This window comes from Electrophorus electricus, chromosome 22 (genome assembly GCF_041902795.1).
Source record: "Electrophorus electricus isolate QZ-2024a chromosome 22, ASM4190279v1, whole genome shotgun sequence".
Lineage (NCBI taxonomy): Eukaryota > Metazoa > Chordata > Actinopteri > Gymnotiformes > Gymnotidae > Electrophorus > Electrophorus electricus.
Window position 1 is genome coordinate 11,666,297 of NC_137518.1, and position 126,204 is coordinate 11,792,500.

At 42.5% G+C, this 126,204-nt stretch overlaps 6 protein-coding genes across 22 annotated transcripts; 3 read left to right on the plus strand and 3 right to left on the minus strand.

The window, feature by feature from the left end:
• The first annotated feature begins 2,052 nt into the window (after positions 1-2,052).
• On the plus strand, positions 2,053-13,518 carry si:dkey-202e22.2 (netrin-4). Of its 4 annotated transcripts, none has more exons than XR_014119399.1 (10): positions 2,053-2,884; positions 3,228-3,697; positions 4,311-4,667; positions 5,628-5,754; positions 6,452-6,640; positions 7,942-8,158; positions 8,471-8,583; positions 8,891-8,959; positions 11,302-11,642; positions 11,797-11,933. XR_014119399.1 is itself a non-coding variant. In XM_035520551.2 (10 exons), exons 1-10 carry the CDS (start codon positions 2,794-2,796, stop codon positions 11,931-11,933), a joined length of 1,941 nt encoding a protein of 646 aa, XP_035376444.1. In that variant the 5' UTR covers positions 2,055-2,793; the 3' UTR covers positions 11,934-13,518. The 4 variants fall into 4 exon arrangements, 3 of the variants coding, with proteins under 3 accessions (XP_035376446.1, XP_035376444.1, XP_035376445.1); XM_035520551.2 differs by having other exon boundaries at positions 2,055-2,884; positions 11,302-11,472; positions 11,797-13,518; XM_035520552.2 differs by having other exon boundaries at positions 2,055-2,884; positions 7,942-8,032; positions 11,302-11,472; positions 11,797-13,518.
• Positions 12,502-15,638, minus strand: chchd4a (coiled-coil-helix-coiled-coil-helix domain containing 4a). Its single transcript, XM_027016593.3, has 3 exons — positions 15,500-15,638; positions 14,258-14,356; positions 12,502-14,064 (listed from the first exon to the last, which is right to left on the minus strand). The coding sequence occupies exons 1-3, from the start codon at positions 15,519-15,521 to the stop codon at positions 13,724-13,726; spliced, it is 462 nt and encodes a 153-aa protein (XP_026872394.2). The 5' UTR covers positions 15,522-15,638; the 3' UTR covers positions 12,502-13,723.
• Positions 15,639-17,606: 1,968 nt separating this feature from the next.
• On the minus strand, positions 17,607-24,953 carry ldlrad2 (low density lipoprotein receptor class A domain containing 2). Its single transcript, XM_035520352.2, has 6 exons — positions 24,857-24,953; positions 22,376-22,929; positions 20,849-21,349; positions 20,215-20,361; positions 19,965-20,102; positions 17,607-18,968 (listed from the first exon to the last, which is right to left on the minus strand). Exons 2-6 carry the CDS (start codon positions 22,470-22,472, stop codon positions 18,700-18,702), a joined length of 1,152 nt encoding a protein of 383 aa, XP_035376245.1. The 5' UTR covers positions 22,473-22,929; positions 24,857-24,953; the 3' UTR covers positions 17,607-18,699.
• usp48 (ubiquitin specific peptidase 48) lies at positions 24,209-39,634 on the plus strand. 10 transcript variants are annotated; one of them, XM_081705518.1, is made up of 28 exons: positions 24,209-24,219; positions 24,882-25,016; positions 25,292-25,412; positions 26,067-26,208; positions 26,549-26,676; positions 27,055-27,179; positions 27,891-27,999; positions 28,479-28,616; positions 28,858-28,936; positions 29,236-29,415; positions 29,774-29,908; positions 30,242-30,391; positions 30,994-31,194; positions 31,339-31,453; positions 31,756-31,901; positions 32,230-32,301; positions 32,609-32,733; positions 34,052-34,174; positions 34,610-34,671; positions 34,890-35,000; positions 35,436-35,563; positions 35,990-36,096; positions 36,322-36,426; positions 36,869-37,063; positions 37,250-37,375; positions 37,466-37,514; positions 38,622-38,648; positions 38,897-39,634. In XM_081705518.1, the coding sequence occupies exons 2-28, from the start codon at positions 24,883-24,885 to the stop codon at positions 38,917-38,919; spliced, it is 3,156 nt and encodes a 1,051-aa protein (XP_081561644.1). In that variant the 5' UTR covers positions 24,209-24,219; position 24,882; the 3' UTR covers positions 38,920-39,634. The 10 variants fall into 10 exon arrangements, 8 of the variants coding, with proteins under 8 accessions (XP_081561644.1, XP_081561643.1, XP_081561642.1 ...); XM_081705517.1 differs by lacking the exon at positions 24,209-24,219 and adding an exon at positions 24,226-24,382; XM_081705516.1 differs by lacking the exon at positions 24,209-24,219 and adding an exon at positions 24,226-24,367.
• A 7,682-nt stretch (positions 39,635-47,316) lies between these two features.
• LOC113581432 (leucine-rich repeat-containing protein 3-like) lies at positions 47,317-61,981 on the plus strand. 4 transcript variants are annotated; one of them, XR_014119283.1, is made up of 5 exons: positions 47,317-47,473; positions 47,706-47,827; positions 51,680-53,095; positions 61,222-61,306; positions 61,449-61,981. XR_014119283.1 is itself a non-coding variant. In XM_081704995.1 (3 exons), the coding sequence occupies exon 3, from the start codon at positions 51,721-51,723 to the stop codon at positions 52,435-52,437; it is 717 nt and encodes a 238-aa protein (XP_081561121.1). In that variant the 5' UTR covers positions 47,317-47,473; positions 47,706-47,827; positions 51,680-51,720; the 3' UTR covers positions 52,438-55,118. The 4 variants fall into 4 exon arrangements, 2 of the variants coding, with proteins under 2 accessions (XP_081561121.1, XP_081561120.1); XR_014119284.1 differs by lacking the exon at positions 61,222-61,306; XM_081704995.1 differs by lacking the exons at positions 61,222-61,306; positions 61,449-61,981 and having other exon boundaries at positions 51,680-55,118.
• On the minus strand, positions 59,754-121,244 carry col2a1b (collagen, type II, alpha 1b). Of its 2 annotated transcripts, XM_027016573.3 has the most exons (54): positions 120,981-121,244; positions 117,293-117,499; positions 115,833-115,849; positions 115,371-115,403; positions 114,335-114,367; positions 114,160-114,213; positions 110,736-110,837; positions 109,678-109,755; positions 108,705-108,749; positions 107,936-107,989; positions 107,284-107,337; positions 105,419-105,472; positions 105,137-105,190; positions 104,981-105,034; positions 104,397-104,441; positions 101,905-101,958; positions 99,249-99,293; positions 99,037-99,090; positions 97,732-97,830; positions 97,572-97,616; positions 96,934-97,032; positions 94,790-94,843; positions 91,766-91,873; positions 91,317-91,370; positions 88,997-89,095; positions 88,843-88,896; positions 87,058-87,156; positions 86,850-86,903; positions 86,224-86,277; positions 84,414-84,467; positions 83,380-83,433; positions 83,165-83,209; positions 82,322-82,420; positions 82,045-82,152; positions 78,883-78,936; positions 77,880-77,933; positions 77,692-77,745; positions 76,972-77,025; positions 75,801-75,908; positions 74,894-74,947; positions 74,758-74,811; positions 72,448-72,609; positions 71,575-71,682; positions 71,377-71,484; positions 70,486-70,539; positions 70,228-70,335; positions 67,061-67,114; positions 66,777-66,884; positions 66,491-66,544; positions 66,296-66,403; positions 65,353-65,641; positions 63,269-63,456; positions 62,023-62,265; positions 59,754-61,582 (listed from the first exon to the last, which is right to left on the minus strand). In XM_027016573.3, the coding sequence occupies exons 1-54, from the start codon at positions 121,072-121,074 to the stop codon at positions 61,436-61,438; spliced, it is 4,473 nt and encodes a 1,490-aa protein (XP_026872374.3). In that variant the 5' UTR covers positions 121,075-121,244; the 3' UTR covers positions 59,754-61,435. The 2 variants fall into 2 exon arrangements, with proteins under 2 accessions (XP_026872374.3, XP_026872375.3); XM_027016574.3 differs by lacking the exon at positions 117,293-117,499.
• Between the last annotated feature and the right edge of the window lie 4,960 nt (positions 121,245-126,204).

Consider the following 126,204-nt stretch of genomic DNA (forward strand, 5'->3'; position numbering starts at 1 on the left):
TTTGTTCAGGTAGTACATTGTGGGTATTACAGGTGTGTTATAGACAGGTAGTGTCTCCGAATCATACAACTGATTGCATACAAGTGAAATTAAAGTGCATTCATGTTCAAAAGTGACACTATCTAACCAAACTCAGAATGTACCACAGAATGTTACAGAACGCACACCCCCACACCTCTTTTGTGGTCTTTAAATCAGGCAATCAAGAGGCTTTCACATCTAGAAATATTAACATTTAAATATAGCATTCAGATGACACTTTTATCCAAAGTTAGTTACAGTTAGGTCTGAACACAACTTGAGTAATTGAGGGTTATGGTCTTGCTCAGGGGCCCAACATTGGAGGGACATAAACTGGCAACCTGCTGGTTAATAGTCTAGTACCTTAACCATCGAGCTTCCACTACCTGTGCCCTAGAGTACACACCTAGTACACCATAGTCAGGATTAACATTAACACCATCATCATGATTAACATTAACACCATCATCATGTTTAACATTAACACCATCATGATTAATATTAATACAATCATCAGGATTAATATTAATACAATCATTTGGATTAACATTAAAACCATCATCAGGATTAACATTAACACCATCATCATGATTAATATTAATACAATCATCACGATTAATATTAACACCATGATCATATTTAACATTAAAACCATCATCATGATTAACATTAACACCGTCATGATTAATATTAATACAGTCATCATGATTAATATTAACACTGTCATCATGATTAATATTAATACAATCATCAGGATTAACATTAACACTATCACCAGTATTAACATTCACACTATCATCAGTATTAGCACTTCGGGATTAATATTAACACAATCAGGATTAATAATACCATTTTGTACACCATCATCAGAATTAACGGAATCTGCCATAAAGACTTTCGCTGGTCTTTGGTACAGCACAATGAAAGACATGTGAAGCAGAAGAACAGAGAAGAAGAAGAAGATGACAGCAGAAGACATTAAAGAACATCAGAGCAGCTCTAGAAGTGAAAGAAAGTTTAATATCAGGGAAAAGGGATGTCCGGAGGACAACTGTGAAATTGAAACATGAAAGAGAACATAAAGTTTTCATATTGACACTTTTTGACCATTTTCGCTTATTTTATACCACTTTGTCTCATATAATTTCACAGCGAAATTAGTCCACTTAAAGAAGTAGACATCTTCTCTTCAGCTTCTGTCTTCTCTCAAAGAATTGCCTTCATTTAGAGATCAAAACCTGACAAAAACAAAGACATGGCCAAATGTTTTTAACATTTAATGTCTTTTTTGGGGTTTGTGTCAGGGAAACTGTTTGAATTATAAGAATCTAAACGCTTGAGCTACAGAAGAAAAGATCAAACCTCAGTTTGAAGTTAAAACCTCAGTCTCATTGTGTGCACATGTAGTCAATCGGGTATGCAGAGCTTTGATGCGTTGTTACTAGAATATTCTGTGGCTTTTGCTTTTAGGTTTCACCATAAAAACCTGTTGAACCACAGAGTGTGTAGTGTGTGGTGAGAAGCCCCTGATGTTTGCCCAGCATAAATCAAAGCATTTTCTATTTTAAAATGTTTTTTTCTGCTTAGAAAAAAAGACCTGTTCAAAGAAGACCTTCAACCAACAAACCTGGCTGAGAATAAACTTAGTAACCAGTCTTTACTGACCAGTCTTTATTGACAGGTCTTTACTGACTGATCTTTATGGACCAGTTTTTACTGGCCAGTCTTTACTGACCAGTCTTTAATGACCAGTCTTGTATTGTGTCATGATGCAAAGGTTTGACCTCATTTCACTTTGTGCATTAAGCCAGTTGCTCGTACAGACCTCCACTGCAAGCTAAAAGTTAATGGCTGCCTGAGGCATCCAGGCTTTGTTTCACTGCCGCGTTCCTCTGTCCTGAGGCAGTGTCCTGGCTTGCTTATGCAGGCTGCCTCCTTCCCAAACCACAGCATGGGACAAAGAAAGGTAAGCTTGAAGATATTTTCACAAATAGGTTTACATTTATTTATTTGTTTGTTTAAGCGATGCACCAGAACAACACACAATACCAAATTAAATGAGGGGATGTGAGGTAGCTAAAGTTATTTTCGAGCAATGTTCCTGTGCCCACGAAGAGATCTGGCACATTTGGGAACCTATGAGCGGCTGGTTCGCATTAGTTCAGTCCTCGAGTCCGTGAATGTTTGCCTTGACCCGTGAGCCTGCGCTACCTGTCCGCACAGACGCACTGCTCTGGGTTATCCACGGAGGGGCACTGAGGCGCAGCGACGCTGCGGCTGTTTGTTCAGTCAGCAGTCATTCAGCTCATCCAGAAGAAGCTCTCAGTCCACTAGAGCAGGAGGCACAACACAGGCGCCGAGCAGCGGCCGTTTACAGTCCCATATCCCAAGTTTCTTCAGTTCAGCCGAACACGTTGAAAGGCTCCAAGTGCCGACGAAGCGACTGCTAGAAGGCGCCGGTCAGCGAAATAAAACGGTTTTCCATCGATGCTTTTGACAGGTGCGTTTAGGAACTGGAGCCTCGGTAAGATGAAACCCTAGATGCTCGCCAAGTTTATTCATGATTGCGCAGGAGACGTGATTTGTGAGCCGTGTTCGGACGTGTGCTGTGAGGTCTTTATTCGTGTTTTGCACGGACTTCATCTTCATCGCGCTCATCACGGCGGACAATGAACGCGCTCTCGACGAAATCCACAACACTCACCGCGACGCGCGCATTCGGAACTGCCTGCGGTAAGTGGATCTGTCCAGCGATGCACGTTTGAACCGGACATGGAGCTGCCTTCGCCGTGTCTCCGAGTTGCGGTGCTGATTTTCTGCAGCGCAGCGGCGCTGCTTCCTGGATTCCTGCAGAGCGTGAAAGGTGAGAGCTGAGAGCAGAGCCATCAGGTGCTGTGGCTGTGCTTTCATTTCAGTCTCTGACAATAGCCGATGCGAGCCGTGTGCAACAGTTCTCTTTTCATGCAGGGTTAAGCACGATACAAATATTGACTTCTTTCCTTTGTATAAGTGAAGCTTTTTTCAAATGTAGCTAAACCGCTCAAACGTGGAGGCCTAGTTTCTAGTCCTGAAGAATTTCAAGGCTACTGCGTTTTATTTGCAAAATTTCCACCCTAAGCCCCATGCTTTATTCCACTACAGTCAGTCGTGTGTGTGTGTGTTCATTTTACACACACCCCCACCCCACCCCGCCCTCTCGTTTCCAGCCTCCAGATGCGCTAGCCGAGCCTGCAGCCCACCTCTGGGTAACCTAGCGAGTGGCCGGACCCTCCGCACGCGGTCTTCCTGCTGCTCCCCCCTCGGCCCCACCCTCCTCTGCCCCGCCCACTCGCGACGCTGCCTGGACGAGCCCCACCCCCCTGCGCTGATGGCAGATGACCCCTTCCTCCACCCCGACACCTGGTGGGGGTCAGGAGCAGCAGCGTGGGGAGAGGACGAGATCCGCTTGGACCTGGAGGCTCGGTTCTGCCTGACCCACGTGGTGCTGGTGTTCCGCTCACCGCGCCCAGCGGCCATGACCCTGGAGCGCTCGCAGGACTTTGGAAGCACCTGGGAGACACTGAAGCTCTTCGCCGAGAACTGCAGCGCTGCTTTCGGGGTGCCTAATGACATGAGCCAGCAGGGGGCGCTCTGCACATCCAGATACTCCAGTGCTGCACCGTGCATTGGAGGAGAGGTAGGGTGGGTGTCAGGCCGTGCGAGTCTGTCTGGTCTAGCTCCACCTGTCATCTGACACACTTGATTATAATCTTCCAAAGTCCTTGATTTGCTGGATCAGGTGTTTGTGTGTCCGGTAGGAATGTGGGCCAAGTCCAGCATGTTTAAGTGTAAATTGGATTAAAGTGGATCTCCAAGGCTTTGTGGCCACAGCGATAGAAGCTCTTTGGGAAAAGGTGCACAGATCTGATTCTCATAACTGAATCCAGCCTTTTTCCTGTCACTGTGATCAGTGCATTTGATTGGCTTTTTCATCAGCAGACTCCAGCATGTACAAGGAGGTAATCCTGTGTGACCCTGGAAGGCTGGGAACTGCATATCCCTGTTTACCTCTGTGTTTTTAGGAGATTAGACCCTGAACCTCCACAACCCTTTCTTTTGTCCAGTACGATGTTGTCCAGTGTTTAATGGTGAACCCACTGCCCTTGGGCTGCACTCTGCACTCTGTCTGTGGTGCCGGGGCTGAAGTATGTGGCCCCCAGAGTCTGGAGTAGTACAAGCCTCTTTATCCATGTAGCCCCCGTTCTAAAGAAAATAATGCTAAAGATTTTTATTACTCTAAATGTGTGCAGGTCATATTCCGATCCATGGGTCAGGGTGGCAGGCTGGATGACCCCTACAGCCCGGAGGCTCTTTCTCTCCTGACCCTCACTAACCTGCGCATACGACTCTTAAAGCCTCACCAGTGTCCTGCCCCATCAGTCTTCCCCTCCAGGGGGCGCCACGTTGCTTTATACCGGCAGGAAAACATCCAAAGGTTCTCACCTGTCATTCCTGAGCAGTCGCGGCCTAGTCTGGTCCACGAGACAGATCCAGGCCCCTATGCCATTTACACACTGGAGGCCCGAGGAACCTGCCTCTGTCACGGACACGCGGAGCACTGCATGCCTGTCGGACACGGAGGAGACGCTCCACAGAGCAGCAGTGTGGTGAGGGAGTGTGTGTCTCCGTGGAGTGTGTGTCTGTGTGAGTGTACATTAAGTGAGAGTGTATTAAGTGTGAGTGTGTATTAAGTGAGTGTATTAAGTGAGAGTGTGTATTAAGAGTGTGTATTAAGTGAGAGTGTGTATTAAGAGTGTGTATTAAGTGAGAGTGTGTATTAAGTGAGTGTGTATTAAGAGTGCATTAAGTGAGCTATAGTAAACCCTCTCTCGCCACTTTATTTGATACTTACTGTGTAGTTGTACTTCATAGGCTGCCGTATGGCTTACAGTAGGCTGTAATCTCCCACTCCTGGTACCATCTGGTTGTGTACAGTGTGTGTGAAGATCTGTATGCCTCAGTGGACCCGTTCATGCACAAACTGGTTTGACCAAAGCCAGCTGTTGGTTGAATGCTTTTCCTTTACATTTATACTGTAAAGGCTCCTTTAGGATTTTATCACGGTTTTTGCAAACACTCATGAATAAACTGATATATATCTATGTATGTTTACATAAACGATATCCTGACGTCAGCTGCGCTTTGATGTTGTCGTTTAGAAAGCAGCCCCCAGACACGCTGTGCTATTTAGAACAAGTTTCTGTCAATCGGTCACTCTGAGTTCATGTACTCGACTGAGGACTCCTACACCTGCAGTTCTGGAGCAGGTGTCCCTAATAAAGTGATTAGTCAGCGTACATTGCAAACGTTGCTTACAATAAATGAACAATTGCTAACACTGCTAGTATCATTGACTGTTTGACGTGTTAGAGTATCAGCACAGCTTTGTAATTAAAGAATGACTCGCTTGTATGAACACACTGGAAGATAAATCCTTAATTTGTACTTAATTGCTTTTGTTCAGTTTTAACAACATACCTTTCCGATAGAGCGGCCATGACCTGACCTTTGTTGTGGTGATCATTTCACCTGTACCACACATGTAAATGTGTTTGTGTTGGGTGCAGGTGCAGGGCAGGTGTGTGTGCACTCACTACACGGCAGGTGCCCACTGCGAGAGGTGCATGCCACTCTACAACGACCAGCCCTGGAGGCCTGCCAATGGAAGCAGTGGAGAGCACAACCCCTGTCACAGTAAGGGCCTTTACTGCCCAGAACCCGACCCCTGTCAGAATAAGGGCCCTTACCGAAAAGAGCACAACCCCTGTCAGAATAAGGGCCCTTACCGAAAAGAGCACAACCCCTGTCAGAATAAGGGCCCTTACTGAAAAGCGCACAACCCCTGTCAGAATAAGGGCCCTTACCGAAAAGAGCACAACCCCTGTCAGAATAAGGGCCCTTACTGAAAAGCGCACAACCCCTGTCACAGTAAGGGCCTTTACCAACCAGAAACCGACCCCTGTCAGAGTAAGGGCCCTTACCAAAAAGAGCACAACCCCTGTCAGAGAAAGGGCCTTTACCGACCAGAAACTGACCCCTGTCAGAATAAGGGCCCTTACTGAAAAGAGCACAACCCCTGTCACAGTAAGGGCCCTTACCGACCAGAAACCGACCCCTGTCAGAATAAGGGCCCCTACCGAGCAGCTGACATGAAGCGCCACTCTGTAACGCCAGCATCGGTAACCTCATTACTGAATGTGTATGTTAGCATCATGTCTGTCTCTTCACTCCAACCTTCTTGCACTGGGTTTGCTCTAACACGTCTTATCTAACACATCTTATCTTCAGGTAATTAGCATACCCAATAAGGTCTGTGTTTGGTGTTCTGGTCATGTTTACCTTTGCGCTTTTATAATGTATTTAAAATGAGCTTAACCCTCTCTCTCTGTAGAGTGTGAGTGTCACGGTCATGCTGACAGCTGTCGCTTCTCCCCGTGGGTGTGGCGCTCTACGGCTCGGCTGAGCGGCGGCGTCTGTGATAACTGCCAGCACAACACGGCAGGCCGTAGGTGCCATCGCTGTCGCCCGGGATACCATCGGCACCCGGCCAGACCTCTCAACTCACCACAAGCCTGTACACGTACGTCTGGGAGAAGGGTGGGGGGCAGTCACGTCTGTGATCTGGAATTGACAGATACCTGAGGGCGTGCCTTTGATGGTACGATATCAGTTTGGCTTTGAAGGAATAGTTCACCCATAAATATCAAATGTTAATAATAATGAATGAAGATCTCACCTGGTCAGTTTGGATGAACTGTTGGGTTACACTTTTCGAATCCCTCTGACAGGCCTGACAAACACTGTTCCGAGACAGCCATTATCTCACAGAGTTTCATTCTAATTCTAATCCAACATATTCAATTCATTCAAATCTTCATGAATATTACAGTTAAGTCAGATAGATTATGATTGAAGCCAAACCCCACAGGTCAACAAATCCAAATTAGGGCTAGAACTAAACCCTACAGGTAAATTCATCTCCAGGTGCCAGGTCAAGCTTTCTTCTTTTAAAATCACAAAAGATTGTAACTGTTTTACTGTTAAAAGGTCAGTGTAATACCATCTCATTAACTGGTAAAAGGTCAGTGTAATACCACCTGGTGAACTGTTAAAAGGTCAGTGTAATACCACCTGGTTAACTGTTAAAAGGTCAGTGTAATACCACCTCATTAACTGGTAAAAGGTCAGTGTAATACCACCTCATTAACTGGTAAAGGGTCAGTGTAACACCACCTCATTAACTGGTAAAAGGTCAGTGTAATACCACCTCATTGACTGGTAAAAGGTCAGTGTAACACCACCTCATTAACTGTTAAAAGGTCAGTGTAATACCACCTCATTAACTGGTAAAAGGTCAGTGTAATACCACCTCATTGACTGGTAAAAGGTCAGTGTAGTACCACCTGGTGAACTGTTAAAAGGTCAGTGTAATACCACCTCATTAACTGGTAATAGTATGTCATTGCACTTTTCAGACTAAAATCAAGGATATTCAGATTTATTTATCCTTACTCTTCTGGTGTCCAAACAAAACTTTATTTAAATGTTTAATCACAAGTCAAATCACATTTACCGATTGGCAAATTTTCTTCAAATGTTTCAGAAAACAGCTATTGTCAAATGTGTGAAGGGTAAACAGGGCAGGCAGAAACTCTAGAGGCAGAAAAATATCTGCTGTGGTCAGCCAAGCATGACATCTTTGCACAAATTAAGACAGCTGATCTTGAGACTGGGGCATCTCTTGGCGATTAAATTTCGTCTGACCTGAGATCAGCGTTGGTGTGTATACTTTAACAGTTAAGCTTAAGGTTAGTAGTAGAATGCTGGTATGATATCAGCCCAAAGGAACACCTCCTTACCCAGAGAGCTTCTCTTTGGCAGCCTGTTGGTGTGACCCAGTTGGCACAGTTCCGGCACAGAGCAGCAGTGAGAATGCGTGGTGTCACCCGAGAAGCGGACAGTGTCACTGCAGGTCAGGGGTCGGGGGTACCAGCTGTGGCCACTGCCTGCCTGGCCACTGGGGTTTTGGGCCGGAGGGCTGCAGACCCTGCAAATGCCCTTTGAACTGTGACCCCGTCACAGGTCAATGTTTAGACAGGTGAGTTTAACAACCAGATATAGCACAGCAACCTTTCTCCCATTAGGCGCGTTGCCTGGTAACCTGTTTTGATGGTATTTCTGGTAAGCCACTATAGACCTATTCAAGCCCAAGAAGGAATTGCATGGATACTTCTTGTTAACAAAAGCTGTATGAATTACACTCGACAGTCCTAGACTACCTTTTGTCTGTAACACGACACAGTGCTCCCTATAAGCTGAATACTTTGTCCAGGTTTTGAAAGAGATCAAGTGCGCAACCCTCTTCTCGTCAACTCGTCAACTGTGTGTCATTTCCTCTTTCTCTCTGAAGGAAAGCCCATGGCCAGTTTTACAGTGTTCCCATTGGAGGCGACCTGACTCACTTTCAGCCACATGAGGAGGCGTGGCCAAGAGAGCTGGCAGTCTCAGCCCTGCACCACACAGGTGAGCTGATGGGAATGCCCCCAATGGAGTTGTTTGTCATCCCACATGGAATATTTCCTTACACAGCTGCTCCTGACTGGTGCATCAGGGATTTAGACTGGGAGTTCTCTAAAACTGCTTTGACACAATGTCTGTTGTTAGAATTGTTACATAAATATCAGCTGACCTGCCGATAAAACACAGATCTCCGAACGTGATGCCCTTTCACAGCTGTGGGAGTGTTTGTGTCACTGTGCTTAAATGTCATGGGTGTTATTGAAAGCCCATACCATTGTGACCAAGCCTGGGGGGGGGGTGTCCTCTACAGGGAAATGCAGCTGCAAACAGAGGAAGCTGACGAGTGTGTCTGACCTGTGTAGTATGAAACATTCTTATGGTAAGATCAGGCAAACACTTGCGTGTCTTGAAAGTTCTTGATGAATTATCTATCAAGGTGACTTGTGTTTATCTGGTTTATGGAAGCAGGAATCAGTCTGTGCTGTGTTACCACCCTAAACCTAACATATCCCTGACTCTAACCCTAACATAGCCCCAACATTACCCTAACCCTAACATATCCGACTCTAACCCTAACATAGCCCCAACATTACCCTAACCCTAACATATCCCTGACTCTAACCCTAACATAGCCCCAACATTACCCTAACCCTAACATATCCCTGACTCTAACCCTAACATAGCCCCAACATTACCCTAACCCTAACATATCCCTGACACTAACCCTAACATAGCCCCAACATTACCCTAACCCTAACATATCCCTGACTCTAACCCTAACATAGCCCCAACATTACCCTAACCCTAACATATCCCTGACACTAACCCTAACATAGCCCCAACATTACCCTAACATATCTGACACTAACCCTAACATAGCCCCAACATTACCCTAACCCTAACATATCTCTGACACTAACCCTAACATAGCCCCAACATTACCCTAACCCTAACATAGCCCCAACATTACCCTAACCCTAACATATCCCTGACTCTAACCCTAACATAGCCCCAACATTACCCTAACCCTAACATATCTCTGACACTAACCCTAACATAGCCCCAACATTACCCTAACCCTAACATATCTCTGACACTAACCCTAACATAGCCCCAACATTACACTAACCCTAACATAGCCCCATTACCCTAACCCTAACATATCCCTGACTCTAACCCTAACATAGCTCTAACATTACCCTAACCCATCCCTGACTCTAACCCTAACATAGCTCTAACATTACCCTAACCCATCCCTGACTCTAACCCTAACATAGCTCTAACATTACCCTAACCCATCCCTGACTCTAACCCTAACCCTAACATATTCCGACTCTAACCCTAACATAACCCTAACATAGCCCCAACATTACCCTAACCCTAACATATCCCTGACACTAACCCTAACATAGCCCCAACATTACCCTAACCCTAACATATCCCTGACTCTAACCCTAACATAGCCCCAACATTACCCTAACCCTAACATATCTGACACTAACCCTAACATAGCCCCAACATTACCCTAATCCTAACATATCTCTGACACTAACCCTAACATAGCCCCAACATTAGCCTAACCCTAACATATCTCTGACACTAACCCTAACATAGCCCCAACATTACCCTAACCCTAACATAGCCCCAACATTACCCTAACCCTAACATATCCCTGACTCTAACCCTAACATAGCCCCAACATTACCCTAACCCTAACATATCTCTGACACTAACCCTAACATAGCCCCAACATTACCCTAACCCTAACATATCTCTGACACTAACCCTAACATAGCCCCAACATTACCCTAACCCTAACATAGCCCCATTACCCTAACCCTAACATATCCCTGACTCTAACCCTAACATAGCTCTAACATTACCCTAACCCATCCCTGACTCTAACCCTAACATAGCTCTAACATTACCCTAACCCATCCCTGACTCTAACCCTAACCCTAACATATTCCGACTCTAACCCTAACATAACCCTAACATAGCCCCAACATTACCCTAACCCTAACATAGCCATAACATTACCCTAACTCTAAACCTAACATTGCTCTAACTCTAACCCTAAACATAACATAGCTATAACTCTAACCCTAACCCTAACATAGCTATAACTCTAACCCTAACCCTAACATAGCTCTAACTCTAACTCCAACATATTCTTTGTAAGAGCATGTGGTGATATTTAATGCTTCCTCCTTAGAACTTTTTTGCTTGTGTTCATTAGCGGTGCATTTTTTATTTTTTATTTTTTTTTACATGGAATTGTGAATATTTTAGATGGGTGGGGGGTATTTTTGTCTGAGACAAAACAGACCACACCATTCAGGTGAAAAGGGGGTAATATACTAATAATATAACAATAATAAATAATAATATATTAATGTTGAGAGGCCACCAGGGTCCAGCTGTCCTGTGACGCTGCATGCAGAGCAGCTCAAAAATGTGTGATGGGCGGAGTTACAGGAATCTTGGGAAGCAGATGGTAGCCGTCAACTTACCATGAAAAAAAAGAACTTCAAATGCTCCAAACAGTCCAAAGAGCAGTTACGCATCACATTAAGGTTCGACTGTCCCTTACCATCCCGCAATGAAGTTGACTTCACAATGCGTAGCTCCTAACACTGTTAGAACACGTCCACAAACAGCGCAGGAGTCGGGACACATGGTGGCTTTATATTACCCAGCTGTGTGCATGTGTGTCTGCAGTGATGAAGGCCAGCGTACTCTCGGCCCACGATAAGGGCACGCATGCCGTGGTGAGGGTGAAGGTGCATAAGGTGATGCGCTCGGGGGTGGTGCCGCTCCGGCAGGGCACCCGCAGCCTGTACCCTCTGTCCTGGACCAGCCGAGGCTGCACCTGCCCCGTGCTCAACCCAGGTACCACACCTGGAAGGGGCGTGGCCAGTCGGCCAGTCCCAGACAGACGCGCCTTGTTTGACTGATGGTCCCTGACACCTGCTGTAGTGTTAATGACAGACGTCTCTGCTCCAAGACACATCACTGGCTTCTACTGCAGTAAAGATGCTTAACGACGCTTCGCTAAAAATGTAAACAGATCATTGTTGTAAAGGATCACTGAGGATTAACCCTTACTCCTCCTTAAAACCTGTTTATCATACACTGCAGTATAGTGCAGAACTTGATTGCCCTGCGTTCGGCCGCAGTGTTCCAGTCAACTGTGTGACTGTGACTCTTCCCCAGGGGGGAGATACCTGCTGGCAGGCCCAGAAGAGGCAGAATCGGGTCGCCTGCTCGCCACTGTGCAGAGCCTGGTGGCTCCGTGGACCCCTGCGGTCGGTCTCCTGGTCTCCGAGGCGGTGCAGCAGGGCTGCCTGTGAGTGCAATGAGGCCCGAGGGCTTCCAGCATGCTGAACCAGGCCAGGACGAGTCCTGGATCATATAAAGCTCCTGCGTCACACCCCATCAAAAGAGGTCGAGTTTGGACAGTGTGTAGGAGCACAAGGTGAAGTGAAGCAAAGCCGCGCTGGACCGTCTGGCCACTGTCTGTTTCTTTATATGGTTTGTTCTGCCTAGCTACAGAGTGGCCGTTTGACTCTTCTAAGATCTGTGTACTGTCCATGCTGAAATTATACATTTCACTTGTGCTGTTCATACTGGTTGTGTACTTATGTAGACACACATTATCAAAGATCTCTCATATTGCTGGGCAACTGTGTCACTAGGTTGTTAGAACTTCTGTTTTCATTTAGCGCGTCAACAAAAGTGGCCACCATTCCAAAATATTTTCCCTTTTTGATGTTTTCCAGCTCCATCTTAAGATTAGCTAGGCTACTGGACTCCTGGACCATTGTCAGTGTCTCGGTCCAGCACTAGGTCAATCCAGGTCTATCCATCAAAATCAAAGACACCAGCCTCCAGGAAAAGACTGCCATACACAGACAGGGGCAGTTTTCACTCTGTTTTCGTTTAATCACATCAGGATGAATGAGGAAATTATGCATTAAATCTTTCACCGGCTGAGCTATGATCCTTACTATAAAGGATCCGAGTGTGTTCAGCACAGGGGTGCCCCCTAGTGGGCTAACTCGGTAAGAGGGATGACTGAAAATAAACTAGGCCTGAGTACAAAAGCTAGTAACAACTTTGAGATCAAGGACACACAAACATGGTTCATAGACTGGAAATGTGGAGGCGAAGATGGTTTATGCATACAGGTCTTAGTCTACCCCCAACAGAACCACACACACGGGCCCTAGTCTCCACGGAACAGCACCACACATTATGATGATCCCACCTGACTGTTATTACTCTGTAGGTCAGCTGATTAATGCCCATGACAGCCTTGCTGACTGTGTACTCAGTTCCTGGTACCCATCCACCCAGATTGGATAACTGGCCAATCACATCACAAACAATTATTGATGGAAATGGTAAAATAGCTCTACACCCACCCACACCCACACACTGCCCCATCTTTTTGAGCATGTAAAACATTGCTATCTTAAGAAAAGTCTGCAGGGCACTGCTCCTGGTTTGTACATGCCCAGTGGAGCTCACCTCACCTGTTACTGTCACAGACAAAAGGTTTTATTAGGAGAGCAACAGTATTCCAACCTCAACACAATGTCATCTGAGCAGCACTAGGCCCCCACTGTAGACTGATCTGTGAACATAGGTAAAAAAGGACAAAGCACCCAAGCATAGCTAACGGAGGTAAATGGACCAGGCTGACCTGAATGAGAATCATGCGTCAGCTTCGTCAATCAGAAAAGCTGATTGGCAGACTGAAAAAAACAGTGTAAGGCTTTGACAGCAACATTCATTACTATTAGTAGCATTAAGATCTAATTAACATCAGTCCTTTGTTACTGTCTGTGAATGTCAACTGCAGACCTCAACCCTGTGGATTTGTACAAAACCTCACACATCCATCAATTCAATAAACGTCCCCATACAGCATAATTTCACTCTACAACTCAAAGCTCTTCTCTTTCTCTCTAAGGGAAATAGCTGAAGCCTCTGAGTGTTAACTTTGCTGCTCTTTCTGGTGACATCAGTGCATTCTGAGGGTCAAGAGGTCCGTTCAGAGGTGTACCCATGATCTGTGTGTAGGTCAAGACTAGCTGTGATCAAGGTCAAGAGGTCGAGAGTCAGGATATGCGCACTATTAGCTTGTGGCGGCGTTTTCTGTGCCTGCCACCGTCACTTCATCCACGGAGGAATCAGGAACGGAAGCCGCGTCGGTGTTGCTGGGTTCAGCGGGTGCAGTATCATCCCCTCCAGAGGGGCCGCTCTCGTTCTCATCCTCCTGGGGGTAGAGTTCCGGATATTTCTGCATGCACTCCTGCATGCCGCGGAAGTGCTCAATGCACTCAGAGCCCTTCACCTCCTCTGTGCTGTAGTGGAAACAGGAGAAAGCCTCTTTGAACTGCTGTCCGCAGGGACCGCTGGCCATGCCTCCGAGACACGGGCAGTTCCAGTTAATCTCCCCGCTGGGCAGTATGAGACCTGAGGGAAGTCCAGTGTGTTAACAGTGAAGTGGTTTGCTCCCATAATTTCAGCTCTACACTAAAACATCCCCAGAACACACACAGGCTGCGCTAGAATGCCAGTCAGACACTTTTCACTTCTAGCGCTGTTAGCATCTTTACCACTTCTAATATTCTGCTAATCTACTACATCAAGTTATATCAGAGCTCACCGTGATCTTCATAAGGGTCATTTGGGTCATCTTCCACAAGCTCAGCATTGCTTGGGGCCTCATGGTCCTCCTTTGTAACAAAGATGATGCGATCTTTACCTGAGACAAAAATGAGACCCAGGGTAGGTTTGAGCAAATCCTACAAATTTCATGTTCAGTTTATTAGTCATATGGCTAACACAGGATCAATGGTACAATCAAACATATTGGACAGATCATCTTAGCAATAAAAACGGTAGTTGTGTGAATGTTTAAGAAAAGATTAAATAAAGATGGGATAAAAGTAAACTATGCATCTCTATATCGTTAAATATCTTTGGAGAGCTCAAAATATATCCCATTTCTAGATCTATACTATTAGCATATATGAAAAGATGAGTAAAAATGGCGAGTGTGACCAAGAGTATTGAACACTTGGTAAGTAGTTGCAAACATAATTGATAGTTTAATAGATTGAGTGTATTTATGTAAACAGTGCAGTGAGCAGAAGTCCGTGGACTAGGAGATGAGAAAGATGATGGCATGGCGACGCACACACACACACCACTTCTACTAAACACAGTAACGATCAGGATATTGGCAGAACACCTTGTCTAAAATAAAACTTAAAAGATACAACCTCATCACTGACGGAAGTCCCTTCAGAAAGCAGGTGGCTTTAGGTAAGCGCCGGAATACCGCGCTCTTAAACGGGATGACGCACGTGGCCCACGTGGACACCCAACGTCAGTAACTAAACCGATGAACAGGTCATGGACTTTGGCTTTCAAGGAGTAACAGACACCGCTATATAGCCAAAGCTAACTGAAGTAAGTGTGAGGCGTTTCAGATGCACCTCACGTACATCGCCCAGTGAAGTTCTGATCAGTCCTGTTCCATCCATGCCGGACTGACCCCAGGACCGAAACACTTAGCAGGCTAGCGAGGTTAGCTAACGCTACCAGTGAGCTCATGCAATTTTGCATCTTAAATTCTCTATGTAGCTAGCTAGTTCAAGACTCAATTTCCTTTACTCGTTGATATAGCACAAAACTAGTTCAAAGAAAGCTAACCACCTCGCTAGCTAATTTGGCATTAATGCCTGTAGTCGGGTCAGCTAGGTCATGCTAGAGGGCTCAGAAGCCTCTCAAAGTTATAGAAGTACATGACGGGCTGATTAGCTAAATGCTAGTCCAATGACATTGAGGGACAAATGGCAAGAGAACTGGCTGATTTTTACACAAAGTACTAATCCAACCATACCTTCCTGCTTGCAGTATGACATTTTTGCCGCCGACGACGAAGATGGACTACCCTACAGTGGTTTCCTTACAGTCCGTTTCCAATATTTAGTCATCTGCCACCGGCACACTTAACCAGCACCACACGCCGAGTGTGAAGGCAACCGCTGCAGTTTTGTTTTGCATAATGGCTACCGATTTTTCAATATAAAAGTTTGCGACGAAAGGCCATCGAGATGGTTTTTACATGGTATCCGAATCATTCAAATAATTAACGCAGTGTTCAAATTAATTTAGAATCTTTCAATCACTGTATTTAAGAATGAAAGGAACATTCAGGATATGGAACCATTCCTATAAACAAAACATCGGTCCAAACTAAAATAAAACTGCAAGTTTGCAAAACGTTTAACCTGAAATCCGTCAGCACTTTTTTAAATTAGGTTTTGCCAGTTATGTCACATTTATTTAGGATCAGTGACTTGATATACACATAAAATGTGAAAACATTTTTTATGCTATCTTCTCATAAAACAATTCTTATCAGGTAATGGCTTTGTACGTATCTGCAGATGGAATATTATGTCTCCAGCTGCAATCCTAAAATGCATTCTGTTTTAAAAATGTTCATGTCTACCCTTGTTAAATGAGATGCATCAGAGCAGGCCAGTCACAGTGTGTGAATGAGTCACAGATGACGCTTCACCAGTGTGTGCTGCAGAGATAACAGGAGAACAAATGGAGCCGTGAATACTGAACATAGCTGAGATCTGTTTTAACACGGGTCAAACCCAACAAACCTAACGTAACCTCTAAGGTTTAACATTTGCCCCCAGTAACCACTGTGCATTTGAAGACACTGTGAGGTCAGTCAAGAAGCTGACGGCCCATTTAAAGCGATGCTGCTGTGACAGAACATTACACAATGTGAAGGGGGGAAGGAGAGAGGATTTTCTTTGAAAGGTTGCTCATAGTTACAATGGCAACACAGTTTGAAGTTGGAGATAGAAAACACAATAGTTTATTGAACTGAAATGTCCAAGTTTGTTATAGTAGATTCTTTTAATATATATATATATATATATATATATATATATATATATATATATAGTTTCATTTTAAATTTCATGTGTCTATAACAAATAAGTATAGATAGTGACATGACTATGTTATAAAGGTTCAGGAAGTGGTGAATGCTCTAAGATAATTCTGAGTTTATGATTGGAGTACTCTATAATAATGTATTCTATAATGCATTCTCTAATAATATACTCTGTAATAATGTATTCTATAATCATGTACTCTAATAATGTCTTCTATAATACTCTATAATATACTCTATAATAATGTATTCTATAATATACTCTGTAATAATTATTCTATAATCATGTACTCTAATGTCTTCTATAATACTCTATAATATACTCTATAATAATGTATTCTATAATATACTCTGTAATGTATTCTATAATATACTCTATAATAATATACTCTGTAATAATGTATTCTATAATAATATACTCTATAACAATATATTCTATAATAATATAGTCTATAATGTATTCTATAATAATCTAAACTCGGACTACGTCCATTTTACCAGCGTCATATGCTGCATGACGTCACAGCACCGCTGCGAAAGCCCCTTCGCTGTCATTTTTGTACTTGAGGTAACTTTCTTTACTCCTGCTACCGCGATTAGCTTAGCCGGCTAACTAGTGAGCGAACACAATTACCTCAGCTTGCATTCACTGCTAGCCTTACAAGTTACGTTAATATCAATTATAAAAATCAGACAACATGTGTTTGTCACTCCGCGCCACGCTACTCATAACGTTACTTGGGGTTGGACAGAAACAAAATTATTTTTAATTGTTATTTTTCTGGTTTTATCGTGCTTGTAAATAGTGGCCTCCGCGCTTTGGGCCGTTTGATCTCCGTTAGCTTCGAAGCCTGCGCTGCTCCAGGTGAATCATGGGATAGACGTGCGTCTCCCGAGCCGGTACTTCATCCGGGGACTTTTCGCGTACTGTTTCACGATGACTACGTACTCGGACACGCTACCGTTCTCGCGTGCTGCTTTCACGTACTGTGCAGCACGGAAGTACGCGATAATTCCACCACATAGCTGTGTTTACCTCAGCACATTTATTATATCAACAACATTTAACGAATTAATCTACACTGGTATCATATAATCATCTCAAACAAACACCAAAAAAGCTGTCCTATCACATTTTTGGTATGCCATTTGATTGATCTTAGAAATATATTTGAAGTTAACCACAAACATTATTTTATATTGAACTCTCTTACTCCCAATGACCCTATTCTTGTCTTTACCCAACCCAAATCCTTCAACAGTGCACTTACACATACCCAACACGTCCCTTAGGAGTACAGAGACATCAAATGTGTGGAGGAATAAAACGAGTTCAAACTAACGCCACACTGAGAGGATGCAGTGGGGCTCTGCAACACACTCACGGGCACAGACAAAGAGACGTAGAACACGACTTGGTATCTGAGCAACAGCTGTGAGAAAAATGCTTCTGATGGTGTCAGAGATATTCACCGAGCAGACCCCCAGACTAATTGCCACATATACGCATCTTTGACAATAGCTCTGGGAATAATGAAACTGTTTGTCTACAAATATTTTCTCAGAAGCAGAATTGTTGGGATTTGTTTGGATTTGTTGGGATCTAAATATGTTGATCTGCTCCTTTCTTTCTATATTGCCTTGTTTTTCCTGTTGCATGCAGTGAGTATCTTACTCCTTCTCAAAGGAAAAATGCAATCCTTTTTTTTTTTTTTTTTTTTAGGAATATCTGTTGTTCATAAAAAAACTTGGAATTTAATACTCCATCGGTGTTTTCTTCGGTATGATAATATTATTCGGTATGATAACTTGAAAAAGTGTAGAAATCATCTTCATTGTCCATGAGCAGATCTTCTGTTTGGTCACAGTTGGTTATGAACAGGGGTTTCAGTCACAAAAAGTAGCATCAGAGAACTTGATTTCATATAAAAGCAATAGAAAAAAAAACATATAACAAACCCAAATACAATATTCAACCCCCCCCTGACAAAGAGCACTTTTCACCTATAACATTATGCACACTCTACCGTTACAGCCATTAAAGTTAACCCTCTTTCTGAGAGTTCGTCCCAGAAGAAGCGTTCACTCTTGCCTGTCCAACTTCGCTGTTCTGTCGTAGTCTATACAGCCACGGTGGTAGCGGGGGCCACGGTGGGCGTGGCTCCCTGGGGCGTGACCTTGGCCATGCGGTGCTCTTTGCTCTGTGAGCAGCTCCGTCCACACAGCTGGCAGGAGGCCCAGCAGGAGTTACAGCAGGGCATGAAACGGCACACGCTGACCCTCCACACGAACCAGCCGGGTGACCAGCAGCACCAGCAGAGCAGCGCAGTCCCAGCAACCACACCCAGCACCACGTAGAGGGCCAGCAGGAACATGTACGACTGTGACTCTGAGGGATTGTGGGATAGCAGGTTACTATACACAAGCTGCCAGGCCATCCATAACACCAGACCTCAAACGCACCACTTAACTGTCAGGTTTTGGAGGTTTGTAACCTGAGTTGTGCTTATTTTGAAAATATCAAAACAGATTATATTTCATAATTTTATTATCGTAAATTAGAATGTATTTTACACTGGAAAAATGTATTTATTTGCAAATTAAGAGACTTGTTTGAACCTGGAGAGCATATTAAAAGAAAAAAAAAACATTTAAAGGATTACTCTAAAGATAAGCCTCAAACAACACATTTTATTCAGTAGTCAAAGTAGTTTAAATTGATTGTAGTGTGTTTTTAGTTAAATGTTTGGCTTTATAGTTACACAAGACTCTCTATAACTAAAAGCAAGCATTTGTCAAACAACACCCTAAAATCATATTTACTTCTCTGAATGCGAGTAAACTTTGCTTTGTGGGGAGAATCCCTTTAATGTTGTCACACATCCTGACCATCCATGTCCCTTTGACCTTTCAGTTTCCTAGTGCACGCTACTGAACTATATTGCTGTACTTCTTTGAACACTTGCAAAGCGTTGCAAGTGGACTTGTGGACTTTCCTGTTTGCAGACACATAAATTCAACAATGGTTTGAAGGCACTAGCTGATCCTAGATAGTACAGCTGACAGGTGATTTATAGCTCTGTCTATAGGAAGAGGTAGTCAGCATTCATGTGCTCACCAATTAGCTTTATGGCCTTTGTAAATCAAAGCTTCACCATTACATAAACATAAAATGAAACTGCTGCATAGAACGGACATCTGGGAGAAGACGGGTAGCTTTTTCACGCGCGCTTTAAAGCGTGTCATTTTTTCATGTCTGTCATTCCTCTGGCTAAAAGGAAAAGGGTTGATCATAGTGTCACTTCTTATTTACTTCAGATGTATAGTTACAGTTTTAATTCATCTAGATAAATACAGAAGAGCAGAGGGTGTAGGCGGGACATACCACTGATGGAGCCCAGTTCATGTATGTCATCTGGGCCACTGCATTTCTCTGGAGTGGATGCTCTCAGGGTGGGCGTGTTCAGCAGGGGCATGGGCGGAGTCACCTGGGGCTGACGAGCACTGGCTGTGGACAACACACCTTAAACACAACAAAAAGGAAACATAGAATGTTCTGGACATGAACGTGTGCTGCACACAGTGAAAGTTTTACCAAGTTAAAATAATATTTGATCTTTTCTTTGTTCACTGACTAATGCATCCTGGGAAGTCTCGCAGGTCAGTGCCATCACCACAGTTATCAATTCCTTTGTCATCACTGCAGACCAGACTCATGGGAATGCACTTCCCGTTACGGCAGCTGAAGTAAGGCTCACCCCTGCATTCTGACTGATTAAACCCTACAAAGCCACACAGTGACATACAGTCATTTAAACAGAAGCGAATATTAACGCCAACACAGGATCACTTAAGGGAGTTTGAGCTAAGTAACGGTATTTTTGTAAAGACCATTACTAATATATTTATATATATATATATATATTTATATAACTTTGGGATTTTTATAGCTGTCAGATGTTCTAGCACCAAACATATAAAAATGTCTATGCATGGGATATGCCTGACAGATATGGGTTCAGGAAATAGCATATTGATTTCTGATAAAACCAAATTCCAAGAATTATATATACAATGTTTTCAGAGTAAATCTTTTTTTTTTTTTGTCTTTTACATCCTTTCACATTCCGCTGAATACACTTCATAAGTACAGTTGAAAGTACAGCTGGAAGTACAAGTGGATGTACAGCTTTAAGTACAGTTGGAAGTACAGGTGGAAGTACAGGTATAAAATGATTCTAGGATAGTCACTTTATTTGGAGGTCTTACCCAGCCTAAAAGAGGTGAAGTCCCCTACGAAGTCCACACGGGGTTGAGTACCTCTGGTCACAAGTCGTAGGGTCAGATAGTTACCAGTTGAAAGTACTGGACGCGGCAGGCTCTTTCCACACAGCGGTGGACCAATAGGGGGCGCCGTCTTATCCCGGCCATCATAGAATTGTATGTAGGAGCCGGCGTGGCAGGGGTCCCCCTGACCCTCCCCTGGCGTGGGCTCCATGCGCATCTCAGGCCGGGTGGGTCCTGACAGGAGGGGGCCCCTGGCGGACTCAGGGACGAGGGGTACGGGACTGAACGGAGACACTCGCAGCAGGCTGTAGACCAGGAAGTAACGGAAGTAGAACTGCACCTTATCTCGGGGTGTGGCAGACTGCATCGTGAGGTGGCAGTCAGTTCCCATGGTGACAAAGTAGTACTTGCGTGACTCCTTGTGGGACCGGATGATCATGCCATCTCCCTGGACCATCTGGCCACAGAAGTCCACCATGTTCACTGTCAGGGCATTTACCAAGTCAAAGGATTAATCACATTCCAGGGTCTTCCATAGCGTGAGATATACTCTACATCTCTGAGGTGAGAACAGACCACTCAGACTTTGCTCTGATATACTGTACTCCTCTGAAACAGTGATAATGGGAGGCGAGAGACCAAAGCAAACCTGATTGTTTATCTAACAAGAGTTTGGGGGGGGGGGGGGGGGGGAATTTCCCCCACCCCTCTTGGGTAAGAACCAAATAATAGGAAGATTTATAACCACTGCAGAGTTTATTAGCTTTGTTGCCAAGGGTAACTAGTGAATCCTTGATGCCTGACTTCTTGGAATGTCCCGAGAAAGCTTCAATAAATGGGAAAGAAACAATAATTCAAAAATATTCTGTAACCATGTTTTCTGAACTAAGTTTGCTAAAAATTAGCAGAGTAGAAAATTGAGTTCCTTGTAAGGATTGAGTTCCTTGTAAGGATTTGATTGAGATCAAATGGAAAAGAGTGCCAGTTCCCACTGTAATCAAGACCAGTAAAACACCACAGAAAGTTTCAAACACAATGGCAAAGACATTCATTCTATATGTGTCTTATAGTTTGTCGGTCAAATTATTCTTAGACAATGTTCAAACCTCACCCTCACCCCAACCCTAACCCACACAAATGAAGGCACGCCCAAAACTCATGAGCTTACAAAAGTGAAGATTTCTGAATGATTGAGAACAAACACCATGTTGTGTTGCTCTTCAGTATAAAAGAACTTGTAACAAAACAACTGTAATTTGTAATGTAATTTCTGCTTATTAAACATGGTCCCTTTTCTCTGGAGTACAGAATTTTAAAAGTCACAGTGCATCAGTCTGACTGCTGCTTGTGCTGAAGTGTTGTATATTAGAAAAAAAAAAAAAAGTCTCTCCCCAGAGCTCTAACGCCTGTACCAACAAATAAATTAGTTACACAATGATAGGAGTAATTGCAACAAGTGGTAAACCAACAACGGAATAAATCTTTAAAATTGAACTTCCATCTTCATACCTGTCTCGATGGCGTTAGTCTGGAGTGCCATTATGCTGAGAAGAACAAGCCATTTTGACAGGCGCCGGACACGTTTCTCGTCGCGCACTCTGGCCATCCTACAAAGCGCAACCACTTTCCTAAAGCAGCGCACAGTCCGCTAAGTTTTGAATGCTCCTCCAAAGGCGTTTTAACTAAATCCGACGGATTGGCATCAATGTCATTTGAAGTAAAAAAAAAAAAAAAAAGAAAAAAAAAAAAAAGAAAGAATCGTTTTGATTCACACAAGGGACGTTTAACAAGTGGACCGTTTAAGAAAGCCTTTTATTATTGAAGGTAGCCAGTGAAAATTTGACTGTAATACTTAAAATGTCTCTAAGCAAATCCTTCTTTATCATCGCGACTTTTGCGCCTTTGATGTCTCCGGGTACAATCTATGCGTCTCTGCCGTTTCCATGACAACAGCCCCAAAGTCCTGGGTTAAAAGGAGGGGCCGTAGTGCCCAAACAGCGCCATTCACCCCCATCCCCACCGCGAGGCTTGAGTCAACCATGTCACGCGCACGCCTGCTTTCACTGGGAAGAGAGAGAGACCACAACATGCCCCATTAGGAAGGGAGACCCATCTCTCATGTCACGCCTTCTGCAGTTGCATCATTTTATACATTGTTGTTTTTATTTTACATGATGTGTGTCTGCGGTGATTGTGTGCAATGTGCAATACATTATGTGGCTCAGTCTGCCATAAAAACAAAACAAAACAAAACAGTTTTTCCATTTGGAACAAAAAAGCATTTTGGATTTCAACTTGAATTAACTTGTATTCATGCTTTTTCACCAGAAATAAAGTCTAACCTTTAAAAAGTTGCACTACGAGTAGAGATTCTCCATTGAAAAATGATGAGGTTTACTTTCTACATGATTAAATCTAGGTTTCGTTTCTAACCCCTAATATCCTGTAACGAGTGCGCATGTGCGCGTCACACTGTTGTGAGCCCCTGTAGACCTTTCAGTGACCTCACAACCCAAGTTAAGAGACTCAAAAAGAGCTGATCCAGCAGCTAATAGTGTAATTAATCTGTAACGTTACACAGTAAGTTAGACATTCATTACTTACAATCATTACCACATGGTCGTGAATATAATAATAATAATAATAATAATAATAATAATAATAATAATAATAATAATAATAATAATTTGCACTTACACACCAATATTGTGGAATACACATCGACATTAGATTTATTTAACAATAACAATGTTATCAGAAGAGAGGTGTATATTACAAAACAGTGTGCCATATTTCTTTAGAAATGCTATTTTGAATTATGTTGGCAGACTGCATGCAAAACAACCTCATTTGATGAAATTCCCCCAGGTGAAGGAATATAATTTGCCTGTATAGTAAACCTATTCTGATATAACAGACCCATGCCAACTGGTTCGAGGTATTCTGAACGCTCTATTTATTGCAGAATAGTAATACAACTATTCAGTAATACTCTCTCTCTCTCTCTCTCTCTCTCATATATATATATATATATATATATATATATATATATATATATATATATATATATATATATATAGAATCTCTCTCTCTCTCTCTCTCTCTCTATATATATATATATATATATATATATATATATATATATATATATATATATAAATAAAACTGAATAGTTGTATTACTACACACACACACACACACTTTGTAATAATAAAAAATCTAGCTGCCAGGGTGTCTGCTGGTTTCATGTAGTCAAACCAATCACGGAAACATGCGTGTTGAGGCCAAGAGAATATGGACCAGTCAGCGTTGGTGAACGCGCGATATACGTCAGACGCAACGATACGTCATGCGTAAGTACATACGCTTCAAACAAGTTTGAAACTGAGGAAGGAAAATATTTATTTAAAAACGGAGACAAGGGCGCTAAATACAAACATACCCTAAATAAAATGTGAAAAAATACAATTATTAAAGTATCTGCACTGGCAGAAGTTCATGGTAAATACAAGCAAGGTTCGAACGCATATTATTGAATGATGCCTCGGTAGTCATCGCAGCTAACTAGCTACCTAGCTAGTTAGCGTTCAAGCTAGCTAAGTGCGTAGCATAACATGACAGAATATCCTCAGCTATTAGCCTTAGCAGCTATATGTGCTAAACTAGCCAGCGGAATACAGAATAAAGTTACTTAGCATAGCTAACGTATCTACCAACGCTAGTCCCTAACGTGTTACCTAGATAACTAACTAACTTACTGGAATAAGTTTTCATTTAATAAACTATTAGCAACTGTTTGCTGCCAGAGTTTGCCGTAGCTAGGTCAGGTATCTTTACGTTTCTGCAACATTACGTGTTAAAAGTCAGCTACAAAATAGTAACAGCTAGTTGGCCAGCTAATGCATTATAGCTAACTTACATTTCCTCGACTTTTTACAGGCTAGGTAAGGTTTTGTGTTGTGTACTATTTCACGTTACACTGTCTCTTACCGCCTTGATTTTTTTTTATTTGTAGAATGGCTCCTCGTCTGCAGCTCGAAAAAGCCGCTTGGCGATGGGTCGACACAGTCAAACCGGAGGATATAACGCAGGAACATGTTGAGTTAGCATATCGTATTGCTGTACCGGCGTGCAAGAGGGGAGCATGCAGGTAATGTTATTTTTTTGTTTATATCTACTTTATTTATTTATCTGATTAGTACTGCGATTGCAGTCATTGCTTGCTAGTTTATTATTTTACCCAGTTCTTAGTTTATTGATTAATATCGATTTTAGTTCTTGCAGGTATGTGAAATGTGGTTATTTGATAAGGTTATTGCTTGACCACCCCATTTTTTTTATTGGAACATATGACATCATGGCACAGTGTATGTATCTACTAGAATAAACTACATTTAGTCTCTGTAATGGTTTTGTGTCAAACAGGCGCAACTGCAAAGGGAACCCAAATTGTTTAGTTGGTATTGGGGAACATTCGTGGTTAGGGGAAATCGATGAAAATACTTTCCACAACATCGATGACCCGAACTCTGAACGAAGAGATAAGGTATGGCCATATGTTATGGTTTTTGAACATGAACGCAGATTAGGAAATGTCTTCTGGATTAGCATTCACAGTAGTGTGATGGGGTTGTTCACGAAGCGTTTCTACATAAACCTGTCCTTGTGGACTGATGCTCTGAACCAGTCACCTACACAGTTCAATATATTAAGTTTAGTGTGGTTAGCATCAGTAACCCACACAGTTGAATATGTTAAGTTTAACATGGTTAGCACTCACCTCCAGTTTTAATGGAAATGTTGGCTATGCCGCAAAGTTGAGGACAGGAAACACTGTTGACAGCAGACAACACACTCCGATGGAAGCACCGCTTACAGTCCCCACCCTCCAACACTGGTGAATGTCATGTGATATCGATAGACACCTACAAGAAACAGGAGCTAATCACTTACATGTAGTGAGAAGACAGTTAGAATCAAGTTAAAGAGAACAAAGGACCTCTGTTTCTATTCACTAAATTTGACATGGTCTTGGCATCGTGGTCTTTCAGCAGTTCCTAAATGGGAATATGAATAGGTGAGACTTTCATGAGATAAGGGCGCTCTCAGTTCTCACTGAGAAGCTATGGTCTTTACAATTTAATTAGTGTTGTCTTTTTTTTTTTTATCAATAAATGTTTTTTGGGCATTGTTGTTTTAGAACACTTTTGTGGGCCTGACGAATTTGGGCGCCACGTGTTACGTGAACACTTTCCTCCAGGTGTGGTTCCACAACCTGGAGCTGCGCAGGACGCTCTACCTGTGCCAGAACTCCAGGGCAGAAGGGCACAGCACAGAGTCAGGTTAGGCTGCGTCCAGACCTGCGTCGATCCTCAGACGCCTTATCTGCTTATATGACCTTTTTTAAAAGAGAGTTGGTTGTGCAAGTATGCACTTTGAGATTATGAGCAGTGAACCTAGATCACTTTTGTGTTAATACCAAGTACCAAATTGTTTTACTAGCTTGGCAATATGAAGACAAGTGAATATACTGATTAAAACCAGAACATGAGGCATTGTGTATTGGCATATATGAGGCATATATGAGGCATTGTGTATGGCATATATAGAAACATATCTAAAAAAGATGTCAAAGAAATTACACCGGCCCATTGTGTGTCTGCATTTGTGAAAAACCCACAGAATATGAACCTAGGACGATATGTGAACACCTGCAGTACCTGTTTGCATTGCTGCAGAACAGCACCAGAAGGTACATCGACCCCTCGGGTCTGGTGAAAGCACTGGGACTTAATACTGGGCAGCAGCAGGTAAACCTAGGACTGAAAGATACATGAGGGCTCCAACAGAGTCGCTTGTACTTTTCATCTTTTCTTGACTGGGGTTGCGCTTTCAGACAACTGATGTGATTTCTCGCTTGAAATTCCTTCTTGGTCTATTAATGTGGGCATCAGACAGTGTTTTGAGGGGAGGGCTGGTTAGATTTGTCCACTAGTGTAAATGGTTCTTTGATGACATTTTTAGCAGTTGTAACTTGTATGTTAGGTTTATTGCTGTTAACAGCTTGTCACGATATCAGAAAAGGAAGTAGTCTTTAGTATTGCCCTGAAAATGGTAAAAGTGTTAGTTATTCTCAGGAGCTCTTGTCTAGCAGTTTGAATGTGTCTCTCCTAATCCTCTGTCCTTAGGATGCACAGGAGTTTTCCAAACTCTTCCTTTCACTCCTGGAAGACACTTTATCCCAGCAGAAAGACCCAACCCTTCAGAATGTGATCCAGCAGCAGTTCTGTGGAGAATTCTCTTATGTTACAGTGTAAGTCAGCAAAGACACATAGTCCAAAACACACAGAAATTTGAATATAAATTAACCATATATTTTGGGAGCAGCTGGCAGTAATGGTACTGCAGAAAGATTCATGTAAGATGGATTTGGTGCAACCTAAGTATTAGTAATCTAAGCAACCAAGACATCTGTGTGACTAACACACTGATACTCGGTGGGCATCTGGTACCAATGAGGTGGCTCTTTGTGCAGACTACAGATTCATTGCATTTCAGCAGCACTGGGAGGTAAATACAGCAGATGGCATAGACAGTGAAAAGGATTTGGAATGCTGGGGTTTCCTTGGGTGACGTATTTCGCCCACACTTTATGGCTGGGTTTTATAAAGTCAAACGTCTCAGCTTTTGTACTTCAATATTAGTTCTACTGCCGCCTCTTTTTGGCCTCTGTGTGCACTTGAAAGGCGATGTTTAGTTGAACTTTTTTAGCATTTATTTCTGACTGATTGACATTTATGTTTATATTGAGTAGGTTAACTTTCTCACTGCAATGCTGAGGTCATTTGCATTCATTTTGGCACGCGTTTTGTAGTTGAGCATGTGAAATATGAAATCTTTTATGCTCATTCTCTTGCTATTACACTTTACATATTAGGTATTACACTGGTATAATAACATGTTATTCCAACTGTATAGTGTTATTGCTTGCTTGACTGACTGTCTGATTGTGTTTCTGAGACAGATGTACCCAGTGTGGCCGCTCATCTGCTCTTCCATCTCGTTTCTATGAGCTGGAGCTCAATATCCAAGGCCACAAAACCCTGGCAGAGTGTGTAACGGAGTTCCTCAAGGTGAGGCCCCTGTGACGTTTAAATGTGTGTGTCACAAACGCCATCAAGGCTGTAATCATTATGTAATACATCTCAGCACAGTAGGCCTAGTGCACTGCTAGTTGAACAAGAGGGGTTCAGACACTCTGTGGCATTAAGATGTTTGGATAAAGAGTTCACAAACCTGGTGACCTTGTTTGAACAGCATCAGGGTTTTCCATTAGTTGAAAACAGGTGGGGCACCTCCATCCTAACAGTGTCAGGCCCTTCAGTGCCTGTTACGGGATGCTGGGGATAGGGCTAGGGTTAGGATTAGGGATAGAGCTGGAATTAGGGATAGGGCTAGGGTTAGGATTAGGGTTCGGGTTTGGGTTAGTGCTAGGGTTAGGATAAGGTTTAAGATTAGGTTTAAGGTTTGGGTTAGTGTTAGTGTTAGGTTTAGGGTTCGGGTTAGTGTTAGGATTACACAATGCCCATATTGTACCTGGCTTCTGCTTTAGGAGGAGAAGCTGGACGGGGATAACCGCTACTTCTGTGAGAACTGTCAGAGCAAACAGAGCGCCACCCGGAGGATCACGCTGCACAGCCTGCCCCGCACACTCAACCTCCAGCTCATGCGCTTCGTGTTTGACAGGCAAGTCACATGCACATCTACACACCGCTCTCTTACCAGAGAAAGAATACAGCATCCAGGGCCTCGCAGTGTAGTTACACCTCACTGAAAATGTTATTGATGTTACAGATCTTGCTGCTAACAGGTGAAAGTTGTCAGGGATCAGTTAGCATAGTGCACATTGCATCATATAAATGTTTGTTGTCAGCATTTAAATAGCTTTGTTTAAATAGTTTCGTGTTTTTGTTTTTTTGGGTTCCAGGCAGTCTGGTCACAAGAAGAAACTGAACAACTTAATTAGTTTTCCAGAAATTCTTGAAATGGGCTCGTTTTTGGAAGCAAAAGGTACATTTCTAATGACCATCATATCAAACACTCTGCCCTGACATGTTCCCCCTGTTATCCATCCTTTCCATGTGGTAGAGATTGGACTGAATAGTAGTGACTGTTACTCTACTATATTATATACGACAGCGTACATAACCAAAGGGGGGGAGAAGGGTTTGATTTGGTCACAGCTAGGACAGCACATGAGGTGCCTTCTGATAGGAATGTAAATGACTCCAGACTCCTCTGTAAAACCTCAGACTCTGTTTACGTTAAAGCCGTGGCTGACGCCGTGCGTTTTTGTGTCATTTCTCCAGAGGAGAAGTGCACGTATGACCTGAGTGCTGTGCTGATCCACCGGGGCGTGAGTGCCTACTCTGGCCACTACATTGCTCATGTCAGAGACTCCCGCACCAACGACTGGTACAAGTTCAATGACGAGGAGATCGAGAAAATGGAGGGCAAGAAGCTACAGCTGGGCCTCGAGGAGGATATAGGTGAGGAGCAAAGTGCTTACCTGTTCACTCCACAGCACCTTTGGGTTCTCGCACCTTAATCGCCGTCAGACACATGGCATTTATACAGAGTCATTTACATAATATACACATGGCACTAAGTGTCACCATACCATGATGAGGTACTCTCAAACCCTACGTTACAACACTTGATTTCATAGATTGGTTGGTTGAGACAGACGCTAGCAGTCACCTGAGCCCTCAGACAGATGTTCAGAGTTGTTGTTGAATGTGTAATGCAGCTTTAGGCCAGACATGACCACCTCCATCTAATTAAGCCTTCCAATCTTTTTTTTTGTTTGTTTGTTTGTTTTGTTTCCTGTTTGATTTTCGTCATCAGCTGAAACTGTCAAGTCTCAAACGCGGAAGCCAAAGTATAGCAAAGGCTTTCACTGTTCCAGAAACGCTTACATGCTGGTGTACAAGCGTCGGCTAGACCAGGAGGACCAAACCCAGACCAATGTGGAGGTGCCAGGTATGGCCATGGGGCCCTCGTGCTATATCATAGGCATATTTATACAGCTGATCATGGATCAGTCTTCCCTCTTCACATGCTGTTGCACTGATGTGTGGGGCCCACTGAGAACAAGGCCCTTAGTCTCAATAAGAGTGGAAGTCACATGTGTTTGAATTGTCACTAAAAACGTTGTTGGATAGTCACACAGAGACTTCACTGAAAAGAGCCGGTGACGTTACTACAGCTGAAATGGAGATGTGTGCTGTCGTTAATGTTTTCCTTTCTAACAATCCTTGTGTTTGTTTGTTTTTTTTGGTGGTGTTTTTCTGTGTTTGTGTTTGGTTTGTAAAGCCTTTCTCCAGAGGCTTGTGGACCAAGACAATAAAAAGTTTGAGGAGTGGTGTAGTGAGATGGTAGACATGAGGAGGCAGAGTGTGGACAAAGGCAAGGCCAAGCACGTGGAGGTCAAGGAGCTCTATGAGCTCCTACCAGCGCAAGACGGTAAAACACTGTAGAACCAAGGAAAGGTGGAGAAGTGCTCATGTTTTTCACTTAGTAATTCATTACTGCATTCTGTTCAGTTTAATCATTCAGTGTAACTTTAGTCAAATCATAAAATAGACTTATTTAGTAGCCTTAAACAATGCCAGATACTGTCTGCACAGACACATTTATTACTGGTATCGACTGATGCCATTTTGTTGGACAAGGCATTTAGTGCTTTATCACTGGACTTACAGCACATGCTCATGCCAAACAGACTATTGCAGTTGTTGCATAGAAATATTAAATGATGGTGTTGGCACCAAAAAAAGTGTTTTGGCATTGCATCATCTCGACACCAGTACTGATGAACCATGTTATAGTAGTGGCAGATATAACATATGAGAGGGGAAAAGCAGTATTAACCAAAAAAAAACTTCTCCAAATTCTGCTTGGATTGATTTATATGCCATTAACACTCAAAATGTTCTGTATGTATTGACTGTCACATGGTCTCTCGTCCCACCTCACACAGGTTTTGCACTCACCTCATTGACTAAGGGCTACAGCACCATCTCCTGGACATGTTGTGTCCTCACATTTCTATTTGACCTCCGTAGGTGAGCCTTTTGAATTTGTGCCTGTGGAGTGGTTGAAGAAGTGGCTGGACGACTCGACAGCCACCAAGGCGATTGACAACAGCCCCTTTCTGTGCATGCACGGCAAACTGCACCCGGACCGCATCGGCGAGGCCAAGCGCATATCCAACGCCGCCGCGGAGAGGCTGTTCAACCGCTATGGTGGAGGACCCAGAGTAGACCGTAAGGGCTGGCTAGCGCCCTAATGTTTTGTTCACATTTAATCGGTTGCTTTTTTAATTGAGGAATAACTGTCCTGTTTGGATTGAAAGGCTAACTGTGTGGTCGTCACTGGTATGTCCACCCGTTGCCCGTGGGGCTGTGTAGGGTCCTTTCTGTGTAGAGACTGTGTTACTCGCCGCTGTCAAGTCCTCAGGCTTAAAAATCAGCTCAGTGAAGACTACCGAGAAGTGACGAACCTCGCCAAGACCCAGCTGAAAAGGTACAACTCAGGGCGTCATTGACCTCTAAATAAAACTCTGCTTTATTGGCATATAAATAAAAACCAAAACAGTGTTGGTTGTCTGCTAAGCTTTAGGCCTCTGCACAGCTGGATTTAAATGTTTATATTGTATTGTATTGTGTTAAAGCATTATGCAGGGTTCCTGGACACCTGATGTAATTTCTGCTGTAGTGTTGAAGCGACTGGCAGGGTTACTAGATAATCAGATTGCTGGTGATGTGTTTCAGCAGTGATCTTGGAAATCTTATTTAATTCCTGGTGTTGCTGGTGCTGTGTTGTAGCGGTGATGAAGGGTTCTGGATCGGAAAGGCGTCTCTGAGACAGTGGAGACAGCTGGCGTTGGAACAGCTGGAGGAGGAAGAGGAGGAGACTAAACACACCAACTGCAAAACCAACGGGGAGAAACCCACCTGCACAGGTGCGGAAGGTACTGGGGAGATTCGCTCTCACTCGGCAAAAAAATGGCAAAACGGCTCATGCTTTTCAGTGTTGTCCAGGAACATGGACTAAATGGGCAGGAGCGGTGGTAGCTCAGTGGTTACGGTACTTGTAATCAGAAAGTTGCCGGTTCAACCCCCACCACTGCTGGGCCCCTGAGCAAGGCCCTTAACCCTCAATTGCTCAAGTTGTACTCAGTCATAATTCTACGTCGCTTTGGATAAAGGTGTCAGCTAAATGCCATAAATGTAAATGTGTGTTTGAGGCCTGTCTCATCATTTATGTATGCATTATTTGTGTTTCCATCTTGTAAACAGATGGTGAACAAGACAATGATGGTGATGAGGAGGAGATGAAGATGTTCAATGAGGACATTCTCTGCTGTCATGGTTGGTCTGTTTGGGAAGGCATGGCCTTAACAAAGACTTTACAGCACATATGTAATGCATATATAACTTGTGTATGTTTGTGAATCTTTAGGTCAAAAAGTGTTATTTTTGTATAAAAACTGTCAAAAATAGGGTGCAGGGTGCTAATAAAGTTCCTTTATATGTTCAGAATACAAAGTTCAAACTATAGCCATCAGATATCAATAGCTATTTTGTGTGTGTGTGTGTGTGTGTGTGTGTGTGTGTGTGTGTGTGTGTGTGTGTGTGTGTGTGCGCGCGTTTCTCACAATCTTCTCCTCCTGTCCAGGTGGTCTGAGTATTCATGAGGGTGAGAGGCGGCTGGTCTCGCATGAGGTGTGGGGTAAACTGAAGGTGTACTTCCCCAGAGCGCCAGAGTTCAGCCAGCGTCAAGAGTCATGTCAGCAGTGCACGGTAATGCCCCTCGCCCAGTCCTTGCCCAGTCCTCGCCCAGTCCTCGCCCAGTCCTCGCCCAGTCCTCGCCCAGTCCTGACCCAGTCCTCGCCCAGTCCTGACCCAGTCCTCGCCCAGTCCTCGCCCAGTCCTCGCCCAGTCCTCACCCAGTCCATGGCCCTTAGTGCCGTCCCTGCTCACACTGCATCACAGTCAAGTGATCAGGAGCACCGAGTGTTTGGCAGGGTTGTGCAGGGAGATGGGATACGCATGGGATATGTCAACTGTGTGGGGCTTCTGTGCAGACTGGGCCGAGAAACACTGCAACAGACTCTGTACATACTACACTGTCCTAGCTCCCCACACTGTCCTAATTCCCCACACTGTCCTAACACTGTCCTAACTCCCCACACTGTCCTAACTCCCCACACTGTCCTAACTCCCCACACTGTCCTAACTCCCCACACTGTCCTAGCTCCCCACACTGTCCTAACCCCCCACACTGTCCTAACCCCCACACTGTCCTAACTCCCCACACTGTCCTAACACTGTCCTAACTCCCCACACTGTCCTCACACTGTCCCCACACTGTCCTAACTCCCCGCACTGTCCTAACTCCCCACACTGTCCTCACACTGTCCCCACACTGTCCTAACTCCCCGCACTGTCCTAACTCCCCACACTGTCCTCACACTGTCCCCACACTGTCCTAACTCCCCGCACTGTCCTAACTCCCCACACTGTCCTAACTCCCCACACTGTCCTCACACTGTCCCCACACTGTCCTAACTCCCCGCACTGTCCTAAATCCTCACACTGTCCTAGCTCCCCACACTGTCCTAACTCCCCACACTGTCCTAGCTCCCCACATTGTCCTAACACTGTCCTAACTCCCCACACTGTCCTCACACTGTCCCCACACTGTCCTAACTCCCCACACTGTCCTAACTCCCCACACTGTCCTCACACTGTCCTAACTCCCCGCACTGTCCTAAATCCTCACACTGTCCTAACTCCCCACACTGTCCCCACACTGTCCTAACTCCCCACATCACATCTGGAGAAGGGGAGAAAAGGGAAAAAATAAATTAATTAAATATAATATACACACAAATATATGCACATATACATACATGCACGGAAATCCAATGAAGATTCCAGGTGTATAACTTTAATGTACTGTAGCAAAACATATTTACTGTTGTCCTAAATCACCACAACATAGTAGTGAAGTACACAAAGTTTCCAGAGAAACAGGACGTTTCATCCAGAGATCCTTCAACTGCTGCGTATATTTCTGTAAGTAAAGTGTACATTTTAAATGTGGTCTGTTTCTCAGAGGATGGAGAAAGAGGGCAAAGAAAATGAAGCTCTGAACAGAATGATGGCCAGTGAGCAGAAGAACTCCCTCCTCAACCTCTTCCAGGAGAAGAATCGCCCCACGCTACAGAAATGGCCCCAGGTGGGACACAACATTAACACCGCACAATACTCACACCGGTCAACACTGCACTGCAACACTACACAATACTCCATAAAAGATACAATAAGCAGCATTTTTTCATTTTGTTCTTAAGAACTGTGTAAATAACTCGCAAGTGTTTATGTAGTAGTTCTGGTTTGTGTCTTAAGCAGTTATGCAGTGTTTTAGATCTGTTGCAGTGCCAGTTTTGCTCCCAGGTTCTAACAACTGAAAATAGAAAAATAAGTGCAACACCACTATAACTCCTCCTGCAAGTTTCTAATCAGAGTAACACTTCATACCTAATGCTGCTAACGTTTGTTCCTATTGTTTAATTAACATTTGAAATTGAGATTTGTCATAACGTTTTCTTGCTGTTAAAGAGAAGGATTGTAATTTCTATCTGTGTGTGTGTGTGTGTGTGTGTGTGTGCAGGATACTGATGTCTTGTATATTGTTTCTCTGTTCTTCGTTGATGAGTGGAGGAAATTCATCAGGTGAATTAATTTTTTTATCTAGTTAGTAAATATGCTTTTCCCATATTGTCCCAAGCTTGCATATTTATTGGAAAGTTTTGTCCATCAGTGGTTCAGGCTTAATTGGTAAACTGCTCTGAACTGTGTAGCTGTGTAGTCTGTCCTAACTGCTTGAGAAGCTAGAACAACACATTTCCAAGGCTCCTTTCCTCTACATGCAATACTGTGTGTCATCACAGGAGGCCAGCAAAGTCCAACCCAGTGTCCAATGTGGGGAACAACATCCTACTGTGTCCTCACGGTGGCTTCATGTTTACGTACAACTCCATGATTCAGGGAGATGCTCAGCAGTGAGTAACTGAGTAACCTTCCCTAGATAGAACCTCGAGATTATAATCTCAAACCACTGCAGTGTTGATTGTAATCTTAAATCTTACAAAGAGGGTTCAAAGTGTAGTACCGTAATAGTTCACCTGGGTCAAGTTGTTTTTGGAAACTCATCTCAGGTTGTTGTTGTTGTTGTTAAAGGAGCGTGTTCTGTCCTCTTTCATGGTCAAGTTTCGTTGTATTGCCACTTAGGACAATTATTTAGCTTCAGAGCTATCCCATACCATTTGCTCTTTTTTTAGCCCTAGTAACCATGGTTACAGAGCCTTCTTACCTGTCTCTCACTTTGTGTGTGTTTGCATGTGTGTGCGTGCGCGCGTGTGTATGTGTGTGTGTGTGTGTGTGTGTGTGTGTGTGTGTGTGTGCGTGTGCGTGTGTGCGTGTTTGTCGTTGCACAGTATAGCTCTCCTCTGGCCTGCTGAATGGGATGTGATCTGCAGACTGTTCCTGGTGGACCAGCCAATTTGCATATGCAGGACTCAAGACATGCAAGACAGCGGTAGCGTGCAGTACCGCACCGAGCCTGGTAACACAGCACAGCCTTCACATGCAGTACCGCACCCTAACCATAACCCTAATGGGTCGTAGTAGTTTGTGGTTTTACCTTCTAGGATTTACCAGGTAAACGTTTCCTGATGTAACCCATGAGAAGCTTCATAATTATCCAGTGAAATAAAACTGCAGAAACCACTAAACTGTGGAGTTCTGTGGCCCTCTCTAACACTAACCCTCACATTAACCCTCTCTAACCCAAACCATGTCTAACCCTAACATTAACACTCTCTAATTCTAACCCTAGTCCTAGGCCCTAAGCAGCCAGTGAAAGAGGTTTAAGGCATTGAGAACCACAAAACACCTATAAGTGTAAAACTGATATAACCTAATTGGCTGAGGCTGAAACATTATCTGTCTCTGATGCGGCTTTGTGTGTCATGTCTTCATGCATTGTCAGAGCTGTGTCGAGAATGCCGCGAGGGCTTTATCTTCCAGCAGCAGAGGGACTTGCGGGAGTACGCTCAGGCTACAGTTTACGTACGAAAGGTCATTGACAGCAAGCGGGTGAGTTTCCTTTTACCACGCAACTAACACACTTATCTAACATCAAGGCCTTTGAGAGGGACATATCTGCTTCAAATGTACAGCACAGACCCAAATGCCCTGTATGTGGGTCCAAGGACTGGGCTCAAGAATCCGTGAATAAAAGTGACGCTCCAAAGGCCTTGTCTGTATTCATTCCTGATCTTTCTTCTGCTCTGCTCTGTACTGCACTGCTCTGCTCTGTAGATGATTAAGGAAGCTGCTCCTGAGTTCAGTATGAGTGGCTCTGAGGCAGAGGATGAGAGAGAGGAGCCCAAAATGGAAGGGGAGAAAGACCCCGACTTTAACCAGGTAAACCTACGCCCCTTAATCCTTACGCACCGGTCCACTTCTACATCCACGACCAACGGTGATTTGTTTATTAATGCGTTCTTTTATAAAAACAAACGATGACGTTTCCAGTTTGATCATGAAATAAAGGAAATTCAGGCTTAGGGAAACAGAAGAAAGCGAACCAGAACAGCAGAAGGGAAATAATAACCAGACTAACGACACACTCACCTTCTGTAAATTCATGAAGTTAATTATTCTGTGGCTTTAGCATATTCAAACCGCATGAAAAAACAGTAGATCGCGGTTTTTAAGGGAGATTTGATAGTTTATTCTACAGCATCTTATTTAAAACAACTTCAACTAACAGTCCATAGATTTATATTTTATAGAAAGAATAACCATCTTGTAAACACAATCAGATTAAACTCCTGTTTGTTGGTTGTCCCTCTCGGCTCGGCAGACTGATGACGGGGCGAAGCGTCAGAAGCTGAGTGACGCGAGTCCCAGCACAGCTCCGTCATGCGTCCCCTCCGTGGCCTGCACAGCCACTGCAGGGAAGTCTGGCATTCGCAGGAGCATGCGACACAGGAGACTCCGCGGGGAGAAGGCCCTCATCGTCTCTGCCAACCAGACCCTGAAGGAACTCAAAATCCAGGTGTGTGCCCTTAACTTGAGTGTTGTTAACTTAAAACTTGCATTTAACCTTACCTTTAACCCTAACCCTGATCCCTGCTCTGTATGCACAGACACTGTGCATTCTCGTGAGTGTTCAGCTCTCAGTAAATAGGACGTGCATTTCTAGGTCATGTTAGGTTTGTCTCACGTGACTTTGTTTCTGCAGATCATGCACGCCTTCTCTGTCGCCCCATTTGACCAGAACCTGACGATAGATGGCCGCTGTTTGACTGACGACTCGGCTACTCTGGGAAGCCTGGGAGTCTTCCCAGAGAGCATCATATGTCTGAAGGTACTGCAACCAGGATCACAGAAACTGGCTCCATGAATATTTCATCCATTTGATATATTTTGCTGACATAACTCCTTTCCGGTGGTGTAGGCCGATGAACCTATTGCAGATTATGCCGCTATGGACGATGCATACCAAGGTTAGAAGTGTGTGTGTGTCTGTGTCTGTAGGCCTTATTTTCTGGTCATTGTGGTGTATTCTCTACCTTCTACAATGAAGTTCATTGAATTTTAAAAAGTAGCCTAATTGTACTTGGAACAGGAATAATGTAATTGTACTTTACTTATAGAATACTTGTAAAAAGTGCAGAAATTACCTTTCTTTACTGCATGTACACTCTCTGACCACTGTATCTACACCATAGATTAGGTGCACACTATCGGGTGCGCCATAGATTAGGTGCACACTGTATCGGGTGCGCCATAGATTAAGGTGCACACTGTATCGGGTGCGCCATAGATTAAGGTGCACACTGTATCGGGTGCGCCATAGATTAAGGTGCACACTGTATCGGGTGCGCCATAGATTAAGGTGCACACTGTATCGGGTGCGCCATAGATTAAGGTGCACACTGTATCGGGTGCGCCATAGATTAAGGTGCACACTGTATCGGGTGCGCCATAGATTAAGGTGCACACTGTATCGGGTGCGCCATAGATTAAGGTGCACACTGTATCGGGTGCGCCATAGATTAAGGTGCACACTGTATCGGGTGCGCCATAGATTAAGGTGCACACTGTATCGGGTGCGCCATAGATTAAGGTGCACACTGTATCCGAGATCTGGTGACTGGAGGCCATTTGAGTTCAGTGAACTCTCTCATGTTCAAGAAACCAGTCTCTTTTGTATAACACAGTTGTAACGAGCGATTATTTGACTTGCTGTTACCTTTCTATCAGCTCGTATCAGTCTGGACATTCTCGTCTGAGGCTTTTTCATCCGGAGAACTGCTGCTCACTGGATAGTTTCTCTTTTTTGGGTCATTCTCTTTAAATCCTACAGATGGCTGTACGTGACAATCCCAGCAGATCAGCAGTTTCTGAAACACTCAGACCAGCCTGTCTATCCCCAGGCCATGTTCAGAGTCCTTTACATCACATGCCTAAATGCATTGAGTTGCTGCCTTGTGATTGGCTGATTGATATTTGCATTAATGAGCAGTTGAACAGGTGTACCTAATAAAGTGGCCAGTGAGTGTATCTTCCTAGTACATTTGTGTGATTTTTGCAAAATATTCTTTTTTCAGTCTGCTTGCCTGAAGAAGGATTTAAAGGTAAGAAGTCTATCATCTGTTGCAGTATATACTATATTTGATATTGTTGTGTATTAACAGGTTTTATAAATAAATGCTAGAGTTTCTCATTAGTAGACAGAGGTTAATGTTTTCCCTGCTTTAACACACCCGATTGGTCAGTGACTGCCTGTCATCACTTCAGTGGAATAGGCATGAGAATCTGTTAACCTGTTAACACTAGGCATGGGAATCTGTAAATCTGCTAACATTTTTTGTCCAATATACAGGTACTGGGTTACTAGGACACTGATGGACGTTCTTGATGTGGATGAACGCTAACATCTCACTGAAGAGAGAAGCTTGAATTAGTCTGAAGAATCTTTGAGGGTTCGAAGTTAGATTTGTTTTTGTGCCTTTCAACTTTTTTTTTTCTTTTTTTTTTCTTTTATTTTTGTAACTTAATGTTGCGCCTCCCCTAAAAGCGTCTGTCTTTGGATACAGGTGTGCTGAGTTTTAATATTACAAGATGTTGATGCATTCTGTAAGTGCATACCATGACTGTGAAAAAATACGGGTTGGGACATTAAACGGTCTTTACATAACAGTGCTTCTTGCTGGTGCCAGTGTGATGTTCTCTTGAGATGATGGCTTGATGTGTAGATACCCGGCTTAGATTTGCTGGATGACACATCTGTACAATTTCTAGGCACAAAGTTTCATTCAACGGAATCACATGGCTACACCCTGCAATCTCACTCAGATATACATACGAATGCATGAGCAACTTCAATATTAAAAATGTAAGTGTCTGTGTAATCACAATGATACCCTCACCAAAAATAACTTTAGTAAACCGATCTTTAGAGAGGCACTCATTTCCAAAATAGGAAAAAATAAACAAAAAAACTCTTGCAAAATAGTTTAGACGTGTTCTGCTACTACTTGACATGTTATGCAGGCCTCTGTGTGAACTATTCTTTTCTGTAAGTCTTTCATATGGGCAATAAAGTTCCTTTTTTCACATGCTCAGACATCCTGGTGTGTAAATATATGGAGTTATCTATAATATCTATAATCTATAATACACAGATCCATAGACTCTTATAAATGAGCATCCAGACCTCTTCTTGCTCATTGTAGTTACCCAGAGTCCATCACACCCCCTTCCCTGAAACTAGTAGCTCTAGACAGCCAATCATACAAATTAATGCAAAAAAATCTAGTTCATAGTTATGACTAAGATATTGTATGGTAAGGTTTTCTCTGCACTAGGAGAGAAAGGAGCATCAAACTTTTACCAAAAAATGGAACAATAAAACTTAATTCATGATAGATTATGGTATAGATAATATAGAGGAATTTACATTGTTATTGTTTCATTTCTTGTCTTTGGTGTTTTTATTAGGTGGATCTTAGAGTGACAATATGACAGAAATTTAGCTCAAATCAACTGGAACACCTGTGGTTGACACTGAGTTATGTTAAATTTCTATAAGTACATCTAAGTCTAAAGCCATTTCACTACTTCCTGTTTCACTGGCAGATAAATATGAGAAAAGGCAAGTTTATTTTGTAGCAAGTTTCATAAATAATGGCAAATGAAAGTGATTTACACAGACACGGTAAAATAACATCTTGTCAGGCACCATACACCCACACACCAATCACAGCTCCCTTCCAAAACCCACACACCAATCACAGCTCCCTTCCAAAACCCACACACCAATCCCAGCTCCCTTCCACTGCCCACACACCAATCCCAGCTCGTTCCACTGCCTCACTCACAATCACCCATGTATTGATCATTGCACAAATCTTTTGTCTATTCCCCTTAATCTATTTAATCACCAATCTGAGGTTGGTGCTTGGCATTTGTGGGGTCTGATGCACAAAGCCTTAGAGAATTTTTTTCATGTTTGTTAAATGTTTTTGTTTTCTCACTCATGAATATCTGGATAAAGTTTGGCCAGATGTAACACAGGAGCTTGTCTATAAGTACTAGGGAACAAATGTTTTACCTAGTTATAAAAATCTCTGTTTTTGCCACATCTAAGTTCAGTTGGGCCCTGGTTCCAGTTATGTGCAGCATAAAAGTGAAATGCTGCATCATTATGTTGGGTTTGAGTTCTGGGTGCTAGACGCTGGCCTGTGTCCATGGATCTAAGAGCCCCACTGGGTTTAAACTCTTCGAGCAGACCTGAGTATTCTGGGCCTGATCCGTTCAGTGACTTGTAGATGTATAGTAGTGCTTTAACGTCAACACTGGCAGCCAGTGTGGAGATCTTGGCACTGGAGTAATGTTCTCTGTTCTTTGTCCTGGTTAAAACTCTCAGCAGCGTTCTGAATGCGCTGTAGCTGTTGAATGGTCTTTGGGGGAGTCCAGTTAGGAGACCATTACAGTTACCAACTCCAAAGGAGCTAAAAGCACTCAAAGTTCTCACTGGGGCATTAGGCCTTTGATTCCAGTCATATTCTTATCATGATTTAAAATTAAATTGGGATGAGTGCACAGGGAGGCAGTCATGGGCATTTCACTCTAGTGAAATGACTCGGGAGAGAAAAGAAACTGTCTGTAATGCTCTTGGTCTGTGTGTGTGTGTGTATAAAACTTCCATTGCCACGGGTGTATAAAACCAAGCACCTACGCATGCAGACTGCTTCTACAAACGTTTGTGAAAGAATGGGGAGCTCAGTGAAATCCAGCGTGGTACTGTGATAAGATTCTACCTGTGCAACAAGTCCAGTCGTGAAATTTCCTCGCTACTAAATATTCCACAGTCAACTGTTAGTGGTATTATAACAAAGTGGAAGCGATTGGTAACGACAGCAACTCCGCTGCAAAGAGGCAGGCCACGTAAACTGACACTGGGAGATCAGTGGATGCTGAGGCACATAGTGCGCAGGGGTCGCCATTTTTCTGCAGACTTCCAAACTTCATGTGGCCTTCAGATTAGCTCAAGAACAGTGTGTAGAGAGCTTCATGGAACGGGTTTCCATGGCCGAGCAGCTGCATCCAAGCCTTACATCAACAAGCACAATGAAAAGATGCAGTGTCGGATGCAATGGTGTAAAGCACCCCGCCACTGGACTCTAGAGCAGACTCTAGAGTCTGGGTTTGGCGGTTGCCAGGAGAACAGTACTTGTCTGACTGTACTGTGCCAAGCGTAAAGTTTGGTGGAGGGGGGATTATGGTGTGGGGTTGTTTTTAAGAAGTTGGGCTTGGCTCCTTAGTTCCAGTGACAGGAACTATTAATGCTTCAGCATACCAAAAGATTATGGACAATTTCATGCTCCCAACTTTGTGGGAACAGTTTGGGGATGGCCCCTTCCTGTTCCAACATGACTGCGCACCAGTGCACAAAGCAAGGTCCATAAAGACATGGATGACAGTTTGGTGTTGAAGAACTGAACTGATTTGCACTGAGTCCTGACCTCAACTTGATATAACACCTGAATTAGAGCAGAGACTGAGAGCCAGGCCTTCTCGTCCAAAATCAGTGTCTGACCTCACAAATGCGCTTCTGGAGGAATGGTCAAAAGAATGGTTCCCCAGAAACGCACTCCTAAACCTTGTGGAAAGCCTTCCCGGAAGAGTTGAAACTGCAAAGGGTGGACTGACATCATATTAAACCCTATGGATTAAGATTGGGATGTCACTCAAGTTCATATGCGTGTGAAGACAGACGAATACTTTCGGCAATATATAGAATATAAAATTCATATATTCTGTGTCTGTAAAACTCTAGATGTGTGTGTGTGTGTCTGTCTGTCTGTCTATCTATCTATCTATCTATCTGTCTGTCTGTCTATCTATCTATCTATCTATCTATCTATCTATCTATCTATCTATCTATCTATCTATAATATACATATAATTTCCTATTTTCCGTGTGTGTACAGCTCTAGACGTGTATTATTCACAGAGTGCAGCAGAGACTCCAACAGTACCAGTTTTAAGAGCTTAGCTAAATGGGGAGAGCCAGAAGGTAGCACAGGCATGAGGGCTCCCTGAGACACCAGCGCCCCTCTGTTCCACCATCAACAACCCCGAGTGAACACGTTGGAGAGCGGCAGGATGACGGTACCACGGCTCTGTGTCCATGCACCACAGTACCTGCACCGTTTATCTAAACGGGAGGACTCATTTCCAAAGGTTTGACTAAAATGTGGTTTCAACCTAAACTTAAAAATCGTACACTGAGTCCTGAACACTGACTGGAAGGTTATTCCAAAAAGTGTGGTGTGATTATGTGAAAATTCTCCTACCCCTGCAGGGGCTTGCTGAGTTGTAGGCACTAATACCTGCGCTTTGTGATCAATGTGGGTGTAATGGTTCATAATAGGAAATACGTTCACTTAGACAAAACCATGTTGAGCTTTACAAATCAGCAAGAAAATTTTGTAATCAACATGGAATTTCACAAGCAGCTAATGTTATGATGTCAATGTCAGACTGACGTATTGTCAAGCTTTGTTTTTTTAAGCACACTACCTACAGATATTTTAAGCTATTTTAAACTTATCATCTAGAACATCAAATTAGTATGTCTTTACAAAAGTCCAACTTTGAGGTAATAAAAGTGAACTATTTTCATGCAGATTAAGGTTACACACACACACACACACAAAGTGAGAGACAGGTAAGGAGGCTCTGTAACCAGGAGTGTTACCACAGTCACTGATGGAGAAGGACTGTATGTTGTACTCAGAATTCAGCAAAATGGTCTTGGTTTACCATCCGTCAATTTAGATTTGTTGCTTCATTGGCTGATTTCAATCCTCGGAAAATTCATGCTTAGAAAATTCATGCTCTAATGTCCATAGCTGTAATTGAGTTCAAAATTGTATGTTGAAAAGATGAGTAAACAGAGACTAGTAAAAACTAGAATGCCAAACAGCAGCATTCACACCAAGTAATTATGAAAACAGAAACCGCTAATGAATCAGAACAAAATGAATAAAGTTTGAACTTTATAAATGGGACTTTTATCATTTATAGATTGAACTTTATAAAATGGGTAACAGCTATTATAAAAAACACCTTAATGAAAATACTTTGTTTCAAACATAGAGGACTAAAAGCTCCTATAATGAGATGGGCGGCTTAAAGAGTCAAAATGAAGGACCTGGTTGGAGAACTGCAGGAGCTGGGAGGGTTTGGAGAATGCCGAGGTGGGTTTGGAGAATGCCGAGGTGGGTTTGGAGAACACTGAGCTGGGTTTGGAGAATGCCGAGGAGGGTTTGGAGAATGCCGAGGTGGGTTTGGAGAACACTGAGCTGGGTTTGGAGAATGCCAAGGTGGGTTTGGAGAACACCGAGGTGGGTTTGGTGAACACCGAGGTGGGTTTGGAGAACACTCGGTTGTAGGATGTGCAGAAAACAATCTGGTATGAAGTATGGGAATCTTGCTAGGACACGTGGCACCACAGAAGGATGTTTTAGATCCAAAATCTCTCTGCCCTTGTCAGAAGGATAAAAACAAGAATGTCCCAGCATGTCAATGATCCAGAGAATAAAGCTTTTATAGTGGCCCAGTCACCTGGGCTAAACCCCCATGAACTCCTGTAGCTCTTACTGCAGAGCAGAATACACAAAGTAGACATAGGAAGATCTGGAGAGACTGTATATAGAAGGACTGAACTTGGACGTCTTTGCATTTCATCCCGTACCATTTACCTTTTAATTTTTATTTCAATCATTTGACCTCACTGAATAGATTGATACATTTTCTTTACAAGATGAAGCTTTTAACCAACAGAGACATTTTCTTCACTGACTGTGCCAATAACTGCAAAGGCCAGTGCAGAGTAATGTTCCAAGCAAACAGGTGTTCAGGTCAGCATGTCTCCTGCATTACTGCCATACTAGCAGACTCACCCAGCATTCTGTCACACTCAGCCACCATGAGCGGGTACGATTATTTACTACGTACACACACGGATGTGAATATCTATAAATGAGCTAATGAACAAGCCCTTGTACTATATATCATCCCTTCTGAGGAATATGCATGAATGTGTGTGAATATGTGTACACAAAGCTAACAGACTCCTCATACCAGTACGATTTGTTGCCTTATTTCAGTACAGATGAAGAATTTCATGTCTTGTTGCTAAGTGTGAGTATAGCTACTGCTGTCTCAGAAATGCTATAAATGTTATGTGAAGTAAAGTTCTAGTTTGGAATTGCACAGCTCAGAGAGACTGAGGTGAGGCACAGTAATGTTAGGCACAGTAATATTAGGCACAGTAATGTTAGGTACAGTAATGTTAGGCACAGTAATGTTAGGGGCCTTTACCTGGCTTCCTATATCATGTCTGAATTAGTGGGGTGGTAGCAGGAGTTTACTTTACTGAGCCTTCATTTGTTGTTAAAATTAAAAATCATAAAACCTCAAAAAGCAATTATAATTCTGCTTACTGGTAAATAAATAAGAATGATCACTAAATTCACTTTGGGTACAAAATGAAAAGCAGGATGATCTCAGACTCTTTATGTCAATACAATTTTTATATAAAAAAACATAAAACATAAATTCAATAAAAATGTTTTCCAAGGACATACGGTTCAATATACATTTGCTCTCTCACACAACAAGCAAACAGATCAATACACAGAGAATGATGAGGGCATCTCAGGAAAACAATGCAAGGCTGAAACAGAAATTCATCTTTATGGTTCTTCTGCTGAAAGCAATAAAAGAGCTGAGTAGACGAGTAGAGAAATGTAGAATAGTAGAATATAGAATATATAGTAGAATATATGGCCTTACTGGACCAGCGCATTTGAGTGTGGCTGCCACTGCACTCCCAGGTAGTGAGAACCCTGCGAAGCAGTGTAGCTTTGCATGCAAACAGGTATAGAAACACAGTCTAGTCTTTTATAGTATTACCACAACATGTACTGCTTTCGGGTAGATTTTTTCACTAAAAGACAACTGCACCTTTTGTCAGGATGTTGTTTTAACAGAGTTTGACACTCAGTAAATGACCTTGTTGGAGTTGGATCTCGGTCTTGTTCCACCACACAGAATGTCTGGCAGGATTCTCGCCAGGTGCCATGAACTGTTGTGCTGTTTCCGATATCCCACCGGCAGCTTCTGCCTTCTGTGCTTGTAGCTGCATTGCTATGGACAGCGATGGTCCTGGTGCCGTATATTTTGGACACAGGTATAAGTAGGTTACTCTGTCCATCATTCAGTGTGGTGGACATTAACAAATACAGTGCTTGTTTAGTTGAGAGACACAGCAGAGGAAGATACCAAAAATCCCACAGAACAGGACACACAGGAATGAATCCTGCAAATAATGTGGCAGGTACCACAACTCAGACTGCTCCCACTAGTCTTCATTCTATGTTTATCACAGTTTGATAAAGAATAACCTTTTACCTTTTAGCCAACAGTAAAACATCAGCTGAATGAAAGTGGCTGCTAGAGTGATAAAAATTCAGCATTATTTTACTGTTCTCTGTTTTGACCTTAAATGGGTTCACAGCAACAGTGCAGATACTTAGGCTTTTAAATCAAATTTCTGTATATCAATTTCTAAAAATAGTTTATATTTGGAGTGTTTATAGTAAAATATTTATTAATTTTCAATTATTGAAAAATATTTTTTTTTGTACTTGATCATAAATGGATCATTTCTCTCTGCTCCCAACATAAAAGACACTGATGCCCATGTGCCTCTCAGGACATCAAGATCTGAGTCCACAAGTACACGCCGTTCCTGCTACACACGTGTTCCTGAGTCCTCTAGCACACGCCGTACACGCGCTTTTATGCGTCTTAGCACAGCACCGCTGTTGGGTGGATTTATTTATTTATTTTTAGCAGATAAAACACTACTTATGAAAAGCAAAGAAAAGAATTGCATTTTTGATTTTTGAGTAAACAAAACCAAAACTTACACCTCTTGCTGCAGACTAATATAGCTACATTGTGTGTTTTGAAAACACTACAGTGACATTAGACTCATACAGAAATCTAGGCCTTAACAGTTAATGTAACTGCAAATTTTAAAACTCTGTCACCAACCCTACGCATGAATAAAATGTAAATATAAACAATTTTCATCATGAAAGGTGCAAATACGTAAACACTCAGATAAATAAATATCTTGGTGCAGTATATAATTATTTGGAAATGATGTTTTAAACCATACTGTACTATGACTACATGGGAGAAGTGCAATGCTGACCACCTTTATCTTGCATATATCCATCGCCATCTAAAACCACCACTGTCACATCAGTTTTCCTGTCTGATGGCCTATACAGTCATGGTTTCCAATACCTGAGCTCTCGGGAATGAAGGTAAACGTAACTGTCTGTCCCGAGATCTAAACTCAGTTATAGTCGGATAATTTTCCTGCCACAGTTATTTTCATGTACCATAGTAGTGTGAGAGTGTAGCTTCTCAGATTACGTATCCAAGAAGGAATTTGTGAATTGCCATAAAACAGTCTGAATCAACATTCACTTTAAACCGTCATTCGAAACCCGAGGTTTAGGAAAAGAGGCAACCCCACCAACTGTCAAAATAGTCAGAGCACATTGGGCTTGACTGCATTTTACCATTTTACACAATATTCTTATGAATTCATTTGAAAGTTGATCTAAGTCAAATATCCGTAGTCGAAATAATTGACGCCACACGCGTTTGTCTTTCAGCACTAGTGGGCGGGGCTTGTTAACGTCAACAAGTTCCGAGCATCCGTGAGTTTTACTCAGTTTGGCGCGTTTTTTCGTTTCAGACATGATATATATATGGTCTGTTCTTTATTTTTTAAGTATAAATCCTATCACAAAAAGAACCCGAATTCGTGAATTTGTCCAGATATGATCAAAGTCTGATGTCACAGGTGCGTACATATACTAGAGTTTTAATAGAGTTTTAACTGAAACTTGCTATCATGGATTGTCGCTTTTACCTAAAAATAAATGTTTGTCACTTTAATGTATCGCTATGTTGTCAGAAATAGATTTCGTAAAATAATAATTCGTGTATAATTCGTGATGATGACGTTTACCTTGCTGTACTAGCTGCTACATAATACTTTTCGATTTATTTGATGCCGTATATCACTGTTTCAGGAACGAAGTGTCGCACGAAGCAGATAATCATACCTTTATTTCAAGTTTACTTCTGAGGCGCGTTCCTTGGACTGCGCGCTCTCGTCTCCGTTGCAGTAGCCAAGACTGGCAAATCAGCTCATGTGAGTAATGAAAACCATAGTTTATTAATGATGAAATAAAATCTACTTGAATACGGGAAAGAGCAGCAAGTTATAAGTGTTTGCCTAAATTAATGATCGAATTTGCTTAATATCGAATCATATATTCAAATGATTTGCCTCAACGTATAGCTTATCACACATAAATGTCTCAATAAGTACAGTTAATTAGGTGCCCTTTTAGTTCTTGTAAGACGGTTTATATTTGTCACTTTTTTGTCTGCACTCAAAAAAACAAACTCGTGCTTGGCGCCATAAACTGGACATGACTATATGATAACACTCATGACAGTGTAGACAGTCAGGAAAATATCATATCATGGGAATATCATAGCCTGGTAATGAACATAAGAATATCATAGCCTGGCAATGGACATAAGTATCATAACCTGGTACTGAAAATAAGAATATCATAGCGTGGTAATGGACATAAGAATATCATAGCCTGGTACTGGACATAAGAATATCATAGCCTGGTAATGGACAAAAGAATATCATAGCCTGGTACTGGACATAAGAATATCATAGCCTGGTAATGGACATAAGAATATCATAACCTGGTACTGAACATAAGAATATCATAGCCTGGTAATGGACATAAGAATATCATAGCCTGGTACTGAACATAAGAATATCATAGCCTGGTAATGGACATAAGAATATCATAGCCTGGTAATGGACAAAATAATATCATAGCCTGGTAATGGACATAAGAATATCATAGCCTGGTAATGGACATAAGAATATCATAGCCCGATAATGGACATAACAATATCATAACCTGGTAATGAACATAAGAATATCATGGCCTGGTACTGGACATAAGAATATCATAGCCTGGTAATGGACATAACAATATCATAGCCTGGTAATGGACATAACAATATCATAACCTGGTACTAAACATAAGAATATCATAGCCTGGTACTGAACATAGGAATATCATAGCCTGGTAATGGACATAAGAATATCATAGACTGGTAATGGACATAAGAATATCATAGCCTGGTAATGGACATAAGAATATCATAACCTGGTACTGAACATAAGAATATCATAGCCTGGTAATGGACATAAGAATATCATAGCCTGGTACTGAACATAAGAATATCATAGCCTGGTAATGGACATAAGAATATCATAGCCTGGTAATGGACAAAAGAATATCATAGCCTGGTAATGGACATAAGAATATCATAGCCTGGTAATGGACATAAGAATATCATAGCCCGATAATGGACATAACAATATCATAACCTGGTAATGAACATAAGAATATCATGGCCTGGTACTGGACATAAGAATATCATAGCCTGGTAATGGACATAACAATATCATAGCCTGGTAATGGACATAACAATATCATAACCTGGTACTAAACATAAGAATATCATAGCCTGGTACTGAACATAGGAATATCATAGCCTGGTAATGGACATAAGAATATCATAGACTGGTAATGGACATAAGAATATCATAGACTGGTAATGGACATAAGAATATCAAAGCCTGGTAATGGACATAAGAATATCATAGACTGGTAATGAACATAACAATATCATAGCCCGATAATGGACATAACAATATCATAACCTGGTAATGAACATAAGAATATCATGGCCTGGTACTGGACATAAGAATATCATAGCCTGGTAATGGACATAAGAATATCATAGCCTGGTAATGGACATAACAATATCATAACCTGGTAATGAACATAAGAATATCATAGCCTGATAATGGACATAAGAATATCATAGCCTGGTAATGAACATAAGAATATCATAGCTTGGTAATGGACATAAGAATATCATAACCTGGTACTGAACATAAGAATATCATAGCCTGGTAATGGACATAATATCATAGCCTGGTAATGGACATAAGAATATCATAACCTGGTACTAAACATAAGAATATCATAGCCTGGTACTGAACATAAGAATATCATAGCCTGGTAATGGACATAAGAATATCATAGCCTGGTACTGGACATAAGAATATCAGACTGGTACTGGTAACTTCAGTGTGGAGTTAATTTCTGAAAACCTTCAAAAACAGTGACATAATTTACAGGAGGCGATTTATCCAGGTTTAGACAAACCGATCATGTATTTTCTAAACTTTGGTCTGAGGGAATATTTTTCCAGTATTTGAACACAGTTAAATATGGAAAGCAAGTTAATGTGTAAACTGTGGAACACCTGTGGACTGTGAGACTCATAATGTTTGATGCTGGCACTAGAAGAAGAAAATGGAATTCAGGGAGGATTTCTTTACAAACCTTTCAAGTTATCAGAACAAAGACTTCATGTCAGATGTACTAGATGTTAAGTAAGTGTGAGAGAAAAGCAGTTGTAGTATTGCCAGAAGTAGCATTAAACATTACATTACATTATTAAACATTATATGTTACATTATTATACATTATACATTACATTATAATGTTGATTATAAAATACAGTATGTTGAATATTAGGCATAACTGTAGCGGTTATGTCTAAAGATATTCAGTAGTGTTCGAACGTTGTCTGACTTTTATCAAGAGACTTAATTTCTGACATGAAAATGTACGTCGCATAATCTCTCCACCAGCATCACATATGTTACGACGTAACGGTCTCGTGGTTCTCTGTCTTCCTTGTGAAGCCACATGCGTGCCACTCTACTGTCATGATTTCCATCAGTGTGAGTAAGTGTTTTATGAAGATTCTCTTGGAAATGTGATGGAATCTTTATGTTGTTTCTTGTGTTGCTTATCAAAAACGCCGCTGTGCATGTTCTGGTATAATCGTATGAACACCGTAACAACATAAGTGTTGCATTCTGCTATGAACCAGTAAGGTCTTACTCCATAGTCTGTATCTCTAATCTGCTGCTACCAAGTACCTAATTGCTTAATTTGCCAGATAAAAATATTTAAGTAATCAAAGAACTACAAAGGACACCTTTTGAGTGACTAATCTTACTGTTATGCACTATAATAGTATAAAAATGAACAAGACTTGATCCAAACCAATGCAGCCAGGAGACGTGCAGTGATCCTTACCAGTGGGAACCTTATGTTGCTTTTGTAACATAATATGACCAAACACATGCTCGGTTATCCAGTGTACCTGTATCCTTCCTGCTGTACACATGCTAAAGGTATTCATATTAAAGGAGTCTCTATAGCTGTGTTTCCGTTGTAACTACATGCAATTAGTGCTGACTGTTTGTACATAGATTTCCATTCACATTACTACATACTACACAGTAATCTGGCTTGTCTGATTCACACAACAACGAAGGCAAATAACATGCATTTGAATAATTTACCAGTTAGCAGGGAAAACATAGAATGCAACAGATTTGTAGAACATCAAAACTTACAGGACTTATTTTCATTATTTACCTTTACAAAGCATCAGAAATCATGACCATTAAACTGAGTGCAACAAGATTTTCTAGCCAACAGCATAAGTCTGTGATCTATATCACCGTTCAGTGTGTTATAAAGTAAGTGTGTTTACTTTAGTATTATTTAGTTTAGTATTGTGCAATGTGACCTCATGTGTGACCTTGATGTAGCCATGCTGACCCCTAACAGCAGAAACACGAGCGTTGACTTTCATGATATATTATTGTCGCACACAAGGGCCAATTTCATAGTTCTTATCAGATAAAAATATTCATAAGCATCCAGTACTGTGTACGAGTAGATAATATTAACACTCACGCTAACATTTTGTCCTTTGTATATATAACAGTATCATTACATGTTGACTGTCTATCTCTCTTTGACAATATATGTTGGATTTTTTTGTAAATGTATTGTTATTTTTTTCCACTTAGACTACCCTTCTGCTCTGGGTGTGTGTGACTATGGTGCAGTGATGATCAAAGATCTGAGTGCACTCTGGTTGCTGTGTGTCCTGCTTGGTGCAGGCCATGAAACCTGTGTGTGGGCAGGCTGCCCCGAGGGCTGCCAGTGTTCTGGGGAGAGCCAGTCTGTGCTGTGTGCTGCTGCAGGCCTGCATGAGGTCCCTCGGGACTTGCCTTTGGAGACAGTTTCACTCCACCTGGAGCACAACCTTATCCGGACACTTCCCGAAGAAGCATTCCAGGACCTGCTGCACCTGCAGGACCTGCACCTGTCGCACAACCAGATCGACTCCCTCGCATCTGGAGCTCTGCGCCACCTCACCCCTGATCTGCAGTTCCTCGACCTCTCCCACAACAAACTGCGTCACGCCAGGCGAGAGGAGTTTGGGATGACTCGAGCGAAGACACGCCTCTACCACAACCCCTGGCACTGTGACTGCCCCCTACAGGAACTGATGGAGGGGGTCACCCTGGAGCCCGAGACAGCTGACGGGATCGTGTGTGAGAGCTCGGCCCGGGGGCCGAGCGAAGGGAGCCGCTGGGAAGAGCCGGGAGCGGCGTCCGCCTACACGGGTCAACCTTTAGTGAAGTTACTCAACTCGGGTGTCAATTTCTGTAGTACGAAGCGCAGAACGACTGACGTAGCCATGCTGGTCACCATGTTTGTGTGGTTCATTATGGTCACTGTGTATGTAGTGTACTATGTAAAGCACAGACCAGGCACCTGAACTGAACTCCTGCTCTGAGCACTCATTACTATCACAGACACCACACGTTTTCAGTGGTAACACAGCAATATGTTAAACGGGTCAGTTTTGGATTAAGCCAGGAGTTCTACAGAACTCAGCAGACATGTGTCAGTTGATCAGATAATTATTGAGTACAGATGCAGTTGCATCTTGAGGTTGTGATGTTGGGATGTTTTGCTTGTAATGTTCAGGTAAATGTGTTAGTGTGATGAGGAGGTTAAGCAGGATGCGAGGTAGTTGCATAAACAAGAACACATGTTTTATTTGGATATATAACACTCACGACGTAGCATGCAGGCTATTGGATTCAAACATCGACAACACACACACATAAATGATAGACATTTCTACATGTATACTAATCACACAATGAGGAGTAGATGTGAGACATAGGGAGGGCGTGGCCACATTGACGAACACACACACACACACACACACAAGGAGATGTTCGGGGGGAGGGGCCATACCGTGACAGAGCCCCTCCCCAACGGCGCGACTCCCGGCACGCCAGCTTATTGGGCTGCGACCCCGAGACCAACACCAAACAGCGAGACCAGAGGACCGAACGACCCGACACGGGCCAGCGTGAGCAAGACAGAGGGCGGAAGGACAGGGACCAAGACGACAACAGACACAGGTATGGACACACTGACTGGCACATCCACAGACACCAAAGCGGACTAAACGACTGGTACAAACAACTTCATGGGGACAGACACAGCAACTGGGACGGGTACAACATTATTCAACAGATTAACGAGTCCAGGTAAGCCGGCAAGAGCCCCGGGCTGCTCCCCCGTTGCCGGCTGGGCCGCAGTCCAACCTGCCTGTGGGGAATCCCCCCTCGCCGATTTGGGGGCGGTAACCTTTGCTGTCCCGCCTCAGGAGTCGCGCCAACCACCTTGCCCGTCCCTGGGGTGGGCACTGGTGCTGCCTCCTTCCTGCCTCTACGAGGCTTCGGTACGGGCGCACGAGTTCCGGGGCTGTGAGCCCTAGTGAAAGGAGTTTCCTCCTCCAACGATGTCGCCTCTAGGTATTTCACGCAGGCTGACTTGCTTGCGCCTAGGCGATACCTCCTGGGCGGAGCCTTGGGTGGTATCGTCCTGCCGGAGGCTCGTCGTTCCCGGAGACGACAGGCTGAACGTCACTGTCAGCGAGAGAATCCCCATAGAGGACCTCCACCTCCATCAGTGGATCCTCCACATAATCGGACCCCAAGTCCGACCGCAGACTGACGTTGCTGTACTCCCCTCTCTCTCCGCAATCAGTGTAGCCCTCAGGATAGTCCATGTAGGGGTTGTAGGACCCAGCGGAGTCCACTTCCGTTTGCCGATCCTCATAGTTCTGGACTCTGCAGGACTCCATAGAGTCTGACCCTGGACCATAACCAGGGCCCCCCCCAAAATCGTCCGGTGACCTTCTCCCCTGTTGTGGACTTACAGAGTGAGGCCAGGATAAGGGAGGGTCTCTTCAAAGGGTAGTAGGACCCTATAGAGTCCGACTCCGAGTCGGACATCATTGTACCAGTCCCGTTAGCCCAACGTGGGTCCATACGACTCCACCGAGTCTACACACACACACACACACACACACACAAACACATACACACACGAGGAGACGTTCGGGGGGAGGGGCCATACCGTGACAGTTAGGGTACATGTCATCATGGGCTTTGTGAAGTACCTGACCAACACCTGCTAAGGAGGCCAGAGCTGGGCTGGTGTTGGCTTAGTTTAAATGGCCATACCCTGTACAGATTAGCTGCTGCATGCTTGATTCAGTGTTAGATTGGTACGACATTACTAAAGACATTAGCAAGGAATCTTGTGAGGTTGCCTTTTAATACATGATGTCTTAAATTGCGGCATCACGATTTGCACACAATAGTTCTTAACCAGAAATATAACCAACTTTTTCAAAGGCCTATGAAATCTGAGGTTATAGTGCCATCTGGAGTTTCTGTTGTAACTACATGCAATTAGTGCTGATTGTTTGCATGTAGATTTCCATTCACATTACTACATACTACACAGTAATCTGGCTTGTCTGATTCACACAACAACGAAGGCAAATAACATGCATTTGAACAATTTACCAGTTAGCAGGGAAAACATAGAATGCAACAGAATAGTGGAACATCAAAACTTACAGGACTCATTTTCATTATTTACCTTTACAAAGCGTCAGAAATCATGACCAATAAACTGAGTGCAACAAGATTTTCTAGCCAACAACATAAGCCTGTGATCTATAGCACCGTTCACTAGAGCTCTGTAGACAAAGGATGCTTGCATCCCCTTAACTGAAGAAATATTCACATAAAGAAAGCGTGCTGAAGAGGGAAAAAGGTCAAATGACTTCACATTAATTCTTAAATAAAGCTTTAGTGAAGGGAATCATTGTTCAGAAATCATTAAAATATTTCTAAACATTTTTATCAATAATCATGCATGCAAGGTGCACGTGCTTTATATCTATAATTCTACTATGAGATGAGAATGAGGTCCACGGCTGATCCAGAAAGTGCTGCTCTTCCATTCTAGGGAGTTTGTTTCTGTCATCCTCACCCTTCCTGGACCTTCCTGGATATCTGCAGTGCTTAAATGTGACAGTGTCAATTGTAAAAGTGCTTTACAAATAAAAATTCAACTGATTCGAAACCTTCTGTTTTGTGCTATAGGGCCCAGTCACGTAATAGCAGCAGAGATAAGGAGCTTGTTTCGGGTAGTGCTGTCCATCATCCCTATCTGAAATTTGGACCACAAACTCACATAAATACAAGCCCCAACCATCACTACACCTCTCTGTTATGCACTCCAGCAGAAGACTGAAACGTGCATCACAAATTGACATAAATACAGACATTGCTGATTTTGCTTAGAATCTGTCATAATTTACAGCATTTAACTGACACTTTTATCCAAAGCAACTTACAGTTATGCCTGAGTACAGCTTGAGCAATTGAGGGTTAAGGGTCTTGCTCAGGGACCCAGCAGTGGCAACTTTGCAGTGGTGGGACTGGCAACCTTCTGATGATCAGTCAAGTACCTTAACCACTGGAGGAAGAGAGCAGGGGAGCAGGAAGGACGAGGGATGAATGGGGAGTGGTAGGGCTGGGGAACACCTTCTACAGTTAACCCTCACCCTGGTCCGCCTTACCCTGCTGTGGTTAACCCTCACCCTGGTCCGCCTTACCCTGCTGTGGTTAACCCTCACCCTGGTCCGTTTTACCCTGCTGTGGTTAACCCTCACCCTGGTCCGTCTTACCCTGCTGTGGTTAACCCTCACCCTGGTCCGCCTTACCCTGCTGTGGTTAATCCTCACCCTGGTCCGCCTTACCCTGCTGTGGTTAACCCTCACCCTGGTCCGCCTTACCCTGCTGTGGTTAACCCTCACCCTGGTCCGCCTTACCCTGCTGTGGTTAACCCTCACCCTGGTCCGTCTTACCCTGCTGTGGTTAACCCTCACCCTGGTCCGCCTTACCCTGCTGTGGTTAACCCTCACCCTGGTCCGCCTTACCCTGCTGTGGTTAACCCTCACCCTGGTCCGCTTTACCCTGCTGTGGTTAACCCTCACCCTGGTCCGTCTTACCCTGCTGTGGTTAACCCTCACCCTGGTCCGCCTTACCCTGCTGTGGTTAACCCTCACCCTGGTCCGCCTTACCCTGCTGTGGTTAACCCTCACCCTGGTCCGCCTTACCCTGCTGTGGTTAACCCTCACTCTGGTCCGCCTTACCCTGCTGTGGTTAACCCTCACTCTGGTTCGTCTTACCCTGCTGTGGTTAACCCTCACCCTGGTCCGCTTTACCCTGCTGTGGTTAACCCTCACCCTGGTCCGCCTTACCCTGCTGTGGTTAACCCTCACCCTGGTCCGCCTTACCCTGCTGTGGTTAACCCTCACCCTGGTCCGCTTTACCCTGCTGTGGTTAACCCTCACCCTGGTCCGCCTTACCCTGCTGTGGTTAACCCTCACCCTGGTCCGCCTTACCCTGCTGTGGTTAACCCTCACCCTGGTCCGCCTTACCCTGCTGTGGTTAACCCTCACCCTGGTCCGCCTTACCCTGCTGTGGTTAACCCTCACCCTGGTCCGTCTTACCCTGCTGTGGTTAACCCTCACCCTGGTCCGCCTTACCCTGCTGTGGTTAACCCTCACCCTGGTCCGTCTTACCCTGCTGTGGTTAACCCTCACCCTGGTCCGCTTTACCCTGCTGTGGTTAATCCCTCACCGTGGTCCGTTTTACCCTGCTGTGGTTAATCCCTCACCCTGGTCCGTTTTACCCTGCTGTGGTTAATCCCTCACCCTGGTCCATCTTACCCTGCTGTGGTTAATCCCTCACCCTGGTCCGCTTTACCCTGCTGTGTTTAACCCTCACCCTGGTCCGCCTTACCCTGCTGTGGTTAACCCTCACTCTGGTCCGCCTTACCCTGCTGTGGTTAACCCTCACCCTGGTCCGCCTTACCCTGCTGTGGTTAATCCCTCACCCTGGTCCGCTTTACCCTGCTGTGGTTAATCCCTCACCCTGGTCCGCCTTAGCCTGCTGTGGTTAACCCTCACCCTGGTCCGTCTTACCCTGCTGTGGTTAATCCCTCACCCTGGTCCGTTTTACCCTGCTGTGGTTAACCCTCACCCTGGTCCGTTTTACCCTGCTGTGGTTAACCCTCACCCTGGTCCGCCTTACCCTGCTGTGGTTAACCCTCACCCTGGTCCGTCTTACCCTGCTGTGGTTAACCCTCACCCTGGTCCGCCTTACCCTGCTGTGGTTAACCCTCACCCTGGTCCGCTTTACCCTGCTGTGGTTAACCCTCACCCTGGTCCGTCTTACCCTGCTGTGGTTAACCCTCAACCTGGTCCGTCTTACCCTGCTGTGGTTAACCCTCACCCTGGTCCGCCTTACCCTGCTGTGGTTAACCCTCACCCTGGTCCGCCTTACCCTGCTGTGGTTAACCCTCACCCTGGTCCGTCTTACCCTGCTGTGGTTAACCCTCACCCTGGTCCGCTTTACCCTGCTGTGGTTAATCCCTCACCCTGGTCCGCCTTAGCCTGCTGTGGTTAACCCTCACCCTGGTCCGTCTTACCCTGCTGTGGTTAATCCCTCACCCTGGTCCGTTTTACCCTGCTGTGGTTAACCCTCACCCTGGTCCGTTTTACCCTGCTGTGGTTAACCCTCACCCTGGTCCGCCTTACCCTGCTGTGGTTAACCCTCACCCTGGTCCGTCTTACCCTGCTGTGGTTAACCCTCACCCTGGTCCGCCTTACCCTGCTGTGGTTAACCCTCACCCTGGTCCGCTTTACCCTGCTGTGGTTAACCCTCACCCTGGTCCGTCTTACCCTGCTGTGGTTAACCCTCAACCTGGTCCGTCTTACCCTGCTGTGGTTAACCCTCACCCTGGTCCGCCTTACCCTGCTGTGGTTAACCCTCACCCTGGTCCGCCTTACCCTGCTGTGGTTAACCCTCACCCTGGTCCGTCTTACCCTGCTGTGGTTAACCCTCACCCTGGTCCGCTTTACCCTGCTGTGGTTAACCCTCACCCTGGTCCGTCTTACCCTGCTGTGGTTAACCCTCACCCTGGTCCGTCTTACCCTGCTGTGGTTAACCCTCAACCTGGTCCGTCTTACCCTGCTGTGGTTAACCCTCACCCTGGTCCGCCTTACCCTGCTGTGGTTAACCCTCACCCTGGTCCGCCTTACCCTGCTGTGGTTAACCCTCACCCTGGTCCGCTTTACCCTGCTGTGGTTAACCCTCACCCTGGTCCGTCTTACCCTGCTGTGGTTAACCCTCACCCTGGTCCGCCTTACCCTGCTGTGGTTAACCCTCACCCTGGTCCGTCTTACCCTGCTGTGGTTAACCCTCACCCTGGTCCGCTTTACCCTGCTGTGGTTAACCCTCACCCTGGTCCGCCTTACCCTGCTGTGGTTAACCCTCAACCTGGTCCGTCTTACCCTGCTGTGGTTAACCCTCACCCTGGTCCGCTTTACCCTGCTGTGGTTAACCCTCACCCTGGTCCGTCTTACCCTGCTGTGGTTAACCCTCACCCTGGTCCGCCTTACCCTGCTGTGGTTAACCCTCAACCTGGTCCGTCTTACCCTGCTGTGGTTAACCCTCACCCTGGTCCGCTTTACCCTGCTGTGGTTAACCCTCACCCTGGTCTGTCTTACCCTGCTGTGGTTAACCCTCACCCTGGTCCGTCTTACCCTGCTGTGGTTAACCCTCACCCTGGTCCGTTTTACCCTGCTGTGGTTAACCCTCACCCTGGTCCGCCTTACCCTGCTGTGGTTAACCCTCAACCTGGTCCGTCTTACCCTGCTGTGGTTAACCCTCACCCTGGTCCGCTTTACCCTGCTGTGGTTAACCCTCACCCTGGTCCGTCTTACCCTGCTGTGGTTAACCCTCACCCTGGTCCGTCTTACCCTGCTGTGGTTAACCCTCACCCTGGTCCGTTTTACCCTGCTGTGGTTAACCCTCACCCTGGTCCGTCTTACCCTGCTGTGGTTAACCCTCACCCTGGTCCGCCTTACCCTGCTGTGGTTAACCCTCACCCTGGTCCGCCTTACCCTGCTGTGGTTAACCCTCACCCTGGTCCGCCTTACCCTGCTGTGGTTAACCCTCACCCTGGTCCGTCTTACCCTGCTGTGGTTAACCCTCACCCTGGTCCGCCTTACCCTGCTGTGGTTAACCCTCACCCTGGTCCGCCTTACCCTGCTGTGGTTAACCCTCACCCTGGTCCGCCTTACCCTGCTGTGGTTAACCCTCACCCTGGTCCGTCTTACCCTGCTGTGGTTAACCCTCACCCTGGTCCGCTTTACCCTGCTGTGGTTAACCCTCACCCTGGTCCGCCTTACCCTGCTGTGGTTAACCCTCACCCTGGTCCGCTTTACCCTGCTGTGGTTAACCCTCAACCTGGTCCGTCTTATCCTGCTGTGGTTAACCCTCACCCTGGTCCGCCTTACCCTGCTGTGGTTAACCCTCACCCTGGTCCGCTTTACCCTGCTGTGGTTAACCCTCACCCTGGTCCGTCTTACCCTGCTGTGGTTAACCCTCACCCTGGTCCGTCTTACCCTGCTGTGGTTAACCCTCACCCTGGTCCGTCTTACCCTGCTGTGGTTAACCCTCACCCTGGTCCATCTTAAGAAAGAAAGACACCTGACACTGAAGAACTAATACCAGCTGTGAGCATCTGATGGTCACCTTTAGTCAGCTCTGACAGCCTCTTTGTGAGATAGTGGTCCAGCAGAAGTTCTGAGAACATCATATATTCTAACACAATTAAATGAAAAGAATTGATAAGCAAATGATATACTGTCAATAGAAATTTTTAATTTTGTTGCTAATGTGAAAGATCAGGGAAAAGATGGTACAAGATGACAATCATTTCACAAAATGAAAAAATTCTGTTATGGCTCTACCATGCTTAAACTATTATTTGAAATAAGAACAGAAGCTATTTTACATAAATGAATTGTATCTACAATCCTCTGGTGGTGTGCCTTTTTTTTTAATTTCAAGAACAAAAATGGTGAAACGGCCCATAATTCTTATACCTTATATGAAACTTAATGAAGTTCCCCTGAAGGTATTGTTATACATGCAAAAACTCCCATCACACAGAAACGTTGAAGCAAGGTGTTGTGTTTCTTTTTCTTGACCAAAAGTGTTCAAATACAATTGTTTGTGTACAAAAAAGACCCACCTCACCACCACCCATCAAAGAATTAAACCATCTAGTACATATAGGATTAAAAACCATGTACACAGGGGAATAAAAACACAAAAAATAAATACATTAAAAAACCAATGCCATTTAAAAAACCTTTAGTCTAATTTACATTTATTAAAACTAAGAAAAAGCAATAATAATAATATTGATAATAATAATAGTATTAATAATACTAATAACTAATAGCAATAATAATAATAATAATAATAATAATAATAATAATATACACACACCCTCATGTATTTATAAAGACCCTTAGCCCTGCCACCTTAGCCCTGCAACATGCCTTTCCCTTGAGCAATGAGATGCCCGTGCTGGAACAGAAAGTGACCCTGTGACCCCGTAACCCTGTGACCCCTTTGCAAGCATTACGAGCTGACTGTGAAGAAAGCCTCTGACCCTTTACCTTTGAAACAGGTGATCCCACCAAGATTCTATAAAAGTGAATTAGAAAATCCAATGTGAGTTTTCTTACATTTGTTTTCTCAGATGTCTTTATTCTATTAGCATGAGGTAGCTTAAAAGAATTCCAAAAAGGGTTTTAATGGAAATGTGAATGTTTGCAAAGTAAGATGACCCAGTTAGCATCAGAATGAAGGTGTGGTTATTTTCTCTCCATTTTATACAAAATATATCTAAATTTTAAAACTACTTTTCGAACAAGGTATATATGTATTCAAATATTACATATATACTGTACATACAAATGATCCATCTACCTATGTATGTATGGTGGTTTGTGTTACAGGCTGTTTAACAATAGCACCACTGATATATTAAAACACAATGTCATTTGGAAAAATGTACATGGCAAAGGGAAGATTTAAATATTGGCATTTAGTTTTTTAGTTTGTATATTTTTAGGCCATGTGGTGAAAAAGTGGGAAAAAAATGTGTGTCGATTATAGATACAGAGAGGGACCTTTTATGGAGTAAAAAAATATACAGACACAACAGGAATAGCACCTTATCAATAAATAAATAATACAAAGACATGCATTTCATTATCTTTTTTTTTTTACTCTGACATGTTTCCTTTTTTGAGCAGGTTTGTCCAGGGAGCATTCAGAGAGGGAGGGAGTACTCGAGCAGTAACTGGATCAGATGCGTACAGATGGTGGCTATCAGTGCAGGTGTCCTAAGATTACATTTGGGAAATAGTTTAGAAGTCCTGCTAAAAACAAACGTCTTGATCTTCATTTTTCTCTGCTTTCATTCCTTTGTGTTCTTTTTCTTTTCTTGTTTTTCCCATGCGCCCTCCTTTATAAAAAGCAGACTGCACCAACATCAACGCCAAATTCCTGATTAGCCCCACCAACGTCCAGAGGGGCAATATCCACAATGGGCAGGCGGGAGGTCTTCTGAGACTTGTACTCAATCACCGTTTTGCCCCACTGCCCTGTGTGACTCTGCAGGGAAAAGAAGGAAATCATTGAAATGTCTGATTATTTTAGCATAAATATCTGACCTCTAAGTTGAGTCTGAAGGAGAATTTATCTCTGTTAAGATCTGATAAGCAATACAGAGACACATATCAAATAAGAGGATGTAAAAGATTTTTAAGTGTTTAATAAAGCCTAGTGATAGTCTTTCATATTTGCTTGTCTAAAAAGAGAATGAATTTATCCTACGATTACATTATTTTTTATTGATATTGTTTTCTATGTATCACTGTATCATTTATGTATCATAAATAATATTTAGTTGTTTACTGCTGCACCCATGTGTTTAGTCAAACTGACAGAATTGTAGCATTCCCTTAATGTATGTAGATCCAACAGGATTAAACCTCTTTCGGTTGTTCACGATCCCTTTAGTTATGTGTAGTGTAAATGAGTGGGTGTCTCACCATGCAGCTGTCCTCCAGCACACTGTATCTGAAGCGGCTGTTGCCTTCAGCTCTGATCTCCATGTCGTTGGAACCTTGCAAAATCAGAGCCTTCTTCAGGTTGCCTGTGCTCTGGTCCATGTAAGCCACACTATTTTTGCAGTGATACGTGAGGTTCTGTGAGGCCTCTGTGGACAACAGCCTCAGGAAAGTCATCTGGATGCTGGCAGTGTTAGGAGTCAAGTTGTCGTCACCATAGCTAAACTGTTGGAGCAAGAGTGGGAAATATTAACCACAATGCACAATGGTAAAAACCATCATAATCTCACATGTACACTCTATCATTTGTTGCACCATATTTAGCCTTTTTCCACCAATGCGGAACAGTTTCCGTTCGAGCGCTTGTGAGACTCTCAGTGCTATTCTGAGATACGGCCTGAGGTTGTAACAATTTTTATTCGAAGCAAGTATGTGTCATCAACGGAGGGCGTGGCACAATGTACAGTCAAAGTAAACATTAGTAACAAGATGGCGGCGCGTATAGATTACCTGCGAGCATTTATGCTGTTACAGATGTTTGTTTTTATTCAAAAAGCAAGCATGGATCAACTCTTGTTGATAAGAGATGGATAATAATAGTAACGGATAATGAACAATGTTAATATAACTAATATGTGAATATTACTAACACTAAATGTAGGCTAAGTTTAATGTAATCAAGCTAATATAATGACCGATGTGGGCAGAGATAACTATTTCCTCTACAAACTGATACACCCCTTGCATGTCATCAAGGTTCACGCTGAAGAAACTACTATTCTTTATCTGCATTCGAAATAGCCCACTACATACTACTTGTGTACTGATTGGGCTACAAATTTTTCCAGTATGCGAAAAATACCCATTGATGTGTTACTTTCGCCCAATATTCTAGTATGCAACCAGAGCTATCTTCGTGGTGTACCGTATCCCATCATGCAACGGTGGCAGAAAACCTTTACCGGCAGAACCTTCATATGTTCACATGATCTCATAGTATGTAGTTGTCGCATACTGGATACTACACTGCATACTACTATGGTGACCAGTAAACAGTATCCAGTATCCAGTATACAGTAGGCTGGTTCCAGCTGGGAACAAATTTATTTTATTGGAAAAACGCTGAAATTTTCAAAATGAGATGCACGAACCAGAACGGTTCTGGTTCCCCACTGGTGGAAAAGAGCTAATTGAAAACCCTAGGAACCAGAAGATCAGTGTGTCTTACATGGACTCCACCATTCATGGTCTCCCCAAACCAGACGTGTTTGCGGTGGCTGCTCTTGCTGCTCCACCAGTTCTTGCGTGGGATTTTGTCAGGTTTGGAGTGGACACAAGTTTCACCAGTTTCCATGTTGCAGAAGACCTTCATGGCATCAACGGTGCAGCCCTGGTTAGGATCGATCCAATACTCTCCTGTCAAGAGTTGAGTGACAGAGACGTTTGTGGTGATCAATTCATTAGTAACACTGTATTTAAACTTTCCCTTGTTAACAATGACTCATAACTCATTATATATCAACCTCCCTGTCACCGAAGAAAGAGTCTCAGCCATTTTCAAAATAATTCCAATTATCTTTACCGACAGAACCATCTTATAACTCAAAACCTATGTAACTCAACACCTCATTGGTCCATCTGAAGAATGGGCTGTCATGCTAGGTGTTAAACAGTCACTGCTGGTGTTTGGTAGTGTTCCTTTAAGAGTGTGTACTAGGTATGTGAGTGATCACTGCACTGGTGTGCTAGGTGTGTGAGTGATCACTGCACTGGTGTGCTAGGTGTGTGAGTGACCACTGCGCTGACGCCTGTTTATTTTGACCACATATTTCCATAAGAACAGTAGTTTACTCATATGCTATCACACTGAATCCTGCACATGTGAACACTCTCGGCTGCTATACATACTGTTTATTGTTATTTTAGAGTCCTATTTATTACCACCATTACTAGTTTAAGAACACTGTCTCAGGACACAGGGCTGTGTGTTATTTCTCAATGACGTATTTCAGGTCTACGTTCTATTTATACTGCCCTAAGCTGTGACATATACTATATATTTATATTTTATATTTTAGCATATTTTGTATCTTATTTCTATTTCTATTGCTGTTTGCTATGTGTGATCACCACTGGGATCACCATGCCTCTCTGATTTACTAACGGTCTGTGTTATGCTTCTCTGATTTACTAACGGTCTGTGTTATGCTTCTCTGATTTACTAACGGTCTGTGTTATGCTTCTCTGGTTTACTAACGGTCTGTGTTATGCTTCTCTGGTTTATTAACGGTCTGTGTTATACTTCTCTGATTTACTAACGGTCTGTGTTATGCTTCTCTGATTTACTAACGGTCTAAGCTATGCCTCTCTGGTTTACTAACGGTCTGTGCTATGCTTCTGTGATTTACTAACGGTCTGTGTTATGCTTCTCTGGTTTACTAACGGTCTGTGCTATGCTTCTCTGGTTTACTAACGGTCTGTGTTATGCTTCTCTGATTTACTAACGGTCTGTGTTATGCTTCTCTGATTTACTAACGGTCTGTGTTATGCTTCTCTGATTTACTAACGGTCTGTGTTATGCTTCTCTGATGATTTACTAACGGTCTGTGCTATGCCTCTCTGGTTTACTGATGGTCTGTGTTATGCCTCTCTGGTTTACTAACGGTCTGTGTTATGCCTCTCTGATTTACTAACGGTCTGTGCTATGCCTCTCTGGTTTACTGATGGTCTGTGTTATGCCTCTCTGGTTTACTAACGGTCTGTGTTATGCCTCTCTGATTTACTAACGGTCTGTGCTATGCCTCTCTGGTTTACTGATAGTCTGTGTTATGCGTCTCTGATTTACTAACGGTCTGTGTTATGCCTCTCTGATTTACTAACGGTCTGTGTTTTGCCTCTCTGGTTTACTGACGGTCTGTGTTTTGGTATTCCCTATTGCTCACTCCCTGTGTTTTGTTCAATCATTTACCAGGCTGCTTTTGACTCTGTTGCTATAGTGATTTGTGAAATGCTAGCTAAGTGAATACATGGTGGAAAAAGATTATTAATAATTAATTATTATAATAAATAATTAAAATTGTTAATATTATTTACACAGGGAAGTTAGAAAGTGTGTAAGAATATGAAAGACATTTGATAATCATTACCTTGGATGTGTCAAAAGGAGTGTTCATTGCTTACTAGTGTTGAAAAAGTTCTTCCCCACAGGATTTACACTTTTGGAGTCACTATAAGTGTTATTATTTCTAAACTATTTTGTCCAGAACTTCTGTTTTCTGATGTGCTGACATTATTCCAGCAGTATCCACTAACCGCTCGTCCAGTCTGGGTGGCACATCCTGAGGTCTCTGCAGGTGCGTGCAGGGTTCTTCTTGGTGCCATCGGGGCTACGTATACTCTCGATCTGGTTATTTAGGGACTTGAGGGTAGCATCCACCTCTGCGTCATGCTGCCTGGTGCCTCCTGCCGCCTGGTCAGCTCTCATGTATCTCAGCGGATCAGGGGCCTTCTCTAGATGAGACAGACCGGCAAAGGCAGACATATCGATTCCAGGTCCAGGAGGCCCAGGAAGTCCAGGGGGTCCGGGATTACCAGGGGGACCCTAATATAGGACAGCGAGAGAGAGAGAGAGAGAGAGAGAGAGAGAGAGAGAGAGAGGGAGAGAGAGAGGGATTTTTACAATCATACTTCAGTAATTACTTTAGAGAGTCTAGAAGGTGAAAACTTGTGGAGTCTTTTCATGTTCAGGCTGTGCATTAAATATATTTGAGTGTCGTGCAAGTTCCACTCTGATTTAAGCATCAGTAGTATTTGAAATATTTAGATTTTAAGTAGAGCTATGAGGTTCTCCAACATAATACACGTGTTACCCAGACTAGAAACAGCCTTGGCACAGTAGAAATTATTTTGAAAAAGTAATGTTAGTCTGAGATTACTAACAGTCTTATACTTCCTCACTTATTATATTTTATTGCATGGTACTAGTGATGAATTATTTGTGATTTATTTAAAAATTAGTTATAAATCCATGAGACAGGGCTATTAAGGTTTCATTGCACAGAGCACAATCTGTATATTAAAAACCTTTATGATAGGCTGTTTTCGATTTTTGATGCTTGTTTTATCATTTTCCAGGCTGAGTTATCCAGTTCTGTATATTTGTGATGCACATTCTAGAGAGGAATTACCACATTCTAGTGGTAATTCTATTGCTTTGATATAACAGTGACGCTGGATAAACAGCCATGTTGCTCACAGCTGGTCCAGTCTCTCCAGAGCGACCACGGGGTCCAGGAGGTCCAATCGGGCCAGGCAGGCCATTGAATCCGTCTTTTCCGGATGGACCAACAGGGCCTGGTGGTCCCTAGAAAGAGAGAAGAGTGAGAAGAGGTCAAGCAGAATTCATTTCCTGCTGGGCGGTCTGTGATGTGACACTACTGAAGGCACCTACCCTTGCTCCACTTGGTCCAGTGGGTCCTACAGCACCCTGGTCACCAGCCTGGCCCTGTGTGTGGGCAACAAAAGCTCCCTGAATACACAAACTACAACATTTTGAAGAAAAAACCCCCCAAACTTTTTCCTGATAGGTCCTAAATTGCTATAAAAAACCATTATAGTCATAAAAATGATATGTTACTATAGTATCTGTACCCTTAAAAACTGTAGTATCTGTATTCTTTGAGTGAACACTGTCCCTAGATATATCAGTGCAGCATCACAAAGACAAACTGACATACTGGAGGCCCAGGTAGACCCTGGAGACCTGTGAACCCTCTATGACCCTTCTGGCCCCGCTCTCCAGATTCACCGGACTCTCCTTTATCTCCACGGGGTCCTTGGGGTCCCTGTGTGTTAGAGAAATTACATTCTCTGAGAGTATGGTAGTTGTATTAAATTCAGTGGATCTTGTCCTTTTACTGGATGTCTTTATTAACCACTTATTTGTGAAACATTCATCAACACCTCAGTTATGTTCTTAACACCCTTACTGACAGAAGTGTATAAGGCCACAAACACTCACAGCCATTCCTCTCGCTCCAGCAGGTCCTGGAGGTCCAGTGGGTCCTTGGGGTCCCTACAAAAGAGAAAAAATATGCTCAGGTTGGTGCTACCTGTACTCTCTCCCCGCTGGGCGTGGTGTAGCCTGTACTCTCTCCCCGCTGGGCGTGGTGTAGCCTGTACTCTCTCCCCGCTGGGCGTGGTGTAGCCTGTACTCTCTCCCCGCTGGGCGTGGTGTAGCCTGTACTCTCTCCCCGCTGGGCGTGGTGTAGCCTGTACTCTCTCCCCGCTGGGCGTGGTGTAGCCTGTACTCTCTCCTCGCTGGGCGTGGTGTAGCCTGTACTCTCTCCCCGCTGGGCGTGGTGTAGCCTGTACTCTCTCCCCGCTGGGCGTGGTGTAGCCTGTACTCTCTCCCCGCTGGGCGTGGTGTAGCCTGTACTCTCTCCCCGCTGGGCGTGGTGTAGCCTGTACTCTCTCCCCGCTGGGCGTGGTGTAGCCTGTACTCTCTCCCCGCTGGGCGTGGTGTAGCCTGTACTCTCTCCCCGCTGGGCGTGGTGTAGCCTGTACTCTCTCCCCGCTGGGCGTGGTGTAGCCTGTACTCTCTCCCCGCTGGGCGTGGTGTAGCCTGTACTCTCTCCTCGCTGGGCGTGGTGTAGCCTGTACTCTCTCCCCGCTGGGCGTGGTGTAGCCTGTACTCTCTCCCCGCTGGGCGTGGTGTAGCCTGTACTCTCTCCCCGCTGGGCGTGGTGTAGCCTGTACTCTCTCCCCGCTGGGCGTGGTGTAGCCTGTACTCTCTCCCCGCTGGGCGTGGTGTAGCCTGTACTCTCTCCCCGCTGGGCGTGGTGTAGCCTGTACTCTCTCCCCGCTGGGCGTGGTGTAGCCTGTACTCTCTCCCCGCTGGGCGTGGTGTAGCCTGTACTCTCTCCCCGCTGGGCGTGGTGTAGCCTGTACTCTCTCCCCGCTGGGCGTGGTGTAGCCTGTACTCTCTCCCCGCTGGGCGTGGTGTAGCCTGTACTCTCTCCCCGCTGGGCGTGGTGTAGCCTGTACTCTCTCCCCGCTGGGCGTGGTGTAGCCTGTACTCTCTCCCCGCTGGGCGTGGTGTAGCCTGTACTCTCTCCCCGCTGGGCGTGGTGTAGCCTGTACTCTCTCCCCGCTGGGCGTGGTGTAGCCTGTACTCTCTCCCCGCTGGGCGTGGTGTAGCCTGTACTCTCTCCCCGCTGGGCGTGGTGTAGCCTGTACTCTCTCCCCGCTGGGCGTGGTGTAGCCTGTACTCTCTCCCCGCTGGGCGTGGTGTAGCCTGTACTCTCTCCCCGCTGGGCGTGGTGTAGCCTGTACTCTCTCCCCGCTGGGCGTGGTGTAGCCTGTACTCTCTCCCCGCTGGGCGTGGTGTAGCCTGTACTCTCTCCCCGCTGGGCGTGGTGTAGCCTGTACTCTCTCCCCGCTGGGCGTGGTGTAGCCTGTACTCTCTCCCCGCTGGGCGTGGTGTAGCCTGTACTCTCTCCCCGCTGGGCGTGGTGTAGCCTGTACTCTCTCCCCGCTGGGCGTGGTGTAGCCTGTACTCTCTCCCCGCTGGGCGTGGTGTAGCCTGTACTCTCTCCCAGCTGGGCGTGGTGTAGCCTGTACTCTCTCCCCGCTGGGCGTGGTGTAGCCTGTACTCTCTCCCCGCTGGGCGTGGTGTAGCCTGTACTCTCTCCTCGCTGGGCGTGGTGTAGCCTGTACTCTCTCCCCGCTGGGCGTGGTGTAGCCTGTACTCTCTCCCCGCTGGGCGTGGTGTAGCCTGTACTCTCTCCCCGCTGGGCGTGGTGTAGCCTGTACTCTCTCCCCGCTGGGCGTGGTGTAGCCTGTACTCTCTCCTCGCTGGGCGTGGTGTAGCCTGTACTCTCTCCCCGCTGGGCGTGGTGTAGCCTGTACTCTCTCCCCGCTGGGCGTGGTGTAGCCTGTACTCTCTCCCCGCTGGGCGTGGTGTAGCCTGTACTCTCTCCCCGCTGGGCGTGGTGTAGCCTGTACTCTCTCCCCGCTGGGCGTGGTGTAGCCTGTACTCTCTCCCCGCTGGGCGTGGTGTAGCCTGTACTCTCTCCCCGCTGGGCGTGGTGTAGCCTGTACTCTCTCCCCGCTGGGCGTGGTGTAGCCTGTACTCTCTCCCCGCTGGGCGTGGTGTAGCCTGTACTCTCTCCCCGCTGGGCGTGGTGTAGCCTGTACTCTCTCCCCGCTGGGCGTGGTGTAGCCTGTACTCTCTCCCAGCTGGGCGTGGTGTAGCCTGTACTCTCTCCCCGCTGGGCGTGGTGTAGCCTGTACTCTCTCCTCGCTGGGCGTGGTGTAGCCTGTACTCTCTCCCCGCTGGGCGTGGTGTAGCCTGTACTCTCTCCCCGCTGGGCGTGGTGTAGCCTGTACTCTCTCCCCGCTGGGCGTGGTGTAGCCTGTACTCTCTCCCCGCTGGGCGTGGTGTAGCCTGTACTCTCTCCCCGCTGGGCGTGGTGTAGCCTGTACTCTCTCCTCGCTGGGCGTGGTGTAGCCTGTACTCTCTCCCCGCTGGGCGTGGTGTAGCCTGTACTCTCTCCCCGCTGGGCGTGGTGTAGCCTGTACTCTCTCCCCGCTGGGCGTGGTGTAGCCTGTACTCTCTCCCAGCTGGGCGTGGTGTAGCCTGTACTCTCTCCCCGCTGGGCGTGGTGTAGCCTGTACTCTCTCCTCGCTGGGCGTGGTGTAGCCTGTACTCTCTCCCCGCTGGGCGTGGTGTAGCCTGTACTCTCTCCCCGCTGGGCGTGGTGTAGCCTGTACTCTCTCCCCGCTGGGCGTGGTGTAGCCTGTACTCTCTCCCCGCTGGGCGTGGTGTAGCCTGTACTCTCTCCCCGCTGGGCGTGGTGTAGCCTGTACTCTCTCCCCGCTGGGCGTGGTGTAGCCTGTACTCTCTCCCCCTGCTCTGCACTTGGGTTCTAATATCCGTTGGTTTGCCCTGGTCTCCCGTACTCAGACCTGGGTTCAACTCCACCTTCAGATAAGCCCTCCTGTCTATTACATGTTTATCATCTAATTATCATGCTCTATACACATTGTTCCCTCCACATGTGCAATGATGCTCTGTTTTCCTGAAATAAACCCCCAGAAACACCTTATACAGGCATGACACTGGATCCTGGCCACAGACATCAAAGAGCAAAGCAGATTTTGGCTACAAAAGGAACATATACTTACAGCCTCTCCTCTGTTCCCCTGTTTGCCAGTGGGACCAACAGGCCCCGAGACACCAGGAGCACCTGGCGCACCAGGAGGCCCAGCCGAGCCAGTTTCACCGCGGTCCCCCTTAAACACAGCAAAGTGGGCCAGTCAACCAGCACTGCATTAAGCACACATCCAGAAATACGAAATATAACACATGAGCATTAGGATAAGCAAACAAATCCACAAACTAGTTATGAGAAGGTTCAGCATGTAAGTAAGCGGTGAAGTAACCTTAACTCCCGGGGCACCGTCCCGACCAGGAGGACCATCTGATCCAGGGTTGCCCTATAGAACAACAAATGGTATTCAGATTTCATTTTTTTATTGAACTTTTAAATTCACTGATTGACTTTATTTTCAAAGGAAAAAGTCTGAGAGATAAAATACTGTATAGTAACAATCAAATTATTCATTAATAATCAATTAATCTAATTGATGCTTACAGTATTTATACAAGATGGAAGCCTGACTTCTCTAAACCCTATAAAACACACTTGTTTTCAGTTTAAAAACTGAAATACTGAGATAAAAGAACAAAGATTTGTATTACATTGTTAATTTTTATTAGCACAAGGTCAAAGTGTTAACCTTAAGGCATCCAGGATACTTTTAAAATGTATTTATTACAGTGGAAAGGAAATTTATGTTCAAAAGGAATCAGTGATAATATTTTTTTTCTGCAGACTTCATTTATCGCTTCTAAAATTCATCTGTAACATCAGTCTCCATTGTTGTGGGTAACATGTCATAATATAATAATCCTCCCTCAGTCCTATGTTGAATGATGTCCTACATTTGTTTTTTCATGGGCTTAAAGTGCACTTTTATACATTTATTAATTAATGAGAGATGCCCTGATCCTAAATAAAGTGCCTCACATCCAAATGAAGCAACTGACAACGTCAGGATTCATTTAGAACCTGCAGCTTTAAAGATGAGAGCCTAAAAGGTATTGTTTGTTTTACATCGCAGACTCTGAAACATGTAAGAGAGAAAGGTATTCTCTTCATTAGCAGACGCACATTAGAGTTTCCATGTGGAACTTTAACAGGGCAGTTTCACAGCTAAAAGACAGAACCAGATGACCCTACCCTTATATAGTAGCAGCGTCTACTGACTGACCTCTCTACCAGCTTCTCCTGATGGACCTGTTAGTCCAGGTGGCCCTACGGGTCCAGGAGGGCCGCGATCTCCAGGTCCTCCTGGAGTCCCCTCCTTCCCAGGCTCTCCCTGCAAACAGGTCGCACATTACATGAGATGTTATTGTACAATATTATTCCTGGTATAATATAATACAATTATATTGCAGCTGTTACATACAGACGGCCCTGGAAGGCCAGGGAAGCCTCTTTCACCACGCTGTCCTGGCAGACCCACAATACCACGCTGCCCAGCAAGACCCTGGGGACCTCCTGGGCCATCTGGACCCTGGGACAGAATATAGGCCATATTCAAATGACTCAAACTTGTTATCAGTAATCATTATCATCATCAGTATTTAACCTTAAATAATCCACATACTGGGTATACCATGAGTATTTATTACTTGCTATTGCAAGAATTACGTGGTAAACCATACCCATGACTGTATAATTACACACACCTTTGTGGTTCAGAGATTGATTTGGTTGCTCATGTAACTAAAACAATTACAAGCTCCATCAGATCACAAATGTAACTTAACTAATCAACTTATGTGATGAGAAAACAACAACTGTTTGTCAGATCTAACCAGCAGTGAGTTATAGCTGCATATCTGATAACAGGTCTTTCAGATAACTGTCCCTGTGTATGTCAGACTTTAGCTATGACAGGCAACAAAATGGTTTATGATATCTGATGATATATCTGATGGTATGATATCTGGATCTGCTTAGAGCACAGGAAGAGAGAACACTACTTGAGGCACATATAATTGGTCTAAGAGTTTGAGTTTCAGATTTTTTGAAAATGTTATCAACTTACTAGATAATGATGATGAATAGAAATGGTATAGTCTAAAGTGTGGATGTCAGAACTGTCAAGTTAGACTTGGAAGAGTCTGGTCTCTAAGCAGTCTACAATAATCCATCATTTAGTATTCTGGTCACCTGACTCATTTCACTAAGAAGAAAGATTTCTCACATTAGTCTCAAGTTTAAGAAATTGTACATTTATACTGTGATCTTTGTGAGAGATGTGAAGGTTACTCACAGGAGGGCCATCCTCCCCGGGTTCTCCCTTTTCTCCAGGTGGACCAGCAGGTCCACGCAGGCCAGAGTCACCCTGTCTACCTGGGGGACCACCATCTCCACGCACACCCTTAGGACCGTCCTTCCCAGGAGGCCCAGCCGGACCAGGCGGGCCAGGATTACCCTGAAAGAACAGGAATGAAACAAATCTGGCCACTAAATAATATATGGTGATGGTTAGGATAAAATCAGAAATGTTTGTAGATTAATGGGTTTGTAGGATTATTATGTGGTAAAAAAAAAATTGTAGCACTATGTCAAAACCGTGGTGCATGTTAGATTTTTAAAACAACTAATTGCAGACACACCAGCCCCCATTTCTGACTGCATTCCAGGCCCCACCGTAGATCCCACGCCAGTTCCTAGTTACTGTTCCTGTTCCTGCTCTAGTTCCTGTTGCTATTCCCATTTCAAGCCAAGCTCCTGCTCCAATCCCTGCTGTAGGTCCAGCTTCAGCTTGTATTCCTCACCAGGTCCTGGTTGTAGCTCACATTCTTGACCGGTCACAGTTCTTGACCTGCACTCCCAAGTTCCCTCTGTCTTCTTCCTGCCCTGAGACCCTGGACAGCTGGTTGGTCCATTCCCCTATGAGGGCTGGTCTGTTCCCCTATGAGAGCTGGCCTATTGCCCTATGAGGGATGGTCTATTCCTCTATAAGGGCTGGTCTATTCCCTTATGAGAGCTGGTCTATTCCCCTATGAGGGCTGGTCTATTCCCCTATGAGGGCTGGTCTATTCCCCTATGAAAGCTGTCTTATTTCCCTATGAGAGCTGGTCTATTCCCCTATGAGGGCTGGTCTATTCCTTTATGAGAGCTGGTCTATTCGCCTATGAGAGCTGGTCCATTTCCCTATGAGATCTGGTCTATTGCCCTATGAAAGCTGGTCTATTCCCCTATGAGAACTGGTCTATTCCCCTATAAGAACTGGTCTATTCCCCTATGAGACCTGGTCTATTCCTCTATGAGAGCTGGTCTATTCGTCTATGAGAGCTGGTCTATTCCTCTATGAGACCTGCTCTATTCCTCTATGACAGCTGATCTATTCCCCTATGAGGGCTGGTCCATTCCCTTATGAAAGCTGGTCTATTCCTCTATGAGGGCTGGTCCATTCCCCTATGAGGGCTGGTCTATTGCCCTATGAGGGATGGTCTATTCCTCTATGAGACCTGGTCTATTCCTCTATGGGGGCTGGTCTATTCCTCTATGAGAGCTGGTCTATTTCCCTATGAGGGCTGGTCTATTCCTCTATGAGACCTGGTCTATTCCCCTATGAGGGCTGGTCTATTCCTCTATGAGACCTGCTCTATTCCTCTATGAGAGCTGGTCTATTCCTCTATGAGAGCTGGTCTATTGCCCTATGAGAGCTGGTCCATTTCCCTATGAGACCTGGTGTATTCCCCTATGAAAGCTGTCTTATTTCCCTATGAGAGCTGGTCTATTCCTCTATGAGGGCTGGTCTATTCCTTTATGAGAACTGGTCTATTCCTTTATGAGAGCTGGTCTATTCCTCAATTATCTTTGAATATCCTTTGAATATTGATAATTGTGCTGTTTAGTTGGGAAATTATTATTAATAAAAGCAGTTTGATGCAAATGCCTTTTCACAAATGTTCACTTTATCGCTTGCAATTTGCGCACAAAGGCGATGAAGACGTAGCATCTGTAAGTGTGCATGTCAGCACGTCTCACTGCAACTCTGTATGTAACGTATGTAACATATGTCTGGTATATGTGAGCAAAAACATTTACATATTAGTCTTAAGGACTTCATATGTTGGAATTGTTATTGTAAACATTTAAATGAATGTATGCCATAGTCATCCTTTAGCTGAGTGTGCAGCTCCCAGAGAACATGGTATTACAGTGGACATGGTATTACAGTGGACATGGTATTATAGTGGACATGGTATTAAAGAGGACATGGTATTACAGTGGACATGGTATTATAGTGGACATGGTATTAAAGAGGACATGGTATTACAGTGGACATGGTATTACAGTGGACATGGTATTAAAGAGCACATTGTATTACAGTGGACATGGTATTACAGTGGACATGGTATTAAAGAGGACATGATATTACAGTGGACATGGTATTAAAGAGGACATGGTATTACAGTGGACATGGTATTACAGTGGACATGGTATTAAAGAGGACATGATATTACAGTGGACATGGTATTAAAGAGGACATGGTATTACAGTGGACATGGTATTATAGTGGACATGGTATTAAGGAGGACATGGTATTACAGTGGGACATTAGACTCACATTGGGACCTGGTGGCCCAACTCTGCCAGCAGCTCCTGGGAATCCAGTAGCTCCCTGGTTGGGTAAAAGCAGAGTACAAGTCAGTCAGAACACTTTTCAATTTTCAGGAATTTTCCGTAAAGATGCTCTTACTCACAGGAGGTCCTTGAGCACCACGAGCACCTTTAGGTCCATAAACACCAGTTGGTCCCTAAAATGTGTTAAAGATGATTGTGATAATATGATAAAATTAGGACATTTAATAATGAACAACAGACTTACTGCATAGCAAGAACTAATAGACAATGGGTCATTGTTGCCAAAAGCTCCCAACAGGGTAGTTAAGGCTACATTCGCATCACCAGGCTGTACTGACTGAAATCTGACTTTTTGCCTTGTTACACAAATCAGATTTTTTCAGGGCTGTGTGGACATACAAAACAGATTTGAATCACTGTCATATGTGGTCTTAGTTCAGATATGTACCTGATTCATGACTATGCAGCATGAATGTGAACAGAATTCATGTGGCTCTTTGCCTGTATGCATGTGCTTAGTCCAGTTTTGCAGTGCTGGCAAAATACTGAATATAATTTGTATTTAGTTTTCATATGGTGGACTCATGTAAACAGGTGTTATCAAGATGGGTGCCTTGTGACTGCATGGTATGCAGGTGCACTCTGCCCACTGCTGTGCAGAGTACTGTAGTAACTATTTTACTAGCCTGAACTGATGGAGGCCCAAGTCTTTGAAAATTCCTTTGCAAGATCTTCTAATCCTAGGTTCAACCACCTTTAAACTACATCCCTTAAATTTCTTTTGATGCGTCAAGATGGCATCCTCTGGCACATACTGCAACAATCGGTTTTCCTAAAGGTTCACAAAGCTTTTCAAGTAAAGATGATAATTGTTTAAACCATGTCCTAAATAAAGATATGGCAAAAATAAATTATAACAAAAGCAAGATTACATATTGTTGTTTTTATTAACATCAATCTATTGGGTAAACCAGACAGTAAAATGTTAGTAGTGTTCTGCTTAGATCACATGCTATCACATATTACCTGAGGTCCTGGAGCTCCAGAGGGCCCTTGTGGTCCAGGGGCTCCTGCATCTCCTTTCTGCCCACCCTCCCCCTGCTCCCCCTTGACACCAGGCTGACCATCGGCACCCTAAGGAGAAAGAAATCCAACTATGAACGACAACATCAAAGCTTACTGTGAAGATAGAGCATTATAAAAGTACACTAATGCTGATAATAATGACATATTCATATCTGCTTAATAAGTAGCAAATAACACTGTATACCATTCTGTTAATTATATTTAGAATAATTATTTAAATAGGGCATAGAAATGGCTAAAATATTACTATATAATGAGGGTAATAGCCTAACCCTAACCATGGCTTTCTTTGTCAGAATTTACTCAGAGAAGATCCCATCCCTTACTTAGGCATCAACTCTATCAGAATATTTTATTTCACTTTAACTTGATCTAAATCTTAGCCAGCACTCACCCCTTATTGCACTTGTATTGTAATGCCTTTTCCTTCAATCTTAAAAATTAGGCTAATCTAATCTAATCTAATCTAATCTAATTAGGTTAACCTGGGAAACCACAAACTCATTAAATCACGCACTACACCACTTAAATCTAGTGACAAGCTTCCATGGTCTGGAAGAAACTGGTAATTTCTTCTTCTCTCTAAAACTGCTCTCTTTCCAACATATTTCTGACAATTATGTTATAGATTCCAGGAGCTGGGCCCCAAAACAACATTAATGTATCTAAATCTGTATTCTCCAAGCAAAGGGCAGTTCAGATCTAGACCGGTGCACCTGATACCAATTCCCAATCTCCTATTCATTCATTTACAACGAAACTACATGAAATATTCAATTTAGAGTCACAGTATTTCCAAATTTCAAACATTTTAATTGCATGAATTTCTTCATTTGCTTCTGTTTAGTGTCTATTTGTATTATTGGACTATAATCTTTAATTGGTCAGGCCTTTAGTAGAGCCATGCTAAAGGCCTGACCAATTACAGCAGAGCCATGCTAAAGGCCTGACCAATTACAGCAGAGCCATGCTACAGGCCTGACCAATTACAGCAGAGCCATGCTAAAGGCCTGACCAATTACAGCAGAGCTATGCTACAGGCCTGACCAATTACAGCAGAGCCATGCTAAAGGTCTGTCTAAAACAAGAGGACTAGAGCAGCTGCACTCACAGGAGGCCCAGCGAACCCGGCGGCACCAGGTGGACCCGTCTCACCCCGGTCACCCTGTGACGTGAAACAAACACAAATAACAAATTACAAAATAAAAATTATAATTATTATTATATAGAAATATATCGAAATCATTAGTGAGTTTCACAAACTGGCATTATTGTTTTTGTTCAGGTGCTTGAAATTTATTTTAAGTTTTGGCACCTAAAATCTCTCTGTCATTATTTTATTAAGACATGGAGTCAGTTCAGTGTAAGGATACACCACGATCTGCAGGATTTAGATTTTAATTTTATTGTTGTAGATTTATTACGAATGGCTGTAATTTACAGAAGAAGTCTTGGTTTGTTACAACTGACGTGGGTAAGGACGCATGAAGAATATTTCTCTTTAACATCAAAACCAAACTGGTGTTTTGGAGAAAAGGACACTTTACTGCGGTCCTCTCTGGTCTCTGGTACTGTAGGCTAACCTACCGCATGGCATCTCGGACAACGTTTCCATGAAGAATATCAGCAGATCTCCCTTAGTGACTTTCAGGTGACCAGATAGTCGCAAAATCCCTTTAAATCTGAGCGTTGTGTGTGGGTAACTTTTAAATATCAGGGTAGCATGGGTCACTTTTTGTTCTATTTATTTCTGTTAATTAATTCTGACCTTTAAAACTATTAATTTTTATATTCAACTGTGCAAATGCGTGAGAAAGCTAAAAATACTTACAGGGGCACCACGAGCACCAGCAGGTCCAGAGGGTCCCGCGGGTCCGGACTCTCCCTGTAAAAGGAGACAGCATGGTCTTCAAACAGAACACGATATTGCACATCTATCATGAGTGGCACAGAAAATGATAAAAGAGATTTCTGTGAAATTACTTATTATACAAATATAAGTAGAGAATAGTTTGTTACCTTCTCACCATTGGGACCAGCAGGGCCAGGAGGTCCAATTGGGCCAGTCAAACCCTGAAAGATGTGCATGTTGTTAGGATTAGGGTTAGGGTCAGCATCCTACAGACTGCTAATACTAACACTGGTAAAGGATTTACATGCATATCAATGCCATATAATGCCAACTTAATGATTTATATTATGGTTGGAGAAACTGACTTACAGATTAGACTATTTAAATGGAAGAACTAAACAGACACGCCTGTCTTTTCTAAAAACCCACAGAGGACTTCACCCAATTCATCTAGAGTGAGAGTGTTCACCATCTATTATATTAATAATACTCTTAAACATGTTGATTTTAAATCATTTTTAATCCAACAGATGCACATTGTATTCACTCATGTTTTGTTATCAGTGCAGTAAGCTTGGTGCTGAGTGTCGAGTATGTGAAGGAACTGACGCTGTGAAAGTTGTGTGGGCTTGGTACTCACGATTGTGTGGGCCTGGTACTCACGGTTCTGTGGGCCTGGTACTCACGGTTCTGTGGGCCTTGTACTCACGGTCGTGTGGCCCTGGTACTCACGATTGTGTGGGCCTCGTACTCACGGTTCTGTGGGCCTGGTACTCACGGTTGTGTGGGCCTGGTACTCACGGTTCTGTGGGCCTGGTAGTCACGGTCGTGTGGCCCTGGTACTCAAGGTTCCATGGGCCTGGCACTCACGGTTGTGTGGGCCCGGTACTTACGGTTCTGTGGGCCCGGAACTTGCAGTTCTGTGGGCCTGGTACTCACGGTCGTGTGGGCCCCCATACTCGTGGTCGTGTGGGCCTGGTACTCACGGTCGTGTGGGCCCGGTACTCACGGTTCTGTGGGCCTGGTACTCACGGTCGTGTGGGCCCGGTACTCACGGTCGTGTGGGCCCAGTACTCACGGTTCTATGGGCCTGGTACTCGCGGTTCTGTGGCCCCGGTACTCGCGGTTCTGTGGGCCCGGTACTTGCGGTTCTGTGGGCCCGGTACTCACCCGTGCTCCGTCTTTGCCGGCAGCTCCTTCAGGTCCCTTGTCACCGTTGTCTCCCTGTGGAAGAGTGCAGGGAAGATCATCACCAGACCAGACACTCAAACCGCACCCAGTTACTCTCCTGGTCTTCTATTTACTTGGCATCAAATGAACATTCCTTTTGTTTCTGATACCAAATAGTGACAATTTAGATGAATACAAGTGCTGAATACCAAATTAATATTCGATGAAAGAAACGGTGAAAAAAAACACAATCATGTTATTGTGACATTTCAAAACTGTATGGAAATAGAAATATTTCTACAGAGCAGCAGGTCATTCTTTTCAGAACTCAGAAGTGTGCACTGAATGACTGAAACACATGAAGCACTGAGTCACATCTTCATTCATTTTGACTGGAAGAGAAGCAATCGGCTGTGGTAAAGCACTCAATGTAAACACATTTATTTGTTGATAACCACACATTAGAGCACAATTTTCATACTCTACCCTTTGAGGTTCACTGTGAGATGTCATTGGAGGATGATTCTGGTGACTTTTCACTGAGTCATCATAGAGTTAGTTACTTTTAGATTATTTTACTATATCCAAAACACACCTCATTGGGGCTCAGAGTGTTTTTGGATGCAGTATATGTAATTTTAAGGGCCCAGCTTGTGCTGCAGGTAACCAGCAGGGGGCCTAAGAACACTTGCAGAGCAGGAACTCTCAGCCCTGGGTACGCCACTTCCCAGGATCCTTTTGGGCTAATCAATGCTGATTGTGCGCACCTGCTGGGCTCTGTATTTAAACCCAAATGAAGAGCAACTTAGTGTCCCGTCTTTGTAGAGGGGTGACTGGTATGGTATTCAGGAGAGTGAAAGGAGAGAAACCAGCTCAAAAGAAAGAGAAAATGGTTCAGAAGAAAGCATTCTCTCAAAGGAGTAGGACTATTTGTGTTATTATTGCTCAGTTATTTATTGCTTTTGGGAAAACTAACCCTCAGTTTGAGCACATACATTTTGGTATCTACCATACTTTGCTGGTTCAAATTCCGCTTGGGGAAACTGTTACACTTTGTTTCATTTTGGTCTCTGTTTCACCAAAACATACATATCTATCTTCCCTTGCCCTCTGGTTCCCCCCAGCAAGAGTTCTACAACTGGAGCCTCCACCCGTACTGTCCCGTCACAGTAATGTTATTTATCACTACTGTTTTCAGCTAGCACTTTATTTCTTAGTGCTTTATCCACTGTGGTGTGGTGTTTTGAAATTCAGTACTTGCTCATGTCATTCACATGCAGTTTGATCTTGCATCTGATTGTCAAAGTGTCAGTTATGTTCTGTACACTATGGATGGATTGTAGTACAAAAGACCAACCAAGAAAAGTATATCTAACAGTATTTATCGAGGCTGGTGAGTATTTATTTGCTCAGAGTCGTCTATTGTCCCAAATGTTTCTTCACTTTGACAGCTATTTGTCTTCCTAGTGGTCCCACACTGCTTCAGATATGTTGAGGACAGGTTGCTGTTCGGTTGTGTTCCATCTGTCTTAGGTGTTTGGTTGAAAAATTGTGGATGGGTTTAGGGGCCAAACCTGTGTTTTTTTTTTAACAGGGGAGGATAAAATTGATGGGCATTGGGCAGAGAGTAAAGTTTAGATGGCTGAGGAGGGGCTGATTCAGGAGCTGAGGTGATGACGACTGATTTAGAAGCTGGGGGGGGGGGCTGATTCAGGAGCTGAGGTGATGATGACTGATTTAGGACCTGGGGGGGGAGCTGATTCAGGAGCTGAGGTGATGATGACTGATTCAGGAGCTGAGGTGATGATGAATGATTTAGGAGCTGGGGGAGCTGATTCAGGAGCTGAGGTGATGATGACTGATTCAGGAGCTGAGGGGGGGGCTGATTCAGGAGCTGAGGTGATGATGAATGATTTAGGAGCTGGGGGAGCTGATTCAGGAGCTGAGGTGATGATGACTGATTCAGGAGCTGAGGGGGGGGGGCTGATTCAGGAGCTGAGGTGTTGACGACTGATTCAGGAGCTGAGGTGATGACCACTGATTCAGGAGCTGGGGGGGGCTGATTCAGGGGTTAATGTCGCTTAGAAAGTGGAGGTGAGGAGGAAAGTATATTAACACTGCAGGAAAAGCTGAAGCATAGGCTGGATGGTGTTGAGAGCAGAAGCCTTCAAGAAAAGAAGAAGAAAATACTTCTTTAGAGATCCATTTAAGTTTGGGAAGGCCTTATTTGTAAAGAGAAACTTGGGAGGTTAAGAGGGCCTTCGAGAAGTGTATATTTGGATAAGGATAGGACAACAGTGTGGGAGTGGGAGCTGCCAGCAGATATTCCGATAATGTGAGTGTGTGAGTTTTCCTTCAACACCTGAGAACACTTGCAATGCAACATTTTATTCCCACTACCTTTCGCCAAATTTCTCTGAATGCCAAAATCCATTAGAAATACCCCCACACCAAAAAAACACAAATGTCCATTTATAGCAAGTTCCAGGAGACATTCCTGAGGCATCACTGAACTTTTGGAAACCTGAAGTCATTTAAGAAGCTATAAAGAGCTGAAATATTACTACCTGACCTAGCTCCCTTGAGGAAGGCTCTACCTTACCCTGTTAGATGCTCCTACTTTGGATTGATGTTTTGATATCATTTATTTGTTGCTATTGTTGATTTTGTAGCACTTTCGGTTTAAGAAAAGTGCATTATTAACTGAATTTATTGCTCTGATACCTGCTGTGTACTGACTCGATTTGCTTTTTTACACCTTCTATTGTATCATGTCATACTATTACATATTAATGCTGCTGCTATTTTTCAATAAATGGTTTATGAAAGCACCCTGTGAAATGTTTTGCAGAGCTCATGAAGGTGAGTTTAACTAGATTAAGTTTTAAGTTCTACAAACTGTCCTCAAACATGAACGAAAACCAACACACAGACCACAAGCACACAGGAAGACAGGACATAATACACTGATAGTCTGTCCAGGACAGGTAGAAATAACTATCAATGTAAAATATAAGGGTTTTTGGTGCTATCTAAAGGAGTAATATATTAATATTTGAATGGTGTTGATACAGCAGGAAATATATTTAGCTACTGAGTCTGTCTTGAATTTGCTCCATAGACATAGGCAACACATATTTTTTTCTTGTTGCTTTCACTTACTCTGTCACCCTTTGGTCCTGGAACACCGGAAGGTCCTCTCTCGCCGGGCATGCCTTGCAGACCAGGGGGCCCTTGAGCACCAGGGGTTCCAGCAGGACCAACAGCTCCCTGGACATGAGCAGAGATTCACACCACACATTTCAATCGGTACATCTGTCTGTTCATATCTGATAACATGATGGGCAGTTTCAAATGAATATCTGACCTAACCTGGGACGTCCACACAAAAGCCTCAAATCTGAAAATGTGGTGTTTAAGACAGGGTACTCTTGTTCACCTTGGGTCCATCAGTTCCTGGAGTTCCAGGAAGACCACGTGGTCCCTGTAGACCCTGGGGTCCTGCGCCTCCTCGTTCTCCTGGGAAACCACGCTCTCCCTGTGAGGACAGTCACAGGGGGAGGTCAGTAGCTAAGCTGGAATTTGCACACATACACTGTATACGTACATTTCATGCCTTATCTAATACAGAGTTTGCAGTAGCTACAGTATTACATGCTCTATTCCTGTCTTCTCGGATAAGCCCCAGCAGGGTATTTCAACTCAACAGATTGGAGTATTCTTTTAGATAGACTAAAAATGGAATTAAGATATTGATCTCCTGGCTCGGGTATTACCTGATTGGATGGTACCAGTTTGTACACATTGATTTATCTGTGCATAAGTTCTTTGTCCCAGAAGGCTTTGTTCTAAGACAATTATTATTTTCCTTGTGTATATTTAATTACACAAATTTATCAAGTTCCTGAGAATAAAAAATAAATCAAGCAGCATCTGACAAAATCTAAATCTCCTAATTATTGAGTACTAGTAGTTCTAAATGGTCTTACCTTGCAGTATTTTTGAATATTATGACTGATTATAAAAATGTACCATACCTAAAACACATGGTCTATATAGTATTATGAAAATTATAGCACAGTGTAGAAATGTTATAATTCTAACAACAGCAGGAGTCTGAGAGCTGTTATAGTGCTACACATGGTCACACTCACACACATCTGAAATTTCGCATACAGATGTATTTTACTGCATGGCAGAAGCAGTAACTTTGCAAATATGGTTAATCTTATGGCAACAGGTGGAAATGATCTCAAATATTTTAAAAAGGAAAGGTTCTCACTCTGGGTCCAGTGATTCCTGCAAGACCAGCTTCTCCTGGGACTCCCTGCGCAAAGAGGAGATGCATTATTACATTTATGTGTTTATGTCTGTTTATGTGTTTAAGTTTATGTGTGTCAAATAAATCATTACTTATTCATCAAATACCATGAATAATGGCCAGTACAATAATGGCGCAACCCTAGCAGACAGATAATGTCTGTGGCAGACACTCACCTGATCTCCAGGTTTCCCTCCCTCGCCAGGCGGCCCTGGAGGGCCAGGCAGACCCTACAACACATGACAGACATCAGACACCTTCTCATTACTAATCTACATATATACTTTGAAAATGTCTTTTACATTTTACATACTTTTACATTTTTAATGCAGAACAAAGTAATTAAGGAAGGTGATTTGTTGATTTGCTTATTATTTTAACACAATTTCTACACTGTTTAAAGGTTTACTTGTTACCACACATTTTAAACCACACTTTATTTGCTCTGGCAAAATCTTAAAAATATAGACTACAATTTTCTATTATTATTTTGGAGTAATCTGCAGTGCTCTACATCAGCCTGGATATTAATAATTAATTCATTTATTTAGCTTACAAATTATTTTTACCAACTAAAAGCTATGAAGCTGCAATGTACCATCATATACAATATATTTTATATATGTATAAGAGGTGGATAAACATAACACAAAATCATATGTTAGGCTTGTTGCCATTATGAAATGTATTGTTATGCAATTAATATATTTGTAAATTTTCAGGTAGATATACTCTTTGTTGTCTAAGTTTAGGTTTAGGTTTCTAGTCCTTATTTACTTTGACATACACCTCAATTCCACATATATTTGATAATGGGTTTGATGTTTGACTGACATTACTAGCATTTCACTGCTATAGCGGTTACATTACTAACATTTCACCGCTACAGCAGTTACATTACTAACATTTCACCGTTACAGCGGTTACATTACTAACATTTCACCACTACAGCGGTTACATTACTAACATTTCACCGCTACAGCGGTTACATTACTAACATTTCACCGTTATAGCGGTTACATTACTAACATTTCACTGTTACAGCGGTTACATTACTAACATTTCACCGCTACAGCGGTTACATTACTAACATTTCACCGTTATAGCGGTTACATTACTAACATTTCACCGTTACAGCGGTTACATTACTAACATTTCACCGTTACAGCGGTTACATTACTAACATTTCATATTTAGCACAAACATTTACCTGGAAACCAGGTGGCCCAGGCTGCCCTTGTTCTCCTCTCTCTCCAGCAGGTCCCTGTACAGAAGTAAACACACTGTCAGTGAGGCGCCGTATTCCGTAAACCAGTCTAATCTTGGGCGCAGTGGCACTTTCGAAATGAGCTGGTGGCATAATAAGATGGTTGCTAAAGATGCTCCAAGGTCCAGTCAGTCATGTGATGCCCTTCTCATGATCCTCATTCAGGTGTGTCACCTCCTGTGTAATGGACTTAGACCAGAGCAGGCCCCTGAGTTAGCTGGACAAACCCTGGACTCAAAGATGCTTGAACTGAATTTATTCCTCATTCAGAGAATCATGTAGATGGAGGACTAGTTAAGTGTGGCTGGTAAAGTACATTACAGGGGGTCCATATGTTTTGTAACCCAGAATCAGAGTTGCTTGAGGACCACCTTCTCAAACGTCTTCATGATGTGGGAATTGAGAATAAATGGTCTGTATCCTGGGTGCCTTGTTTTTATCCTCCAAAGTGGGGAGGAGAACATTTTGGCTTTTTTAGAGGAGAAGAGACAATGTACAACTCTACTGATCACTGGTTCAGAACCTTCTGGGGGATTCAGTCAGGAGCTGCAGCTCTGCCTGTGTAGAGTTTTAATTAGAACCAGTCAGGAAGGGGGTAGAGGTGGAGACCACATAGGTCCTCAGTTGGGTTACAAACATTATGGGTTTTAAAAAAGATTTGTGGTGGTATATAATGATTTAAATGTCCCCCTAGACATCACAATACTGACTGGACTGATGTTTATAAGTCAAAGCCTGTTCTACACCACAGTGCCACTGAGCCTCTAGTACAGTTTGACATGAAGGTGGTGGAATTAACATCCCCTGGCTGTCTTTACAGCTGATACACTGGCTGTCTTCGAACGAAGATCGAACACTCACCTCTTCCCAGAATCATTAAGCACATAAAAATGCTGACATAAGGATATGTGTTTGAGAGAGATTATAAAGCACTACTGTCAGTTATTCTGGGCAAAGGTACCTGCCAAATACTGTAAATCTTAGAAAAATCGCCTCATTAGCTATTCCTGTCAACCACTGAGTTTCCAGTCTGTTTATATAGGCAGTGCAAGGGCCCAGTTCTCTCCACACCTCCTTCATATTGTTCTGGAGGTTTTTGTCAAGTTTCTTCTTTAGCTCTGCTTATGCACACGTGTGTTCCTTGCCTCCGTTCTGAAAGGTCTCTTTAAGTGGTGTTATAGTAAATAAAATTTAATATGTAACACCATATATAGAGAACTACATTCCCCAGTTTCTTGTGCAGGAATTTACCATGTGGAAATGGCACATTTCCACCTTAGCTGTGTGTGCCAATCTCTGTCAAATCTTGTCCTCATTCAAACCTTGAGCAAGTGGTCATACTCTACTATAAACATCTGTAGTCTCACAAGAATAAAGGTTATCACATCACAACGGTCTCTTTTCAGGAATATAAATCAATGTTTTACCAAGTTTGAATGATTGTAGCTGGGATACTGTGGAGGATGCTTGTAATACACAGTCACTCATGTTTGGTGAGTGGTGATCCATTGCTCAGCTCTGTTACTTGCTAACAAATTTAGATTGGGCTTGAGATGGAAACTGTGCTAAAAAGAGAAAATCTGGAAGCTTTTGGACCTACAGGTAGGTGTGATTCAATATTCAACACTGCAACAGTGTTTCTAGAATACTCAAATATTCCTTAATAGTTGAAGGGTGCAGGTACAGGACTTCAAACCTGAACCTTCATAAGATTGAGCAGCTTGGTAACAACATTCAAAGCAGATATACTTACAGCAGGACCTGGGGGCCCACCTGCACCTGTTTCACCATCTTTACCAGGCAGGCCCTGGAGTGTGTGTGTGAGAGAGAGAGAGAGAGAGAGAGAGATGAGGGAGGGAAAGAAAAGCTCATTAGAGCTTTAAAAAAAACATTAATTAGCTTCACTAGTGGACAAATATAAAACCCCATAACTTTAGTGGAAAAATGATAGAAAATTTCAGGGCTGTTGTTGGTTTCACCTGAGGGGTGTGAGTGCGGTTAAATAATATCTGGTGACTGTATGGTCAGAGTACTCCCTAATATTAGCACTCAAAACATTTTGCCCTGATCGTAATTTGATTTGAAGAACTTGCTTATAGACTAAATTAAAATATTGACAATACACCTCTTACATGAACTTACAAAATGAAAGGAAGGGGGAGTTTGACAACGGCGACGATTTGTCTCATAATTTGCAAGTTCGACTGCAGTAATCAGTGCAATCTAACATAGCAAATGCCATAAGACTTCTTAGACGTTGTCATTGTAAACGGATTTCAAATGAACGTTTGCTGAAGGAGTTATTCACATAGTATACACATTTAATTCCTCCATGTATAAGATGAGACACTTTTACAGGAATAACAAACGATAACCTACCCGTAGTCCAGGAGCACCAGGAAGTCCTTTGTCCCCTGGCTTCCCCCCATCACCCTGCAGAGTGCAGAGTAGATCCACATCACTGCATTTATATAACCACACGTCTCACTATAATCCTCTTTAGTAAATACATTAATTAATGAATTGCTAACCCACATGGAACAGAATGCCATTTCTTTTAGGAACCATATTGCATATGATAACTTACAGTGGCACCCTTGGGTCCAGGGAACCCCATAACTCCAGGCTGACCCCGAGCACCCTGGGGCCCCGAGGGTCCAGGACGACCGTCCTCACCAGGAGCTCCCTGCAGGGGAAGGAGGTTGATGCCATCTCAGCAATCATGTGTCCCAACATAAATCCTTTTAAGATGCCAATGAATATATTTTGCCTCCAAATAACAGATTAAAAATATATATAATCAGGTTAAAAGTCTACAAACAGGTTAAAAATCAAAAGTGTTAGGGCAGATTCAATGCACTCTCTCGCAGGGCTGAGTCATAATACTCATAAGGTCTTTTCTCAAGTATAAATAAAAGTTAACACGGGGCTTTGATAGCCAGTGCTTCCACACCTAATGTGAAACATACTAAGGCAGTGGTAGCTCAGTGGTTAAGGTACTTGCCTAGCCATCAGAAGGTTCCTTGCCACTGCTGGGTCCCTGAGCAAGACCCTTAACCCTCAACTGCTTGAGTTGTATTCAGTCATAATTGTAAGTCACTTTGGATAAAAGCGTCAGCTAAATGTAAAATGCTGTTACAGTCTGCCATTATTGTTTATCAGAACAGGTTCAGATTGCGTCATTTGTATACATGCATGTAGGACGTTACATATATTTTTGACCAATAATGATCCAAGCAATGGAGGATGCTTTTGAAATCAGCTTTCTGCCAACTGTATAGACTATATAGAATCTGTGTCTTAACATCGCAATATTTTAAATGCAGCCAAAAGCTATAAACATTATACACAAAAGGACTAGGGTTAGGGGTAGAGGTAGGGATAGAGATAGGGGTATGGGTAGAGAGGTATGGGTGGAGGTAGCGTTAGGGGTAGAGGTAGGGATATGGTTAGGGGTATGGGTAGAGGTAGGGTTAGGGGTAGAGGTAGGGGTAGGGTTGGGGTAGAGGTAGGGGTAGATGTAGTGGTATGGTTAGGGGTATGGGTAGAGGTAGGGTTAGGGGTAGAGGTAGAGGTAGGGTTAGGGGTAGAGCAATGGGTAGTGGTAGGGGTATGGGTAGAGGTAGAGGTATGGTTAGGGGTATGGGTAGAGGTAGGGTTAGGGGTAGGGGTATGTGTAGAGGTAGAGGTATGGTTAGGGGTATGGGTAGAGGTAGGGTTAGGGGTAGGGGTATGTGTATAGGTATGGGTAGGGGTAGAGATAGGCATATGGGTAGCAGTAGGGTTAGGGGTAGAGGTAGAGGTAGGGTTAGGGGTAGAGGTATGGGTAGCGGTAGGGTTAGGGGTAGAGGTAGGGGTATGGTTAGGGGTATGGGTAGAGGTAGGGTTAGGGTTAGAGGTAGGGGTAGGGTTAGGGGTATGGGTAGCGGTAGGGTTAGGGGTAGAGATAGGGGTATGGGTAGGGCTATGGTTGGAGGTATATGTAGGGGTATGGGTAGCGGTAGGGTTTAGGGGTAGAGGTAGGGGTATGGGTAGAGCGGTATGGGTAGAGGTAGGGGTATGGGTAGCAGTATAGGTAGCGTTTAGGGTTTAGGGGTAGAGGTGGGGTAGCGGTAGGGTTTGGGGTAGAGGTAGGGTAGGGGTAGAGATAGGGGTATGGGTAGAGGTAGTGTTAGGGGTAGGGGTATGGGTAGCGGTAGGGTTAGGGGTATGGGTAGAAGTGTGGGTAGCGTTTAGGGTTTAGGGGTAGAGGTGGGGTAGCGGTAGGGTTTGGGGTAGAGGTAGGGTGGGGTAGAGATAGGGGTATGGGTAGAGGTAGTGTTAGGGGTAGGGGTATGGGTAGCGGTAGGGTTAGGGGTAGGATTATACTCACAGATGGACCAACTTTACCCTGAGGACCAGCATCACCTGGACGGCCAGTCAGGCCCTAAAGAGAAAGAGGAACTAGCGTTAACTAGCATAATGACACTCTCCAGGTAAAGGTATGTTAAAACTGAGAGTAACAGTACTTTTACTCAGTGACTTACTCTAGCACCAGGAAGACCAGGTTCACCAGGGCGTCCAGGATCACCACTGGCACCTTTAGGCCCAGATACTCCAGCAAGGCCACGCTCACCAGGGGCACCCTGGGATGGATAACAGGTTTAATTTGTGTTCTATGTTAGAATTACCACTTATGTCTTAGGTGTTTCATCTTTTTTGCCAACAAATGTTAATTTGTTGATTTATCTATTTCAAATTGATGCAAAATCAGTACTTGAACACCAATCTGAGAACACCATCTGTAACCTTAAAATTGAAAATGGGAGAACCAATGTTTATATGCTGTAGAGTAATTCAGACAGCGTGTTCTACAAACCAGATTACTTAAATAAACCAGGTTACTAAACTAACATAACCTGTTCTACGAGCCAGATTACTAAACTAAACCAGAGTAGTAAACTATCATAATGTGTTCTATGAGCCACATTACTAAACTAAACCAGAATACTAAACTAACATAACCTGTTCTATGAGCCAGATTACTAAATTAAACCAGATTGCTCAACTAATATGACCTGTTCTATGAGCCAGATTACTAGACTAAACCAGATTGCTCAACTAATATGACCTGTTCTACGAGCCAGATTACTAAACTAAACCAGATTTCTAAACTAACATAACCTGTTCTACGAGCCAGATTACTAAACTAAACCAGATTACTAAACTAATATAACCTGTTCTACGAGCCAGATTACTAAACTAAACCAGATTACTAAACAAACATAACCTGTTCTATGAGCCAGATTACTAAACTAAACCATATTACTAAACTAAACCAGATTACTAAACTAACATAACCTGTTCTATGAGCCAGATTACTAAACTAAACCAGATTACTAAACATAACCTGTTCTACGAGCCATATTACTAAACTAAACCAGATTACTAAACTAAACCAGATTACTAAACTAACATAACCTGTTCTACGAACCAAATTACTAAACTAAACCAGATTACTAAACTAACATAACATGTTCTATGAGCCATATTACTAAACTAAACCAGAGTAGTAAACTATCATAATGTGTTCTATGAGCCACATTACTAAACTAAACCAGAATACTAAACTAACATAACCTGTTCTATGAGCCAGATTACTAAATTAAACCAGATTGCTCAACTAATATGACCTGTTCTATGAGCCAGATTACTAGACTAAACCAGATGGCTCAACTAATATGACCTGTTCTACGAGCCAGATTACTAAACTAAACCAGATTTCTAAACTAACATAACCTGTTCTACGAGCCAGATTACTAAACTAAACCAGATTACTAAACTAATATAACCTGTTCTACGAGCCAGATTACTAAACTAAACCAGATTACTAAACAAACATAACCTGTTCTATGAGCCAGATTACTAAACTAAACCATATTACTAAACTAAACCAGATTACTAAACTAACATAACCTGTTCTATGAGCCAGATTACTAAACTAAACCAGATTACTAAACATAACCTGTTCTACGAGCCATATTACTAAACTAAACCAGATTACTAAACTAAACCAGATTACTAAACTAACATAACCTGTTCTACGAACCAAATTACTAAACTAAACCAGATTACTAAACTAACATAACATGTTCTATGAGCCATATTACTAAACTAAACCAGATTACTAAATTAACATAACCTGTTCTACGAGACAGATTACTAAACTAAACCAGATTACTAAATTAACATAACCTGTTCTATGATCCAGGTTCCAGCTATTTGAACAAGAAGATTATTAAAGTAAAATCTTCACCCTTATGAGATTAAATATTTTTATACTTTATATTTTTCTTATTTATCAACATGCTTAACAGTAATTAAATTAACATGAAATTAAGATGTGACTGAACTTTCATACATTGTTGACATGATGTAATACTAATGTGTAAATCAGTGAAATCAATAAATCAATGTTGTCAGACTAAGAGCACTTTAACAAGATTTATGGTGAGAACAGTAATCCTTATCACCATCAACATCAGATCTTCCTGCCAATGCAAGTATCAGATAATGAGCTGCCATCACAGTCCCTTTATATCAGTCCAAATGAACACCTCCTCTAAGATGTGTTTAAACACAGCATCCATCAGAGGAAGTGTACACTTATCTAAAACTGAATTTTAATTCACTAAATTCACTATGAACAATTCAAAATTTTAAAAGTTTCATAAATGCAAAATAGTCTGCAAATCAATGCTCAGACTAATCAAATGCATGTAATTTGATTAACTACATAAAATTAATTACATTTTTAATTTTTGAAGGTTTTAAACCCTAAGCATAGGTGATAGTGGTAAGACTCACCTTGGGACCTGCTAAACCATCCTGTCCTGGGAAACCACGATTACCAGGAGTTCCCTACAGAAAAAGAAGAAAGAAACACATTAACTATTACAATACATTAAGATCATAAGACTGTTATTTACAGTCAGCAGCAATGGAACATAGGTAGAATTCCCTTTGATCTAACTAGCATCCACCCCTGGGTCAAAACCAATCTGCCCATGAAAGACCCCTAACAGAGTTGACCTAACATATACACTGGGTATAGAACTCTAGTAGAGCTAGTCCAGTGAACACGATAGTGGTGTCAGGAGTGGTGAATTTGCAAATTCATCTGTAATTTGTGTTTACAATGGAAAAAAAAAACCCTGGATGGTTTTAATTAATGGGTTAAAGAGGACTATCTTTATTAAAAACCAAAAGTAAATCTACTGTATGTGCAATTGTGTGTATTTAATACTGTAATTTACTCTCTCTCCAGGGGGCCCAGGTGGTCCAGAAGCTCCAGGTTCTCCTCTGGGCCCTCTCTTACCCTCCTCTCCAGCAGGGCCTAGTACTCCTTGAGGACCAGCACGGCCCTAACACAACATAAACAAGGTTGATAAAAGAAAAGTCATTATAATGATATAATGAAAATCATTATGCAGTGAAAATGCTTAGAACTATTAATGTGTCTGGAATTTGTATTATTTTATTTTTATGTTCTTCAAACTAAAATGTTTGGTCTGTGAAGTAGACTTAATGCTTTACAGTTTAAAAATCTCATAATTTAATTTGTGCATTAAGGCATTTGCCTCTAACATTGTTTTAAGTAAGGTTTAAAGGCCTTTTAGAAAAAGAAAAATACAGTTGCAAGGAAAAATTTTGTAAATGCTTTGGATTCCAGCATTAAGCACAAAATGTTGGTCTGATCTTCAGCTAAGTCACAATAGTGTACATTGAAGGCTCCCAGAGACATCTGGATGACCAGAGGGCTGTTAAAAGGGGTGAAAACCACGTTCAATCATGTTGGGTAGTGTAGACTGACTGCAGCTTGTCAAAGCAAGCTATGAACAGAAAGGAAAGGACTATGTTATGTTGTCAGGGAGGATAAGAAGATCAGGTATAGCATATATTACTGGATCATAGCTTTATTACTGCATCATATCTTATATTGCCTTCAAAATAGCCCTATCTAACAACAGCTAAGTGACAACTGTGAGATAAATATACGTTGGCATGACAAACTGAACGAGTACAAGTGAAAAACAACAGGAGAGTTTGATATCCATAAATCAGTGATGTTACTTATACAGTCTTCTGACGTCAAAGCAGTGAACTTTAGATTTAGTTACATTTTTTTAAAGCTAATTTTATTTTTCAATTCTAACAAAATCGTAACTCAAAGGATCCATAGGTATTTTGAAAAAAAAAAAAGAGTTTGTTTAATCCACAGTTCATGACAGAAGTGATTTTTGAAAACTCTTTGAAAATTATGGTGTATGGTGTCAGTGAGGCACTGACATCAGAGTGACAACATGAGTCAGTGGTGTATGGTGTCAGTGAGGCACGGACATCAGAGTGACAACATGAGTCAGTGGTGTATGGTGTCAGTGAGGCACGGACATCAGAGTGACAACATGAGTCAGTGGTGTATGGTGTCAGTGAGGCACTGACATCAGAGTGACAACATGAGTCAGTGGTGTATGGTGTCAGTGAGGCACCGACATCAGAGTGACAACATGGTGTCAGTGAGGCACTGACATCAGAGTGACAACATGAGTCAGTGGTGTATGGTGTCAGTGAGGCACCGACATCAGAGTGACAACATGGTGTCAGTGAGGCACCGACATCAGAGTGACAACATGAGTCAATGGTGTATGGTGTCAGTGAGGCACCGACATCAGAGTGACAACATGAGTCAGTGGTGTATGGTGTCAGTGAGGCACCGACATCAGAGTGACAACATGAGTCAGTGGTGTATGGTGTCAGTGAAGCACCGACATCAGAGTGACAACATGAGTCAGTGGTGTATGGTGTCAGTGAGGCACCGACATCAGAGTGACAACATGAGTCAGTGGTGTATGGTGTCAGAGAGGCACCGACATCAGAGTGACAACATGAGTCAGTGGTGTATGGTGTCAGTGAGGCAGCGACATCAGAGTGACAACATGAGTCAGTGGTGTATGGTGTCAGTGAGGCAGCGACATCAGAGTGACAACATGAGTCAGTGGTGTATGGTGTCAGTGAGGCAGCGACATCAGAGTGACAACATGAGTCAGTGGTGTATGGTGTCAGTGAGGCAGCGACATCAGAGTGACAACATGAGTCAGTGGTGTATGGTGTCAGAGAGGGATTGTGGTGCCCTCGACCAGTGATTATGCTGTGAGAGGACTAGACCTTAGGCTCGCACAGGTTAACAAAAGAACTTTCTCACCAAATAAACTGGTATGCAGTCCAATTTTCCAGAGGTGTGCATCATTGCAGAGAAGTGAGTACTTAATTTCTACACATCTGTTTTAATGTTGCATTTGTTCTATGTTTTGTAACATTACAGTTAATATGTATGCTGCTTTTACCATCTTCAGTACTTGGCTTTGCTGTGTAGGTAGCTAGCTAACTAGCTCCTTACTTGAACGTCTGACTTACCTTAATTTTGTTTTCTGTAATACTTTTTACTGTATATTTTAAAGAATTTCCTAATGTAAGTTTAATAGCCTGAGGAATGATTAATGGCTGGGTAAAGATGATCATTTAAACTGACACAGATAGCTACTGTGATTCTGTGATGCATTCTGTTCATACTTATGAAAAATCCATTAATGCATGATATATCATGATTCCTTAGTAAACAAGTGCACCAATCGTCAAAATTGAGTATCTAATATTTATCTAATGTTTTTCAGCTTTAAATTAGGGTTTAGAAATGTTATTAGCCATAACATTTATGGCATTTAGCAGATGCTCTTATCCAGAGCGACTTACAAAAGTGCTTTGTTATTTACTCATAGAATACATCCTAGTACAGTACAGTAGGTTAGAGTCCAAGATTCCAATGAACTAGAATACTGTAGAATACAGGGATGAATGCTGATACCTAGAAGTGCAAAATACATATAAGCTCTATAACAGACAACAATCATAAATGTTTTCAAGCCTGCACTCTGGAAGTTTAAACAATGTTAAGTATTGGCACTATGTAAATAGCTTATATTTGTCCATTATGTTGAAGACCAGACCACATTGTCTCTAAGTAAATAATGAAAATAATTCTAAGTCAATGAACATATTCACTGTTAAAACAAACAGTGCACAAAATGATCTCAAATAGGAATTACGTGGGTAGATCTAAATTGCACTTCAGCTTAATCTCAATAAAAATGTAATGTGCATAAATAACTCCACCACCATCACCACAAGCCAACCATATCTGTGTGTGGAAAAATTAGATGTTGAGATGATTCAGCACTTTCATAGTATCTATTGGCACAGTTTGGTGCTGTGTTAAAACGTACTATCTCTCCTTTGGGGCCAGCGTCACCCTTGAACCCTGGGACACCAGGATCACCCTAGAAAAAAACACACATAAAAGAACACAGCTTACTGTTAACATATATTTATATAGGGTTTGGGTTAACATATATTCATATAGTTTGGTGAGGTTTATTGATGAACAGTTCAAGTGACCAATGCTCAAACTGCCTAGTTAAAATGATCACTTTTGTCACTTTTAGGACTCAGTATCTAAGCAAACCACAGGAGGACAGTGAAGAGTTCAGTAACTATACTGAACTAACCACAGGGGGGCAGTAAAGAGTTCTGTCCCCACACTGAACTAACCACAGGAGGACAGTAAAGAGTTTAGTCCCTGCACTGAACAAACCACAGGAGGGCAGTAAAGAGTTCAGTAACTATACTGAACTAACCACAGGGGGGGCAGTAAAGAGTTCTGTCCCCACACTGAACTAACCACAGGGGGGGCAGTAAAGAGTTCTGTCCCCACACTGAACTAACCACAGGGGGGCAGTAAAGAGTTCTGTCCCCACACTGAACTAACCACAGGGGGGCAGTAAAGAGTTTAGTCCCCGCACTGAACAAACCACAGGGGGCAGTAAAGAGTTCTATCCCCACACTGAACAAACCACTGGGGGGCAGTAAAGAGTTCTGTCCCCACACTGAACTAACCACAGGGGGGCAGTAAAGAGTTCAGTAACTATACTGAACTAACCACAGGGGGGCAGTAAAGAGCTCTGTCCCCACACTGAACAAACCACAGGGGGGCAGTAAAGAGTTCTGTCCCCACACTGAACAAACCACAAGGGGGCAGTAAAGAGCTCTGTTCCCACACTGAACAAACCAAAGGGGGGCAGTAAAGAGTTTAGTCCCCGCACTGAAAAAACCACAGGGGGGCAGTAAAGAGTTCAGTAACTATACTGAACTAACCACAGGGGGGCAGAAAAGAGTTCTGTCCCCACACTAAACAAACCAAAGGGGGGCAGTAAAGAGTTCAGTCTGTATACTGAACAAACCACAGGGGGGCAGTAAAGAGTTTAGTAACTATACTGAACTAACCACAGGGGGGCAGTAAAGAGTTCAATCCGTATACTGAACGAACTACAGGGGGGTAATAAAGAGTTCAGTCTGTATACTGAACAAACCACAGGGGCAGTAAAGAGTTCAGTCCCTACACTGAACAAACCACTATATATATATATATATATATATATATATATATATATATATATATATATATATATATATATATATATATATATATAAAAATATATATATATAAAACAAATCACTATATATATATATAGAGAGAGAGAACAAACCACTATATATATATGTCATGGGAAGCTTATATATAATTCCTGGTTGAAGAGCCTTCAGTATCAGCTAGTGCATTACCACCAGGAGACTGGAGATGGGACTGCACATTAACTGACCTGATCAGTCTAGTCTGGCACTTCCCCATTGCCAAATTTACAGCATTTAGCTGACAATTTTATCCAAAGCAACTTACAATTCTGACTGAACACAACCTGAGCAACTGAGGATAAAGGGCCCAACAGTGACAGCTTGGCAGTTGTGGGGCTTGAACTGGCAACCTTCTGAACTGGGAACCCTCTCAACCACTGAGCTACCATATTTAGAACTTCATCAAGGTCAGGATCAAGAGCTTCAGTCTAACCGCTAACTGGGACTAACGCAGACAATACAGCATTTTGTGATATTTTAGATGGATCCATGGTTGAACCTGTATCAGCCTTTCATATCAGCACCAACAGTTTACTCTTGTTACACTTTCATCACTTTGGTATACCTAGGATTACAAGTTATATCTAAAAATTAATAATTTCCAATATTATAAGTGTTTTTAGCCGTTGAATAATTGGAACAGGGCATTTTTTTAACCTCCCTGACTGGCAAGACAAGAACAATATATTGTAACACATTTTCTTGGCCACCAGACATGATTTAGTGTACTTGATTCTGAAACCTCCAAAAAGTAATCTAGATAACCATTTAACTAGAAGAGTTTTATATCATTTGATATAATACTAAAAACACTGTCAGAAACACAGATGGTACATGTAATTCTACACTTTTTGATTGTGTAATTCGAAACTACCAGGCATATTTAAAGATCACTCACAGACTGCCCTTTTGGTCCGAGGGGTCCAGTTGCTCCTTGAGGTCCAGGAGGCCCACGGGGACCTGGAAATCCAGGAGCTCCAGCTATACCAGGGGCTCCCTGTGGGAGGAGCCAGTGGATTACACCAACACACAGAATATGATGTTAGATAAGGGACACCTTCCTAATTTTGATCTGCTCTATTTACCCTCTGAACAGTATCAGATTAACATGGTATCAGTTGATTACACTGGTGAGGCTACTCTGATTTAATCTTATCTTGCATACTCAGTTGGATGAAGATTTGGTAAATGCACAAACCAGTTCATCCAAGCAACATAAAACAGAAACGAAGACATTTGAATGAGTCCTGAGAATTTTCTCCAGTTCTCTATAATCTCTCTGCAAACATACTGCTTATTCTTCATATTTTTTAAGACGTTCACTATCTGCACAGAATTGCAGTTAGCCTCTGTATCAGACCCCATGAGCTTCCTGGAAGACTTTACTATGTAATTGAATATTGTGATAGCTGGTTGGTTGTGATGACCCTTCTTGCTGTGAATACAGGTTATACTGTATCATCTGGAATAAAACACAAAGCTCCCAGATAAATGTATTTATTTATTTATTTTTTAAATGAAGGAATATTTACTCACAGCTGATCCTTTGGCTCCAGGCATTCCATCTGTACCGGAGTTACCCTAAAGATATGTGTAAAAGATTTTTAAACACTCTGATATTTATAACAAATCTGTTCAGCACTGCTGCGACTCGGCTGAGTGACATTTTTCATTAGTTTTCTTCATAGGCACTCACAGAAATTCCAGAAGGTCCAGGAGATCCAGGTGTTCCTGACTCTCCACGGGGTCCCTGCGCACCCTCAGGCCCCCGAGCACCAGTGGGTCCAGCTTCACCCTTCGGAGAGAAAACAAAAGAGGATCAGATATCTTGACTCTTACCTTCTGATCATTTCATATTTGTACACTATAATTCTTTCCATACTCACATTTTCTCTAAGTAATTATAAAAATACATTATAAAAATAAAAAGTAAACTAGTTGCGCCTATTGCATAGGTTTAACCCTATCCCTAATGCATAGGGTTAACCCTAATGCAGAAAGTTAACCTAACCCTGATGCATAGTTAACCCAACCCTAACCCTAACTCTAATGCAGAGAGTTCACCTAACCTTAATGCATAGATGGAGTGGAATGTAGATTATGTGGTCCATTTAATTAATTAATGACCAGGGGATCCCTCTGTGTCAGTGCCTGTATGAGGGACCAGGGGATCCCTCTGTGTCAGTGCCAGTATGAGGGACCAGGGGATCCCTCTGTATCAGTGCCAGTATGAGGGACCAGGGGATCCCTCTGTATCAGTGCCTGTATGAGGGACCAGGGGATCCCTCTGTATCAGTGCCTGTATGGGGGACCAGGGGATCCCTCTGTGTCAGTGCCAGTATGAGGGACCAGGGGATCCCTCTGTATCAGTGCCTGTATGGGGGACCAGGGGATCCCTCTGTATCAGTGCTTGTATGGGGGACCAGGGGATCCCTCTGTATCAGTGCTTGTATGAGGCACCAGGGGATCCCTCTGTATCAGTGCCAGTATGAGGGACCAGGGGATCCCTCTGTATCAGTGCCTGTATGGGGGACCAGGGGATCCCTCTGTATCAGTGCTTGTATGGGGGACCAGGGGATCCCTCTGTATCAGTGCCTGTATGGGGGACCAGGGGATCCCTCTGTATCAGTGCCTGTATGGGGGACCAGGGGATCCCGCTGTGTCAGTGCCAGTATGAGGGACCAGGGGATCCCTCTGTATCAGTGCCTGTATGGGGGACCAGGGGATCCCTCTGTATCAGTGCTTGTATGGGGGACCAGGGGATCCCTCTGTGTCAGTGCCTGTACATGGTAGCAGAACCATGTTCTCAAGTTTCTCCATCTGGATCTGCAATTATTGTTCCTGGCTGAATAGTGACTCAGCACATAGACATACAGTACTCTCACATAATCCATTACTAACCAGAGCAATGTAAAGTAAACATTTCCTATTGCTGCTAAAAACATTTTTTTATTCAGTACCCAATTGTTAGAGAGCTGAGAGAACAGAAGAGGAGACCTACCTTAGCACCTGGGGAACCGGGGAATCCTGTAGATCCAGCAGGTCCAACAGGACCCTATACAGCCAAAAAGCAGCATGAAAAGGACACATGCGCATCCTCTCATTTAAAACATCTTCAGTCTGAAGCCAAAATTATTAATACCTAGTAGAAATAAAGATACTGAATATATATTAAACATTGGACTGAATTTAAATTCCAAATAAAATACTCACAGGAGGACCAGAAGGTCCAGGTAAGCCATCGTTTCCACGAGCTCCCTGAACAAACAGAACATCATAGATAAATAAAATAAACAGAAAAGCACTCCACAGTCCCCACAGTGAGGACCCATGCCTCTCAGGGACATACTCAGACTCTTCCACTACACTTTGCCAGGCCCCAAAATAAGGCAAATTTTCATTTAGTAACTTGGGACTTCCTAGTCCTAAAATATATGTGAAGTCCATCATTTAAACATACTACTACACAACACCTTTGCACTTGCAAAACTTTCCTTCATTCCGATCAGATTACACAAAGACTAGCTGAGTGGTGCATCTTTAGTGCATCTGTAGGTAAGGATGGAAAGAGCAGTCTTTTCTGTTTAATGTTCCTCCTAAAACAAATATAAAAGAACTGTATCCTGGATTGGTTTCTGCAATTACAGCATGACCATTTATGTACTCTAGTTCATTAATATACTATAGTTCATTCATATACCCTAGTTAATTCACATAGTTGAATTCAATTACCTGTAACCTGGAGCTACAATGGAGCCAGTACAGTAATCACTTCTAAAGTTCTAAACTACAATGTATTTATCAAAAGATGTCATTAAAGTCATGACTAGGAATGTCTTGTGTGTTATGTGTCATTTTCATATAAAGTCAGACATGTTACATACTGTTGCTTTTTAGAGTTTATTTTCTCAGGGTTTAAATTTAAAGGATAGTGCACACACAAACACTTGCATTGATTAAAGCATTTCCAGTATTTATGTATAAATAAAATTTCGATGTATTTAAGGTAATATGATTATTAAATGGTAGTCGGGGTGTATCTGAGCACAATTTGCAGGGTGGCGAGATAGTACAGGTGAACCAGCGGGGTGGAGAATTGCACAGGTGAACCAGCAGGTAATTAAAATGAGTTGCCCCTGTGTGTGGTTAAAGGCAGCCTACTTCAATGGCATTCTTTCAGATAGTAGTGAGCCAGAGCCAGAGCGTCTCAACACCCACTGAGCCCTGTGGCAGAAAGCTACTGGGAAACGAACGCACTGCTCTGCTAAGAAGTGAAAGCTAGTTGAAAACCCAGTTTGAGTGTTTATTTGTTGCTTTTTTGTTCAGCAAATCCATTAGTAAACTGAACTCAGTGTGATGCCCCGGTGTGCTGCCTCCTTGCCTTCATGCAGAGTCAACCAGAGTCTTGTAGTGCCGGTTGGTTGGTGTGTTTATGCCCTGTGTCTGCTAGTGCCGGTTGGTTGGTGTATTTATGCCCTGTGTCTGCTAGTGCCGGTTGGTTGGTGTATTTATGCCCTGTGTCTGCTAGTGCCGGTTGGTTGGTGTATTTATGCCCTGTGTCTGTTAGTGCCGGTTGGTTGGTGTATTTATGCCCTGTGTCTGCTAGTGCCGGTTGGTTGGTGTATTTATGCCCTGTGTCTGCTAGTGCCGGTTGGTTGGTGTATTTATGCCCTGTGTCTGCTAGTGCCGGTTGGTTGGTGTATTTATGCCCTGTGTCTGCTAGTGCCGGTTGGTTGGTGTATTTATGCCCTGTGTCTGTTAGTGCCGGTTGGTTGGTGTATTTATGCCCTGTGTCTGCTAGTGCCGGTTGGTTGGTGTATTTATGCCCTGTGTCTGCTAGTGCCGGTTGGTTGGTGTATTTATGCCCTGTGTCTGCTAGTGCCGGTTGGTTGGTGTATTTATGCCCTGTGTCTGCTAGTGCCGGTTGGTTGGTGTATTTATGCCCTGTGTCTGCTAGTGCCGGTTGGTTGGTGTATTTATGCCCTGTGTCTGCTAGTGCCGGTTGGTTGGTGTATTTATGCCCTGTGTCTGCTAGTGCCGGTTGGTTGGTGTATTTATGCCCTGTGTCTGCTAGTGCCGGTTGGTTGGTGTATTTATGCCCTGTGTCTGCTAGTGCCGGTTGGTTGGTGTATTTATGCCCTGTGTCTGCTAGTGCCGGTTGGTTGGTGTATTTATGCCCTGTGTCTGTTAGTGCCGGTTGGTTGGTGTATTTATGCCCTGTGTCTGTTAGTGCCGGTTGGTTGGTGTATTTATGCCCTGTGTCTGTTAGTGCCGGTTGGTTGGTGTATTTATGCCCTGTATCTGTTAGTGCCGGTTGGTTGGTGTATTTATGCCCTGTGTCTGTTAGTGCTGGTTGGTTAGTGTATTTATGCCCTGTGTCTGTTAGTGCTGGTTAGTTTGTGTATTTTTGCGTACGCTCTGTGTTTGGTTCCGGTGTTGTTATTTTGGTTCTCTTCCTGCTTCGTCACGTATCTCGTTTATTGCTCAGGCTTGTGTTCACATCGTTTAGTTTTCCATTTCCTGTGTCCATGGTCATGGTTTCGTTACTATTACGTTTTAGTTTGCCTTTTTGTTTGCAGTTCCTTGTGTTTTGTTACTTTTGTTCCCGTATTGTTCTGTTTATTTTAATTAAAATTTGACTTGCGCTTTCATCCTGCCTCCTGCCTCGTTACTATGGTACATGAACTAAGGCCATATCTGTCACAGCTCTTCCCTACTGAAACAATAATGTTTTTGGAAAAGTGGGTTAGAACAATCAGGTGAACTCAATTAATATCTGGGTCACATCATTCTTTACCTAAACAGTAAAATGTTTTTGTAAAGTGTAGTGTTTGCTCATTACAATTGTTAGGGATTCTTAGATTCCTACCGTAGGTCCAGAAGAACCTGGACGTCCTCGTTCTCCGGGCAGACCACGCGGACCCTATAGCAGTTACATACCAATGAATAATTCTATATTCCAATAACACTTTTCTTAACAGTTCATCTCCAGGGTCTTCTTTTTAAAACAGCGATTTGGTAGATGAGCATATGTACTGTATATGTGTGTCTGATTTGTTCTGCTTAAATGGTAAAGTGTGACTTCACGAATAATTAATAAAACATTTATTGATCTGGAGTCCATTCATGGATGTTTTGAGTTAGAAACCAGAGGCATCATGCCAACAATATATACAATGTATATAAGGTCAGGGACCAAAACAAAAATGAGTTTAGAACAAAGCCTGTTTGTGTAAATGTTAACTTTAGAACTCCAGACTCTGAGCAGTTTCACATCACATTATGGCAGAAACTTTGATCACTTTACAGTGCCACTGACCCTACTGTACTCCCTAAACCACTGACTGCACTGTACTCCCTAAACCACTGACTGCACTGTACTCCCTAAACCACTGACTGTACTGTACTCCCTAAACCACTGACTGCACTGTACTCCCTAAACCACTGACTGTATTGTACTCCCTAAACCACTGACTGTATTGTACTCCCTAAACCACTGACTGTACTGTACTCCCTAAACCACTGCCTGTATTGTACTCCCTAAACCACTGACTGCATTGTACTCCCTAAACCACTGACTGCATTGTACTTCCTAAGCCACTGACTGTACTGTACTCCCTAAACCACTGCCTGTATTGTACTCCCTAAACCACTGACTGCACTGTACTCCCTAAACCACTGACTGTACTGTACTCCCTAAACCACTGACTGTATTGTACTCCCTAAACCACTGACTGTATTGTACTCCCTAAACCACTGCCTGTATTGTACTCCCTAAACCACTGCCTGTATTGTACTCCCTAAACCACTGACTGCATTGTACTCCCTAAACCACTGACTGCATTGTACTCCCTAAACCACTGCCTGTATTGTACTCCCTAAACCACTGACTGCATTGTGCTCCCTAAACCACTGCCTGTATTGTACTCCCTAAACCACTGACTGCATTGTACTCCCTAAACCACTGACTGCATTGTACTCCCTAAACCACTGCCTGTATTGTACTCCCTAAACCACTGACTGTACTGTACTCCCTAAACCACTGCCTGTATTGTACTCCCTAAACCACTGACTGTACTGTACTCCCTAAACCACTGACTGCACTGTACTCCCTAAACCACTGACTGTACTGTACTCCCTAAACCACTGCCTGTATTGTACTCCCTAAACCACTGACTGTATTGTACTCCATAAACCACTGACTGTACTGTACTTCCTAAACCACTGACTGTACTGTACTCCCTAAACCACTGACTGTATTGTACTCCCTAAACCACTGACTGCATTGTACTTCCTAAACCACTGACTGCATTGTACTCCCTAAACCACTGACTGTACTGTACTCCCTAAACCACTGCCTGTATTGTACTCCCTAAACCACTGACTGTACTGTACTCCCTAAACCACTGACTGCATTGTACTCCCTAAACCACTGACTGTACTGTACTCCCTAAACCACTGCCTGTATTGTACTCCCTAAACCACTGCCTGTATTGTACTCCCTAAACCACTGACTGTATTGTACTCCATAAACCACTGACTGTACTGTACTTCCTAAACCACTGACTGTACTGTACTCCCTAAACCACTGACTGTACTGTACTCCCTAAACCACTGACTGTATTGTACTTCCTAAACCACTGACTGCATTGCGCTCCCTAAACCACTGCCTGTATTGTACTCCCTAAACCACTGACTGTATTGTACTTCCTAAACCACTGACTGCATTGTACTCCCTAAACCACTGACTGTATTGTACTTCCTAAGCCACTGACTGTACTGTACTCCCTAAACCACTGCCTGTATTGTACTCCCTAAACCACTGACTGTATTGTACTCCATAAACCACTGACTGTACTGTACTTCCTAAACCACTGACTGTACTGTACTCCCTAAACCACTGACTGTACTGTACTCCCTAAACCACTGACTGTATTGTACTTCCTAAACCACTGACTGCATTGTGCTCCCTAAACCACTGCCTGTATTGTACTCCCTAAACCACTGACTGTATTGTACTTCCTAAACCACTGACTGCATTGTACTCCCTAAACCACTGACTGTATTGTACTTCCTAAGCCACTGACTGTACTGTACTCCCTAAACCACTGACTGTATTGTACTTCCTAAACCACTGACTGTATTGTACTCCCTAAACCACTGACTGTACTGTACTCCCTAAACCACTGACTGTACTGTACTCCCTAAACCACTGACTGTATTGTACTTCCTAAACCACTGCCTGTATTGTACTCCCTAAACCACTGCCTGTATTGTACTCCCTAAACCACTGCCTGTATTGTACTCCCTAAACCACTGACTGTATTTTCTGCTTTTTGCTGCAGGGACTCCTCCTCTTACCATTGGCCCTGGAGCTCCACTTTCACCAGGAGCACCTGCCTCTCCCTGTAAAAATACGAGAGAGAGAGAGAGAGAGAGCGAGAGAGAGAGAGAGAGAGAGAGAGAGAGAAAGAGAGAACGGGGTGGGGTTGGCAAAACCATAAAACATGGAAGTGAAAAACTATGTAATACACACTGTAAATCACTAAATAGACACACATCCACAGTCCATCTGTTGCTATGCACAATTTGTGATGTTATTCATCTTTGGTCAGGGTATGATCACATGGAGCATAGTCTCTGTTGTAAACCTGATAAATGGACATCATCTCTACAGTTTACCTGAGTGTAAGTAAAAAGTAACTGTGTCATATAATGGGGCTGGTGACTCTATATGTATGTTTTTTTCCTGCATTGTGCTTAAAGTAGAATTTCATTTTCAAAGTAGAATGTGCACACAAATTATGTATGTAATTGATAACTTCAGTACTACATGTTCCTTCATCTCATTTAGGTGGAACTAACAGCACAGAAATGCCAGACAATATCTGCTCACTCAGATATGTGCTAGAACAACAGTCTGAACATCCACTTTAAAGTCATACCTTAGAACCAACAGCTCCCGTCTCTCCCTTTGGTCCATCAAGACCTGGATAACCCTGAACAAGTAGAAATGCACATTTACCAACAGTTCTGGGAAACTTTGGTGAGCTTATAAAATAAGAACTCAAACTGATGAGCTATCTTTAAACACTGCTCACTCTGTGTCCTTTGATTCCAGGTAGACCAGGAGTTCCAGGAAACCCACGCGCTCCCTGTAATATGAATGAAGGAAATAAGAATACAGGGTTGAAAAAAAGAGACCGAAGCAGTCAGTCGTGCTTCTTCGCTTCATTCCTCCACTGGCCTGAAGCCACAGTGCCTGTGTTGGGCTCTGTACAAACATTTACAAAACGTGAGCGAAACAGGAAGAAAAATGAGGCCTATGTTTTTAAAATTAAGTAAAGTAGTGAAGAGATTCTGTGGTGATGTAAGAAATGTACCTGTGGTCCAGAAGGGCCGCGATCACCAGACTTGCCCGGCTTACCCGCTTCACCCTAAAATAATAACAGTATGAGACGAGACCGAGGGGTTGAGGAGGCCCAGGAGTCTTACAGAACACCCTGGACCTCTGCCAGCACTCATATCCTAGCGACAGTGTAATGTCTGGCCTGTGTGGAAATGCCAGCAGCAGAACCAGAAAAGTGACAGCATTTAAAATTTGTTACATATCACTTACATATGCTTATAACATACTTAACATTGAAACTGTAAAATAAATTCGGTCGTCTAGGCTATATTAAACATATATATAATTTTGCACGCGTTCAACAAAGTAAAAGTTGCCCGCTAGCAATCTAGACGTTCTGCTTTTTGCCTTATGTAAGTACCTGTAATCTGTGTTTATTTCTAAAACCCTGCTAACATGAGTTTGTAAATAGCCAAGTTAGTTAACCCAGGTCAAGTTAGTTAACCCAGGCCAAATTAGTTAACCCAGGCCAAATTAGTTAACCCAGGTCAAGTTAGTTAACCCAGGCCAAATTAGTTAACCCAGGTCAAGTTAGTTAACCCAGGCCAAATTAGTTAACCCAGGCCAAATTAGTTAACCCAGGTCAAGTTACAATTACAACTAGGCGAAGTTACTGCTTGTTCATGTTTACTGTAGTTGGCCAGAGGGGTAAGTTGACACACCTCTGAAGGAAACGTAGGGTATATTCAGGGGTTTGGGCATAAACAGGGCCATTGCTCTTTGAAGCCATTCAACAACCTAATTTTTTTTCCCTGTTCTAGGGTGGCAAATACAGCAAAGGGTTTGAGAATTACCTACGAAGACCTGTACAGGTCAGTGATTCTGCTCAAATAAACATTCTATGACAACAAACAGTATTATTTATGCCATATGACAACAATCTAGTGGTTGAAAAGTTACAGTACAAGAAGAAATCTTCAGAGACAAGTGCCTTTTAAGTTTTTAAGGCATTCAGATGTTTTGTGATACATCTAAATCTTCATGATTTAGATGCGTCAGTTTAAGAGAATCAGGTCAAAGACAAAAAAAACCAAAACAAAACAAATATAGGATTACTGATTACAGCAACAGTAGTCTGGTCACTCAGTCAATTCAGCAACTACTTAGGAAGAGATTTACAATGATATTTGTCTCAGTGGTATGAGTTGATTGAGTGTAGATGAATTAGTTGATTCAGCGAGTTGATTCAGTGCAGAAACTGAATCAGTGCGGCTTGAAAGCAACAGTAGGTGTTTAGAGAAGATCAGCTGGTGAGGACATTAGTGGCTGAAACACACAGTTTGGTAAGAACAGAGCAAGACAGGTCTATGTAAGTCAAAGAAAGGGGTGAAAGAGTTGTATTAATGTTTCTGTATATGATAATGTTAAAGTGTTAGTGTTTTACAAATAATTTAAAGAACTAAAAACTGGGGACATCAAATAAGAGATGTGTTATTGTGCGTAGAGTGAAATGGTATTCCGTTGGTATTTACAAAGGAGGCAGCAATTGTGGCAGCTCAAGTACATTTTATATAAATACACACACACACACACACACACACACACACACACACACACACACACACACACACACACACACACACATATACACGCACACACATATACACGCACACACACACATACACACACACACACATATACAGGCACACACAGACATACACACACACACACACACACACACACACATATACACACACACACACACACACATACACACACACACACACACACACACACACACACACACACACACACACACACACACACACACACAGTATATAAGATATATATGACAGGTCATGATATAGACTGTCTTTTACATGGAACAGAATTACTTACATCATCTCCAGGTTTGCCGGGGGGACCAGGGGGACCACGGGGACCCATAGAGCCCTATTAGAAGAGACACATTAAAGAACATGGCAAAGCAACAATAACTGTTCTGATTTTATTTTTTAAAAAGTAAAGAAAGAAGTGAAAGCACTGGCATATTAGAAAGGTAAAAGTAAACAAAAACAGCCTACAGTAAATAAAAAAGGTTTTATAAATAAAACTGTTCTAGTTGTAAATAAAGCTGTCTATGAATAAAACCCATGCAGTGGTTAGAAATAACACCTCCTACCTTTATCATTCCTTACTGACAGCGTAGAGGGAATGTGCAGATTATACAGGCTTTAGTAAATGCTGTTTAATCTCTGTTTATACTCTGCCTAAATGCAGTAGGACGGTTGGCTGATTAACTTTCCTTCTGTCCTTTTGCTGGCCAGCTGTTAGTTTATGGCAGGACACAAAGACTGACATGGGGAATCTTTCGCCCAGCAACACTGCATGTTGGGGGCTTTATTTTGATAGTAACCAAAGAAGTACAAAACAAATTTGAAATTTGAATTGAGAGAACTATGACATTCATGCTAGATCTGTCAGACCACCATGGTAGTAGAGCTTTGCAAACAGATACAAGAGCCTCGTGAAGGATTTATGGGATACTTGCAGAGCCACCAGATTCTCCAGGCTCTCCGGGGTTGCCTTGGAAACCCTGCGGACCCTGCATAGGGAAAAGGGGGCAATAAATCTCTCTATCTCTTTGTGTGTGTGTGTGTGTGTGTGTGTGTGTCTTAACTAGGCAAGTGGAAACTTTTAAGATATTCAAAGATGATTTTCTTTAGTCAATATCATATACATTTTGAACTTTCTGGTGGCTATGTCATGTGATTAACACATCTGTGATTAACATATCTGTGATTACTATATCTGATTCACCTAATTACTGTCTTTAAAAGCTCCGCAATCGATTCACTTAGAAGTGTTAGATGTGAGCAGGATATAGACTCGAAATAAAGGTATGAAGGTTTGAGGGTCTCCTGAAATCAAGCTATCCACCCTTGAAACTTCATGTTCAGACAAGTCTAAGGGCAACACCTGCCACTTAAGAGTAGTATTCCATACAGGCTTAAAGTAGGTGCCAGGGGATACTGGGGAGGTGTAGGTGTGTGTGTGTGTGTGTGTGTGTGCGTGCGCGCGCGCGCGTGTGTGTGTGTGCGTGCGTGCATGTGTGTGTGTGTGTGAGACATACTTATGTACATTTATGCCCATAAAGGTTCGTGTATATGTGTTTTAAAGCAATCTTTGCATTAATGTGGCCAGTTACATGTCTGTAGATCTTAATTGACTAATTAATTCATTGATTGATTTGACACCGACCAGTGTGTGGCGCTTATTATGCAGAGCTGAGAAGAAAAGCAAATCTGACATCTACTTACAGGTGATCCAGTTGAGCCAGGTGGTCCTCTGGGACCCATAGGGCCCTAGAAAAATATATACAGGAAACAAAAATGCTTGATAAACAGCAATGAGAAGTATGTAAATAAACTATATGTTGACATAAATTAAATTAGAAAATACATTTCACCTCTCATTTAAACCAATGACAAAATGAATGACGACAGATTAGAGCCTCTCTCTCTCTCTCTCGTTTTACATGCTATAAAAGCTCTACATGCATAATCAAGAATGTTTTACATGGGGTACACTGATTTCACCAGCCCCACACCAAATCATTAGAACGGATTCACATTCTTCTACCATAACTTTAATTGTCTTGAATCCATACTGTGTTCAGTAAAAAAGAGCTTAGGAACGCCCATTTTGGTCATTGTTTTGAGTGGAATAGCTGAGTCCATGCTAATATTTATTTACCTTTATATGCACTATGTCTCTATACACTAATGCATTCAGAGATTTGTGTGCATGTTTTTTTTTATAACGGACATTCTGAGCCACAGCCAGAATGTCCAAGTCACGGGGAACTTGACCTGGTTAGACAGAAGTAAAAGTTTTTCCGTCCAAGAAATGGCCATTCCTTTCATACTGGTGTGAGGCGGACCCTCAAAGAACCTTGGACCGATTGAGGTGCATGAGCATGATATGCATGTTTATGTTACTAAAGGAAAACACGCCACGGGTTGAACGAAAATAGACACTGTGTGTGTGTGTGTGTGTGTGTGTGTGTGAGGGGTATTCAAATCCTTTTAAGTAGATTCAACGTTTTAAATCATTATGGTATCACTAAATTTGTGTGTGCTAGAATGCGCTAACGGTTAGCGTAAAAATGTAAAACGTTTTTAGTGAAACATCAACAATCTGACAGGAAATGAGATGACATTAGACTGACAACAGCCTGGCAAGTTAGTTTTGCTCCGCAGCCTTCAAAGCTCGGACGTCTCTGGTTCTCACCATAGGTCCCTGCATCACACCCATTTGTGCACCTCCTGCTTTGTCATCAAATCCACCAGCCATCTGTGATGCAAAGTTCTGAAAGAGAGGTTAGAAACAGCTAGGCTATTTCATACTTTAAATCGAAACGATTATAGTGGCACCCTCTAGTGGTCATATACAAAAAGGATAAAACAAACAAACATTAAACCTCAAAATAACGATCTCTTTCAAATTAAACACTTAACGGGTTTAAGGGATTTTCACAACGCAGTATATAGCGGACAATTCAAATTTTTAGTCACTACTAACTCTATATATACATCTATCTATCAATTCGTCTGTCTATCTCTCTGTCTGTTTGTCTGGCTGCTTGTTTGTCTGTTTTCAAAACCGTTCTAGTGCTGTTTAAATAAAAACCACAGACGTATCTGCAAGAAACACTGGAATAATATTTGATTTAAAAAATGGATATGATTTAAAAATGAAAGGAAACGATTAATTACAAAACATGCATATTGAAAGAGATGTGGCAGTCCAGCCTTTCTTAAACTATTATACACAACAGTCAAATGTCCAAAAGACTGGTGTGTTTGTTGTTCAAAGACCCTGTTATATGACTCAGGGAAAGTTAGGGGCCCATGTGAAATGTTTTCATTTCATGGCTACAAAGGAACCCCTTGTGTTCCCTTAATGTTGGTTCACTTCCTGTCCCCACATCCTCTCCCCAACTTCTGCCCCTCCTTTGCTTTCTTCCTCCTCAAATCTGTCTTTCTTTATCTCTCACTGGCCATCTTTTTTCCTTCCACATTTTTCGTTGTACATCAACGGAATTCGAAGTTTGTTTTTACTTGAATTCCTTATTTCATTCATATCTTTCTCTTAGAAATATATTCACAGTTTGCATGGCTTCATGCTCTCCAAACACTCCTCAAGGCCGATGTTTTAAACAGTCCATGTGTACCTAATTTCTTGAGGTTTCAGCTGGAAACGCTCTCTCTTTACGCTGAAGTAGTCATGATAATAGCTTTTCTGTAAATAGATTGAACAAATGAAGGACGATTCAAGCACATCCTCACCCCTCCGAGGCCAGGAGGGCCGTTAGGTCCTGAGGGTCCCGGTGGACCAGGATTTCCAGGCGTTCCAGGCTCACCATCTCTGCCTCGGGGTCCAGGGCTCCCCTACACACAAGGGGAAAAGAAGCCAAAGAAATAAGAGTGAGACAATAATTATTAAATGCTGTTATTATTACAATGACACCTCGCATTCTTAATAATAAATCACAGGACTTGTCTAGTAACCATGATAAATTTGATAGAGGTTCTTGATCAGAAAACAGAATAGTTTGAGATTTATAGTTTGGTGTAAGAATAATTACACCGACAGTGATCTTGTATTTGTAGAAACTCAATAAAAGATAAACCATCTGGAAATGTCTGCCTTATTAGCTGTAGCAAATAATATAGTTATTATAAAGTAATATAAAATAAAGTTATTTTTTATAAGCAGCCAATACATATTCATATTATAAAATGAATTATGTACTTGGATAATTTATTTACATTAATAAGACTTTCACATTTCCCAAGTCAGTAAGGAATGATATAAATTTTCTTTCGGTTTTATGTATGCTAAATTAGTTATGTCTGAAGTGAGGTATGTCTGAACACAGAAAAATTCCTGCATGTTTACACTGAACTGAAGATATTAAGTGAGATGAAAACAAGCTAATAACTGGTGTTAGATGACTTTCTTCTGTACAGTTCCTTATGTTTTAGATTTTCTTCAGTAGTTTCGCTCTGTCTCTGTGTGAAGCACTGCTGCAGGCCTGGGCATGCACGCTCTTTCTAGCTGAATAATGCAACATAATGGTCTGTCCCATTTTATCTGAGGCCTACCTGAAAGTATATTTTTGACTATGCCACTGAAAAAGATACAAGATTGATATTAAATTGACCTGATGTTCAGAATCAGAGTGCTGCCTAATTCTGTGGAAAAGGTTACTATCTTCCAGGAATTGTATAAAACCTACATTTGTAAGCACCAGTTAAACTAGTGCAATTATCTGCATAACAACTCATTACACATTTCTGTGTCATGATTACCCCATGAACGGGAAACCCTAGGGTCAGACTAATCTGTTTTATTCTCTCCCTTCTTTGAAGTTGTTTGTTATTATTATTATTATAACAAAAAGAAGAAGAAACTAAACACCAAACATTTGCAAAATCAAGAGAGGTCTCCCAAAGCACAGTCTTGAAAAGCTGAAAGGTTAATATTTGTTGAAAGGTTAACATTTGTTAAAAGGTTAACATTTTCTTCACCTGTGGTAGATTTTTTTGGATTGGGAACATATGTCATGTTTAGGGGATCAAGGTTAGTCTCATAACTTATGATCACTCATACAAATTGAGCTTCCTGTTACTACGCTAACCAAACAGCACTTCTTCTAAACTAGACCATATCAATAAGGATTTGTGTTTATTTTCTTGACACTGGGATTCAGCAGCAGTGCCATAAGCCATGGCAAAGCACCCAGTGGCCAAATCAGGCTGATCTGAACTGGTAGATACGCTGGTGTCAAAAGCAGCTTCAAAATGCTTCACTGGCAGGCCACAGTGGATAAACAGGGCAGCAATTTTGAATGCTATTCTCAGTCAGCAAAAACTGAACAGTACAATGAAAGTAAATATTATACAAGAGATGTCTTAACACAATACAGTTTAAAATAACCTCACAATGTAACTCAACACTCAAGGTGAGTGTAAAGTGCCAAAGGTAACATGGTACCACATCATCAACAGTACTGTAAGTAATTAGTTCAATTTTTTGTAATAATATTGCGGATGTGAATAATGTGAAGTGAGTGTAAAGAAATCTTACACGTTTTATAGAACACTATACACACTACAATCTACACACCACTTTCCACACACTACACTCTACACTGTAGCACTCTGTACAAATTCTACACACTACACTCACTCAGTGGTCCAGCACGCCACACACTATATTCTATACCCAATATTCTGCACTCTGCCGATTACACCGAATACTCTACACTCTAGCCCTGTCTACCAGAATTCTGAGCACTAGCTAAGCCAGGTGGACTGCAGCTGTTGTACTTCAAGGCCCAGCAAAAACTTTAGGCCAGATGTACAAATAAATGTACAAAATCTAACCCAAAATGTACAAATAAAATGTTATTAGACACACAAACATGTATAATTAAAAATACTTCCGATAAGTAATAAAGGTTATATTTTTCAAGTTTCTTGTGTGTTGTTTGGGTTAGATTTTGTGGCAGTGCTCTCTAGGGTATATGCAAGTAGTTCCATATGTTACCTGAAGTTTGAAAACATATCATTGAAAAAAGGTTTGGAACCCACTGAATGCCTGAACCAAACCACTGATTTTTGGATTAAATGAAGTTTATTCGTTTAATTTTGTTCTGTTTTTGCTGTTTTCACATACACCAAGGGACAGAGTTCACACTTGGTTAAACTGGCTGTCGTAAAACAACAACAGGGCAAAATCAGAAAAAGACACTTTAATGTACTGCCTCCATACCATGAACTACTGGTCACACAGTCTGTCTGCACTTGATGTGAGCACTGCAGGCCAACAGCATTCACTACTACCTTTAGTTTGACTTTAATAACCTGATGGATGTTAATATAGTAACACGTGAGAAAGAACATCTCTGAAACTTCACAGGCAAGTAAATGAAAAGAAGATTATGAGCAATATAAATTATGCATATGTGTATTTTTAGCTTGATGTACTTTGCATTTTATTTGACCAACGATTATACAATTGATTTAAACTGGCAGTTGCAGTTATTTAAGAATTGAGAAAGAGATGTTGATGTTATGCCACGAACATCAAAAAGAATACGTTATGTAAATTTCTATCCTCAAATGTCAGATGAAGATTAATGGAACCATTAAAGTACTTTCATGCCGCTGTACTCATAAAAACTGTGTTGCTTACATCATTCAGGCATCTGTTGAACAACCGTTGTCAGACCACACATCTTTCCTTAATATAATACTTCCATTTAGGACTTTAAATATATTGACATCATTTTGCAGATGATTTGAGTGGTTCTTCTTTTTTTTCAGTGTGGTATGTGAAAGCTGCCTGTACCTGCCTCTGTTCACCTTATTGTGTGTGTGTGTGTGTGTGTGTGTGTGTGTGTGTATATATATATATATATATATATATATATATATATATATATATATATATATAATTTAGCATATACATGGGTGTCCCTGGATTCCAATCATCATAGTGTACTTTCCCACGTGCTTTTATCGCTGATGCGTATGACATCAGGCACAATAATAAGATAACGAGAGCAGATCAAAGGCGGATGAACAGGTGATCACAGACACAGCTATTTATGCCAAAGTCATGGACCCAGAAAGACTGATCAGAGTGGAACCCTGTGATGCTGTCATGGATGCTGTCTGGCGTTTTAAACCCAGTGCTACTCACCTTTTCTCCTTTCTCGCCTCTCTTTCCATGGGGTCCTTGCTCTCCTGGAGGTCCCTGTTTGTGCGTGTGTTAGGGGAGGGAACAGTGAGCATCGGTGAAGACTGGGACAAGTAAAAACAAATTAACAGCATGATAAGAGGTGAGAATATTGCAGAATGTTCTAGATTATACATACCATGGGACCTGCTGGTCCTCTGGGACCAATGACCTGTTGGTAAAATAAACAGCAGTAAACAGAAAGGCACTTTCTGAGATTTTAAATGGTCAACATCTACAATGATGAGCCCCAATTAACAAACAGGAAACTATAACCTTATTCTGGTTTTCTCTGAGTGTCGAGGGACACACCTTATTCCTTAGAAGATTCATTAAAGAATTGGAACCTTTTGGTACAATAACAACAACAAAAAGCATTTCGACTAATAACAACTACTACAAAACCCACTGCACACATGGGTACATCCGCACAGGTAATAAAGTGCTGTCAAAGCATTTTCAAGCAGCTACAATAAAAGTTAAATGATAATAAAACTGTTTATTGACTTAGGGTCCACGAGAATCTGATCAGGATACTTTGCCGTAAATGTAGCGGTTTGTTTTTACAGGGTACTCAGGGCTAGGAAGGTTTTGTCCTGGGTAGACTGTTTCAGAGCCTCTACCACCAACTGGAATGACTTCAACTTTTTTTCTTTGAGGTTTGTGTTATATAGTTAGAATGTAAATTGCTGAACAGCGTGAACAACATAGTTTACAAATGTTGCAGATTTTCACAGGATTCTGTTTGTTCATTGCTCAGTAATGGACAGATGTGGACAGATTCTTGGGCTACAAAAGATGAGACATTATGGGATGGAGTTAAAGTCAGTGTGAGCAAACAAGCATAAATGACAAGCCCCCAATTATCTGTGCTTTGTGTCATCTACTTCAAAGTGAGTTTCCAGACTGTTTGGTCTATGAAGCTTAATTGTATGTCCTATTAGCCTATGAAAGTACTGCCATATGGTTAGCTGGAATGACACCTTCCTCAGTATCTTCCCTAGCAAACTATTCTATTTATGAATGCAACCTAAACAAGCATACGCAAATGCACAAAAGTGCAAGAACATGATTAAGAGATTAGGATTATGTCTACGACTGTGTCCAAGATAATAAGAACCATTATACACAGTTATCATATAATGAATTATGACCAAGGCAGTACAGAGACTCACATCTGTGATGTCTCCTGGGTCTCCTTTCTGCCCCTGTTGAGAAGCACAAAGGCAACAGAAGATTACAAATGATCTTTAAAAAATACCCTTTTCATAAAACTTTCAAATCATTTGTGCAGAGGTTGTGTCTTCAAATGCTCATTTCCTTCCTTTGTAAGTGATTGCATACTCTGTCACCACTAGTAAAGGGAGGGTGGAAAAACCCACCACTAAAAAACTCAACTTAGGGTTACGGTTAGGGTAAGGTAATTAGAATTTCTGAGCGTCACCTTTTCATTACGGTCTAAAGATTTCTATTCTAAATCACCAATTCTGTTACGAAGATGTTGCAGAACTATATCACCATAGACAATATATCACAGGGCTCCATGCTGCTCAAACATAGGCAGACATTGGGAGCTAATCATAGCTTGCAGCACAGTAATATCCTTTCACAGAGACAGTAATTCTGCAGGGGCTCACCTTAGCACCTGGCACTCCTGTGGTTCCCACACAGAAGAGAAGAAACATAGTGTTAGTCAGAGTACCCATGTTACAAACACTCCTTTTAAGTATAAATCTGAAGGACACAGATGAAATGTTCAATCACACTTTTAGACCGCACTACCTTCCTATCCCCAGAGATCCAGAGGTTGGCTTATTAATAGTGTTACATTAGTAGTGTACATTTTAACATTAATAGTGTGCATTTTTTTCAAGCAGAATGAAGTGTAATTTAATGATAAATGCATACCAAATGCATATTCCAGTGTTTCAATGCACTGGAATAAATTAGGAAGCAGCAACTGAAAAATTATCATCTGAGTAAAGCTGGTTGGCTTCTTTGAACTAAGTGAAATACACAGATTTTGAATTATATTAATGTGGAATATGTACAATACATGGATGTTGAATTCTACTAATGTAGAAACAATATCCTGAGTCTCCATCCATTGGAGAAATAGAGTAGCATGCACTATTTCGCATGACCGTACTGTCATGACCTAAAGTGTCAGGTTATTTCCAGTTTATTTGCTTTTCACTGAGCAGCCAACATAAATTAATTAGGCCAATACAGAAGCATTTAGGTGAAGGCAAGTTTTGCGAAGGTGCTGTATTGTTAAGATTAACTGTAGTGTTAAGGGTTTCCGTGTGTCAGTAGTCTCAGCTTTCATGCTCATCTGCTGTAGTTATGTGAGGCATAAATCTCTGCCAGTTTAATCTGAAAAGGGTGAAAACAAAATTAAATATAATTTTAAAAACAACTTCTATATTTTGCTAAGTTTACCTACCATTTTGACTCTGATGCACGCAATGTACGCTGACCGATGACAGCTTTTACAAAAATTAAACTTAAATGGACAATAAGTCTCATGGATAATTCTGCACAGTGACTATTAATTTTACACTCTCTTAAATGTCTTATGGCATAGATTAAATTTAGCAACTAAGTATGGGACTAACTGAATTTTATATCAGTATCATAATTTTGAGACATAAATGCCTGAACCGTTTGAAGGAATCATAGAATTTCCTTGTTTTCCAATAGATAAAGTAGGAGAACTGTGCTCTGGGACTGCTGATGAAATGCTAGGCTATGCCATTTGAAGTTAGTTTTTCCATAATGACTCCCACATGTGGCCATGATACTGGAACTGGAATGTCAGCCAAACAAAAAGAAGCCAAAGCAAAGCAATGTAGGGAGAAAATGTGAAGACAGTAAGGCAGCAGTTTTGCTAAATTTCTGGATTTGTTATTATTGTTATCATTGTCTTTCTTTCATTTGTTAATTTGGAAGAATAAAAAGCACCGTTCAATTTCTACATATATAAAAACCAAGAAAAGGCATTATATGAATTGTACTGGTGCGTTTTAGCCCAAAATCAACAATATGAACTGTTATGTAATTTATTTATGTAAGTGTGAAATAAATAAATTACAACCACTATAAGCAGGTTGATCAGGAGCACAGATGGGGCAGCACTCTCCAAATGGGATCTCTGGTTTGGGGCAGTCCCTGAGCTCTTCACAGACGATCTCATCGCACAGGATTGTGCCCATGTCACACACACAAATGCGACATGGCTCTGGTTTCCACACATCCTTATCACTATAGTGCTGGCCATCTTGTGTACAGCTACCTGCATCCTCTGCATGTGTCATTCATGACACGTGGAAAAGGGAAAGATACACAACAGGCAACGGTCATGTTATAACTGTGGATACAAGTAGATTTTTTAGCATGCTCATTCTGAAACTAATGGCAGTAAATATTTTTACTTTTTCATTTGGCAACATATTCTTTAAAAAATATCAAAAGTGCAAATGCTTAAAACTATAACATAAAAGTGTAAAAATAAGTACATTTACTAAAGAAGAGAACTCCACACACAGAACACAGACAAAATACTTAGCTGAAACCCAATTATAATCCAATTCTCTGCCCTATGAAGTGCATTTCAAATATGCACCACAAGATGGCAGTACAAAATTAGATTAATATACACTCCCTTACAAACCCATTTCCTGAATTGATAATGAAATATCCTGATCCTAATCCTGATCCTAAAGCCTGAGGAAGATCCTAGGCTTACTTCATATGTTCTGCTGTGGGGAAAAACCCTATGCGCAGAAATCCATGAGATCAGATCAATACACAATTATGTGCACTATAGATCTACATACTCATTAAACATTTCAGCAGAAATAACAAGTATTTTTTTATACATTACATGTCTTATACATAGTTTTGCCTCTCCTTAGAATGTCTAGACCAACTAATTTTTAACATAATACCAGTACTTTACATCCTGCTAAATTTCTCAAAGTTTTACAGAATTTTTAAAAAATGCTGTTATAATGTCCCAGTAGTAATATCATGTCCACAGTTTGTATTAATCACAGTTCCTCTGTCTGCAATTTGTAGAATTTGACAATCTACAATATTTCAGCACTCACTTGCATAAAAAGATTTTTCAAATAGATGCGCAAATTGGTTGACTCATTTTCAAATAATGTATTTTTTAATAATAAGCATAATTTGGGTAAAATTAGTATTGTATTTTGCTAAATGTTAAAATGACAATTAAAATCTACCTGCACATTTGACACACCCATCTGCAAGTGCAAGGTATAGGTGCGCAGTCCAGACTGGAGCTCTTCTGTTGCCATACAAAGTGTGTCACTATCCCATTCATCATTGGTCAGGTTTTGACCAAGGACCACTGCTGATTGGTGTGTCACTATCCCATTCATCATTGGTCAGGTTTTGACCAAGGACCACTGCTGATTGGTGTGTCACTATCCCATTCATCATTGGTCAGGTTTTGACCAAGGACCACTGCTGATTGGTGTGTCACTATCCCATTCATCATTGGTCAGGTTTTGACCAAGGACCACTGCTGATTGGTGTGTCACTATCCCATTCATCATTGGTCAGGTTTTGAACACAGGACCACTGCTGATTGGATACCATTCAGGTGATGGACACTATTAACACAGTGACTCTGACATGGCAGTTGCATGGTAGTGGGTGTAGCAGTATTACGAGTGTATTCTCCCCAGCATTACTGATGCAGATTTACATGTGTCAGTGTCACTGTTGTATAAGGAGTGGCTTGGCAGGTGGTCATGTGATCAGACATGAAGGACGATAAAACTGCACAGCTACAGTGTGTCCTAATACCGAGTGTTCAGAAACGGCAAGCGCTGCAGAAACACACAGTGTGAGTACTCAATGCTGAGGAAGAGCAATTGGACATCAAAGGAAACTTGCAGTAGTTTTGTTTATCTTCCCAGTCTGGTAAGTTGCAGGTAACTTAAGGATCCCAGTTCCTATGAATGGGGGCTTTCTAAAAGCTAAAGACTGGGCAAATTCACGGTTATACCAAATCCAAGTATAGTGCACAGGAAACCACTGGTAAGATGCCAGTTCAAACACGTTAAAGAATGGAGAAAGGATTGCCTTCATTCCCTTTGCTTTAGGCCTTCCCGCATAATAATACTTAAACAAGGAATTAAAATAAAATAATACTTCATTACTTGGTCTATCTTTTATAATACTTAAATAAATCAATGCATGATACATAAATCACAAAAGTAACACTTCAATTTGTTAAGTTATTGTATATTTTCTATTTACAGGCCTTTAAATTTAATCAAATGTGTCATATTGTTATATTCTTCATCCTATAAAACAGTTAACCAGTTGAATTTCCACCATACTGCTCTCAATGCTTTTTATTTGAGGAGGAAACTACAGTAGAAATCTCAAAATTGAACACAGGTGGTTGATTTTTCCACTGAGTTCTGTAACCACTGCAGTGTCCTGTGAGGCCTGTCTCTTTGGTCCATCACTCCTAGCACTTTATACTGATTAAAATGTGATTAACGCCCTACTGCTGAATGCTGGCCATGACCATCAGGTAAACTGCTGCTGTGCTTCCTAGTCACAAATGATCCAGATGCATTAACGTCCTTCGGATTTCTTAGCGTTCCTGAAATATTTCCCCAAGTGGCTCTTAGGAAAGAATGACTTGCATTATGTCCTCAGGCTTTTCTACAACAGTAACCTGAGCTCATGCCTCTTTTTTAGCTACTCAGATCTGTCTGCTACTTTGGGTTCCTTTCCCAAGCCACATTAATATATAAATGTATATTACCAATTAAAACTAGCAGACATTCTGTATTTGAAAACCAGCTTTACCTAAAGCCCTCAATGAAAAATGCATGTATGACATATAACGTTTCTTCTTCAGAATGCAGACAATTCCTGTGTGCATCTGTTGTTTGGATTAGTCTATAGCAAGCCTAGATTTGCCCTTACTGCAGGAATGTTAACGTTTTTTGGTAAATGTCATTAACCGTAATCATTTTCCCTCTTCTTAAACTTAAACTTGTTCTAACTGTATAAGATATTTAAAGAGAGAGAGAGAGAGCGAGTGTGTGTGTGTGTGTGTGTGTGAGAGAGAGAGAGAGAGAGAGAGCGAGTGTGTGTATGTGTGTGTGTGTGTGTGTGTGTGTGTGTGAGAGAGAGAGAGAGAGAGAGAGAGAGACAGAGAGAGAGAGTCCGAAAACACTCGGAATTGATCCAGTGTACCCGCAGGTGTCCAGGGAGCGTAGCTAAGCTTCATGAACCACCATGTGGAATTTCTCCCAGAGGCCCCTCCCCACCCCATTAAGTTATGCCTCTGAAGACAAAAAAGCAGCCAAGTCAACCGCAAATACTTTCAGACTAACAGAAAAATAACAAATAACAAATTAAAAATCAAAGCAAAACGCTTTCGCCTACGTACTCTATAACCTCAAGGAGAATACGCGCACGTATCCCCCCAGACTCAGTTGCAGTTATTGCAAGTATGCAGCAAGTTGGGATGTGGAGGCACTAAGTTAAAAAGCCCCCGAAACGTTTGATTTACTCTTCAAATATTCAGTGGGCCTTAGCCTAAAATAACAGGTAATGGTTCAGATTCCACCGAAGATTCCCAAGATTTATGATTCCCATAAAGAGAAGAACGCTATTGAGCTGCACACAATAAACAACCATTTTGTTATCCACTCTCATGTTTCCAGCTGATTGATGCACTTTACATACAACGGTGAATATAAAAGAGCAATAAGCAGCTAACTTACGATCACTTTCTTCTTGACATTTGACAACCGCTAAAAGCACAATATGTGCTGCCAAACATAACAGTACAGTCCTCGAATCCAGAAAGCGGTACATGTCTAAATATTAGACATGCGAGGCTTTGAGAGAGACGGTGGAAGCAGACGCCGTCCTCTCGGCCAGTCCAGTCCGTTTTGCGGATCTAATAGGATATCCAGCCGTAGCCCCTCTTCTGTTAGTCCTCCAGGTTATATAGCGTGATTTTATGGGCGCACAACTGAACGTTCAATGGATCTACGCACGTTCTCAAGTAAAAGCCCACCCCTACCCCCTGTGGTCCTGAAACCCGAGTCCTGTGACCCTCCCATCCTCGCTTCAGCTATCGTTCTCCAGCGACGTCCACCTTAGAAATACGACTTAAACTGTTAAGTTGTACATTTACTTTTTTTTTTTTTTTTTTTTGCTGCCCTGATACCAAAAGTTTACTTAGGTTTCAGTCTGCAGTGAAGCATAAATTAAGGTCTAGCTTTAAAGATTAAGTCATTTGAATAGAGGTTTAGTTAAATGTACTTAGCCAATGGCTTTACTGTTCATGGATACTATGATTGAATGTTTATTTTAAATTATTTTGTTCTATGCAAAGGAGATTAAGATTTACACTGTGAATAAAGACCCTTATTTAAATACAATACAGTTATTTATTTAATTTTCGATTTTAATCAATTAATTAATTTAAAAAAATCGATTTCACACTTTTTGGGGACCCAAGCAAGAGAAAAATCTGTGGTGGGGTGACCCAGTGATGGCATGACCCAGTGATGGGGTGACCAATCATGGCATGACCCAGTGATGGCATGACTAATCATGGCATGACCCAGTGATGGCATGACCCAGTGATGGCATGACCAGTCATGGCGTGACCCAGTGATGGCGTGACCCAGTGATGGCATGAACCAAGATCCTGGAGAAGATGAAACAGCACTGTATGCTTAAGTTATCAGCAAAGGCGAAATGGGTGAAGTTTACACAGAACTAAATACTGTATCATGACAGGCGGTATATGTAAAGAGAAGTTAAAGATGTAAACATGCAAATATTATGATGACAGCATTAACAGAGACTCTGCTATGGTTGACCCTAACCATAACCCTGCTATTAATAGAGACTCTGCTAGGGTTGACCCTAACCATAACCCTGCTATTAACAGAGACTCTACTAGGCCAGAGAAAACCAGATAACAGCACAGCCAAAAGGAATCCTAAAGACATAAGACAAATATTACAAAGCTAATAAATAAATGTACAAAACAAACAAACAAACAAACAAACCCTGTACATTTAGTCTCTGATGTATTTTAAGATCTGTTTAATATTATTTTAAGATTAGTTTAAGATTATTTTAAGATTAGTTTGCTCCTTATTAGTTTGCATAGTTAAAATGGTGATAGAAGATGAACAATTTTACCAAACATCTTTTTTTCACTATTGTCCCACTGGAAACTTTAGAGGATATTTTAACACATTCGATTCCATTAATCAAATGAATTCTCTGTATTATGAAGCACTGAATTTCTCAATTTTAAGATAATCTCGCTTTCCCTGTGCACAAATTCTGGAAGGATCTTTAGAAGCATCGTATCCATGAGCTTGTGAACGTATGTGCACAAGGTTTTTTTTTCTTTTTTCTTCTATTTTCTATTTTGCAAACAAAATAAATATCTTAAGTGGCAACTGGGTTTCTGAGATTAGAATTTCCTTTGTTTTGTTTTGGTGTTTGATGAGGCAGTGTTGCACAGACAGAAGCAGCCAATGAAGCTGAAAAATGCAGTGTGTTTTGAAACAAAACACACTGCACATGAGTGAATTTTAGATAAAAGAATGTTATGCAAACCACTTTAGTGAGCATTTTCCACACTTCAACAATGCCAAGAATCAACCACACACCCCACCTACACACACATGGACATAGATACTGAACCCCCTCAAAGAGAGAAGTGGAGACAGGGATTTGGTTCTTTCACAGACACGAACCTGTTACTGTAAAATCTGTTTGACAGATGTGCATGTAGCCCTCTGTCTTCATTGCTCCTTTGTGGGTGACATTTGTGTATCATCCAGCACCGTTTAAAAACACATTAATAGAGAAATAGCTCTAGTATTTTGAACAAGGGGTCTTTGATTCTCTGTGCAGGCACTGACCTCTCAACTTTGAACCATGCCCCCCCACTAAGTCTTTATTAGGAACAGGAGCAGCTGTTCTGGCTGTTCTAGGGCCACATCCCTCATTGGCTGGAACAAAATGAGCCAGTAACTCCTTAAACACCTTCATCATTACACTGTTTTAATACAGTTACAAGCCATACATCTATTCACATAATGAGTGCTGTAAGCAACCAAAATAATCCACAAATATTTAATACAGTTAAAAGGTAAAAGGTTATTAAACTGTAAAGATATATCCTAGTCACTGAACTTGTAAACACACTGCATTTTTAGTTACGATGAGGCTTACATTATTCTCGATACCCCTTTAAGTGGTTAATTTATCAAATTAATACATCATTCATATAAGAACCACATTACAAAGATACCTATGCCATCCGTTAGCATAAAGATATATGGATAATTTTAAACATTTTAGAATTCAGCAGTGAGATTTGCTAAAGTTGATAGTGCTAAGTTTATAGCAGCCGCTGCATTATGTTGCCAAAATTGGAAGGCATACAAGAAACAGCAAATGTTGTTCTTCCATTCTTCTCCTACAGAATGTACACTTTCTTCCACACACACACACACATATGCACACATACACAAACACACACACACACACTCTTCTGGGAATTTTCATAGTTTTGCTACACTGCTTTTAATGCGATACTGCTTTTGAGATCGCTACTGGTTTGGCAATGGCTATTAAGATGTTATCTTTCCCAGAGCTAGCTGGATTAACTGAAATGCAAAGGAGCAGCAATTATTTAGCACCATATAACTATTTTGAATTTAAATTAGATTTAATTATTACATAATTAGACATTCATATCCTTGTGATAATCAATGTAATACAATTGTTTTTAAAAAGTTAAAGTTATTTAAACCCAAAGCCCGTACATAGGTCCTAAATGCATTCACATTAGAAACACAGTTAAGACCTATAAGTTAAGAACATACCAACTGTTCCGAACAAACATTTCATCTACAAATGTGAAATTTCACAGTTTGTTGTTTTTTATTTGGTTTGTTCCTGTTGTGCACATAAGACAGGGAGGAGTATGGAGACAAAAACTAAGCCAAAAGTTGTAGTGTAATCCAGTCGGGGTCATACAAACAGAACGTATTTCCAATGTTTTAACTTAGAACAGGTTACATGGATGTTTAATCCATGACATACTTATCCCACATTCTTAAGTTCACTCTTTTTTGGTATTAGTTAGAACTTCTTTTGGAAGTTCCACCTTCCACCTTCCACATCTTTTCTAGCTCTTCTCTCAGTTCTTGGTGCATCTCGAGCTGTTCGTGTTCCTTGGCCCTGATGTTGATATCACTTTGAATCGCCACATCGATCACCAGGGCGCTCTTCTGCTGTATGACCATCACTACTGTAACGGTACACTTCCCTACCCACACATCACGTGGTACGGTCTGCAAGATGCTAGTGGAGATGCGACTGTTGACTGTTCTCTGTGACCGCCCCCTTATTCGTAACCACGGCCCCCTTGTTATCACACACCTGCATCTTCTGACTTGTGTCATTTATGTCTGTATTTGAACCCCTGTGTTTTGTAGAGTGGTTGCTGGTCATTGTGCGTGCTCATTGTTGTTCATGTTACTGCTTATGGTTTTGTATCTCTACCTGTTTATCGTTCATCATTTATATCACTCTGCAATGGTTTGTTCTACGTGAGTGCCATAGTTTCTGCGTATTTTGTTTCGTGTAAATAAATGACGCTTCTGCATCCTGATGATTTATAGTGATGTCAACTAGTGTCAATGGTGCAATGCTTACTGAAAATTAGCTTGCCACACTTTAATAACCGAGGATAAAAATAGCAACCCTTGAAACCTGGCACCGATAGATTAATGGGCTTATTTTGAATGAAACCTCATTTCTGCTGTTATCATTCCCATCTCTAGTGTTAGCATTTCTGCCTGATGAATGGGAATCCATGAGTTTGAAGTTTAAAATATTTAATTGACAAAAAGGAAGAAACTTTTTAGCAGTTGATCTCAGTAAACTCTATTCACTGTGAACGAGTAATGATCAAAGAGATTTATGGAGCCTTTTGGCATGAAGCTGCCCACAGGGTTATTAGGGTAACCTAGGAGAAAATAAAGCGCCAGCAGACAAGGTCTAACATGTTAGATGATTTCTTAAATGTTGTGCAAATGAGTAAAAGAGATTTCTATTGCACTGAACATCTAGAAAACTTGCAAAGCAGTTGGTGAGAGAAAAATAGCACAGAGGCTTCCAAGCAACAGCTAATAAAGCAATATCATACATCCTAGAATGATTCATCACCTAGAAGATACCTTAACAGAGCAAGAATTAGTGCGTTTTTGGATAACAAACCTCTGTACATGCAGTACCATAGGACATTTTCCATCATATTTCCACAAGTTCCTGCATAACGCATTAAAAATGTAATTTGATAACAAGTTGGGTATATTATGGTGCAATAGATATATTCAGTCATCATATTTCTAATAAAATATCAAATTGACTGTATGAGGAAATGTAAATATTCATTCAAAAGATTTTTTAGGTTTAGATATTGGTTATTATTCTCTGTGCCTTGGGAACAGGCACATTGTAGAGAAAAATAAACAGTTATCAGGAAGATTAGGCAAATCTTTTAAGTACTTGATTATGTGGAGTATGTCGTGATAAGTGATACCTACATTTCCTTTTGAAACCAGCAGAGAAATAAGATGGGTGTCCCAACTTTTGGGAGGGAATCATTATGAAAGAACAACGGATGTTGTTTATATTATCTTTTGGGAAAAAATCTATATTTGAGAGGAAACTAGTTCCTGAAAGCTGCAAGGCAATGTATACGGCCCAGAGTAAAATACGACATACATTTACTGCTACAATCTTTCAGGACATGGAGGATTGCAGGTGCTTTCCTTTTCAAATAAACTTTACAAGCAAATTGTGATATTTTATTATAGAGATGATGTCTGAAACATCTTCTTGACAAAACTAAGCAAAGTTCAAGACCAGTTGGAATCAGAAAATCAGAGTCCTGAG

What these genes read in the sequence shown, in the direction of transcription:
- usp48 (XM_081705518.1), top strand. Translation starts at nt 24,883, where the DNA reads ATGGCTCCTCGTCTGCAGCTCGAAAAAGCCGCTTGGCGATGGGTCGAC. An exon ending in ACTCTGAACGAAGAGATAAG is followed by an intron (nt 25,413 to 26,066) that starts GTATGGCCATAT and finishes TTGTTGTTTTAG; the next exon opens with AACACTTTTGTGGGCCTGAC. An exon ending in GGACATTCTCTGCTGTCATG is followed by an intron (nt 32,302 to 32,608) that starts GTTGGTCTGTTT and finishes CCTCCTGTCCAG; the next exon opens with GTGGTCTGAGTATTCATGAG.
- col2a1b (XM_027016573.3), bottom strand. Translation starts at nt 121,074, where the DNA reads ATGTACCGCTTTCTGGATTCGAGGACTGTACTGTTATGTTTGGCAGCA. An exon ending in CTGGTGCTCGTGGTGCCCCT is followed by an intron (nt 77,026 to 77,691) that starts GTAAGTATTTTT and finishes TTCACGTCACAG; the next exon opens with GGTGACCGGGGTGAGACGGG. An exon ending in AGGGTCTACCTGGGCCTCCA is followed by an intron (nt 66,545 to 66,776) that starts GTATGTCAGTTT and finishes GCCCACACACAG; the next exon opens with GGCCAGGCTGGTGACCAGGG.
- ldlrad2 (XM_035520352.2), bottom strand. Translation starts at nt 22,472, where the DNA reads ATGGCCAGAGTGCGCGACGAGAAACGTGTCCGGCGCCTGTCAAAATGG. An exon ending in GACTAACGCCATCGAGACAG is followed by an intron (nt 21,350 to 22,375) that starts GTATGAAGATGG and finishes ATGCCCTGACAG; the next exon opens with TGAACATGGTGGACTTCTGT. An exon ending in CTTCACCTCTTTTAGGCTGG is followed by an intron (nt 20,362 to 20,848) that starts GTAAGACCTCCA and finishes GTGGCTTTGTAG; the next exon opens with GGTTTAATCAGTCAGAATGC.
- si:dkey-202e22.2 (XM_035520551.2), top strand. Translation starts at nt 2,794, where the DNA reads ATGGAGCTGCCTTCGCCGTGTCTCCGAGTTGCGGTGCTGATTTTCTGC. An exon ending in CTCCACAGAGCAGCAGTGTG is followed by an intron (nt 4,668 to 5,627) that starts GTGAGGGAGTGT and finishes TGTTGGGTGCAG; the next exon opens with GTGCAGGGCAGGTGTGTGTG. An exon ending in ACAGGTCAATGTTTAGACAG is followed by an intron (nt 8,159 to 8,470) that starts GTGAGTTTAACA and finishes TTCTCTCTGAAG; the next exon opens with GAAAGCCCATGGCCAGTTTT.
- LOC113581432 (XM_081704994.1), top strand. Translation starts at nt 55,556, where the DNA reads ATGGGGAGTGGTAGGGCTGGGGAACACCTTCTACAGTTAACCCTCACC.
- chchd4a (XM_027016593.3), bottom strand. Translation starts at nt 15,521, where the DNA reads ATGTCATACTGCAAGCAGGAAG. An exon ending in GTCATACTGCAAGCAGGAAG is followed by an intron (nt 14,357 to 15,499) that starts GTATGGTTGGAT and finishes TTTTTGTCTCAG; the next exon opens with GTAAAGATCGCATCATCTTT. An exon ending in TGACCCTTATGAAGATCACG is followed by an intron (nt 14,065 to 14,257) that starts GTGAGCTCTGAT and finishes GACTTCCCTCAG; the next exon opens with GTCTCATACTGCCCAGCGGG.